Source organism: Rhea pennata, chromosome 5 (genome assembly GCF_028389875.1).
Source record: "Rhea pennata isolate bPtePen1 chromosome 5, bPtePen1.pri, whole genome shotgun sequence".
NCBI lineage: Eukaryota > Metazoa > Chordata > Aves > Rheiformes > Rheidae > Rhea > Rhea pennata.
Genome location: NC_084667.1, coordinates 66,013,678 through 66,141,670, shown reverse-complemented (window position 1 = coordinate 66,141,670; position 127,993 = coordinate 66,013,678). Strand labels below are relative to the sequence as shown.

General features: G+C 50.8%; 1 protein-coding gene across 5 annotated transcripts; it reads left to right on the top strand.

Annotated features, from left to right (window-relative positions):
- The first annotated feature begins 8,261 nt into the window (after positions 1-8,261).
- Positions 8,262-125,703, top strand: SAMD4A (sterile alpha motif domain containing 4A). Of its 5 annotated transcripts, none has more exons than XM_062577628.1 (14): positions 8,262-8,332; positions 9,535-9,680; positions 10,056-10,304; positions 78,584-79,102; positions 99,471-99,734; positions 106,069-106,178; positions 107,355-107,441; positions 112,443-112,737; positions 115,072-115,157; positions 116,577-116,695; positions 118,911-119,112; positions 119,540-119,666; positions 122,073-122,156; positions 122,341-123,238. In XM_062577628.1, the coding sequence occupies exons 3-14, from the start codon at positions 10,109-10,111 to the stop codon at positions 122,406-122,408; spliced, it is 2,157 nt and encodes a 718-aa protein (XP_062433612.1). In that variant the 5' UTR covers positions 8,262-8,332; positions 9,535-9,680; positions 10,056-10,108; the 3' UTR covers positions 122,409-123,238. The 5 variants fall into 5 exon arrangements, with proteins under 5 accessions (XP_062433612.1, XP_062433611.1, XP_062433613.1 ...); XM_062577627.1 differs by having other exon boundaries at positions 9,808-10,304; XM_062577629.1 differs by lacking the exon at positions 122,341-123,238 and adding an exon at positions 123,248-125,703 and having other exon boundaries at positions 9,535-10,304.
- The last annotated feature ends 2,290 nt before the right edge of the window (positions 125,704-127,993 follow it).

Sequence of the window (127,993 nt, the reverse complement as noted above, 5' to 3'; positions counted from 1 at the left end):
ATCAGGTAAGAAGGGAAGGGGGAGTTCAGTATCTTCCGTTTTGGTGCGTGTGAGCAGGTCAGAACGCACAAACGCTGTTTGTTCAGCTCTGATAAGACCTTCTCATTGAACCTGATTAATTTGATTTATTTATTTGCTAACATCAAACTTAAAGGTACAGTAAAAGGAGCCAGGACTTGGTGTCAGAGCCTCCAGCGCTAGTCTGGGCTCTGCTCAGCTCCAGCACCTGCTGACGGACCGAGGTCTGCGTAACCAGCTTGGGGTCACCAGCCGAGGGAGGGCTAGGGATGATGGGCGCAATGTGGAAGTATCTCCAGTAAGCGGCCACCCACCACGACTTGCTCGGTTGTCCCAGTCTCCCGAGTGAAGAAGAACTTGCCTGTATCACTGAGGCGGATGTGCGCCCCTGCAAAGTCCCTGGTGCCCTAGATGTGTATGGCTGGGGGAATTAATGCCTGCAGTAGCTGAACAGCTGGTACAGCAGAAGTCCTCCTCTAGCTAGGCCCTTGGAAAGCCTCGGTATTGCCTTGCAGGAGTACGCTGAGCAAGAAGTGGCCAAGAGAAACCAGCGATTATATTTCTGGACAACGTTAAATAGTATTACTGCTGACTTAACTTTGCATTGACTGAGCGCAGTGGCCCCGCGATGCGGATGCGTTCCTGGCTGTAGTTACGAGGCCACGACCAAGCACGGGAGAGCCCCACGCGATGCTGGGTCCCCCCTAGAGCAATCACACCTCATGCCCTACAAATCAGTAGGAATATGCAACACCTACACAGAGGCATCTGTGTCTGGAGACAGCCGCTTCTACGCTAGCAGAGATACTGCTTTAATTATGTCATTCTGTAATCAGAATGATTTAAAACAGTAAAAAATATATGTAAGGAAAATTTTAAGACTAGACAAAGCCTTTAACTGAGATGGATGTCCAAAGTGAGGAGCTGCTCTCCTTCTCCTGCAATATTTTGAAAAACAACGACAGATTACAAACTCCCGCTGAGGTTCCCGAGCCTTCATTAGGGTTCAGGGAAGCCTGACAAATTCCTTTTACTCCTCCTCCCTGTGTGCGTCCTCCTCAGCCAGATACAGAGCAACGGTGTGACGTCTGCCGTAGTCATGACATGACAAGTCACTGTATTTACACTATTCAAAAAATACATGTACTATCTATGCAGTGTTTGGATGCTTGTGCGAATCCCAGAATTACCTCTAGGGGACCAGCAATAAATTATCCGGACTGCTAATAGCTACCTGTGTTTTAATATCCTCGGTCTGCAAGTCTCGTATTGCCAGAAGATTTGTACCAAGAAAGCTTGGTTTTAGGTTTTAGATGCCTCCTTGAGGTTTCTGTCTTCATCAAATGAGAGCTTTTGTCTGTTCCTAATATTTTTTGCTCTCCCATTGTGTAGCCACTTCATATCTAGTATTTCTTGGCAGATTTTTAATAGTAGCTGTAGTCAGGGGACTGGTGAAAAGTCTAATGAATCACTTCTCTCTCGCATAGTGTTATTTATTTCTGCATCTATCAGCTCCTTGTGAGCAATACTTTAACAAATAGGCTAGAGGGAGGATTACTAACTTGTGAATTATCTTCAGAGTTGTTCCCTTTTTTGTTTATTTCTTTTAATTCTGCAAATGCTGTAGAGTTCGGAGAGCTCTAAGCAGTGAAACCTCAGAGGTCTGGTCTGCTTCTTGGTTGATGAAGTGAAACATAGATACGACGCTCTGAGGTATTAGATGTTGGTCTCCAGTTCCTGAAGGTCCTTGATCTACAAGGGTTTCCCCTGGAGGGAACGAGCCTGGGCTGCAAGCTCAGAATATGCTGGTTTGCTGGAAACCTGGGGTGGGATGTTGCTGGCATCAAGGCTGCGGATAATTGCTGGAATAAGGGAGTGTCGAGGGAGTCAGAAGTTGCTTTTCCTCATGTGACTGCTCTGGTTGCCAAGATTAGCAGACCCCTTTCCACGGCGGCACGTTTCGTTGATCAAAGTAAGAACAGGGCAGCGATTTATGGCATACGACAGCTTGAAAAGCAATGCTCCTCACCAGAGGCTGCCATCCACGGCGACGAGATCGACAGCGCAGCTGCCACCTCTCCTTTGAGAGCTGCCTTCTTCCGAGGCGGCCAGTACTCGACCCTGGCGAGGGTGGCTGAAGCGTCATCCAAATCCCCCTCCACTGGGACAACTTGCTCCGAGGCCAGCTTAAATCGCACAAGAAGAAGTTACCATTACGTTTTGCTATAGGACCAAAGAAGGATAGCGGCCAAGAGCTGGGGGATTCACGTTTAAGAACTGCTATAGCTTTTCCAGGCTCTCAGTCTGTAAGTATTTCACCAGAGACATGAAAATGTGTAAATACATCTGCCAGCTACAGTTTTCCCTTTGAGCCCTAACTTCTTAACGAACTCTACAGAGCCTCCATCAAGTCCAGCAATGTTTCCTGCTCTCTCACTAACAAACCATTTGCTGTCCCGAAAAAGCTACGTGATAATATACAGGCCTCCTGACGCTCTGAAATGTTTTGAAGGAGGCATTTGTATCCTCTGCTTTGGCAGGGTTTATCCGCTCGTGCCTCGGTGGCCCAGGGCTGCATGGGTCTAACTGCTGGACCTCCTTGCAGCAATACCTGTGCTGCAGGTCCAGCCGGGCAGAAACACAGAGCGAATAATGGGAATAAACAGCATGACGGAGGAAAAAAAACTGGTTGGTGCTAGCTGTGAGGAACATCACTACACGTGGCGGGAAGTGCTGGGGGGCTAAGCTGCTCCCACCGCCCAACGAGAAAGACCAAGTGAGGAGCTCGCTTTTCTGGCTGCTGCCCTAACTCCCCCTGGTTGTTCCACGTCTTGAGTGTTTCTCCGCCAGAGATGCCCATAAAAACAGTGTCCTCCAGCACAGCCAATATTTCCATCATCCCACGTAATCAGGCAGCTACTGGAAGGAGCTGGTGGGAACAGAGAGGTGGCTGAACACTGGTGAAGCTGGAGGCAAGCACGGAGAACCTGGCAGTTTATAAAGGCTTGCCCCAGCAGCACCGATTTTAACCACAGCCATCTACGCTGGGCTATAATCCATGCTCTCGTTATTTTAACTGTGCGGTTGTCTATGCTGCAGATAGCGGGATGAATCCGTACGAGGACGATGCCAACTCAGAGACGAATCCACCGATTTTCAGTCAAGAGCCTTCTTTCTCCGGATGAACACCCGCAAGCGCTAGGCTAGCAGTAATTTGCAGGTTTTGCAGTCTTCTGTGTGTGTCTCACACTTGGAGCAGGATAATCTTTCATACCAGGATTTAGAAATGGACCTCGGTCAGGCTACCAGTATCAGTCTCATCTAACAAGCTGGTGCAGATCTAGATGCTACTTACGTGGCTTTTGCTGAAAATTGCCTATCTGGAAAGATGAGCAGCAAACCGAGGAGAGCTGCTTCCCTCTGTGTCTGCACTGCCTCCCGCGTGCTTCCTGGGATTATCACTGCTTTGCAGGGTGCAAGCATGAGGGTTTCACTCCACCCCAGCGTCCAGGCTACGTCTAACACCTAATCCTGTCTGGCAGCTCTTTAACACTCTCAAGGAAATTCTTTTTAATTCACCCTCGTTTCGTTCACGCTGGTCATGCTTTGTTATTAATAATTAAATGCAGAAACTTTCTTAGTAGCCATGCCGCTGACACGTATCTCGAGCTGGAAGCAGGTTTCCAAAGCAAATCACTCGCTTAAAAGGGGGTCGTTAGGGAGGCTATTTCCTCGCTGCTGCGTGCTAATGCAGATCGCCCCGTCTGCTGGGGCGCTGCTGGCGCTGGGGAGCCGCGCGGGGCCTCCGCAGGGACCCGCGGCTCGCTCCAGCAGGGCCATCTGCTCGCGCCGCGGCCACGGCCAGCTCCAAGTCCTCCAGCAAGCTGCTCTCATTCGCAGTGGCACCGGCTGGAAAAGGTTCGCGAAGCCCCGGTGCTGCAGGGAAACGGGGCGCGAGGAGACGGGGCGCAGCCGGCAGCGGGGCACGGCGCAGCTGAAGGCACCGCGCTGACACCCGTCTGCGGGGTGCCATGGGATGCGGGGTGTCTCCCCCTCTGCGGAAACCACCCTGCCCCATAACCGTGCTGCCCCCAGGGCTGTGCGGCCCTTGAGCAACCCGGGAAGCTCCCTTCTGCAAAGACCAATCCTGCAAATACTCCCTCGCTGCTGCTGGGACGATTCAGCCGCGTGAGGCTTTTCGATGCAAAAGCCTGCGTTTATATGCACAACTAAGGGGATATTTGAAACTGGAAGAGTCAAAGGGGACTTTGCTGCCTGTCTGATTAAATAAATGCTCCACGTTCTTCTCTTCTTTAGCTAGAAACTAACTCGGAGGGGTCGCAAGGCTGTGATGCATTCGCAGGGGGCGTTAGTTAAGCTGTTGCCCTCGGGTGCCTGCAAGCAAACTCAGGAGGCGCTGCGGGCCGAGGCGGCACGACGGCAGCAGCGGATGCCGGGGCACTCGCGGTGCGGCGCGGCGGTGTTTTCCTGGGTGAAACCGGGTGCTCCCCAAAGCAACCCCTCGAGAGCAGCTTGGCGGCGTGAGCGCCGCTTCCCGCGCGGAGCGGCGTTCCCCAGCGCCTGCGTCGCTCGGCAGCCGCTGCTTGGTGCGCTGGCGGAGATGCTCGTCCTTTCTCCAGGCAACTGCGTCGATGGATAGCTTCAGCGGAGATGAGCAACGGCTTCCTCCGAACCCATGAGCAGTCGAGAGTCCCTCATTTGCTCAGACCACCTGCTTGGCTCGTATTACTGCAGGACGCTTGTTTTTTCTCACCGCCCTCATCTATCGAGGCATCAGGGCGTTTCTTTCGCCAGTTATGGGTGTATTTACATTTTTTAATTTCCATAGAAACCTCTGGACACCGCAGGATACGAGACCCTCGTGGAGTTTTGGCAGGATCTCGCTTGCCCAGGGCGCCCTGGGGAGCAGCCGTTCGCACTCTCCCGCGGGCTCCTGGCGCTCCCTGTGGTCTTAGCGGCGGTGTGCGGAGCCCCGCTGTCCATCCCCACGCGAGCCGTGCCCCCCAGCACCACGGACGGTGCAGCCTGGAGGCTCCCCGCACCGTTCCTCAGCCATGGGAGCTGAGCGAGGGCTGGCGGCGCAGAGGCGAGGACGAAGGAGGCTCTTTGACGGACCATTTCTTAGGACGGAGCAGCGGGATGCGGCAGATGGCTGCGGCTTGCTGGCGAGGATCTCCTCTCACGTTCGCTTAATCACTCACAAGACAGACTGAGAGCTGAGGCATGTTACATGCAAACTCCTCAGCGTCTCCAGGAGCTGGAGCATTTGAGCGTGACGTATTGGAGCTGTCGGAAACGACGCTTTGTACCAAGCAATCCCCATGCCGCGTCCTCCCCTTGGGGAGCTCAGAATCACAGTGTGGTTGAGGCTGGCGGGGAGCTCAGGAGAGCATCTAGTCCAACCCCCCTGCTCCAGCTGGGTTGCCTAGAGTGTGTTGCCCAGAATCACGTCCAGGTGGGTTTTGAACATCTCCAGAGAAGGAGACTCCACAGCCTCTCTGGGCAACCTGTGCCCTATCACCTTCACAGCAAGGTTTTTCTTCATGTTTGGATGGACCTTCCCGTGCTTCAGTTTGTGCCCATTGCCTGTCATCCTGTTGCCGGGAACCACTGAGAAGAGTCTGGCCCCATCATCTTGACACTCCCCCCCAGAAGATATTTGTAGACATTGATCAGATCCCCTCTCAGTCTCCTCTCCTCTCTGCTCCGCTCCCGCAGCCGTTCCTTGTAGGGCAGATGCTCCAGACCTCTGATCATCTTCATAGCCCTACGCTGGACTCTCTCCAGTAGCTCCATGTCTCTCTTGTACTGGGGAGCCCACAACTGGACACAGTACTTGAGATGAGGCCTCACCAGGGCTGAGTAGAGGGGCAGGATCAACCCCCTCGACCTGCTGGCAACACTCTTCCTAATGCACCTCAGGAGACCATTGGCCTTCCTGGCCACAAGGGCACATTGCTGGCTCATGGGCAACTTGGTGTCCACCAGCACTCCCAGGTCTTTCTCTGCAGAGCTGCTTTACAGCAGGTCAGCCCCCAGCCCGTACTGGTCGGAGCCTGGACACAGCAACCAGCATTCTCCATGCCCAAAGTGGAGCTGAGCCTTCGTCCCCCCAGCCGCTCCTTTCCCAGCACTTCTCCCTGCCTCCCTCCCCGTTCCCCGAACGCCTGGGTGTGTGCGTGAGGCTCCGCTGCCTGCAGAGCAATGGGACTGCAAGGTGTGTGTGGATCACGCCTGACATCTTTCCCCTGTGCCCACAAAGAACCACATTTTGCACTTTCAGTTAAGCTTTAGGAAGCGCAAGGCAGGGTCGTGCTCCCAGCCTTGCAACGTCAGTCGGGCCCCTGCAAGCACAGGCCTTGTGCTTTGCCTTCTTTTTATTTCTCCTTCCTGGAGGTACCTACAGCGTTTATCCTCCCGGGCAAAGGAAACGCGCAGAGCGCACCGACAGCCCAAAGGGCAAGTCCTGCGCCGTCCTCGCCCTGCACCTGCAGCCCTGGCAGGGCTGACGCGCGTGGCGTTAACCTCACCGGGCTGCTGACGGAGCCCAGCAGCAGTGGCACCACCCCGGGCAGAACCCGACGCCGAGCACCAGGTGTACAAACAGCGAAAGCTGGTTTGCGCCATGCAGCACTCGTGCCCCCGACATCCCTGGGGTGAAACGCTATCGCTCCTGCAGCCCAGGAGGTGCAGTCCTTTGATCCTGCATTGCCGGAGGTGGGATCCGTCAGAGGTGGGATTCACCAGAGGTGGGACCTGTCGGAAGTGGGATCCACTAGAGATGGCCTCCATGGTAGGTGAGATCTGCTGGAGGTGGGACCTGTTGTAGGTAGGATCTGCTGGAGGTGGGAACCATCGAAGGTGTGATTCACCACAGGTGGGACCCATCAGAAATAGATCCCAGAGGTGGGACCTGGCAAGTGTCAGAGGTGAGATCCGCCAGAGATGGGGTCTGCCGGAGGTGGGGTCCCTCAGGGTTGGGGTCCCTCAGGGGTGGGGTCCCTCAGCGCCGGGGTCCGTCAGGGTTGGGGTCCGTCAGGGTTGGGGTCCCTCAGGGGTGGGGTCCCTCAGCGCCGGGGTCCGTCAGGGTTGGGGTCCCTCAGGGCCGGGGTCCCTCAGGGTTGGGGTCCCTCAGCGCCGGGGTCTGTCAGGGTTGGGGTCCGTCAGGGCCGGGGTCCCTCAGGGCCGGGGTCCCTCAGCGCCGGGGTCTGTCAGGGTTGGGGTCCCTCAGGGCCGAGGTCCCTCAGGGCCGGGGTCCCTCAGCGCCGGGGTCTGTCAGGGTTGGGGTCCCTCAGGGCCGAGGTCCGTCAGGGCCGGGGTCCCTCAGGGCCGGGGTCCCTCAGGGCCGGGGTCTGTCAGGGTTGGGGTCCCTCAGGGCCGAGGTCCCTCAGGGCCGGGGTCCCTCAGCGCCGGGGTCTGTCAGGGTTGGGGTCCCTCAGCGCCGGGGTCCGTCAGGGTTGGGGTCCCTCAGGGCCGGGGTCCGTCAGGGTTGGGGTCCCTCAGGGCCGGGGTCCCTCAGCGCAGGGGTCCCTCCGGGGTGTGATTATTTCGCAGCCCGCTAGATGGTGGGTTTCCCCCGCAGGACCCGCGCGGGCCCCGGCTCGGCCCTTCCCGCGGGCCGCCTCCCTGCCGCCTCCCCGCTCGGCTCCGCGCCGGCCCGCGCACCAGCCGCCAGGCCCCTCGCCGGGCCCGGGCACCGCAGGAGCCGCGCGGCCTCCGGCCAGAGGCCCGGGCCGCCCGAGGCCTCCTCCGGCGGCGGCGCCTGGGCGCTCGGCGGAGCCGGGGCGCGGGCGGCAGGAGCGGCCGGGGGGGGCCGCGGGGTTGCTGCAAGGCCGGGGGGGGGGGGGGGGGGATGTTTGTAGGGGTTTGTGCGTGATTCAATAGGGCGCTGCGGCCCCCCCCCCCCCCCCCCGCCACACACGCACCGCGCCGCCGAGCGCAGCGGCCGCCGGCGGGGCGGGGCGGGGCGCGCGCGGGGAGGGGGGGCGGGGCGGGGCGGGGCGGGGCGGGGCGCGCGGCCAGGCCCATGACGTCATGGCTATGCTAATGAGCGGCATGTGGGGAGCGGGGGCTCCGCGCGCCGCCGGGCTCAGTGTCGCGCCGCGCCCCGGAGCCGCCGCCGCCGCCGCCGCCGCCGCCGCCGCCGCCGCCGCCGCCGCCCGGCCCCGCGCCATGGCTCGGCCCCCGCCGCGCCGCCGCCGCTGAGGGCCGCGGCGACCCCCCCCCCCCTCCCCGGCCCCCCTCCCCGGCCCCGCGCACTGCTGCTGCTGCCGCCGGCGGCGGCATGAGTCAGGTGAGTGCCCGGCTCCCGAGCCCCAACTTTATTTGGGGGGGGGGGTCGGTGTGTCCCCCCCCCCCTCCGCCGCCCCCCATCCCCGGCTGCGGTGGGGCCCGGGCGGCGGCGGCGCTGCGGCAGCGGCCTCGCGGGTGCCCGGCGTGGGGGGGGGGGGAGGACACCGACCTCCCCCCTCCTCCCAGCTCCGCTGGGAGGGGGAGCTGCGTGTACCCCCCCCCCGGTACTGGATATACTGGGAGAAGGTGCTGGGTGCACTGGGAAGGGGGTGCCCTGTGCCCCCCCTCCGGTACTGGATATACTGGGAGAAGGTGCTGGATGCACTGGGAAGGGGGTGCCCTGTGCCCCCCCCCCACCCCGTACTGGATATACTGGGAGAAGGTGCCGGGTGCACTGGGAAGGGGGTGCCCTGTGCCCCCCCCACGATACCAGTTATACTGGGAGAGGGTGCTGGATGCACTGGGAGGGGGGTGCCCTGTGCCCCCCCCCCTCCGGGTACTGGATATACTGGGAAAAGGTGCTGGGTGCACTGGGAAGGGGGTGCCCTGTGGCCCCCCCCCCCATGATACCAGTTATACTGGGAGAGGGTGCTGGATGCACTGGGAAGGGATCCTCTTTTCCCCCCCTCCCCATGGGCACTGGCTGTGCTGGGCGGGGGTTGCTCTGCTTCTCGCTGCCCCCAGGGTGCTGGGTGCACTGGGCAGGGGGTGCTGGGTGCACTGGGCAGGGGGTGCTGGGTGCACTGGTAGGGGTACTTCCCCCCCTCCCCCCCCCCCCAGTCCGGGCTGGAGGCCGTTTCCAGCCCGGAGGCGGCTCAGCGCCGTTGGTGGAGCTGCTGCAGCCTGGCTGGCGGAGGAGGAGGAGGAGGAGGCAGGGAGGAAGGCACCGGGGCTGCAGTGCCCAGGCCCCGCTGCTGCGCGCCGGGGCCGAGCCCGGCGCAGGGCAACCTTCCTCCTTGCGGCAGCAACAGGGAGCTCCCTCCTCTTCATCCTCCTCCTCCTCCTCCCGCTTTGTGCGGGAGGAAGGCTTCGTCAGCGCCGCCGGGGCGCGGATCCCGCACCCCTCCGCCGCCCCCCGCGCCTGGGCCGCTCTCGGGGTGCCCCCGCCGCCCTGCTGAATCACAGCCCTTCCCCGCGCCGCGGGGCACCCTCACAGCGTGCCCCCCCTCTCTCCCCCTCTTTTTTTCCCCCCCTTTCCTCCAGGTGTGAAGGCCTTGCCCGGGCGCGCGATCCCCCCACGGCCGCCCTAGACGCACCGCCGAGCCCCCCACGGCCCCGGGGGTGCCGAGAGGAGGAGGCAGCTCTCGACCGTACTCCTGTGCCTTGCTGAGATTTACACACGTAGATAGGTATATCTAGGTATACGTCTGTGTTCGCGCAGGCACGCGCAGAGGTGGTGGTATTTTTTCTTCCTTTTTTTTTTTAATTTTTTTTCTCCCCCCCTCCTTCCTCTGTGCCACTTTGCGTTGCCTTCAGGGAATTTAACACCAAGCCGCTGGAGCATTGCGCTGAAGACAGAAGAGGGAGAGCAGAAACCAAACCTGCATCTAGGCTGAAAGCTGCATCAAAAAAAAAAAAAAAGCCCTTTTATTGCAAAGGAGATTTTTTTTTTTTTTAATTACTAGTATTTTTAATTGTGAGACAAGACGTGGGGGAGAAAATAAGAAAATAAACTCGGCGGAGGGGGGGGAAGGATTTCCTATTTATTTATTTTTTTCCTGCAGAGGTTCATCCTCCTGCCCCCTGCTCCCCTGCCACCCCTGGCCACCACCTAATCATGATGTTTCGAGACCAGGTCGGAGTGCTGGCTGGGTGGTTTAAAGGCTGGAATGAGTGCGAGCAGACTGTTGCTTTGCTCTCCTTGCTGAAGCGAGTGAGCCGGACCCAAGCCCGTTTCCTCCAGCTCTGCCTGGAGCATTCCCTCGCAGACTGCACCGAGCTGCACATCCTTGAAGGGGAAGCCAACAACCCTGGTAAGTTTTGGTGCAACCGATGTGTTTTGAATACTACATTGTTCTGTGATTGATGCCCTACCATGGCCAAAAAAAAAGGGGGGGGAGGGGAGGTTGGGGAGCCAGAGCTCCCGGCGAAACGGCTGGATTGTGTTAATGGCTTCCCTCTTCATGTTTTATTTTTCAAACTGACGATGACTTATTTCAGTTTGATTTTTCGCAGCAAACTATTTCAGTCTATTACATAGTGCAACTGTGGTAGCATGAATGATTGCTTCTTTTCTTTTTCTTTTTTTTTTTCCCTTTTTTCTCCCCTCCTCTTTCCCCCCCCCCCCTTTCCTCCTTCCATGCAGTTTCCTGTGAAATAAGTTAGTCAGGTCACGTAGAGTCTGGATTTTCTAGGCTTCTTTTGGACAACGTGGCTTGCTTTGCTTTCTGCAACATGCAGAAGAACCCCATCGGTACCTTATACGAACTGTTATTTTCTGAAGGTCTGACCAGCTGGGTTATCTTTTTTCTTTCTGTCTGTCTTTCTTTCTTTCTTTCTTTCCTTTTTTTTTTTTAATGTGGCAATTTCTATTTCATCATTCAGATCCTGTTTGGACACATTTTTCCTGCAGCTCTGAATACCCTCTTGTGTTTCAGTGGAGCTTTGAGAAAATATTAGTAGACAGTTTTATGGTACTGCACATAGTCTAATGTATATGATATGTTACTTTCTTAGCTGGGTACATTTTCTTCATATATTCTGATCTTATTTACAAACCATTGCAAGTTACTCAACTTCACAGAAGTAAGGGGGGTTAGAGCAGTATAAAAACTATGCAAGTGATGTGAGAATTGCGCTGTATGTTGCTGTATTTGAGTTGATGACTGTGTGCATGTACAAATACATGAATGTTCATATATCTATATATGCATTGCATAGACAGAGGTGCAAATTGTTTTAAACAGATTTTCTGAAATAGAGACTGTTGCTTAAGGAGGGAAGGCTAAACCTGTCTTAGTTGCACCGTTCTGTTTCTCTTAGCCCCCCCGCCCCGGTTGCAAACCATCCCTTGTGTTTAAAATCTTGCGATGTTACCTGGGGGCTCAAGCTCTTGATTTCGGAGGCGACGGCGAGCACCGCCTGCGAGGGGGAGAAAGAAGCCCGTGCCGCTCGCCGCATTTCGCGATAGGTGGAATTCTTCCGGCCTCGCTGCCGCCAGATCCTGAACAGAGCCCCCAGTGTTTACGCAGAGTGAAGAATGCAGGGTCCTTCTCCAGCTGTTCCATATTAGAGCACTGAGCCTGCAAGATTTGGCAGCTGCCTGTGCTGCCATTTGATGACAACGTCCAGTACAATGCTGCTAGGCCTAGGATATATTTAAGTATGCCTTCAGGAAACCAACCCGGAGCTGTTCCAGTGCAAAGGGATCAGTAATGACTATGGGGAGAACGCTGGAATTGGCTATGTCCTTATATAGCTTGCAGGAATGAGAGGGAAGAATGTTGCAGCGTACATTTCAGTGCAATACTACGTTTTATAAACAGCTGAGCAGCCTAACCTCATCCATTTGGGTGGGGAGGTCTGAGTACAGAGACATCGGGGAGAGCAGGAAGGGAGCATGCTCCTTAAACTGAGCTTCTCCAGAAGAAATGTGCAGCCTCTCGGGCCCGCGCTAGCACAGTGTTTCTCTGATTCCCGCTGTAAGGCGCTGCAAACGATTATCGGCGTCAAAATTTTTAGTTCAAAGTGCGTTTTTGGTGGTAGCCATGTTGCCTAGCTTTGTCAGGTAATTAGCAGTGAATGATTTACCTGCAGGCTGCAGGAAAGGCAGCGTGTCCGTTCTAATTTTGAAAGAAAACATCACTTCGAAGTCTTCCCGGGTATGAAGTCACATATGACTGAAAGGGCTGCCCATATAGTGTTCATCTGATCGCTAAGCCAGAGCTGAAACGGGTGGGGGGAGGTGGCACTTTGCATCTTTTCTCGTGCGAGCAGTTCTTCCTTGTCCATGTCAGGCCGTTGACCTTGCTTGGTGCGAGGATTTCTCCTGTGAGTTAGGCTTGGCATTTAGCCTCTTGCTTCCCACTTAATACATCTGTGAAGCTGACTGCACTTTCTCTGGTACTTGTTCCAAAAATCAGCTGTTCCTTTAGGGCATTTGTAACACTGATAGGAAAACCTGAGCCCTTTGTTAACACTTTTTTTTTTTAATCACCAAACACCTCTCTTTATGGCTGTTCATTTGGCATGCACAAGATGAGTATTTCTATGCATCTGAGGAGCAGGATGTGTGCTTTCTAAGCAGATAATCCAGTTGTTACAGGGGAGGGGGTGGTAGCAGTGCTTTGCAAGCGAGAACTGATAGGAAATGGCTTTTAGTTGCTAGTATTAACACTGCCTTCTTTGTAAAAACCACCTGTGTTTTTAAATTGTCTCATGTTCGCTGTGTTTCATAGTCTGACATTTGTCACTTGACTGGAAATGGAATCACACCAAGTTCTTTTGAAAAGCATCATCGTCCTCTAACCTCGTATTACTCTTACTATTTGAATCCCACAATTTACATACCTAATTTGGGCTTGATTTCTTCCCAGGCTGAGGGCTGAGATGGTTGTATTTTGGGTGTCTTCAGCCTGGTCCCTCTAGGGGGTCTGAGCTGGCTCCCACTAAGCTACTGGAGGTTTTTGTAGTGTTTGCCGACTTGAAGACTGCAGCTGCCTACTTGTAGGTGCCCCCGTTGTCCTCTTTGACCGTGGGGACGTGGTGGTGTTATGCAAGGGACCACAGGATGTAGGTGTATGTGTGTATGCGTGTGCACTTAAAACAGGGTGGAGGAGTTGGCTGTAAATCTTGATGTAACGATCTGAGGTGAAGCACCAGTGAAATGCTGTGTCTGGTGAGGGGTTGTCACCGTGTCTTAAGCGTTGCTGGTCTGAATGCAACATGGTAGTTTGATGCACTAGACCAAATGTCTGAATCGGCTTGAAAAATGAATTATCATGAGAAGTGAGTTATTTTTTTTTTATGTGCAGAGCCTGTCCCTTGCTCCAACCCTGTCTGGGGAAAGGAGGGGGATAACTTGAAAGTTGCTCCTAATTCATAGCTATCAGGAGAGCGTGGCACAGCCTAACTCTGTTCCTTACTGTTTGGGCATTGTCCTTGGGAATATCATTGCCAATGACAAAGGTCAGGATGGAGCCCAAAGAGACAGCAGAGAGCGAAATTCTTGCTTTTCTGTGGAACTGGTCTCATGAGACTTGAGGTGTGTGAACCTGGCACGCAAGAAAATTCTTAAACAAAGGTATCGGGTTGTTTCTTGCTCTGTCAACCCAAAATGAGAAACCTATTGTGTTGCAAATGAAATGGGAAAAGTCAAGGAAGCAAAATGATTATTTTTAATGAGTTTGAATTAGACAGGAAAGCCAATATATCTACTTTGAAAGAGCTCTATCTTCAAGTGCGGGCGTATTTTTATTGTTAATAATGACAGCCAACCTCTTCTCATTCGGACCGCAAACCCAAGGTGTGACTGCCAAGTATAGCCACATTGTAACTCTCAGGAAGACCTAAGAAGCCTCCTGTTTTGTGGATCTTTGAATAACTGTGTAAGCATGGAAGAACACTACTGCATTGCTGTCCTTAGATGAGAGACATCTTGCAGGACTCTTCTGGGCAGAAGGCTACATAGGCATCTCTGGACCTGCCAGATGTTGTAACTAAGTGTGATGTAGGCATTGCAGAGGCTACATAGATGGCTGTGAAACCACTCAAAATCAAGAGTGCATTTAAAGTTATTGTCACTTGATCGTAAAGGTAAAACAGAAGTAAGAAAGAAAGAAAGAAATCCATAGGGTTCTTAGTGAAATGTGTGACCTGTGCAATTAGGAGCCTCACGGAGATTAAATGCATGTGGCTCCTTGGTCTAATGGGTGAAGAATCTCGGTTGCTGCTAATTTCAATTTGAGTGAAAATGGCTTGACCTGCTGTGTACGGAGAATAATAATATGGAAACCATATTATCAGCACACAAAAATAGAAGGTTCAGGTATTATATAGCACTATTTAAAAAGTCTATTATAACTTCCTTCCTTCCTTCCATCTTGGCCTCACTGTGTGGCTTCATGGGCAGTTTCAGTCCCAGCTGCTAAGAGCTGTCAGGGCACTGCAACCTCCTGCAAGTCAAAAATAAAGGTCAGACAGAAGTATAATTCACCCCCTGCGGTAAGAGCAGGACCTATGCTTGCGGAGTAGGATTTATTCAGGACTGTGCTGAGAAGGGGCTCGGGGTGGCTGCTTTCACAGGTTCTCTTAACACCTGAAAATGTTCTGCAGGAGGAATTTACTAAACTTGAGCTCAGGGAGGAGAGGACATGCAGAGTGCTGTTCTTGTCCAGATTTTGGATTAGAGAGACTCGAGTAATACTGGATTTTGCAGGATACAAACTTGATTAGGACATGGGGGCTACTGTAGCTGTGAAACACAGCTTGTATGCTTTTGGCACTGAGCGTGTAGTGTGCTTCTCTTCCTACCTGCTTGGATGTGGCTTCTCTGATGGCCAGAGGTGTGATTGGGTTTTCTTGGGACTTCCAGAGTAGTCCTGTGTGAAGTGCTTCACAGCAACTCCAAAGCCTAGGCCAGTAGTCCTTGTGTTCTTGCTATCTCTGGAGACTTGGACTCACAGGGGCCTTCAGGTACCTCCTTTAGGCTTCCAAATTTCCATCTTAATTGGTGGTAATGGAGTCACAGCTTTAAATTCTTAGTCTAAAGAGCAGTAAGCCTCCTCTGCCCTGTGCACAGGACACAAACTACTTAACTTGTTAAGTGCAAAATCTTTCTTCATTTCAGCAAGCTCTCAAGTATCACAATGAGAGTATTAAAATGACCTAGATCCCTCATTCTGGGAGGGACAGGCTGGAGGAAGAGATGAGGATTGTGGGGAGTGGTGATGTCTTCAATTAGACCAAGTGATGCAGCTGGAAAAAATGGACAAGTGTTAAGGTACACCAGCTCAAAGCAGGGCTTGTGGTGTGTGTGTGTGTGTTCTTTTTTGTTGTTGTTGTTGTTGTTTTTTTTTTTTTTTTTCCCTCCCCCAACTGGTCTAATAAAAGATATTGCATCTTCTGGCAGATTACCTCTTATATCCTTAGATCACTGCAGCTCTAGCTCTACAACCATTACTGCTACTCTGTGTGCAGTGTCCCTGCTCAACAGGGCGAGCCCTGCCTCTCCACTACACAGAGGGTGAATTTTGCTGTTCTTGCCCAATGGCCTCAAATAGCAAAAACCAGCAAAGTGCCCAGTTTGAAGACAGTTTGGAGTGGTTTCTTCTTCCCTTCTCCCTCCCCCCCCGTCTTTTCTTTCTCTCTCTCTCTCTCTCTCTCTTTTTTTTTTTTTTTTTTCCGCCTTGGCTTACCTTTGAGTTATGATGCTGAACTCTATTTTAGGTACCCTTGAAAGGGATCATATGAGAGCTGTTGCGGTGAGGGCATCGCTATGCTGCCCCACCATGGTGGGGGTGCCAGAGGGGCTGAGGAGTCCGTGGAGGAAGGGCTGCTGGAGCAGAGGGCCGGGTGAGGAGGAAAGTCCTGCTCTGGATAGGAGGCAATAGGAAGCTTTAAATGAAAGACTAAATATTGTGAGAGTTGGTGCCGCCTGCTGCTTCCACACACTTGACTGCCTGGAGGGGAATGTGAGCAGAATTGCCAGCTCTGGTCATTAGAAGTCATGAACTGGGACTCTTAAATCAAGAGATTTGTGAAGAATTAGGAACACAGGCTTCCTTTAATTTGCTTGCTGCTGCTGCAAATGTAAAGACTAAAGGCTATCTTTTTTTTTTCCTTCCCTCTTGTAAGAGAATAACAAGGAGGGAGAGAAGGGGGAAAAGACTTTTTTTTAAGTGTTACTCTGGGTACTGGAGCTTTGAGAATGAGGCTAAAATTGCAGATTTCTGTTACAAGTTTTTTTTTAAAAAACAATCAAACAAAAAAAAACTTGGTAACTTTTCTGAGGATCCCCCAGCAGTGTTTCCTACAGTTGTTCCAGAATTTATACCAGCCTTGTTTGAGTATTTATACCAGCCTTGTTTGGAGGCAGGTCTGCAGCAAGGTATAAAGAGAAGATTCCTCTTTGCTCCCCCCCCCCCTTTTTTTTTTTTTGCCTGCTCTTGAGCTGATAGGACTTAGAGGAGGCACTTCTGCACTTGCGTTTAACCTACATTTCTCTGTGTTTTACTTGCTTGGTATGTTCTTGGTATGCATCCCTTGCAGTCAAAGAATGAGGGAGAAGCTCCTTGGGGTTCATTCCTGAAGAACCAAAAACACGAATGGCAAAGGTTCCTCTGCTGAGAGCCATCAGGCAGAACCAGTGAGGGTTGGGACCTCTGTGTTGCAGATGTGCCTGTCTTCCTATGGCAGCATTTTTTTTCCAAGGTGGAAACCTTTTTAGGTAGCAGTAAAAAGGAAAAAAGTTAGCTAATGAAAATGGCTTGTCACGTGGAGACGTGTGTGTTTGAGATCTGAAGCAGCAGCCCCCTTATACAAAGAGGGGGAGATCTCTGCCAGCGTAGTTACGCCACCTCTGGGTAGCTTGCTGGTGTAACTGGGTCTGCCCCGAGGTTTGCTAGTGGGGTGGAATCCCCCGAAGAGGTTTTCCCATGCTTTGAGTATGTGCTTTTATCATTTTATCACATAACTCGGACCTCAGGGAGGGGGCCTGATGTCAGAGCCGATCCCTCGGTTGATTTCGGAGGGAGCGGGGTGAGGGCGGTGTTGATCCGTTCTGAAAAACCCCACTGCGCAAGTGCTTGTGAAAGGTGCAGGGTGGCGTTTTGGGCATCCTCGCAGAACTGAGCGGGAGTTTCCTGTCTGGACTGCCTTGCTCTCACTCGATTTCTATCCAGATACAGCACTTGAGTAGATCCGTTGCTTTTGTGCTTGACAAAGTGGTCAGGATTAAGTTCTGCCATAAAAGTAGGTGAAAAATGGCAAGGAGAAGTCGTGTGTAAGGAGGAGGGACTGTATAGGGTATCTGATGCTTTATGGCAGTCTTGTATTTGTCAAGATATGGATTGATGGGACAGGTCAGGAATAGCTTTAGATTGGTAGCTATGTAAGAACCAACTGTAGAGCCATAAGTTAAAATAATCTAATTTGCAAATACACTTACCTTCAAATGAGATTAAATGGATGAATAGGGAAACTGCTCTGCTAGTGCAGCCTTGGCTGTTGCCAATGGATGATGGTCTGTGCACTCTGCAGCGTGGTTACGTCATTTGGCATATTAGGCATTAGCATTTGAGTGAAGCTATGTGCCAGTTTGGTCATTTATATTTTATATGTTTGCATTTAGGCCAGTTGTTTTTAAAAGGGTTGATGCTCCAGTCCGCTTTGCAGTGTATGCAGGACCAAATCACTGAAATAATTCACCCATATTCTGTCTAGAGGGTTCAGTTCTGAAACCTTAATCTCTATAGGTAGAAAGCAAAGGTATCAAGCTAGTAAGCACTAGTGAAAGGAAAGCAGCCTTTTTCTGCTCCAGAGTATATCTAACCCACAGCTATTGGAGGGTCAGGAGTTTACTTTCCTCCAGGTAGGCTATCTGTAATTTTCTCCTGCAAGAGTTCATGTACTCTTCCCTGAAGCAGTTGGTGTAGGATTCTATGTGCCAGATGAATCCTGGTGAGTGTTTCTGTTTCTGCTATTTCTCATGCCTGCCCTTACTACGACTTCTAATCTTCCATCAAAAAAAAAAATATTATTTATTTAATTTGTGGCCCATGAAAGCAATTTTTTTTCCCAAGCTGGGAGTTATGTTTGCAATCAGTATGAGTAACTGAAATAGTAATTAGCGTGAACACTTTATTTTAAGATGTATTAGTCAGTACTTTAGCTTTTGAGCTTCATGCTTGTTGCATCTAGTGTTACTGCAGATAACTGCTTGGAGAAAGGGCACCCCTTGCACTGCCAGTGCATTTAAGCTCTAGGGGCCAAATCTCCTGGTTTTCCTTGTGTTTCTCTGGAGGGTGTTGAAAAACTCAAGGTTGGATTCATCAAAGGGCAGAAAAGCTGTTGCATTACAGTGGTTGCCGGTCTGCGTTTTGGAGTTCCCACACAGCTGGGTTTCTGCCTCTTGGTATTGGGACGGTGCCAAGTCGTGCCTGGGTATTCCTGTGAAATTGCCGACAGTGGCTGAACGTCCCGGCTCTTCCTTGGTCTTCTCCTGTCCTCCCCCTTCTTGCATCGGAGCCCCGATAAGCCGTGGTGTTTTAAACCTCTTCTTTTTGTGGATGTGTAGGAGTGGGGCTTGGCGCTGGGGATTGCTCTTGGGGCAAATCCTTATGCGACTCACGTGTGTGTGTATATGCCTTTGTGTGTGTACATGCCCCTTGTACTTTCTACTTCCAGTGAATAAACAAGAGCATTATTTTTGTTAACTCTTCATTTCCCCAAAGCCGCTAAAGCGTTTTAAATGATGACGTAAGCCCTGATGCAGCGGATGCAAAGTTCTGCAGTATCGTACGTTTTCTCTTTAAAGAAGATGCGTTTATTTTTGCAATGTTTTGGTCCGAAGGAGACTCGGAGATTTGCAGAGATTGCTGCTGAGTGTGAGCTTGGTAATGGCAAACAGCCTTGCCAGTGGCTTTCCAACTTGGGCCCAGTATTCGCAAATAAAGTTCAGGTTAGAGTGAACAGATCCATCCCCTGACTTTCTGCATGTGCTGCTTCCTCTTCTGCAGCAGGTGCCTTAGGTGAAGAGGCAAGATTTCCTCAAAATAAGATTCAGGTTCTCTCTCTTCTGGAGGATATGGTGTTGGCTTTTTTTTTGGAAGAGGTTTTATAGACAGGATGAATCACGTTTCTGGTACTGGGCAATTGGAAACTTGTGATCTCCTCTCCTGGAGCAAGGAGTCTTGCTTGCAAGCAAGTCAGTCCTGCTTGTCGAGCGATGGTCACGCAATTCTGGTGCTTAGTACGGAGCCAGGAGCTGTGCTGGTTCCTTGACGATGAGTGGAGAATGAGCCCTGCGGGGTGGAGAAGACCTGCTCGGGAGGCAGAAGTCTGCTTTCCTTTGTACCTGATTGAAGCAGGTGCCTAGTTTTCTATTAGCCTTTCCGTGCAGAAGGCAAATGAATCTGTGTCTAGGGAGAGAACAGATGTAAGCGAAGGATTTATCAGCATGGATTCGCACGTCGGATGCCTCGTTCACAGCTTGTAGTTTTATTTGTTTATTTGCGTGTGGTGACTGTATTTCACGGTATGGGTATACCGAAGATATTTTTTTGGCAAAGGTATCTAAATCATAGCGTTCTTCTGATTAGGCCCTGTGCTTGCACGGTTGTATCCACAGGCCAGCAGTGAAGCAATTTGTGCAAAACTTCTTGGGCGTGTGGCTGCTGCCTAGTGTTAAGTGAAGATCTGGCCTGTTCTGTACGGATTTAATCTGCAGGCTGAGGTGATCAGAGTCATGTCCCAGGCGATAACTGTGTGTTTTGCCGCTATTAGCTCCGACTTGGAGCTCGCGGGGCGGGCAGCGCCGCCGGCCGGTTTCTGCGCCGGCGCCCGCGGGCTGAGCCGCTGCTGTTGGCGCTCGGTGGCCGTTTCCAGAGGCGTATGCAGCGCTTGAGCTGGAGCTCAAACTTTCTTACGTTGTATAGAAATAATCTGCTGGGCGGGAAAAGACTCTTTTCTTCCTGCTCAGTGGTTTGATAGCTAGCTACGTGCTCGGATGGACTTATGGTCACCTTGTACTGCGAGCGTGAGACTTCCCGTTACCTGAACGGTGCAGATGGGCGTTGCTGATGGCTCTGCTGCGCCACGGTCTGAGCCAGCTTCTGCCACAATCGATGGAAGAGTTCTTTGACGTTTGCAGGCGTTGGACATGACCCAGTGTGTCGAGCTCTTACGCCTGAAGATGTTCTTTTACTTGAAGAAATGTTAATATTGCAACGTGTCTTCTGCAGAACTCAGCAGCTTTGCTCTGCTCTTTGCTCTCGAGCGAGAGGCAGCCCTGGAGTGGAAGCCCAGGCTGCTCTAAAAACCTTCTCTTCTGTTCCTGCTCTCCGCAAATTACTGGTTCCAGTTCTGCTTTTAATACTTGCTTCGAACAAATCGCAAGCCTACATTAGTTCTGACCTGTTAGTTTTCCTGCTCCTTGCCTGCGTTGTTGTCTGCTGGGATACAGATCTGTATTATCTTTGGAGTCGTTTTATTGTTCTTCTAAGAAGTAATTGAGTGGGTAGATAAAAACATGATTTGGCCTGATTTAGCTTGAAACTCTTCTTAGCTCACTTCTCTTTTAAGAAGGAAAAAAACTTCCACAGCGTTTTCTTCTTATGTCTATATTTGCAAAGAAAGACTGAGCATCATTAGATCAGTATTAGGTTTTACTATTTTTACTATTGTCTCCTCCTCTTTTTTTTTGTCCCTCTTCTGCAGCGGTAAATGAGGAAGAAATAAAACTAGAAAAGAAAAATTTGGAGGGAAATTTCTCACAACTCTTTTTGTGGAAAACTTTGCTAATTTGACTTTTGCAAGCAAAATGTATGCTGCAGCTGCTGGAGAAATGGTACATTTCTCCATTTCCCCATTTTTCTTTGCTTTTCTGTTGACATATTCCCCTTGCTTCAGAAGGTTTGCGGCAGAAGTTCTTGCTTGTGTGCTTGAATTGCCTGTGGTGTCAGCAGTGGGCATTTAAAATTTTTTTTTTTAAAATCTTAAGAGTTCTGGAGAGGTGAATTATTAAAAAAAAAAAAAAAAAAAAAAGTCTGGGGCTGTTTCCCGCCAGATAAAGCGAACGTAGATGAAATATGAAATGTTGAGTTATAACTACCTGAGTGACCTTTAAAGATAAGAGTTGTTATTGACTTGCAGTATTATGTTAAACTGATAAGAATTCTTTTTAAAATAATAATTTAAAAAAAATACCCGTAGTAACTATAACAATTTACTGGGCAGTGGACCCAGTGGCGTGCAGCTCCTTCCAGACGCTGTGCTCGAGGCTCGAGAGCTGCCCCGGGAGCATCTCCGCTGGCCGCGCGCTGCCTTTCCACCCTCCTCCTGGGAGCGGTGGCGGCTCTCGAGGCGACCCGGCAAACGTCCTCGTAGCTTCGGGGTGGTGCTGAGAGGTGTCCTGGGCACGCGACTGCTTCTGTTGCTGTCGGGGCCCCAAACTTTCACCACGGACAACGAATTTTAGCTGGAGAGCTGGGCCCTGGCTCCGTGCGTTTGCTCCTGTGCTCGTGGCGCCGGGTGAGTTCAGCACTGCGATCTTGCAGCGGGAGGCGGATGCCTTTCGGAAAGCGGTGGCTGGCTGTCACGCAACCCTCCTTGCCCAAACGCTCACTTCTTATCCCTTGTAGTTACTGTGCCACAAGGCACGGCGGAGCCTTGGGGTCCCCGTGGGTCCCAGGTCCGATGCGTGGGTGCCAGCTGTGGTGCCGGTTCTTGTTTTGGATTACTACGGTGGACTTAGTGCCTGATGAGAAAGTACATTTAAATCCTTTCCTCGGCAAACTGAGCGGTGCTTTGTATGTTTGCACGTGCCCATCCTGGGGATGCCGTCAATTTAAAGCAGAATTTGCGCTTCTGCTAGCAAATGTGATTATGTTCTGTTGTCACAGGTAGCCACTGGGCTTGTTATAGCTAAAGAAAACCAGCTGTGAGCAATTGATTTTCTTATCACTGCTTTTCTTCATCCTCCCCCATTCCCTTCCACTGGCATCATCAGGCAGCCTGGTTTCTGCGTGTTATGGGAAGCAGGTGAACAGGCAAGAAGCAACAGCTAGGAAATGCAAAGGAGGGGGGATAGGCCTGAGAGCATCCAGATTAAAATAAAATAAAATAAAATTTAGGTCTACAAAATAAGTTCTGTGTGAATATATACCATCAGAAGAGGCAAGGCTGTGCAGCTTAGTGGGTCTTATCAGGAAATTAATTACATAAAACTGGTCAGTTAAGAGAATTCACGCTGTTTGGGGGACTCTTTCGTGATAGCTCTTTGTGTTGTATAAAGATGTCGTCTTGGGCTGTACATCTAGGAACCTTTCCTCATCAAATTAATCTGAAGCAGTCAGTTGGATGCTGAATGCTTTTTGTAGTTCATGTCAGATCTCGGCCAGGCAGAGAGACTTTTATTTGTAAAAATGTTTACTGTGTTCAGGCATATATGGATGATGGCTACTGTAATTCAGCTGTCCAGCTCAGCTACCCAGCTTTTATAAATGACTGATCAGAGATTCCACAGAGAAAGAGTATTTAAAGTGGAGCTGCTAAAAGTGGTCTCTGTACTAATAAGTATAGTAGGGCTCTATACTGGTAACAGGTGGCCTGCTTTGCCACGCTTCTATTGATGTCCTGGTTTTATATTTCACGCAAAGCAAATGTTGCATTAATAAAACTTTTGTGTTGTGGTTAAAGTGCAAGATCTGCATTAATTTTCTGCAAGCTGCACTCAAATCTTTCAGTTTGTCATCTTTCTTCTTTTTTTATAGCAGTGAGGAAACACTCAGAGATCTCGCTGGACAAGCCACAGCAGCTGGAGGATACTGGTTTCTCTATGGAGTGTAGGAATTTCATCAGAGAGGCTATTGTTCGACTGTGTTCTCAGCATTTTGGCAACTGTTCTTTAGATTAACCCTACAGAAGGGGGAGGATGTTCTTTGCTGGGTCTAAAATAATTGCAAAAATGTGGGCAGATGCTTTTGCATTGTTAGAAGTTGATACTTCTGGTAATAGCTAAGTATGATGTAGGATTAAAGAATGAAGAAGTCAGAGTTCTTTAAATCCCTCCTAAAGCCAAACTGGATGTTAACACTGAGGTTCAGTTGTTTTCTGTTTTTAAAATAGAAATAGTTCTGCGGTGTTTCTTATTTTTTTCGTTCCCTGAGCAGTCATTAATCTCTGCATAATACCAGGGGTCCTACCACATGTGGGGCATGGAGCCTGCCCCTTTGATAACCAGCTCTGCAGCACTGAGCTGTTGAGACGTCGGGCCCGAACATGCCTTGCTCTGACTTCCCTTAGACCCGCTCCTCACTGGTATAATGTGGTTGGTGGGGTTTTTTTTGTTTTTGTTTTGTTTTGGGCAGAATTAGTCCCACGGTTAATTTGATCTGAGTCGCTGTTGATGCTGCGTTGGCTGGACCACACCTGGGATCAGCCCCTCGGCCGGTGCGCCTTCGCCAGGGCACGCGGCCCGTGCCTCTCCCCCAGAGGAGGGTTTGCAGGGGCAGCGGCGGTCCCATAGCAGCCGGTGGCTCGTATTGCCCGGATCGCGGGGCTCCCCCCTCTCTGAGGCTGGTTGGTTTTTAATGCCCTTTGGAGGAGAGATGCTTAGAGCTGTTGCAGAGCCCGTTTCTCGTTGCGGGTGATCGTTGTGAGGCTGCTTGGGGGCTTCCTCCCCTCCCGGAGGGCTGCGGTGAGTTGCAGCTGGCACACTCAGTACGCGTCCTAATGAAACAGTACCGGAGGACCCACGCACGAGACCTGCTGCTAGAGAATCCATTTGCCTAGGCACGGTTTCTCATGCTTGAGAAAGATTCGGTGTGAGAGCGAGCATCCTACGTGTGGCTCAGGCTCTGCAGGCGGGGGAAATAAACCTTGAGAGCTGTCATCCAGCTTTGACATGTTTGTGTTTGGGTTTCCTCTTTGCAGGGTCCTTTATTGCATTTATTTCTTCGTAAATTTGTTTATTCCTGTCCTGTCGTTTGAGTCTTGCTAGAGTTGTTTATATACCCACATAAGATGTAGCCTATCCATTTCACCATTTGCATCCCCTCCAGAAAGCATTTTGTCAGAGCTTGGCTTGGAGCATCCTCTCTGGTGTGATCAAAATAAGTAATAATTAAAAAAAAAAAAAAAAAAAAAAGCTTTTCCTGCAAGATGGTCAGCATTTCTGCATGGTATGAGCTTCGCGAGGTCCGTGTGGCCTCAAATCCGAGCGGATTTGAAGCTGTCACTGTGCACAGCTGATTTTTTTTTCTTTTTTTTTCCTCCCTTTACACACGGTTTCCTTTTCCGTCTCCCGCGGGGTCGGCAGCTCTGCGTGCCGGGGGCAGAGGCGGTGCCGATGGAGCTTCGCCCGTGCCGGCGGCGTGAGCCCGCGTTCTGCAGCGAGCTCCCTCGGCACCGGCTGGCCCCGCGCTGGGCCGGGCTTGGACGCGCTCGCCCTCGCCGAGTTGCCGCGTGAATGGCGATTCTGAGCGCTCCGCTGGCTGGAGCCTGCTGACTGCAGGGAATTTCCCGGGGGCGGAGGGGAGAAGGAGCGCTTTCTGGTGGGAGCGAGTCTGACCTCGGAGGAGGAGAGGAAGAGGGAGGCAGTCTGGCATGCAAGAACGGTGCTGCTGAAGGCAGTGATGCTTTGAGTTGGGCTTAACTTAAGTGAGGGGATTCCTACTCACCAGTTAAGACAGGATTTAAAAAACTGAAAGAACAAAAACAGGCAAAACCCCTAATGCCTTGAGGTTTTATGTAATTATTCTAATATGCCCCCCCATCATGCTGGTGGAAAACGAGAGCAACTGCCGTGATTCTGAATAAGCAAACTTTGTCAGGGTTCTGCCTGATCTGGGCAAAATACGTGATGACACTGAATCTCTTTTTCCAAGATGGCAAATAACGATGGTCTTGAATTAATGAAGGCTGCTGGTGCAAGCTGGGGTAGAAGGGGTAGCTCTGGAGATGTGAGCTGCTGAGCTCCGAACCTGCAAAAGCTTGGCAAACGCGCCCTTTCCTTCGGCTCCTGCGTTCTCCAGGCTCGCTCGGCGCGAGGGCAGCGTGCCGCCCGGCCCTCGGCGCGGAGCGACAGCCTTGCCTTGCCTCTTCCTGCGCTCCCGCGGGCTGTGAGCTGCGTTAGCGCAAAGGCCCGGGGTAAGCGTGGTGCGCTGGCTCGGAGGAGGACTCGCGCTCCTGAAACGGGGCCCCTGATTGAGGAGCGCGCAGAAGGGCCGCGGCGCTGGTGGCAACGAGCCCCCGTGAAGCCCGCGTTTTCGGCCGTCGGCGTTTCTGCAGTGCTGCCGGGCACGGAGGACGACGGCGCGTTGCTGCTGTTACGGCTCCGTGGCTCTGACTCGGGGTATGTGCTTGGAGCTGTGCTAAGAGGGTGATCTTATTACTTGGGAGCTTTTTTGAGGAGATCTGCCATTTGCGATGAATTTGCCCTTTAGGTTCGCGGGGACGGGTAAGTCGCTTGTCATCGGTCTTGTGCCTCAGGTCAACAGTATAAGGATGGCAGTGCCATATTTACTGGGGTACTAAAATCCACTGATGGTGGATAGCAAAGAACTCGTGCAAATATGTGATTTGGTGGCTTGAGGAGACTCAGCTGGTGTAAATCTGGGCAGATGAGTAATTTCCAGTTGGTAACTGAGGGTATGAACTTGCTGTGGACCAGCCTTTTTGCAGTAGGCTCTGCAGCGAGTGCAAGGACGCGTGCGCCTGGGGCAGAACGTGGTGCCCCGCGCGCGTTGTGGGGGACCGCGAGGATAGACGAGTGCGAACGAGCAGAAACGGGGGAGCCGTGCAGCTCACGCAACCTCACTTATCCTGCATTGGTTTCTTCCACTGCCAGGCTCTTCAGAGCAGAATTCAACCACCAATTTCATTAGTTGCCAACCTCTGCAAAACATAACGTACGTATTTTTTAATCTAAGGTGCAAATTTGGGTTTGGTTTACCCATACAATTGCTCTAATTAGCTTTATTATATGCAAAGAGATTAAAAATGCATCTGACAGAGAGGATTTAAAAACTAGTAATCTGATTGTTAAGGAACACCAGTGTTTAGGGTTTCCTTACTAGGTGTACAGGGTTCTGTAATGTAAGCAAATCTGATCTTTTTGTGCAGTTTTCATAAGGAGAGCTCGTTAAAGCTAGTATGATTGTCCAAGTAAATTAGAAGTGATTGAATTAAAATATAAGACTTAATCTTACCACATTAAAGCAGTAGTTAGATTTGTTAAGAGCTTAATTTTTGCATGTGAAGCTGGAAGTAATAGGGTTGCTTTACCTTTTAAAGGAATTAACAAGTCGCTCTAATTTTCTTTTGATGTTGCGGTGCTTTAAAATAAGACAAGGTCAGACTAAGTGTAACTAATTCCAGTTTGAGAGCAGAGGGTAGCCTGTTTCTCAGTGCTTACAATTAGTGAAACAATACTTACGTCTTCAAGAAGAACACAAGAGGAAATGAGACTATTGGAATGTTTGTAAATAAAAAATATCTACTTGAAGATTTTTTTTTTTTCCTTTAAGAGGAGGGAGAATGTGGTAAAATCCAGGGTTTCGTTTTTCTTGCTTTCACATGTTCTTTGCCCCAAGAGGATTTACAACAAGGGAGAGACGAATGCTGCCCCTTGGGAAACTTTTCAGTTCCCTTGGCTGAGCTGCAGCTTGATGTGCTACATCTGCTTCTTTGGGCACCTCCTGGGTTCACGGTCAGGGTTTCCTCTCTAAGTGGCAGGAAGACAAGATGTGCCGAAAGTGCCCTCGAGTCCTTCAGCAGTGGCTGGCAAGGGCTGCGACCTGGCACGGGAACAGGTGAAGGCTCGTTGCTGGCTGGATGCCCCACGAGGGTCGGCAGTAGAGCGAAGAGAAGGCTGGTTGGCAACGTCCTAGTCCCAAGAATCCCCTAGAAAGCAGCAGTGATGTATTTCTGGTGTTGTCAGGTACGTGTTGGCTCTTGTGTTGTACCCTGCACTCCCCTTGGAAGGGGATCTAGGGTCCAGGCCACCAGTCTGTGGTACCTTGACCCTGTGGGAAGCAGAAACTCCATGTGAAATTCAGCTTTGTTAGAGAAGGGGCTGCTGTTGCAAGGGAGAAGACTTGAGCTGGCTGGAAGGACTAGTGTAGGAGACCTCCCCACACACTCTCCTTGCCATCAGCATTTGGGATGGAGGTATTGGGGCTGGATTCAGTGGGAAGGAGATGCTTGCTTACTGCCCTGAGCGCGTCAGGACGGTGTGAAGCAGTGCGTGTGTGGGTTTCACGTCTTGAGTCTGCTCTCTTTGGCCAGCCTCATCCTTGGCAGTGTCCCAAGGACCCTGGGAGCTTTTGTCCTGGGGTCTAGCAGTTCAGGTTGTGGCAGCAGTCTGCTGTTGCTCTATAAGCTCTGCCACTCTGTCCCAGCTGAGCAGCTGGGCTTTCAAGGCGTGATGACTTTACTAATTTTCCAAAATCTCTTTATTGTACCATTTAGATTTGTTGTGATGAATATTAAGTTTGTAATCTTAATGTCTAAAAAGCATTGGCTTTTGTTGTGCAGTGGCACGTATTCTGGCCTCCCATATAACAAGAAGCCAATGGCTTCATTCCTCCTTTCTGCTGTAAGCTCCACAGCTTGCATGTGGCAAAAACTTATCTTGGTTAAGCCATGCGGGCTTCTGTGATAGAGCTGCGCTTGTCCCTGCCGTGATACTGCTCTGATGGCTGGTGTGAAACAGCAGTAGCAAACGCCTGTCTGTGTGCTACCTTAGCGTTTGAGATGATGCCTAGGGTACGTGACTACAGTCATTTGAAGAACATTTCTGAGCTTGTCCCGTGTTGCATGCGTTAATTAAGCCTTCAGAGTCTGGGCTACTGCCATGTTACATGTTTTTTTTTCTGTACATTGTAGTCTCTTGCTGCTAGTGGTGGCCGTGGCACAGCCAGAGGTGCTGCAGCAGAAAGCAAGTCACCTTTGCCAAGAGCCTGGTGACACCAGTGAGAATGGATGGGGAAGGGGTGCTCCCATCACTCTCATTTATGATCCCCTTCTTTGCCTGAAGAGACAGTATTCGTAATGTGGAGGTACTCAGCCCTGTGGCTCCGAGGGGAGGTTGCCAGGAATCACAGCAGGAGCTGGCGAGAGTGTTTGCCACGTCACGCCGTAGGGAAAGCGTCGAGGCCGGTGCCGCTCTCCCCATGGTGGTGTTTCCCGTGGACGTTCCCTTTGCAACCGCTTAGGCGGAGGTGGCGGGGAGCCTCTGGTGACTCAGAGCCGTGCGGGGAGCAGGGCCCTGAAGCGCACTCGCTCCTGCCCGCGTGGGATGTAGCCAGCAACCTCTTATCCCTCTCCGTGCCAGCTGGCCTGCTGCCGGGATCCCTGGGCATCACCCTTCCAGCTAGAAGAGCCACAGCCAAGCAGAAGGTGCTTTCCCTCTTCCTCTCCTACCTGCTGCACGGTGGCCCAGCGCCAGGGAGGGAGCTGGGGCAGTCTGTCCATCTCCAGCCATGCCTCGGTCTGTTCTTGTCTCCGATCCCTTAAAATGTCTACGTGCCCCAGTTTGCAGATACGGCTGTCTCTCCCTCCCTCTTCTCGCTCGGTGACGTGGTTGACTCCTTCTGTGTCACCAGCTGATAGCAGTGGGCCGGTTGTGCTAGAGCTCCCAGCGTGCGCTCGGTGGTTGCGCTCTTTTCTGCGGCGAAGACCGTGTGCTGCAGCTCCCGGGAGAGACGAAAGCAGCGTTAACTTCTGATCTGGTGGCAGCGTTAACTTCTGATCTGTCGTCACCGGTCGGAACGGTGAGCAAGGGGCCTGGGTTCGATGCTTTTAGGAACCAGGGGGTAGGCTGAGAGTACCAGTGTCGGTGCAGAATGACTCACTAAACTGGAGAATGCTGCAATATCTAAAAGTAAATCTGTTCTTAATTGCTCTTTTGTAAATGGGCAGCATTTCTCCAAATGGAATTAATTATTATTTTTAAATTACTGAAACAAGACTCAGTACAGCGCAAACACAACAGTTAGCATTAATACAATAAGACGACCCTTCCAAAAAGGTGTGTTTGGTATTTGTAACACATAATACAATCTAACGAACCATAAACTATGTCACAATATGGTTAAGATGGTAATTAAAACTTTTAAAAAATGTAGAGTAGATGAATATTTTCCAAATCATGACTTTTCAATGAAGTTCTTTCACTAAAAAGAAAAAACATTGTTGCTTGCCAAAACAAATTCAAAGGCATTTTTGTAATTTCTTTTGGGGAAAGGAGGAGTGTTTATCCAGCCTTTCATGTTGGCTGGGCTTTTTAACTTTTATAGAAATGTCAATGCAAAAAAAAAAAAAAAAGAAATTTTGTGAATATGCATTTAAAAGGGGCCATTCTGCAACCCATTACTCATGCATGCCTCCCCACCCTGTTTTCCCAGTGGACAGAGGTATGGCAGAGATGAATTAGGACTCACAGGAGAAGGTCTTGGGAGAGGGTTGTTGGCTCTACGATGCACCTTGGTGTCTGCTGTGAGCAGCCGTTCTTTTCGGCTCTGGTGTGATGTGCAAAATGGAGGTTTGAGGAGAAGCCTGGTTGGCTTTTTGCAGGCGGCTTGCTGGTTCATGACCAGTATATATCATGGCTTTGAAGAGTGGATCCTGTTATGTGTTGGTAGCTGAGGGACGTGTGGCTGCAGGTGAGCTCTGTCAGGTGGCAGGCTCTCCTGGACGGCACGGTGGAATTGCAGCTGTGGTGGGGCCCTTCATCACTGTGTTTGGGATGGAAACGTGGCCCAGGTGCAGCACCCAGCAGCAGGAGGAGGGCAGGGAAGGGGGCTGCTGGAGCTCTCCCACCACGGCGTTCACTGCCAGCAACGAAGTGAGCGTCGGAGAGCAAAGCAACAGGTTCCTGCGTGCTGCCAGCACCTGTAAAAGCATCTCCTGGGATGAAGCCTTGGCCCCACGAAAATCAGAGGCAAAGCTCCCGCTGTCTCTCGAAGTTCCTGCCTGTGGCACCTCTGTTGCCATCCCGAGTGGGGAGGGGGGCTGCCGGGCGTCCTCACCTGGAGGTCGCTGGCCCGCCTGGGCGGAGGAATCCCTGCGAGGGTGTTCGGAAGTGCCGGCAAGGGGGTGGGATTCCCTGCTTGCTTTGCAGAGCATCTCTTGCAATGACAGACATCCAGCCAATGTATAAAGCAACACTGTTAGAGGTATTTATAGTTTTGTTTTTTTTTTTTTCCCCTTCTGATTTTTATCCTTCCAATTTTGGACATGTTTTTGACAGCTTTTACCTGCTGACTCACTATTCATCCCCCTGCACGGGAGCTGCTCTTGACATACCAATTCCCCGAGCAGGCTTGAGCAACCATCATTTAAAAATAAATCCTGTCAAGGAAGTGGGTTTTTTTTTTTTCATATCACCAACTGCTTTTCCTGCTGTGTGTTTGCTTTCTTACACAAGATGGCTATTTTATAGATGTGATGCATTTATGTTGTTAGGATGGCTTTGTGATTTATCACGTATTGCCACAACTTACTCAATGAAGGAACTGTATGCTGAAACCAGATAACGGTGCGACTTTGAAGATAAGTATATCTGATTCTGCAACAAATGCTCTGGTTTTCCTAAGATGGATTTTTGAGTGGTAAACCACAACTTGAGCGCAAACTGTTTGATTCTATTAGCTTCACTTAATAAGTAACTCCCTATCCTGCCTAAGCAGCCGTGACTGTTAACTCATGACAGATGGAAAGGGAGGGTTGTGCCTTGGTCTTTCCAAGGGTAACCTTGGTGTACAGGTCAGTCTTCCTTCTAACTTGCCAGATTCAGATGGCATTAGTGTTTACAGCTGTTTTTGAAATGTTGCTTGGTGCTTAATCTGCAACATTTGCTTGCAGACTGCCTGTTCATGGCCAGAATGCAGCGGCCTGCTCTTCAGAAACCACTTGGAAATACTTTGGATACATGCAATGTGACTTATTTAGGGTATTTAAGTACCTGCATTTGTTTTGCTTCAAGCACTTTCTGCCCCTGAAAATACACCTTTGGTTAATTTGGCTTGCTTTGCTAGGTATGTTTTTTTGCATTGGATAGTAAACATCAAGAATATTGTTAGCCCCTTCCTATCTTTATATTCTAACAAATTCTGACAAGCGTTGATCCTGTAGATAACGGGGGAATGCTTTATAGTGTATGCAGCTGTTCTGCCCGAATGTCAGACTCATTGCTTTGTGTGTATGTGCTCGCATTCCTCCGTTCCCCCTTTCTGGAGAATACATTGTAGAAATTACATAGTCATTTCAATCTATTTATATTTTAATCCTCCAGGTAGTAGTATTTCATTGGAATACTTCAGCTGGTGGAGTATTAAGTCCAGAGAAAGTTTGTTTTAATTGCCTTCCCTCCCCCCTTTTTTTTTAACTGGTCACATAGCGTACTGTCATCTTACAGGGTGAATCGTACACCAGACCTTGGGTTTTGCAGGGAGGAAAGGGGAATACTTAATTAGGAGCAATTTAGGAACAACTGCAGCTTGAAATTTAAGCTGGGTTTGGATAGGCTAGCATAGGAATGAGAGAGAACTGCTGTGTTTTGATGAAGTTGGGCTCTTCGTTGCAGTTGCCATGCAGCCTACCGCCTTGGAGATTATCAGACGGAGATTTATGTGCAAGGAAGCATTCGTGGGATTCTTCTGCTATAGCGCACAACTTCCTCAAGCGAGGGGTTCTGCAAAGTTCAGTCAGTGGAAGAGGAACTTCCTGCCTCCATGACACAATTTATATTGACAATCATATATTTGGAGTGCCAAAAAGCACGTGGTAGGCTTTGGAGACAGCAGAGAGTGAAATGCTGGTGCTGCTGGAGGGAGTGGAAGTTTTGCCATTGCTGCCATGATTTCACTTTCTCTGCCTTGAAGACCTGAAAAATTTAGGGGTGAACTCACCTGGTCACTCTGCTCTTGGACATGTCTGACACTGAACTGTCCATACTGATCACCACCTACACCTTTTTCCATGCTTGGTAATCAACACTAATTTTGACGCAAACAGTTTAACCCTGGGGCTTTTGCTTAGGGCCATAATCACCATTTGGAGAACCAAAAGCTTAATCCACTCTGTATTATGTACTGGCTACTCCTTCAAGGATTTTATATTCTGCCTTCTCTTCTGAGAGGGTAGGATCACACGCAGCCTCCTATCCAAGTCTGGAGTCATCCTGCTTGCAAGCATGCATGTTGTTCTCTCTCTCTCTCTCTCCCTCTCTCTCTCTCTCTCTCTCTTTTTTTTTTTTTTAATGTGTGGTCCATCTTTTCTGAGGCTGAATTTCTAATGCATTATGTGTATGCTGTGGTAACTGGCCTGCAAATCTTTGACCTTGAATTGAGAAGGACAGCTTGGGTGCTCGAAGCAGATCTTTACGGGAGTAGAGTTTAAGTGTGAAACCAACAAAATGTATTTGCTGTTTAGGATTTGATGCTTTAGCTCTTGCCTGCATGATCCCCTGTAGTTGTTCTTGAAGATGCAGGATAAGGCAAGCTTTGTTGTACTTGTGATTCTTGTAAGTTTGAGTGAGTAATTCAATAAAAATAGCTATCAGTTCACTGCTTTCATGTTAAGGAGAAATCTTGTCCTTTTGAAATCTTTTATATAAGCGTTGAATAGTGAGCTAATTTCTCATCTTTCACAACTAACCAGAACATAATAAGACTTTCCTTTATCATTGCAGCGTCTTGGTTAAAGCCATCTTAGCCTATGGTTTTGTGAGAATTTAACATCTAGCTCAGGCACATGGTGATACAGAATCTTGGTATTCTCTGCACTTGTAAGTCTAAAAATGGCCCTTTTCTTTTTCTTTTTTTTTTTTTTTAATTTCCAGGATGCTTGTGAGTACTTAGCACAAGAAAGGAAAACAAAAGGCCCACCAACACTTGCAGTTTTGCAAAAGAAGGCTTTTAAAAACGAATTTCCTTTTAGTGAGGAGAACACATGTGCCTGGGTTATAACATAAAAATTGTTGACATGTTTTGTTAAATTTGCTAAGAGTTTTTCAGGGCTGAGAACTTCTTTAACAAGCAGAAGAGCTCACAAAACTTGAGAGCATATGCAGTGGTTTTTTCTCTTTTCTTAGTTCTGCTGTCTTCTCGTTGCATTATGCTGTGGCTGGCGGGCTTTCTATTGCTGTCCTTTTAGTTGTCCAAAATAATCTTCTTGGCGTGTGCAGTAGTACTTGCATGCCTGCCTTGTACGCTGAGCCTGCCCTATCTGTCCAGCGCCGGGCATGAGGCAAGAGCCGAGATGGAGACGGGACAAAAACGCTGATGAAGTCAGTGTCCGCTCTGGGAACGGGCCGGCTCGCTTGTCTGCAGCAGGTGGGAGCTACTCCGCCGGTTGCTCGTGCTATTTTGGGATTTAGCCCTGCATTTGAGGGGGTTTAGCTGGAGTTCAAGCTTTCTTCTCCTGCCCTGCTTCTTTCTGCCTCTGGGGAGAGCGGAGGGAGCAGCAGTACAGATCCCTCCATCACCTCTGTGGCCGTGTCAAGTCCTGATCAGCAACTCTGTCCTGAACGCTGTGATAAGCCCCATGAGGCTTCAGCAAGCTGACACCTTGCAGCTAGATTTTAGTCCTTTTTATGTCTAACTTAAAAAAAATATATATATATATATATATATACACACTTCTAATGAGATAATGCAACAGGATAGAAAATTTCAGAAGAAGGGGTTTCAACCTCGTAAAGGAAGGAGCACCAAGAGCTTTAGCAGGACTCTCAGTTAATGATAACTTGTCATTGCAGGGAAAAAAAAAAAAACAAAACCCCTTGGGGTTTCAGCATGCTACTGAACTGGTGGGTCTGGAGCAGGATGGTCAGTTGAGGCTGCTACAGTATTTCTATATTTATCCAAAGGATTTCAGCTCTCTCTGTGATGCATCAAGTATCAGGTGAATGGAGCCGTGCCATATTTAAATTCTTTTTGAAAAATCAACTTTTTTCTTGTTACTGTCCATTACTTGTGGATGCCCCTTTGACTGGGGATATGTGGTAAAGGGGAGGAGAAGGAAGGGAAAAATTCTACTTAATGAAAAGCAAATCTGTGTTGCTGCTGTTTCCAGAGCCCGCAGGGAAGCGCGAGGAGGACTCGCTCAGGACTCGTTACGGCTGCGTGTTTCTCGGCGCCGGCCTTTCTCCCCGTCAAAGCAAAAGCCACGCGTGTGCGCTTTTTATTGGTGCCACGATAATGGAAGCGGTTTTTTTTTCCTTTTTGCCTGAAGTAAAAGCTCTGGAGGATTTCTTGGGTAATTTAGAGGGATATTGGGACGGGAGGGGGGTTTATAGCTCAAAGTTTGTTTACGCCGAGTTCTGGTGTCGCTGCGAACGACGGTGTTTTACGGCGCGTGTGAACCTTGCTGCAGACATTTGAGTTCTGCTTTTTTTTTTTTTAATTTATTTATTTTTATTCTCTCTTGGGGGAGGGGGTTGAGCACACCGCTCGTCTTGCGCGCGCTCGTCTCCTCCGTCCTCCCGGCGCGTGAGCCGCGGCTCGCCGAGGACCGTCGCTCGCCGGGCTCGGTGCCGCGGCTGGAGGAGAGGGTCACCTCCAGCTCCCCCCTTGTCACCCTGGGGGCTCCCCAAGGGAAGCGCGGGCGAGGGGACCCTCCTGCAGCCGATGCAGGTAACGCCAGACGCCGGCTTTACCTCGGGACGGGGATTCACGCTCGTGAGGATGAGGAGGTGTTGGTCTCCCGAGACGGACTGCGCGCCGGGAGCGAGGGGAGCTTCTGGCTTGAGGGAGGATCCCGCGGGTCTCGTGTTGCGCAGAAGGATGATCGTGAGAAGGGCTGAGAGCCAGTCAGACCTTAACCAGCAATCCAGGCCTTTTAAGGCTGACGTGCTGCTGTCAGCAGGTGCACGGGAATGTTTGGACTGGGACGCGCTCCGTGGCGTGCTAGGGCCGTCCCCTTCCAGGGGCCGCGCGCTCGGAAGGATCGCGCCGAGCGCTGCGGCGGGGAGCCTGGGTTTCTCCCACAGTCTCCCATTTTTTTTTTCTTAGTTTATGGGGTTTTTTTTGTTTTTTTTTTTTGTTTTTTTTTTTTTTTGTTGTTTTTACAGAGCGGGTTTTGTAGCGCTCGCTCCGTGCTCGGCGTAGCTGCAGACGCGAGCTGTTCTCACGCGCTCGGGAATGCTCTGGGCTGCATCCCCGTCCGGCTGACAAGGCCGCCGGGGAGAGGAGCGGCGACTGCAAAGGAAACGCAAAGGGGCTTCCCTCCCCCCAGCTCCTTGTAGCCCACCTTACACTACTCTCTTCTCCCCCCCCCTCCAAGAGCATAAGATAAACCGAAGGAGAGTGTGGGGATGTATTCCCTCCCTCCCCCAGTGCGCAAAAAAACCTCTGAGGTTTGGCATTTGTTTCAAAGCGTCTCTGTTAGTCGTTTTAAATTTAGGAGACGGCTCTCTCAGCCCTCTGTTGCGAGAGCTTGAGCTGCAGGAGAGGGTCGGAGCAGCGCGCCTGCAAAAACAGGTGCTGCTTCTGCGCTTCGCTCCGAATCCGCTGGTCTGCGGAAGCCGCTCGGCTGTTTCCTTGTTACCTGTCGCATCCTGGCCCCTGCTTCCGAGTCAAGTCATCGGGAACGAGTCCGTCTGTAGAGCTTGTGATGTCGGAGAAGACCTCTTTTGGGTGTTGAGAGCGCTCCTGCAGAGCTGGGAGGTCAGATGCGGCTCCGCAGCTACCTCCCGGCGTCCCTCCTCTGTAAAGCGTCGCCCTGTGCCCGAGCGAGATGAAGTCCTTCCCGTCGCGGAGCGTCAAGTCAGCATCGACTGCGGCGTCGTCAGCGTGTAGCGGGCCGCGCAAGCTCACGACTCTTGCCCCTGGAGGCATGGGTTTGAGTTGGAATATCAACATCTGTCAGTCTACTTGACCTTTTACGTGTTCTCCATTGGAAGTGCAGTTTTTCACAGAAACAGAAAAAAAAACCAAAATATATAAAGATTTGTGCTAAAGGCAAGTGAGACTTCCCCCGCTGGGATCAGTACTCTGTTGCGCTTTACATAGCGGCTTGTTGTTACCCTTTGAATCTCCTAAAATGTCAGTATTGGAATCGAGGCAAAGAAGAGTCGCATAAATAGCGATTATCGTTCTCGGCTACACTAAATGAGGCCTTGCTCTGATAAAAATCAGTCCCTGCTCTCGTGTGAAACTCTGCTGAGCTCACTGCGGAATTAATGCGTCATTTGATCCCTCGGCAGTTTTGTCCTGACGAGGAATAAAGGCAGGTCTACGGTTTGCCCGGGGAGTCTGGGCTGCAGCTGGTGCCTTCTCCCACGGCGGGTTGCTTGCTCCCGAGCCCCTCTTTGTTCCTTGGTCCTCGCCTCTCCCTGCAAGCGGAAGATAATCCTACCTGGCAAGGGTGCTGGGAAGCTGAATTAATTCGCGGCTGTTAAAGCGTGCTGACGTCCTCAGAGAGAAAATGCTGCAGTAAGCACAAAGTGTGGGTGTAGGCACGGTGCTGCATAGTACTTGGATATAGCGTGCTAATGTACACAGAAATATGCTGATATCTTTTAGCATAGCTTTAAAAATGGCCAGTAAAGTTGGAAGCGTAAATACGGGGAAGAATAATCAGCCAAGTGTTGCTCTTGTGACCTCCAGCTTCCGAAGCGAAGCCTTTTCTTTCCCTTCTTGCACGCGTGTCCTCATCCTGAGTTGCCGTTCAGGAGGGGTACTTGAGAGAGCGTTTATTTATTTATTTTTTTTTTCCCCCTCTCGGTCAGTTTTGGAGGATTACAGCTCTGCGTTGGAAGGTTTGGCCCTCTCCCGTCATCAGGCAGCGAGGTTTGACTAAAAGGGAAGTTTCTCGGGGCTGGGGGGAGAAGGCTTGGCTCCGGCTCCCAGCAGAGGTGCGAGGTTCTCCCCATCGGAATAATAGGGCTCCGCTTAATGTAAGATTTTTAAAAGTAAGTACGTTCGCTTTTGGTCTGGAAAATACTTTCAGATCCTTAGGTCCTCGAGCCAGAAGGGGAGCATGCTGATGCTCTGCTCTGGCCAGACAATCGCGCTCCGTCATTCCCGTAGTCAAAGCTCCTGGCTTTGGGGTGAGCTAGATTTTTTTTTTTTTTTTTTTTTTTCTTTTCTGGCATTTTCCACCAGCTCTGCAAAATGGGTCAGTTTTTGCCCGCCGCTCTCTCCAGCGGATGATGTGCTTTTCTGGCAGGAAACGGTCTGTTCGGTGCCTAACCTTGCTGACGGTGCGTGCCAGCAGCACGTAGGGCTTTTACCAGGAGGTGAAAGTAGCTGCCTAACGCTGCAGGGGAAGGTGGCTCCTGCCCCCGGAGCGTCCGGCGCTCGCCCGCCGTCCCTTCTCCTCCCTCCTCGGGGAAAGGGCAGCGCAGGGCGGTCGCCCCAGCTCTCCCATCTCCGCCGCGGCCGGGGTGCCAGCCCGCGGCGGGGGGAACGGGGATCGCAGGCACCGCCGCCTGCTTCGGACGGTGCCGCCGGGCTTGCGCTTGCCAAGGAGAGCCGGGCTGCGTGATAAAGGCCCCCTTGTTAATGCTCCTTGCTTTAAGCTATGTTTCCACAGCTTTCAGTCTATTTACAGAGAGTATTCAGACATGTAATTCCACCGGATCTGCCTGCTTACGGAGAAAGCTAGATTATTTGTGTTTCATAAATAAGGCCAGAAAATGCAAGGTCCAGAGCACTGAAAACCAGCTTTGCATCTCCTTTAATTGGGTTCCCTCGTTCTTAGTCCCGCTCTCCTGCGTTCTGGTCTTTTTATCGTATTTTCCCCTTCCTCCTGGGCCACGCGCGCCCCGTTACCCGCGCTCTCTCCGACGCCGTGATCGACGTGCGCTGCGAGCCAACGCTTTGCTGGTGGAAGAGCCCGTTCCGCCCCGCGGACGCGGCGCCGTCCCTTGCTTTGCTTCGCGGCCGGGCCGGGCGCGAGACGCGGGGCGGCGTGCGGCCGGGCGAGCCTCCCCGCTGGAACGGGGACAGGCACGGCGCCGCTTTTAGCACCGGCGTCAGCTTCTGCCCGCCTGACGCGTTCGTCGTGCCGCAGCCCGGCTCTCGCGCGTGCCTCGCGCCCTTCCGGAGCAGCGCCTTATATGGAGCCTTTGCGCTCGATATCCTGTCTCCGGCCTGGCGGCTCCCGTTTGGTTTAATCCTCGCTAGCGTTTTTTTTTCATAGGGGAAAGCGTAGCCGCTCGGCTCCCGCCCCGTCCCGCCGCTTTGCGCGGCCCGAACCCTCCTCCAGACATTACAAAGACTTAGCCTGAAAAGAGCATTTAACCCCCGTGGAGAGGCTGGGAGAGGCAAGGTGACAGGCCCTTGCAATAGCAGTGTTTCTTTTGCAAATAATTACAGGAAGAGACTATTTCTATTTCTTTCTCTTCTTTATTTTTTTTCTCTCCTTAAAAGGGTCTCTCATGATAGCTTAACAATTTAGCCTGTCCTTACAACACCTTTTGGAGACCTTTCTGGGGTAATTTAAAGTAAAAGCAGTGTTGGTACAAACGCAGCCGTGTGTCTGATTGAACGGAGATGTGTCGATTCGATTAGCGCAAGTATTTGGAGGAACATCTGTGGATGGGTCAGAGAGATTTCCCACGCTGCAAGAACGTTAAGTCCTGTTCGTGTTGGAGCCGCGTGTGGCCTCCAGAGGCAAGCCAGACCCTTTCTGTGCGAAATCTCACCCAAATGCTGCTACCTTCTGCAAAAAACATAAAATGGCTTCATCAACACTTCTGCAGTCTGCCTTCCTGCTCCAGCTGGGATGTAGGCCAACCGACGTGCACAGCGGTAGCGTGGACTCTGTCCTTCTAGCCAGACAAGTCTTTATTTATTTATTTGAAGTTGGAAAGAAGTGCTTTGGATAGACTCAGTAAAGTCTGGGTTCGTGTCCCCTTGGAGCTGGTGAACAAACATCCTTTTCACTGAGCTGTGGATCAAAACCCGAGAACTTTCCTCTTAGGTTTTTTAGCCTCCGAGTCCAGTGCCCGAGGATGCTGCGTGTCCGTGGGAAGCGCTGAGCCGGGGTTATTCACCTGCGCTGTGATCCCTGCAGCTGGGAACCTCGGCACCAGCGTCTGCGAGGCTGGCAGTATGCTGTTACCGCACCAGGACGGTGCAGACTGCGCCCGCCGTCCACGGTGTTTGCTGGTCACGGCAGAGGCAGGGAGAAGGTGAGATGAGGCTTGTAATAAGCAATAAAGGTTTGTGCATACACTGTGCTTCACGTCTTCAGGGCACTGTAGAGCTGTGAACTGGTTAACCTCCAGCTTTCATCTGCTCGGGCCAGAACCAGACCAAATTCTGGACTCCGTGCTCATACAGGCAAGCCATGCCGAGCTCGGCGGGGGCACCGGGTGAAGTTAGTTAATGGGCCATTTTCCTGGAAAACTGTAAGCTTTAGCTCTCTTATCTTTGTTGCAGTAGATGGAAAATCAAGCCCTGGTCATGTCTGGCATGGGAGAGGGAGGCATCTACCTCTCTGCTGACCGCCGAGGTTTTTTGGCAGCTGCTGGTGGGCAAGCTCGTTGGCCTTGGTGTGCAGGCGACGGCACGGACCCTGAATCTCACCTGAGCTTGCCCTTCCCTTGGTTCAAGGTGCAGCTGGATGCAGTAGTAAATCACAAAAGCCAGGAAGCGCTTGATCCCTAAAACACTTGACAGCGCAGACTCGTTTTGAAGATGTGACCCTGCAGGTGATGGTTTGGTGCTGTTCAACTCCCAGATCTCCTGTTCGAATTTTTTAATGGTAGCACATGCACTGTATAATCACAGGCTAATCTTCAAGCTGGCTACCTCGGAGATGCTGTTTTATGTTGTTTTTTTTAGGTTTTCTTGTTTTTTTTTAATGCCCCATGTGATGTTTCCAGTGGTATTTTATATTTCAAACTTGTTCTGGAAATGAGAGGACAGTGCTAGAATCTAGAAATATCTGAGGCGTTAACCGTGTCTCAGTATCTCTCTCTTTACTTCCAAAGATAATAAGAACTGCTGGCCTAGCCCTTCCCCCAAAGCTGCAGGGTTTGTGTTACTTACTGCATATCTTGGCAGGGAAAAAATAGCCCTGAAGTATGGTAAAAGATAGAAATATGCTAAAGCATCAGGATTCAGACCAGTCTCTTGGAGGATACAGTAAGATAACACCAAGATCTTTCCTTCTAAAGACGTCACAAGCAAAGCCTTCGCTCTTAGGGAAGGAGGAAAAGACCCCCAGGGAGCGAGACGGGGCGTTCGGGAGGTGGCATTGCCCCGTCCCCAGCCCCGAGGACCACGTACGGCTGTGCCCCGCTGGCCGGGCATCCTGGTCCTTCCCGGGAAAGCCCTGGGGCCGTAGGAAGAGGGCCGCCAGGCGCAGAACCGTCGCGCGGCCTCGAGGGCTTCCTAAAATCCACTGTTTTGGCGTCGCTGGCTCTCCGTGCTGCCCATCTTTGGCACCGTTCTCGTCTGCCATCTCCAGCCGTGAGCGCTCCCGGCGAAGCCGCCGGTGGCCGCGACGGCTGCGGCTCCCTGCTGGCTCTGCTGCGCCCCGCGAATCTGGCTCGGCTCCGCCGGGAGCCCGTGACGCTTCTCTAGGCTCAAGCCTAACGCGAAGAGCGCGGAATCGAGCCTGCGAAGAACATACGACGGACTGGAGCAGAAGAGTCGTTTTGCTCCCCCGTTTAACGTTCAGGTATTGCTGGCTGGCTGGGTAAATCTAAAACCGCACCCAGGGCAGCGGCGCTGGGGCGTCTGTGCTTGAGCAGCGATGGCCGTAAGATCCGAAAGGGAGAAGAGATCTCCGAGAAGTGACCAAGACGTGCCCATCCGTAATAACGACTGAAAAGCAGCGCTCTGATTTAAACAAGAATGCTGTAGCTCTTTTTTTCTGAAAGAAGCAGCAAAGAAATACGTGATGTGTCAATGATGCTTTCAGGAAAAAAAAAAAAAAGTATATTCCAGATTGCAGAGAGCAGGGCGTCCGCCTGCTGCAGAGCTTTCTGAAGCTTCTGGTGCGCAGCGAGTCGCCGTCTCTTTCCCTTGGCGCAGCGTTTGTTTTAACTTACCGCCAAGAACCCTGCAAGCAATAGTTCATCCGTGGTGTAATTTTACTTCTGTGCGCTATACTTCTAAATTTACTGAACTGCTTCTGTCCGTAATCTGTCTTTCTGCAGGAGGAGGTTTTGCTTGTTTAATAACAAATCTTCGGTCTTGCAAAGACAAGGTGGCTTGGGGCACACGCAGGTTTTGTTGGATTCTTTTTTTTTTTTTTTTTTTTTGCATTTGTGTGGATCACAAATGTGTGTGAATCCTTCCAGAGATAGTCCCTGTAACTTCAATTTTTTGGAAGCTTTTTCATCTAGTCGCATCCGTTGTTGTTCATGACTGCAAAAAAACCCTACAGATATTTATCACGGTATCGGCCCTTCTGCTTCCCCACAGCAGGTCTGTGTTACCTTTGCCCGAATTCACCAGCGTTATACAAAAAGCAGCATGCAAATGCAGAATCCTGCAAAATACTGCAAAAAGTCTGTTTTTGGAAAAGAAATTCTGTTCTTTTATTTCCTGAATCAATTTTTCCTCTTTGAAAAGAGCAACTGAAAATTAAACTTAAAATGATGCTGTCTGTGTTAAGATAAAAACACACCATGGTGAATTAGGGCACTTTATTTTTAAATATTCCAGCACTACCTCTTTGCTCCCAGAGTTTTAAAGAAAGTCAAACCATTGGGTGTGAGGAGTCATGGGCTAAGTGCCTGTAATTAGGTTTTTGAAGTGCTAAATCTGCAGGAAAGGCTGTTTTCTGCCTTTCTGTTCATTTGCCCTGTTTTATGTAGTGACTGGTCTAGTCAAAGCAAAGGCAGTAATCGGAGCTGAAGCAACACTGGAAAAAAAATAAACAACTAAAAAAAGGAAGAAGAAAAAGGTAGTCTAAAGTGCAAGTGAAATAAGCTTCCCTCTACTTGCTTTTTCCATATCTATTTTACAGTGCTAAAGAGTTACCTTGTCATTCTGCTATTCAGTTTCCATTCAGGTGAAGTTCAACACATCACTAGTAAGAATAAGCGTGTAGTAAAGGTAATGATTCATCCTTCCTGTTGTAGTGAAGGGAGGTAGAACGTCAAGTTCTGTGAGTCCTTGAATTAAATGCGTATGGATTTTTCAATAGCCTCAGAGTTAGCAAATAAAAGTGCTAATTTTAGTGTCAAGATGATATTTAATTGAAAAGCAACCAAAGGGACATAGTCATTTTTAGGCAACTAGCAAAGAGGTATAAATATGAAATAAATTTAAAATAAAGTAATTGAAAATTAATTGAAATTTAATTTTAATTAGGTGCCTGAAATTGGATTATCTTGAACCCTTGGGGTCCTACCTCTGTCTTTTGCTTTATTTTCCTCTGCAAGGAAAATACCAATCAATTTTTCCAAAATGCTTTAAATAACTCCATGTCTGCAACCAGTTGCAAGTCAGCAGGACTCAAATGTTAAGAGATGTAGGAAGCAGTGAGTAGTTGCAGTAGCAGCATGCTGTAAAATAGGAGATGCATTTGATTTAGGTCTCTATCCATGGGTTTTAGTTGCCCATTTTTCCTTAAGTGCAAAAATATCTTGCTGTTAGCTTTGCAAGTTTACTTGCTTCAGTTCTCTTTTCCTGGTTGGAGAGAAGAGGTATGGCTCAGATGTGACTGCCTGTTTTCCCCAGTGCACGTGCAACAAGCTACCCAACGTCTCTGGCCGCATTAGCGGCTGAAGGCTTTGTAATGGTAGGGAATTCATCCTCTGCCTTTTGGAGCTTGACTTCATCCAGCAAGGATCTCCTCAACTTCTTGGTAGTGTGGATGGGCTTTCAGTTAACACACAAGTCCTAGGTGTCTCGTCAGGCACTGTTTCTGTGGGGAGCTCCTGTGCTGCAGATGATCCCTGAGCCATTTCCCTGCCCAACCCTTAGCAATCCCAGGGAAAAAAAAACATGTTAAAATGTCTTATTTGAGGAAGGAGGAGCTGGGGAGATGGACAGACCAATGCTCTACCTGCAGCTTGGTTTGCATGAGTCAGCCCTGCCGAGCCTCTGTTTGGGTTTCCTTCCTGCTCTTTTCGTTCAGTTTGCTTCTCGAGTTGTGTTGACTTTTCTGGGAAGAACGTGGCTCCTTTTCTGTCCTCCAAGGACTTCGCCAAGGATCCTGCCCTTGACAAGTGAGGACACAGCTCGTACCAACCGCTTCTCTGGCTGGTGGAGTGAGGAATGTCCTCCGTCTAGACAGATGGGTCTGACTCAGAGAACACACAGTTTTAGGAACAATATTACCATCTCGCTCAGGGCAGCGCTCAGGTGCACCAAACTGCTTCTATTTTTATATCCTTCGGAGAGGAGGAGGCTTGCTGACACGCTACCTGGATGAGTTACGAGAGAGGCGTTCTCCAAAGGCAAGCGTACCCCGGAGCGTGGCTTGTGTGCTCAGGCCAAGCCATCGCTGCTGAGGGTGGTGGGTTTGCAAGTGTCTTGGCCAGGGGGTGGCTATGGATTTGGCTCTGTTACCTGCCTCTGCAGGAGGGAGCAACTTGGAGAGAAACTCTGCTAGCTCTCAAATCTGCTTTCTATACCCCCTTGTGTATCCTGGCATGGGAATGGAAGACCCCAGGGGGACTGTGCTACTGTCAGAGTTTCTGGGTATCCTGCACTGGGGTGGTCTTGGAGGCAAAAAGGTAAAATCAGTGCAATCTGAGGGGCCCACTTGGGTTTGTCAAACTGTATGGGCTGGGTGCAGGAGGAGGAAACCGTTTCACGGTGAATACCTTTACATTTCCCCACCTCTGTCAGATGCCTGGTCTGAGCTCGCATTGCTCGGCGAAGCAGCTGGCACAGTCTGGCCTTTTATTAAAGGTGTGTCTTGATGCTCCTTGACTGTAAGGTCCCTGTCACTCTCTGTCAGAGGAGAACATTCAAAAGAAGTACATCCAAAAGGTGCATCTCTAATATTAAGTGACAGGTCCTCACGTATGACTTGAACAGTAAAGCTTGATGTTGCTGCATCAAAAACAAGAAAAAATGCATCTAAGTATTTCTTGTTAATGTGCTGCATTTGTGGGACCCGAGTTACTCTCACAGGCTTACGCGTGTGTGCACGTACATGCGTGCGTCAGAGGGATGCCCCGATGTGTGGGGCACACACTCCTTATTGTGGAGAAAGCTTCAGTTTCCAGAGACTTTCCGTTGTGTCGTACATGTTTGAGTTTAGCCGCTTGTGATGAGCTCTTGAAGCTGACGCCATTTCCTTCCATCTCTCTCAGCTCCAGAAAAGAAGTGCTTTGGACAGGAAGCCTGAGCAGCGATGGTATTTATAGAGGAGTACTTGTTTGGATGTGAATAACTTTGGCATTTGTTTGCATTGAGTCGGGAGATCAGTTTCCCTGTGTGCCGTGTTACTCTGCAGGTCTGGGGAGACTAGGAGCTCCTGAGGATCTCGCGTTGTTTTCCTGGACCAGCTAATCTTTTCCTCTTGCGGGAAGGGCCAGGTTAGCAAGCAGTCAGGTGAGGTGAGGCAGAACATGACGGGCTGTAACAGTTGGAGAGGAGGTGCAATGGGCAACTGGGTCCGTTAACTGCTTCACCGACACCTGCTGCAGTCCAGACAGGTTGTCTGGCCGTGCCCACGGGCATTTTGGCAGGCCACCATGGGAGCAAAGCCTTGGCTTAGACAGCTCAGGGTTGAACTCTTCTGGGGAGGCGGAGGGCTTTCTCTCCAGCAGAGCAGGGGGATCAGCACACCTTATTCTCAGCCCAGGTAACCTCGGTGGTAAAAGCGCACGGGCGGGGATGTTAGCATCTTCCAGCAACTGCCGCAGAGAGCGACAGTCCTTGCCGCTAGCATCTGCCACCTCGCGTGGTTACCTCCTTGGCAGCGGTGGCCTGTGACGGATAGGTGAAATGAGGGACTGCCCATGGCATTAAAAGAGCAGGCCATCTCAGGTGCCTGCTGCGACTGCACCTCTTCCTAATTGAGGAGGGGAGCCTGAAGGCATGCTAACAAGGCCAGATTGTCCTGAGGAGACATCTTCCTTTCCCTGCTCCTCAAGCGGTAGTTGCTGGGGACGGTTTGCTCTCCCCCTTGTGCAAAGGAGGTAGCGCTGTGTGTCCCTGCACTCAGCCAGGCAGTGCAGAGAAGGGTCCTGGCCAGAGCCCCTTCCTCGCTGTACACCTACCCGCCTTGTTTGAGCAGCTGCTGTTGGTAAGCATTTGCTACTGAAAGGCTTGTGCTCTGCGTTCAGGTTGGTTGCAAGCTGCTTGAACCCTTTTTCCCCAGGTAAACTGAGAGCAGATAGAAGGACCAAAACGTGAGGCTTGACAAGCTGCATCCTGCTGTCTTTGCTTGTTTCTAAGCCAGGTAGAGGTCCCTCTTGAATTCTGTAAGATTTGCTAGTGGGTTTGGTGTCAATTTAAAAAAATGCATGCAGCTTTCTGTGTGAGCTGGTAGAGGAAGGAACTAATCAGATGCTGCATTGCAGCTGGAGATGCTTTGGAACCTATATCCCCCTTTGGTAGGCTCTCTCTGATAGTTTGTTTACCAGCAAGCTCCACCTGAGTCCTGGCATTTCTTGCTCATGTTTCTGCTGGCTGTCTGGAGCCATGCTTGCACCCAAGCAGTTCACAACAAGCCCTCTGCACTGTGATCATCCTGGACAGTTGGGTCCTTTGCAATGGTATTATGCAGTACGTGGTGTCCCACCTCATCTGCCCCATCCTTCTCTTTAACTGCACTGCAGCTACAGGATCCGGTGGATGGGTGAAGTCCTTTGGTGGTTGTTTGGAAGAGCTTGCAAGATGACCCCACTCCAGCGCTGCTTGTACAGGCGAGTGCTGGTTGCATAACTCAAAAGAAAGGCTTCAGTGTGGAGCTTCACTCAGTGTGATGTTAAAAAGAGCGTGTGGCTTCTCTTGGCGTGAGCGTGTTTCCCCAGTGCCACTTGCGATGTCCTGCTCAACCCTGAGGAGATGTGCTGTTGTAGGCTCAAAGGGAAATTTGACATCCAGCTCAGGTGAGTTGGGGCTCCTCTTCTGGGGCTGCTGCTCTTCCACAGTGTGGGGTGGTCTGCGAGTTCTCAGACTGGTCTATAAGCTTGACTTTGACACGTTGCCTGATCCTGGAGGGATTTGGAGCATCGGTGACGCCTTTGGTCACTTCTTCTTTCAGCTCATGGCATGCTGAGGGTCTGGCTTCTAGTCTTTCCCCCGGACCTGCGATCCCTCCTAGGGCCAACGGGTACCAGCTGAGCAGGTCATCCCTGCACCCTCCTGAACTCAAAAGTCTTGCAGAGGCACCCAGTCATGAAGGTGCGATCTCGACTGCCCCAGGGCTCTTCCACACTGGCTTTCCTACCGTGTCAGAGGCTTGCCAAGGTCCCTGGCAACGGCTCATTTGCTGGCTCACGGCTCAAGAATCCTCTTTAACTCTGTCCCTCCTAACTCATCCCTAACTTTATGGGATAAAATTGCCCCCCTAAAAGCTCTCAGAAACCTGTTTTTCAGTGCTGGTTAAGGAAAGACACAAGTGTATGTTTAGCTGCATCTTACTCATTTTGCTGGTTTCCACATTTGAGTTCTGGAGTGAAATCATCCCTCAGCATTTAACTAATGGAAACTTGTTTTAGGTGCCAAGATAGGTTCTGCTGCCTCTGAAACTATTTTTCCAAAGTGCTGGAAACATTGTGCAGCTACAGCTACCATACGTGAGGCAGAATGGAAATGTTCAAATCCAATTTGTTACCTCTGATACGAATTTTCCAGTGATAACCATTTAAGTCTCCTGCATCATATTGCAGCAAAGTGTATTTGTTCGTCGCGTTATCATCAGGGTTTTCATTTATATTTAAGCCAAATTACTCTGTTTTGCTGGATGAAGGACCCTCAGAAAATGAATAGATCACTTTTGCAACTAACTCTTCCCTGCCCTTCCTCGTTGTCGGAACAGAGCAGCATAAAGACTCTGTAGAGTAATTAGGAGTCTGGCCCTTTTTCTTCTTTTTTTTTCTTTTTTTCTTTTTTTTTTTCTTTGGTCAGGGGAGAGAGCTCTTTTACCCAGCTGAAAGTCCATTTAAAATAAAATCTCCTGAACTGTGGTGCAGGGTTGAGTAATGTGCAGTGCTGACTTGAGTATCTGTTTTCCCAAACATGTGAATCGAGAAGAAAACAGATATTTCTTTTTTTTTCCTCTTTTTTTTAAGAAAATAGGTGTGTGGTTTGTTTGTGGAGGATTTGGAAAACCTCTGGAGTTCCTTTGCGCTACACGTATATGTAATCATCAGGCATACTTGTTGGACTGTCCTAGCTGCTAATTTAAAGGTCAGAGTCCTGGAGCTTTCCCATGTATATCACGCACTGTGATTATTTTTTCCATATAAAACTTAAATTTGCCAGTAATGCTTAATTATTTTCCAATTCGTTTAAAACCCTCGCGGAGCAGCTTGCGGTTGCGTGGGGCCGCGGCGGATCGCCGTGTCCCTCGGCAGCGGCCTCCCTGCAAAGCGCGGCTCGGGGGCGAACATCTCGCGAGGGGAAATACCGCGCGCTCGCTTGTGGCTTACTCCACGCCGTGACTCCTGAGTCACGTCCCCTGCCTGTTCGAATTGGGCCACGTGCACCTAATTAGGACAGAGTTTTATTCCAAGAAGCTCGTTCTTGAATGAACGCTGTCGAAAGGTGCGTTTATTATATAAGCGATTGCCGTAGGTCCTCCCCGGCCATCTGCGGGAAGCTTTCAGAGAGCCTTGAGTAAGAGTTGCCCTGTTTGTCCGCGTGATCTTACTTGAATTATTTTTATTTTTTATTTTATTTTCCTGTCTTATCCACTGGATGACACCTGCTTTTTTTTTTTTTAGTGCTATCTGCCGCTCCGTTAAAACGCCAAAAGAATTAAAATGTCAGATCCCCCGACCTATTTCCGTTGCTGTGCTTTATAAATGGAGAGCAGTGATCTCAAAGTGAAAGAATGTAACTAACCGCTGTCATTTGGGATCTTCTCAAGCGCTACGGAAACTCCGCATTCTTAGGGCCAGCTTGTGGTATGCCAGCACATTCCAGTACTATGAGGTGGAAGCAATACTGGTAGTGTGAGCTGTGATTTCTGCGACTGGGGTGGGGAAACGCTGCTTTAAAAATACTCTTAATTATATTCTTTCTCGGCAACGCATCAATGCCATTTTTAGCCCATTACAAATGCTACGATTTTTTCCCTTAAATCACGCCTATTATCTGATTGACCTAGTTTTTATTTTTTGTCGTCCCGAAATGTTCTATTTTCAGGCACTTTATAGCCCTTAAAGAAGAAGAGGGAGAGGAAAGGGAGTAAGGAACCCAGCCCTGTTTCACATTCAGCTCCTTGCTCTCCTGCCGATGGCAGCATCCAGCTCTCCGCCTGGAAGTACAGATATAACACAAGTTCCTAGGCAGTGTCTTACAGCACCTTGTTTGTAGCTGCTGCTTTGTACTTCTACCTAATCCTCTAATTTCCTCTGGTCGTGATGCTGTCAGCAGGACTTGCCACTAGCCATTATGTAGCTGCACTACATCAGCCTTTCGCTGGCACCCGGCCACGTGGTTGTGCTACAAACCAGCCTCTTCATTCACAGCCACCCAGGAGGCCTGGAGCCAGATGCTAAAGGGTGCAGCTCCCCTCCGCTCCCATCGCCCGCTTTAGGGAGAAAACTTTGTCTTTTACGTGGGTGAAATGTGACGCAGGGGAGACCAGGATGGGGAAGAGAGCGTGCTGGAGGTGGTGAGGGGAAGCATGAGGGCTTCTGCCGAAGGCGTTAGTGAGGAGGAAAGAGCACAAGTGAATTTACTCTGTGGTTGCAGAGGTGGAAGCGAGGTTTTGCTCTCTTCCTTGGTGGCTTCTCCGCAAGGTGAGGATCCTCCACCTACTGCACCGCGTGGCTTGTGCATTGCCAGGTCCTGGGTGGGCTGCTGAGCTCCAGTGGAAGAGGAGTTGCACGCGTATTGCACGCCTTGCCCTCAGAGGAGGAGGAAGGACAGGAGTGCTTTTCCTCACCGAGTCTCGTAGTAAATTCTCTTGTAACAAAATCCTACTTAGGGAAGGGATGTTGACTTCAATGGCGATATCAGTGCGTGTTGCGTTCAGGCTAGAAGAGGGCAGGCTAACAGAGACACTAATTTTTGAGTCAGCCACATGTCTGCTGTGACGGATCTGCTCAGGTTGTGATCAATACCACGGGTATATTTATTGAACTTCCTCCTCTTGCCCTTAGACCTGGCCAGTCAGTCAGAGCTGTGCTGCCTGGGGGCAGCGACCTGTCCTCATTTAAATGCTAATGAAGTTCAAAGAAAAGTTGACTTGTCTGTTTTGCATATTAAGGAATGCTTCTTTGGAGGAAGCTGTTGAATGCAATCCTTATGGACTCAGGAGGTCAGGAGGCTTCTTTGGCCGGGGACAACGCACTGAACAAAAGGTAACTACGTTGACTGGGAAATAAATCTCTGTGGGCAATGCTGTGTTAATCCCAGGTCAGCGTGCAGTGCAGCAGGAAGAAATATTTATGGAAATCTGTGTTAGAGGGAATGATTAAAGAAGTTCAGTCTACTTAGTTTGTCTGGGAGGACACTAATTGATCCAGCTGTGTGTAAGTGCCTACATGGGCAGTCTCAGTGGCTGTTGATAGCTAGGTTTATGCTAGCATGAAGAAACACAAAAGAATGGTTGGAGTAGATACTAGATAAGTTCAGGTTAGAGATGAGGTTTGGATTTTTACCTCTCAGTGTAATTAACCTTTGGAGCAGCTTACTGAGGCATCTGATTGATTCTCCACCACATAGAGCGTTTAAATGGAGGATGTTGGCTGTCTGAAGAGTACAGGGGCACTTAGGTGTTACGGGCCAGGGTGCAGGGCTTGTGGGAGGGAAATTCTCTTTACTCTGTTATTTCAGCAAATCAGAGTAAATAACCACAATACAGTCCTTCCTGGCCATTACAGCTACTGGCTTTTGAATCTATGAATAGTCTCTTAACACTTTTTTTTCTTTGCTTGTGTGGGAGGCATCTTTCCCCAGACCTGATGTGTTTATTGCCTAGGCTGCAGTCTTGTATCGAAATGCACGTTCTGAAAATACTGACGCCTTTTCATTGAGAAGACAAGATGCTGTAACGTAGTGGAGGGCCCCTTAGGTAATCTGGAACCGTTGTGACTTTAATCTCTCTTAACTTCTTCCCTGTGAAGCTTACGTTTTTCCAGTGCCTGGCAGGATCGTTCTTCTGATTGCATTCAAATGTGCATGTTCGAGATGGACCATATTTCCTTTTTTTTCCCCCCTATGTTGTGAATAGCAAATCAATAATTCTTTGCTTTAAATCGGATTTTTGATTCTTTCAACGGGGGAAGACGCTCGCTCCTGGTTTTGAGGAAGAAGCGTGCCCCCCTCTCCGTAGGGAGAGCCATGTGGCAGTTGGCCTTCCAGCTATGGAGGCTTGCTCTGATTTTTCTTGCAAAAGCTGCCAGAATGAACCCGAGACAGTTGTGCGTGGGAGGTCTGTCCCAGGCTGTTGCTAGTTTCCCAAGTATCGGTGCCGTCCTAGGAGGCAGTAAGTTCACCCGATGCTGTTGATGTTGCCGAATCGTTCTTTGCCTGGGTTTGTCCTGGCGCAGATGATGGACGTTTCCTCTCACCTCTGCGTGGAGCTGGAGCCAGACTTTTAGGTTTGTCTCCCAGGGCTGGTTTTTTCAAAGTTGCAGTCTTTGGTAGGTGTGAAAAGATAAAACAAAGAAACACTGTCACGAAGGACTCCTGCCCCCCGGGCTATTCTTGGCCGGCTGTGATACCGAGAGCGTATTTTTAGATCTGCGGTCATGTGTTGGCTGTATCTAATGTGCTGCTGTGCCTCCTTCCCATCCAGTCACAGGGATGCGGTCTTGCCTTTCAGATTACCATTCTTAGGGATCCTTTCCCTGTACACAGACTGCTGTTAAAAAACATAATTATAATAAAGGGATCCTAGCAACTTTTTTTTTTAATTGACATGTTTAGAAAAAAAATCCCTGTTCTAATAGTACATCCTGTAATAATGTATTTGTTTTGTTTTTATCTTAAATTAAAACAGTGCTGCCTTTTAGTTGTTTAGAAGTATCTTTTCTTGGGCAACTTGCCTGTTTATCCAAATATATATAAAGAATTTTTGAGACTGCTGCACATATCAAGCTTTTTGTTTAACCTCTTAATTGTGGTAATCTTACCTGCTTATTCTGGCTATTTTTAGATACTTATCTGTCTGAGAGCTCTTTCTCAGATAAAAATAAAATTGCCAAGGGGTTGGTAGCGCTCTCAGCCTTGTGTCCTGGAAATGAGTGTCGTCTTTAGAAATATGTGAACTGTAAGAGCACCAATTTTTTTCCCCCCATTGAATACCAGTATAGCACCTCCTTTTCTCCCCCTATAGATTCTTACCTGCAAGCTGCTGTCTTACCTATGCAGACAGGAAGATCTTAAGGGAAGGAGCAATGTGATGCAAAGAATGTGTCAATAGGATAGCTGTAAAACAGAATGCATCCACTTGGAGTGATGGAAAATCATTCATAAATCACTAGGGGATAGCACGTACTCTAGAAGAGCTGCTCTAGACAGCCTTGGTGCTCACCAGACAGATAGATGGGAGTATAACATTTGCTCAGGAATAAGAAATGGAAAAACATCGCCCCAACCTTTTAATACTAACTCCTCAGAATTATATTTTTATTGACTCGTTTAAAATACGATGCAGGCAAAATCTGTTTCTCAAGAGTGACTTATACTGGAGTTAAAAAACAGAAAGCAAATCTTGTCTGCCAGCCAAGTAAAACTTGGATTGGCTATTAAAACCAGAATTTTGTTGGCTAGCATTGTATCTGATTACATGAAAGTGTGGGAGCTAATGCTTTCTAAAGCTATTTTTCCAGCCTTTCAAATGTTCAGTCGTATCACCTACTGTATTTGATCAACAAGACTTCCCTCTCCTACCAGACCTACGCATCCTAATTAAACCCGCGTGTCTCAGGAAGCTCGGGAGAAGCACGTTTTGTTTTATTTCTTTATTTTTACGTAAGCGTAGCTGACGTTCTAGACGTAGGAGCTTTTAAAACGCTTTTGTCTGGGGCTTTCACTGAACCACAAAGGAGACTTGTTGATTCTAAGCATCTGAGCAGATAGATGTCTCCAACTGCCAGAGGTGAGAAACTGGCCTAGCAGGTGTAAATTACCACGTTTCTTTTGAACGAAACAGTGCTGACAGTCTGGCTCCGAATCCCAGTCGGAGGAGGAGGACCTGTGCACCGACGTGGGGAATAGAATTTAATTCCACCTTTGCAAAAGGTGCGTGAAAATGTGTAAACTCCTCTTGCTTGTGGGGGGAGTCAGACAGAGATCAGTTGGTGTGAGTAAGATCATCAAGAAGAACAAATAGAATAGCTGCCCTTCAGCAAACTAGTTAACTTTCAATTTTCTGAATGATTTTTTTTTTTATCTTTTATATTGCCTTAAGTTACTTTTATACGTATATAGACTCCCATATAGACTGCTGGAAAGAGCCTCAAGAGGTAATTTATCTGTCTTTCTGCACTGGGAGTGTTAAATGTGTCCAGACCATACTGGACACATTTGTATGCTCTTAAAATCTTCCTGTAAAGAGTACTCTCCAAGCTCCTCATTCCAGTGCTTTGATTCTTACTGTGAACAAATTTTCACTAATGCATAAACCAATGCTCTTTGCAGCACATTGCACTGGTACCTCTTTGCTCCCCTCCCTGGAGGCGTGGAGAACAAGTGATCTGCACTGGTTTTGGAGCAACGTTTTTACATATGGATTTTCTCTGTCCTTTCTCAGGCATTTCTTTGAATTTCTTCTTCAACCTTTCCGTATAGGTCTTGTTTTTTAAACCTTTTCTAATTCTTGTTGCTTTCTCATATTCTCTTCGCTTGTGTCCTGCGAGGTCCCCGGAAATGGATGCTGTATTCCAGTTGAATACACTGAATTCCAGCCCTGAAAAGAAGGGTGCTTGCACCTCATTGCCTAGTAATTTAAAGATCACTCGATCACATTACAAATTATGTGATGTTACGTGAATCCTTGGAAGAGGCAGTGTGGTGGGTCTCAGCCTGCCTTGGTTGGGAGGTTAGTATGACTTGGTGTGAACCTCAGGGGAGGCGGGTTCACGTAGGTCTGTTTGACCTCCCAGCTGGTGTAGGCTGAGATCCGGCAGGCAGCTGTTGCTGTGGCCCTGTCTGTGGATGATGACTGATGCCCTCCTTGCCCATGGGCCCAGAGGGCATCCACAGACGAGCACTAGTGTGTCCTGCTGCACAATCTGCTATGCCCATCTGGAGGCCAACTCCATCCTCCCTGAAGCTGCAGCTTTCACCATGGCCTCCCTGAGGCTGGCAGCCCTCTCATCTGCCATCACCCTGGACCCTCGTGCTCTGGTGTGTCTGTGTATGCTTGTCCTACAGATCCCACAAGCGTGGGATGTTGCAGTGGCATGAAGTCAGTGGGAGTTAATATGAAGTTAGGTGAGCTCGAATCCTGCTGGGTCAGTTTTAAGGATTGGTGCTGTTGTAGGTACTCAGGAGTTTCAGCCATGTGAAATGTCAGGTCACAGACTCTGAAAAATTTTAACTGTTTCTACCATCAGAAAACAACACAGGAGAAATTTGGGGCAGGGAATGGTTCCTGTCCTGCATTGTGCATAAGCAGTTAAATCCTTTGTGATACTGCTTTTGTTGCAAATGAGTCGTGAAACTTCTAATGGGTGTTGTGATTATTTAAATTATAAGCAGATCCTTCTGTGGTCCAGGGCAGAGGTTTTGAACCTGGCTTCTGTGGGCTGCTGGTCTTCAGCTGGACAACCAAAACAAATTCAGAAACAGATCTGTGAGGTCCATGCTTTCCTCAGAAAGCGTTTAGGACTTCATAAACTAAAAGAGGTAGAAAATCACTAGTAATGATCATGTGAAATACCCCAAATAGTTGAAAAGTGTGGGTAATATGATAGCATTGCTTTTGAATTTTTGCTAGCTTTGGAGCAATATGGCAGCATGCACAAAGCCTGGCCTTGCTCCAGCCTCTGCAGAGCCAGCCTGGGTACCCTTGTGTTCATGACATGGTTTATCTGCAAAGGGGATGACTAGCTGATGGACAAGGGAGACCTGCTTGTATCGTATCCCTGTAAACTCTTCTAAAGGAGAAGAGAAGAAAACTGATGGCTGTTTAGGTATCATGCTAATTAAGAATGTCTCGGGAGCATGTCTCAAGGCAGGCAGGCTCTGCTTGGTCTTTTCATCTTGGGAGACTTTGTGGCTCGTGTGGTACGAACGAACTGACTGATTTCTTCTTGATAAATTGTCTATTTAGATACATCCTGACTTCCGGGGTTGTACTTCTGTGTTCCCTGAGAATAGGGAATATTTTTGTGAGAGAGGTAAATTTTGCCTTCCCCCTCAGAGGAGGCTACTTTAGATGCCAGTTGATAAGCATCTTGTTTTCCAGTGCTGCTCCTCAGGGTTGCAAAGAACTGTTCTGGAACACCTGTGAAGCTACAATGTGCCAAATCCCCTTTTAAGACTGTCTTTTTGCAGGATACCATCAAAAATCTGAACCTAGACAGGCTAATGTTGTTCAGTTCTGTCTGTGTTTCTCTCATGGGTCCTCTTCCATGCTGAAGCGTGTGCTTTGAGATCAGACTGGTTGTCTTATCCTATGTGATAACACGTGTAGCAGGGTGAGGTCATGGCCTACAGCAAAGGCTTTGGTTTGCCATAGGAGAACAGTGATGAAGATGGCATAGCTTGGAGTGGGGGAGTGATTTCCCAAATGTAGATCTACCCAGCTTGCTTGCAGCATCTCCAGGTGAGCCCTGGAGAAGTCCTCAGAGCACAGAGTTTGGCCTAAGCTGTCGGGCTGTGTATTAAATCAGTTTCTTGGATGGGCTTTTCCTGGCTGTACTGATTTTTCCCACTGTTTTGTAAAGTAGCCAGTGGCTACTTTAAAGCTACCTAGAGCTGTCCCCATAAGCATGTCACAACAGTGACAACTGTGTCACAGGCCCACAGAATGATAAGAGAGTCCGGCTGGACATTTCTCGATAAGGGCTTGTATGTCTTGCTTGGCAGTCTCTTAGTGCTGTGACTGCAAAAGGCTGTCAGGGTGCTGCAGAAATCACTGCTGCGTTATGTATTGCATATCCTTGTATTAGAAATTATGGAATCAATAGGAAATTATCATTCATAATCCCCCTTTTGCTGGAGACTGAACGGAGTTTGTGTTGATACTTTGAAGGTGCTGTTTATTTCAAGAAATTCAGTAGCAGATTGAGATGTTTAATTACCATCTTCTTCCCCCAGGCTAGATTTTGTTTATGAAAGACAAGTTTCACTGAAGAGCCACAAAAGGCATAAACTGAGATCTAAAACAAGTTTCTGAACGCTACATGCTGGGCACTGAAGATGTATGTGATTGCATACTGCAATGGAAGTGCGTGTTACCTTCTTCCGTGCCTATTCCTCTGCTGATGTGGCAGGTTTTCTTCAGCTCTGAATGCACAGCAGAGTGGGATTCTCCAAGATGGACCAAAAGCAGGGGCAGATTTCCCTTAGTGTGATGTATGTGGTCAGCACTGTGCTATTCTGTGTTCCTGGTAGACGTGAGATGATGTTGCCCTTGCTGGTTCAGGTCTCTGGTGCCCAGTAGAGCCAATGCTAAGGTTGTAGGTTGCACTGAAAGGCTAGGACACATTGTGTGGTGGTCTGGGACATCCCTGAAAATAAGAGACTACCAAACTGGTTCTGTCCCCCGGTGTTAGCTTCTCAGCAGAGCAATGCTCATCAGGATCGAGCAGCGTTTGGGGATGCTTACTTCAAGTCTGCAGCAAGGTTGGTGTTCTTTTTGGTCCTTGGGTCAGGTGGTTTTGCCTGTTCATACTGAAGTTTGGATGGACTTGGTGCCCACGGCTTTGATCACTGAAGCTGGCTGCAGTTGTTGTGTTGCCCAAGACTTTTCTTTAAGCCTCGCCCTGTGGCCGTAAAGGTGCCTGGGGCACAACAGTAGCCACGAAGCTTGTGAAATAGGCCGGGAAGAAATGACAATCGTGTCCTTACTCAGTCAGGCATTGACCGATCAGATGTTGTATACCTGCAGTCCTGTCTTTTTCTCACAAGTCTGAGGAAACTTGACACTGAGGGTGTCCTGCTAGGCAGCACCATCAGACTGTAGCAAAGAAAGCGCTGCAGGCCTGAGGGCAGCCCAGCACCCGTGGCAGCTTGGATCTCAGAACATGTGGTGGTTCTTCACTACATGAAGTGGAAAGATGGTTTGCTCTGGAAGATGCAAATAATTTAGAGTTCTCTGGTCATCTTGATCCACCAGCAGAGAAGGACTAGGAGCCAGAGCAAACCTGCAGCGTGGCTCTGACCACTGCATGTCACATTAGCTTCATTCCCTCTGCCGTAACCACCCTCAAGGTAGCAAAGACACTGTAGCTGCGGGGAGCTCCACAGCTGGGAGGAAGGGATTTTCATCAGGAGCATCAGCTTGACCTCCCTTGTAGCTTTGCACTAGAAATCCTTCAAGAGGAGGCTGGGAAATGACCCACAGCCTGAAAGGCTAGGATACTTTGGGGGAGAAATGGTATAGAGATTTCCCACTCTTGTCTATTTGAAGAATCCCGGAGGATTTAAACTATTCTATTCATGAGAACAAGGTGCATCCAGGGCTGCTCCTCTTCCCAGCCTGGAGCAGCCGTCTGTTTACAGAGGGTGCTGCTAATGGAAAACTATTAGAGGAATGCCATAATGTTATGAATGAATAATGTACAAAGTCTGAATAAGCAGTATTTGTATAGGAAGTATTTGGAAAGATGTTTTATCTTTATAAGCAAGGATGCTTCATTAATCTCGTTTAATAATAGGCCATAAATTATATTCATAATAGATGCATTTACATAATGAAAAGTAACTTTGCTTGGTCTTACATGAATAAAGATTAGAAGCAACTGTATCTTCAGGCCAGACAGTCCCCTGGAAACAGTGTGCAAAGAGTTGACCTAACCATGCCCCATAGCCTGTGTCTCTTCTGCAGCATAAGGGAATGTACACCTTCCAAAAAGGGTTAAAGAATATTACTGGGGCTTGCAGCAAGTTTGCCTTGCTTTTAGCATCAGAAAATATTAAAAACAGCCGCCTATACAGTCCAGACCACAACAGAATTTAGAAGCCTTGGTGCCAGTATCCAGGAAACTGTTTTTGTATGGTAAGGCCATGTATTTGTAACCCAGTAATCCCTGAAGTTCAGAGAGTTGACAGTGGGTTGCATTTCAGTGCGGTGAACTCCTGAGAGCTGTTTAGCCAGGCTGGAGAAACTGACTTTTCCTTGCAAAAAGAGGGAGAAGGCAAAAAAGCTGATTTAAATGCAAGCTTTGCACAAGACAGGGCAGCTCTGACAGTTACTGGGTATCTACAGTTTTCATGGTTTTACTTTGAAAATACCTCAAACAGAAGAAAATGGTAGAAGTTCTCTCATTGCTGGAGTCTTCTCTGAGGGTTTTTTTTTTTAGCATTTGAACATTATTTTCCTCTCTCGGAAACCAATCCTCCCACATCCCCTTGCCACATTTACAATTCCTATTCTCTGGCATGCAGGCTGCCGGTTTTAGGTCACCAGCTGGAATGGTAAGTTGATGCAACAGCAGTTCTTGGCTGATCTGCGCCCCATGTTAACTGAGCAGGGAGTCTCGTTCCAGTTCTCGAGTACAGACGTCCACATCAGAAACGCTGCTTTTGCAATGGAGAGCCCTGTAAAAATACCAGTGGTAGATCACACTGAGACTGGTACTGCGCGGGCCCTCCTGGGCGTCACTGGCCCAAGGGCAGATTTGGGTCACAGAGATATGATTCTCCAACACCTAGCACTTCAGGCCATTACTTGTGCTAGTGATTGGGGCAGAGGAGACAGGGAGGTGGTCTTTTAACCCCATTCTGCATTCATTTGGTGCAGGAGAAAATCATTACGGAAGATACAGAGCAGTGGGAAATCCCAGCCCCTGATGTTGAGGTGGACAGCAGGGGCTCAAGAGCTCTGACTTTAGTACTCATCTTTCATTGATAGGTTGTCCTGCCATGTCCTCTGTGCTATCAGTCAGGAAGATTTAAGGGCAAGCTTTAAGCTCAAGTAGGAAGCTTTAAACTCATGTTAAAGTACTTGCACTTTGAAAGAAAGAAAAGGATGGGTTGAGGATGAAGGAGATAGAGCAAACTCCTGCCTTGCAGCTCTGCTGCCTTTGGAACAGGAGGTAGTTCATTGAGCGCTGACAAAGCTGCAAGATCAATCCATGCAGATCAACTCCTACTTCCAAAAAAAGAACACACAAGCTCCCCTTTTGTGTCCACACTGTTCCTGCTGGACTCCACCAGAATAGCAGTTCCTACCCGTATGTGCAGAGAGCAAGACTCGCTTAGCATGGCAGGTGCCACAAGCTCCAGCTGACTTCTCTTGTGTGCAGAACATGCCCTTAGAGCCTGCAAAGCAAAAGTTTTTTAGCATGGTGTGCAGCATAGAGCCATGTTATGAACTGTTACCTCTCTTAAGTAGACAAAAAGCCCTCTTTATCAGCGGCACTTCTATTGCCTGCATTATTTCCTACCTTTAGAAGTCCTCTGGGATTCCTGGAGAAAATAACCATCTTGCATTCAATAGCTTGCTCCTGTCTGGGGAGGTGTCAGCAAAGCAATCACATGCAGCTGCTTACACCTGAAGTTGGGCTGCTTTTCAGTGCTTAGCTGAAGCTTTGCTCACATTGTAGAGTCCAGTCCTGCAAGATGGACCCAAAGCCGGTAGGAACAGTTAAATTCACTCCAGCAAGCTTTGGGCTGGGGCACAATAGACTGAGGTGGAGAGCGTGGTGCTTCAGGAACCCATCCAGTCTGGCCAGCAGACATAGTGCAAGGGCTCTGCTGTCATGGTAGGCTTTTGCTGCCTGATGAGACTGCAGTGTTTCCTGAGCTGTATTTCAGGTGGATGCTGTGTGACGCAGCTGTGAAGTGCGTGTGTGCGGAGGTTAGGAGAGGTATAGCTGTTCTGGTGTGGGTAATGCCACCTCTGTGATTCAGCCAGGTCCTTGGCAGTTGCATCCCAGAAGGAGCAGTGACAGGCTTCTTCCAGGTCTTTGCGCTGAGAGCCGATCAGGTTTCACCCTTAAATAACTTTCTTGTGTGAACAGTAGTGGCCATTATCTGGTCTGAAACTTGAGCTTAGCTTTGTGTTCGTTACTTCTTCAAGCCAGGAAGTGGTTGCATCTATTATTTCTCCACAAAAACTGTTTTCCAGTCTTCCTCAAAATCACGCCAGAGGAGCAGTACTTGGTCGGACTAGAGTACCTGTGCTGCTCGCTGCCATCGCTGCCTTGCTCTTTTGCTGCTGCAGGCTGGGTCCACTGAAGTCAGTGTGGTTTCACCTGCTCACCCTCTGGGGAACCGATTGTCAGCATCTCGTGGAGGAGTGTCTCTGACAGTGACGTGCCTGCGTGCTAGGTTTCCATATGAAACTTCTGATTATTTATATTGAAGCTTTTCTTGTCACATTGGTTCATGTGATTTGATGTCCAGTGATGGTGTGCGTTTCCTTGCATGTTCCAGGTCTCATGCATCTCTGTGTGTTGCATTTATCCCTTTACTATAGAGATGCTGCTCTACAGAGTTACAAATGTGGGGTTGGGTAGTTGCTGAGGGCCAAAGAAAGAGGAACGAGTTAACTGAGAAGGAGCCTGTGCTTAGTTAGTGTCTGCAACAGTAGCAAAGAGACTGTGGAAAGTGGTGGGTCAGGGAATTTTTCTCATGTCAAATTTTCTGCCTTTAACAAGTCTCTTGCTGTGTCGCTATTTGTAAAGCAGCCCAGAACAGGAACCAAAGCTTTGCAAGCATTACTCGTGTGAGTATTTTTCTTTATGGGGTTGCCAATGTGCAAGAGCACTGCAGCCTCAAATTCCCCTCTATTTAAGACGTTTCTCCTAAACGAACGAACCCAGGGTAGCTAATGGAGGAGAGCTGTCAGCAGGCTTTATTGTAAAGCTCCTTACTGCAAACACAGGCCTCTGTTTGAAAAATGTATGTTAGCTAGGAAATACCAACGCATCCTTCCTAAGTAACAGGAGGAGACACTGTGGAAAGGCCAAGGAGACAGATGATAACTTGGAGAACTGTGTAAAAACTCCTCCTCAGCTTTCCTTCAGACCACACAAGAAAAGTTGAAGACCCAGGAGAGGCTGAATATTTCTAGGAATCTTTGACCTCCTCTGAGATTGCTCTGCTTCAGGGGAGAGCAGGGAACTGGCTGAGCTTCACCCTCCTCGTGGAGGAACTCGGATGTAGACCAGCTCTCCCGCCCGAGGCAGCAGTGTCAGAAGCAGTGGTGACTGGGATGATGCTATTGCTGTACAGTGACACAGCAGCTTTCCTGTGCTTTTCCATGCTGCCTATTTACATGTGTGATGCAGTTTACATTTCTCCAGCTGAAGCCTGAATTGCTAAAGGTGCTCTGCACTCAGGTCCTTCTTCAGGGTAGACTTGCACCCAGAGGTCAGCTGCATTGGTGCAGCACTTAATTGCATGATGTTGTGGCCCCTTGACCTTTCCCCATGGTGCCCAGCTGCTTCTAAGCTACTAATCCTACCAAATGTATAGGTATTTTTGGTTGTTCACAATCTTAATGTGTTTTTTCAACTTTACAACCAGATGGCTTCTAGCAAAATTTCTGTAGATCCACCACCATGCCTTTATCTCCACTAGGAAGGTCTGCACCTGTTTCTCGGCAAAGGAAGGGAGTTTGGCAGTAGTATTTCGTTAGAGTGGACAAGCCAGATGATCTTTTACTGGTGTGAGCTCTGATTTCGCAGTGTATTAACGACACTGAGGTAAGGAAGAAACGCTGCCTGTTCACAGGTCTTTGGTTGCCGCTAGAAGAGAACAGAGCAGAAATGCCAGAACCGCGCTGAAAGTTCGGCCCATGCTGATAGATCTAAGCACGAAACGGGTATCACACAAAGCTTTCCCTGGAGAGAAAACAGAGAACACCCCAGCTCCCTGCAGCTGCGTTGCAGGAGATGATGCCGCCAATCTCCAAAACTGGCCAGCGCTGGAAAGTTTCCTGTGCGCTGTTTGGAAAGATGTAATTAGGGCTTCAGGCATCACAGAAACAATTATCTGATTGATAGGAGCGATAAGGCAAGATTTATCCGCTGTATAATCCCAGAGAACATTTTGTAGCTCTCCTAACTTACTAGATTTCAACACATGCACTACAATGTCGACACAGGTTAGCTTGGAGCTCCTGGAGGACCATGGTTGCCGGCTGCCTGTAATCAATAGCCTGGAGGATCAGAGGAGGGTCGGTGCGCTTCCAGAAATCCTGTCACTTCTTGTGTTCCTCACTTCTACAGAACGTTATAGGTCGAATCTTTCTGTGTAGGTTATTGTAACATTTTACTGTTCAGAGGAAAGTAACAGGAGACATGGGAGGCTGTTTTGCTGGATAGGAAAATATTTTCCTCCCTCTCCCTTTGGAAAAATACCTGCTTTTCATTTTATTGAAAAATTCCTCCCGAATATTGTAGAATTTTGTCAGGAAAATGGAAACTCAAGTCATTTTTCTTGTGTTCTTGGTAGCTGAAAATGAATATTGTAGCCTGGTGAGGAGAGGAGGAGGAGGAGGAAGGATTTTGGCTTGACTGAAAACTTTCATTAACTGGTAACAGGTTTCAGGTGTAGAGCTCTTCATTTTTCATTGCTAGAAGCTGGGAAAGCAGTTGATTTTCTGCATCTGATCTGAGGGTTCAAAAATGTAGTTTTTAAGTGGCCATTTTGCCGTTGAACAGAAAACGCTGTCCAGCTGGAGCCCAGTGGTATTTTATCAGGTGTTTAAGGATTATCTCTTTTTTTGGTTTTTTGTTTTGTTTTGTTTTTTGGGGTTTTTTTTTGCTTTCACTCCTCCTTTTCCTTCTGCCCTCGCGGCGTTTTCCTCCTCGAAACTAAGCGAGAGCCTTGCGGCTCTCGGGATGCTTTTGTGAAACAGGAATAAAAATTCAGCGAGAAGCGGTCCTGTTCCAAAGCCTCGGGCACGGCCTCGCTCCTCCTGGGTTTGCCGCGTCCAGGGCGTGAAAGGTAAGGGGCCGCGCGCGGAGGGCGCTGTCCGTTCTGCAGGCGAAGCTATCTCGAGTTTCTATTCATCGTGCCTTAGAGCCAAAGCAAAGTACGTAGCTTTTATTCGGGGAGGAGGTCTTGTCAGATCTAAGATCTGATCAGATCAGTTAGAGGACATCCACGTTTTTTTTAATCGCCCAGACTCTCCGGCAGGGCAGCACTGCCGAAGAACCGAAGCTGACGTGGACGCCCAATAGCCAAGGCTTGAGTTTGCGGCTCGAGCATTGCACAGAAATGTTTTTTAAGTCCCGGGTGTGTTTTCCCCGGGAAATACAGATCTTTAGCCGTACTACAAGGAGTTTGGTAACACAGCAGACTCTAGCAGGCTTTTCCAGCTCCGGCTGTGCAGTGGTGGGGGGGATACATACAGCGAGGGGTGCTCCCGGGGGACGCGTGTCCGCTGTCAGGTAGCGCTGTTTTCCAGCGGGAGACTGCGCGAGCCTGCAGCTGTTGAGGCAAGGCAAGCGGGTTTGTACGAACGGAGAGTCAGGCCAAACCTCAGACCGCAACCTTTTCAATCTTGGAAAAAAACAAACAACAACAAAAAAAAAAAAGAAACAAAAAGAAAAAACTTGAGAATTGTGCAATCTTTGCGCAACCTGGTTTTGTGCAAGAAGTCAATTTGTCATATGAGGAGTTACCTTGCTGGCAGGAGCTCTTCTCCCACCGGGGTCCAGACGTTTGTGGAAATGTTAACGAAGAGGGGGAAATGATTAACCGAGCCTCCCGCGCTGCGCTGGACGCTGGCAGAGGCACCGATTCAGCCCGCACCGCCCGAGGGGCCTGGCGCGACGGGCTGCAGCTCCACGTACGGAGAGATCCCGGTAGGCTGGAGGCAGAGGGGGATCCGGGGAGCATCCGTGGGGTGGGCTCAGCCCCCGGCATGGCTTGGGCCAGCCCTTGGCCTTCCTCTGGTCAGGATTTATCCGCACCAGGTTCCAGCTGCAGAGTTTTGAAATGTCAGTGGCAGCGGCGCTGGGCTTGGTGCTACGTAAAGCTGTGTGTTTGCTTCCAGCTCCTGGTCTCCTTTCTGCAGGTGCTTTGCTGGTGCCTGGCAGGACTGAGGTGGGCTCGGGCAACAGAGAGGTTCTGCAGCGTTCTTTTGTAGCATTTTGCAAAGAGCAGTAGCAGGTTATGATGATGAATTTCATTTTTAGCATATATATATATATATATATGTATGTATACCCATACGCATATATAAATGTATAACTTTTTGCAGTGTTGGCTGGTGTGGTTCCAGCATTTTTTCTTTTAATAATATTTCCATGTCTACTATAGACCGGAAGCACCAGTAGCAGCCTGTAACATCCAAAGATAGGAACCAGTTTGTTTTATCTTTACTTTGGCCGGGTTAAATTTTGCTGAGCGTGTCTTGGCCAAGGTCCAGGATACTGGACCAAGCCCACCATATTCAGTGAGAATTTAATAATTACTACTTTGCCGGGGTAATGTGGGGAGGAACAAAAAAAGTGTTTGCAAAACACTTTGAAGATAATGACAGCCCGCACTTCTGCGAGCGTTGGCGGTGCCGAGCATACTCCAGATAGCTCCTTAATGCTCTGTGATTAGAGGACCGGACAAGAAACACCATTTCCAATGGTGCTCGATTTGGACTTCCTTTAAGGAGGGAGTGGTGAAAGGAAAGGCTTACGACAAAAATAAATGAGCATCTCAAAGGCAGATGGTCCTCTTCACAGACCTAAAATTACACGAGATGAGGGCTGGGCAGGATGAAAGGAATTAGCATCTGGTAGCGAACCGAGGGCAGTGTCACTTCGTTGTGTGGGTGACCAGATGGCCCGGGCTTGGTCTGATGTCCTCGTGCAGGCGGTTCCAACCTTTCCCAGTCTGCAGACCTCCACGGTGGTTTTTTTTTTTTTTTTTTCCCCCTCTCTCCAGGGGAGGTGCAGATTCCTGTAGAGCAAATGTAGGCTTGCTGGCAAGAGGCTTGCTCCTCCGAGTTACCTTTTATGGACCTGTTAACACCCTGCTACTGCAACCACTTCAAGCTGCAATAAGCCAGCAAAGTGCAGCCTTGATCTTGGGCCGGGATCTCTTGGCAACACATCCCCGTTTGCTGCGGTCGGCCGGTGCCGGGGTAGGTTCGCTGGCCCTGGCACTTGGAAAGCCCTTTGAAGGTTTAAGCACCTAGTTTCTCAATAAATGTGCAGCTCATCGCTCAACTTCCTTGGACTCCTTGCGGCAAAAAAGCTTTGTGGGGCCTTGCTGTGAATCAGATCTGCAGCCTGATCTAGGTGAAAATGATGTTGCTTGGTTTTTCGCATTGTTTTGTGTTTTTTTTTTTTAACCCCCCACCCTGTTATTTTAGCGAGGATACTTAAAAGCACCGTTGCAGCCCGGGAACTAGGATCCAAATCCCCTTTGCTTGCCCCGCGTATGTGAGGGATCTTGGGGTGGAGGGCGCCGGATTTGGGCCAGGGTTTGCGAACGTTAATTATTGTTACAGGGGAGTCGCCATCCTCCGCGTCCACCTTTGACGTAGTTACGTATTTTAATTTTACCTTTGAGCGCGGGTCCCAGGAAGCCCGCTGAAAGCTGGCGGCCCCGCGCGGCGGAGCGGCTTGCCCGAGCCGAGGGCCGATGCCGGGGCGGCTGCGCGGGCGGCTGGGGCTGCCCGATGGCGCGAGGTGCTGCCGGGAAGGAGGGGAGAAGGGGCCTGTTCTCCCTACGGTGAACTTCCTCCTTTTGTGCTCCCTATTAGCTGCGGGAGCTGAGCTGATGCGGCTGCTTTTGCAGCCTTCCAAGCTCCAATTTAATTGTGGATGATTTCATCCCGGCCTTTTTATGTCGAAGCCAGTGGCCTGCGTCATGCAGCAGTGAATTTAGGCAGATTTTATTTGCATGTGAGTCACTGAGCTTTTCCAGCTGAATGTCACCAACTTGGAATTTTGGTCTGATTTTTTGTTTTTGTTTTTGTCTCTTGGTGTTTTTCCACCAGGCTCTTTCGCTACCCCTTGCTCCCTGCGCCCTCTCGTTCCTCTGCGCTCTTCCCCCGCCGCCCCGGCCCACAGAAAACAGAGAAAAAAGGAAAGAAAAAGAAAGAAAAAGAAAAAAAAAAGGGGGAAGGCTAAATGTGACTGTGCCCGGGGTTTGAGTTGGCAGTGCAAAAGGACACGATTATGAATGTTCGGGGGGGAATAAAAAGGATGCTTTATGTCGCTCAGAGGGACGGAGCGAAGCCAAGTCAAATTGAGGGCTCTAATTTGGGAGTGGTGTTATTACAGGTCAAAGGGAGTCAGTTACTAGCTAAATTGGGAGAACTGTCACATGCAGTAGCTGTAAATGCTGGTCACATGGTGGTAGCACAGAGTCTCTTGTACAACTCGGTTTTATTTTGTTGACAACGCTTTGAAAAAAAAAAATCTGTTTATTTTCCCTCAAAATACAGACTCTGCAGCGGCGGCCCTCCGCCTTCGCGGCTTCCTCGCCCCTGGCCCTCGCCTGCCCTTTGCGCAGAGCAGTTTATAAATAGAGCAACTCCTCCATTATGTGCAGCTTCAGTCTTTTATTTTTATACTGGAATCTGTTCAATGATTAACAGTTTAAACCATGTGCTGTATATCAATACCTTGCATACCCTTCATAACTTATTTTTAGTATTATTTTTCCCCTTCTAAATCCTTTATCCATGTTAGGCAACGCAGTTATGACATTCAGATTATTTTATTTTATTTTTTAGCCTTTGAAGAAACTTATCTGCGTTTCAGTTGAGCTTCTGCTAAAAGGCTTTTTGCAATTGAAATGAAGAAGTCAGAGGAGTATTTTCTATGTGCATGTGTTTTTTGCGCCTGTAATCTTCCCACTGAAAGCACAGAGGATCTGGGCATTTTTATGGCTCGGAGATGCAGAAATCCCATGTTTTATTTTTATTTGTTTGCGTTCCTGTGTCCTAGGAAATTCCACTGCGGCTCTGGTTCTGGTGGAGTGCAGAGGCACACAAACAGCGCAGCCTTAACGTAAGCGAAAGCGGGCAGCGGACTCGTTTCCCACCTGTACCTCGACGTCCCCAGAGAGGCAAACGGGCGGCGTTTTTGCCGTTGCTGAGATCACGGGCTCCGAGCAGCGAGGGGGCTTTCGGAAGCAATCTGAAACGCCCCGTTTTAATTACGCTTTTAATCCGTTCTGGCCCGGCCCGGCGCTGGGGACCAAGCTCCCTCTGCCTTTCAAGCCGCGCGCTGGCTAAGCGAAGCTAGCTTTGCGCGCCGGCCAGCCAAAGCCATTTGACCCAGGTCTCGGAGGGGTGTCTTTGGCCCGCTGGAGGAACGGAGGGGATGGCATCAGAGCTGACACACGGCCCGTCTGATATTTCTGTCTCCTCGCTGCGTGCTGATGGATTCTCCCCTCTCCTCCCGTCGTGGCCCGGAGCGCGGTATTTGGGCGCCGCTCCGGCGCCCGCCGCAGCAGCCTCCCGCGCAAGGGCGCTTGCTGTGGTGGACGCTCTTGCTTTCCACCGCTTTCCCATGCGTGCGAGCGACGTGGAGAAACACCCGTGCCGACGGAGCCTCAGCGCTTGTCCGCGGTGTGACTGAACAGCGCTTGGTGCTTTTGCGGTTTTATGCGCTCCCCGCTGTTTCCTGCAGTTCCCGGCGATCGTCCTGCCCTGTTGGGTGTCCTCAGAGGTGGCTTTGTCGCCCTCCACCAGCCTGAGCTGGGAGCTGTTTGGGGCGTTTGAAGGCTCCCCCAGACCGAGGGATCTGAGACCCAGGGTCGGTCTGACTCGCCGCCGCTCCGCGCGGCGACCGGCTGCGAGGTGTTTTGGGAATCGTTGGGGAGTGTTTGGGGGCTCTTGTCCCAGTTGACTTCCAGGGATACTTGCTGCTGGTCTGCTCGTCTTGGTTTGTGTCCGCCGGGTGTCTTTGCCCTGTTTGCTGTCCCCGACCTCCTCCTAGCCTTGGGCTGGGAGGCGAGGAGATGGTCCCTTTCCTTCCCTGCCTGTGCTCCGTCCTGCCTCCTCTGCCTCTGAGCTCTGATCTCTGGGACCATTTTCATGACTGTTCCCACCACGCTTTTGGCCATCGTGGTGCTCTCCAGAGCATCCTGGATTAACCTCGTGCTTTTCCGCGGACCCAGGCACTCGGAGAGAATTTGTGGGATTTTCTTTGCTAACTATTCAGTGCTGTTTCACATCTCTTGGCACCGCTTCCAGTGTAGCCGTTACTGAACAAGACCGTGCCCGCTGGACCGCAGCGTGTGAAATTGGGGAAGCAAATTAGTCTTTCCCATGGTATTCCCAAAGCCTCTTTGCATTTGGGAGCGTGAGGGCCGCAGTGCGTGTGTGCCGTGGGGCTTTCAGTGGAGTTGCCCAGTGTGTCGTCTTTGTTTGGAGTCAATGAGAGGTTCTGGGGTGCTCAGTGTTGTGAAGGCTCTATGCTAAATTAAAAGTTAAGTTGCTAGGGAATGGTATCGTAATGCACGGTATTATGCTTTGTAGCAAAAGCGCGCAACAGATACGGCCCAGAAAACAAACTCGTGAAACTTCCTGCCAGGTGCATGGTATGAAAATTCAGTGCATCAGTGTATTTCAGCTTGGTATTAAATATGTCAAGGAAAAAGACTCCTCCTCCTGAATTTCCTGGAAGTCCGATTTGGGCTAAAAATCAGAGTGGCTGTAGCCAATTTAGAAAAACAAAAATCCCTGCTCTTGTTACTGTCTCCAGAAGCCCATTTAATGATTGCCATGCTATTCTCCAGTGCTAAAAATACAGTGCTTCTGATTTTGTACAAATGGCTTCACAGTAACTGGAACACTGGCAAGCTTATGAATTGTAGTGGGAAACGGTGTAAAAACTGTAAAAATCTTTTTTTCCCCTTCTACTTGCTCTGCAGTATGATAGAACCAGGTTCTTCTATTCTCGTGGATCTCTGCATGAATTAAGAGTGCTTCATTAAGGGATCTCACAGTTTCTTCTGCTTCTAAACAAAATTATTGAAACTTTTCTCCCATATGACTTTACAACTTGTATGAAGACCAGTGAGCTCCCTGTCCTGCTGTTCTATCTGCTGAAGTGGTTAACGGTCCATCAGGCTGAATGGGATGATGGGATGAAAAGATCTAATCAAGAGTTTTCTTTGAGGCTCACTTAAGTAGTCAAATTCTTAACTTTTGATAATACCATCCCTGAACTGCACTGCTGCGAGATTAAGTAATCCGAGCTTGAGACAGTGTGTTTGGAAGTGGCTTTTCCAGCGATTTCTTCGACACAAGGACGTATGAAAGGGACACCTGATGGGTCTGCTATTGCTTTGGCGAGCCTGATGGAGAGGAGAACTACCAGCAGCAAACAGCTGAACTTGCTGCCAAAGAAACCTGGCTTGAAAAGGGCGAAGAGTGGAGCAGGGCTTCTCTTATCCCCCAGGGTCATTTTTTTTGCTGCAAGCTCCATTTCATGTGGTTGCCTACTGCTTAGCCTAGCTTCAAAAGCAGAACGCAAGAAATCAGCTGTCGTTTAGAAGTGAGATGCATTAAAGATGCAACGGCTAGCAAGCCTTTTGCAATTTATAGCTGGACCAGAAAACCTTTCCATGATGCTCTGGAAGTGGGCATGGAAGAACCAGCCCGTTGCCCCACACCAGGGCTGCGGGGAAGCTGTCTAAAGGTTTTCCAAAGAAGCTGTGTTGCTTGACCACCTCCTGTCTTGGGCCATGCTGTGTCTATTGCCCCATTTTATGGGGTCTCCTCTCCCCTCCTCTCCACCTCCAGTGGTCTGTTCACCACCCTGCCTGCTCGGAGCTGCTATGCGACAACTGCAGCAATTGTTTGGGTGGAAAAGAAATGTTAGGAAAGTACTTAATGTATTTTTAGCTTCTTTAGATGTGATGTAGCTGCTGGAAACAAGGAAGACAGCCAGCATCATGTGAACCGATAGGTTTCAGCGCATTGCCACTAGAATTTCCATTGACCACCAGTTCTCCTGGGTGCACCATTGGAGAGCCTGAAGTGTGAGGTGGGCTGTGGAGAAGGCAGACTCTTGCTCCCTGCGGATTTTGCGATTCAGTTTGCACGCTGTTGTCTGTCTGCCCTCTCTTTTCGGGGGCTGATGACAAAAGGTCCTTCTGCCCTTAAAAGCAGTCATCTGAACAGAAGCCAAGCAGCTAGAAGAGGAGGGAAGTTCAGCGATTGCCTTCCTACATTTCATTACAGACGGAAGTGTCCAGGAAGAGCCAGACAGCTGCTTTGAACCCTCAGCTCTGTAGCTCTCGGTATGGGAGCTCTGGGAGGGAAACCATGGTGCCTTTCTTGCTGCCTCTAACAGCCCATGAGCTCTTCTGTTGTCTCATGCTTGTTTGGAGACTTCCTGGCTTTAGCCAAGGTTCCTTACACGAAAAGACTTTGGTGTCTACTTCCCAAGTTTCTCCCGACTTGGACTGCATGAGAGGGAGTGGAGGCAAAAAGCCAGCAGAGATGTTTCCGTGGCCTTTCCTGTGGCAGATCCCCTGGGAGAAGCCATTTCACGGACCTGAGTGAAGCAGCCCGTGGCGGCGTGGTGCAGACCAGGTGCATGGAAGGTGCCAGCAAGCCGCTGGCATTTGATCCAGCAGGCACCGGTGCTGCTTGGCAAAGCTCCTGCTGACTTCAGACGTGTAGGATTAGGTCCTGCAGTTCTGCGCTGAGGTCGGCTGTAGTGCAGCCATCGATTCAGATGCTGGCTGTAGTTGGGTTTACACATCTACCCTGTAGCCGTGCATGGAAATGTCGCTGGTGTGGTGTTGCCTGCGGTGTTAGCTGTTTTGCATCGACTTTGGTGAGACAAGCAGCAGGTTCACTGGTGTTTCGAAGTTAGCCCTGCTCACGACTTGAACCCCTCAGTCTGGTGCAGTTGGCAGGTCTGTAATAATCAGTCATCACTTTTTTGTTTTTTTTTCATTAGCACCAGTCACAGTAAAGAGAAGGCACACGCTGAAATTCTTCCTGATTGGCCTCTTGTGGAGGGAGAAAGCTGCCAATTTTTAGCAGAGGAGACATCACACAGACTCTGGATGGGGTGCAGAGAGGAATTCCTGAAGGCTTCTTGCTGTTTTTTTCTCTTTTTAAAAAATGTTGGTCTTTTGACAGAGATTGATTTAGGAAGAAAAAGGAGCAATGTAAATTCACCCGCATAAAATGTTGTGCAAGGCTTTACGCGTGGGTGGTAATCACTGCAAATAATAACTGCAGTCCTTTTGCCTGGAAACGTGCTGGGTTTCCCCTCGGCACGTGTTGCAGAAGGCTCTGCTCACCTTCCAGGGAGCCGCAGCAGCAGATCCTCTGCAGCAGCGCTGCCCTGGAGCGTAGGACGAGAAGCGGAGATGGATAGTGTGGAGGTGGACCATCTCACAGGCTGGTAAATCCAGTCTTAGGAAGCCTGATTTTGGCAAAACACTGGCAACAACCTATCCCTGGTTACCACACTCGGTGCAAGTTCAGACGTCTGATTTGCATCTGTACAGTTTTTACTGTTCTATTTTAGCTTTGCTCTAGAAACCTCTATGTGAGATGGATATGGTCTCTCCATACCCCTGAGACTTTTTATCAAGTCAAATAATACCTGATTAATGTGGTTGCTGGAAATTATAGAGCCGGTAAAGCGTTACAAGAAATGGGCTCAGTATTAATGAACATCAAGCCACAGCCTTCAAGAGACAGGGTGTTTAGCTTCTACTGTTTACGGAAACAAGATTGGAAGGTGACTTGGTTGCAGAGCCCCTGAGTCCTTCACTTGAGAGCATACAGAGCATCAAGGAGCTCCTTCATCCAAGACTGGGATTTATCCGGGAGCTGAAGCCAGATAAATTCAAAGTAGAAACAAAAGCAGCCTGAAGTGTTTGGACGCGTTGGAGCAAATGGTCAATAAACGCAAGGGGAGTTTGTGTCTGTCTGTGTCATCGTACGCAGCCTGGGCGTTTCTCTGGGGGACGGCTTTTTGGCCAAACGGAGATTATTGGACAGCATTAATCCACCAGGTCGGATTTCTTGATCCCTTTTACTAAGAAACCGTGAAGAAACACGTGCCGCTGTGCCCGGTGTTTAGACGCGAGGGGCCGACTCTAACGACGACTTTAGGTACCGCGGATTTCGCCGATTCTGGTGGCGGTGCAGCGGCTCGCTCCCGGTGAGGACCTGGAGGTTAATGACATGCTGGTAGATCTTTATTAAGCAGGAGGAGCCCAGGTGCTAATTTTTATGCCTCGACTGAAGAACGGTGGATGCTTCAACCCAGTTTTGCCGACCAGCGGAGGCTGGAGTTGATGCTGTATCGGTGATAGAGGAAGCTGGAAACAATGGGAGCCTCTTCTGGGAGCCCCGCGGAGGAAGGCCTCCTTGGCACTGGCGTTTTTACCCTTCCTGCTAACCCATAAATAGACCTCGCTTACGCCAGGGCAGCCAATTTCAGACTCGCTTGAAATTGTTGCAAGCGGCGTTAAGTGCAGATTGGATTTCTAGTTTGCCGTTTACCATCATAACCATGAAAATCTCTGTAGAGCCCAGGGCTGAGAGAACTTGGGCTGGGAGCACCTCCGAGCCACGCAGGCGCCTTCAGAGGGCTACGTCGCTCGCAAGATCAGGGAACCTAGCTTAACTTTCTGGTGCAAACTCCAGTTTTTGCCCTTGACCGCATCCGAGCGCTTTGGTCCATCCAGCAGTTCGGCAAAGGTAGTCTGCTTAGCTAGTGCCTCTCAGATACGCACATCTAACTCCTGGTCGTTTCTTGCTTGAACACGTTACCTGAATGTGCTTTTGAGAACTTGTTATGGTAAATGTTGCTAAGCTGGAAACAAGGGTATAATAAAACAGTAATTTAAGCATAATATACTGACAACTGGAAAAAAAGCACTGACGTGCCATTGTGGAGTGATAATACCAAGCCTAGTATTTAAACATACTCTTTGTCACTCTGAAAATCCTCGGGCAGTTCTTAAAATGCTCCCAGTCTTCAATTATTGTCCTTGTTACCCATTATAAAGCTGTTGTCTAGCTCCTGAATTGCACAGCGTTCATCTCAACTTCCTTGTCAAAGCCGCGGTTGACGTATTTGTCTACTTTGGTTGTGAAATCTGATAAGTTGTGTGTGACAATAGGAGGACAACCTAATTTCGGCTGCGGAGCTCGCTCTCCTGCTTTCAAAATGAAAAGGTTTATCTTGGTTAGGGTGGTTTTTTCTTCTTAAAACCTCTCGAGAGATATCATGTATTTGCATTGTTCCTTAGAGACGTCTCCGCTAACGCAACAAATCCATTTGCGTGTGTGTGTTGACAGCTACTCTCGTCTGTCCCCCTGCCAGTATGTCAGAGGTAGAAGCCAGAGGTCTGTTTGCAAAAATCAAAAATAAGAAACCCCACCTTGCTGGCTGTTACTTCCAGGTCTCTAACTGCAGGTGCCACCCGCTGCCTAGCGCCGGCATGCCACCCGTGCTGCCCTGGGTTTGGGGCACTCTGCCTTATGTAGTGATGCCTGTGCGGGTCTATCTGTTTCTTTGTCACTCTAGATTGGCTTTTTACCTTTTGAAAACTACCGCTGTGTTCTTGGTACATCATTAATGGCTTCAGGGAATCCACATGCCTTGCTGGCGGCTTAAATAACCGAGTCATTTAGCAGGAGACAGGTTCAGAGTAAACAGAAGAAAGTGCTTCTTCGCGCAGTGCATCATTAAACAGTGGGCTCCGTTGCCACAGGACGTGGAGGATATTAACAGTTTACACGGTTCCAAAAGTGATTAAAACAAATTTGTGAAAGAGAAATCCAGTGATGCTTATTAAGCTGAAAAACATCACCTCTGGCTCAAGCCAGAAATTGCTGCTTCCAGGGAGAGTGTGTTGGGAAGTATCACACTGCCCTTGGCCTCCTGTTAATACCCTTCCTGAAGCATCTGTTGCCGGTGCCTGACCCAGAAGGGATAGGAGCAAGGTGCAGCCCTTCGGCTGGTCTTACACTGGTTATACAGGAAACTAGCTTGGAGTGATGCATAGCTGCTGTTTCATGGTGAAGTCCTGGCCAGACTACTGGTATCCAGCCTGGCACTGCGGGTGGTCCTCCGTGTGGGACCTATTCTGCCTTGGAAGGAGGACCCTGCTGTGTTTGGTGTGCACGTGCTGTGGGGTGGATAACATAGTTGATGCTGGGATTTTGCAGTAAAAATTCAAGTAGGGCCCAGGTTTTACTCCTTGAGGTTCTTCACCATATGGTGTATGCACATGAGAAGATAGTTTCACATATAACCTTTATCCAGCCTCTCTGTGCATCCACCCAAGGAGAACAGAGTCCCGAAATGAAAACTGATTCTGGTGGACATGAAGGTTCAAGCTGAACGAGCAATGTCGCTGTTGCTTCTGCTCTTGAAAGGGCAGTTACGCCCCTGCCGCGCCACGCGCTGCTGCTTCCTGCTCTTTGACAGCTCCCGTCTGTTCCCGGTACAGCCGCAAGCCGGGCTGCGGGGTGCAAGGCTGCGGTGTGGACCTGGCTCCTTAGCGTGCTCCTGGGGGATTGCTTTATCTTGTCTTCAAAAGGAGATGTCAGTGCAGTTACAGCAGCAGGCAGGACGCTGATTTTTCAGAAGCTTCGGAAAAGCAAGGCAGGATTTCTAACTTTGGGGCTTTAGCATCTTGAAGACCTTTTGTGGCAGAAAACATTAGGTATGCAGCAGTAACCAGAATAACTAATGAGACCATACTGGAACATGTGTCCCTTCTTGAGTCCCCATAAAACACTGCTCAGGTAGTAGGCAGGGCCCTGGAACATGGGAGCTGGAAGCTGGGACACGTTTCTTCACCATGTTTGACCGCGGGGATCTTAGTGCAGAAGTTCTGGCAATAAGGGGTGAGACATCCTAGATGTCCAGATGCCTGTGAGCTCTTGGTAACTGGTAGGGAACTGAACTGAGAGCTCCTGTGTTAGGAGAAAGGGGATGGATAAGGAGTCCCATGAGCCACCAGCTCCCTCTCCTCTGCCCAGGAGCAGCTCTAGCTTTCCTCTTCCGCCTGCCTTCTCCAGATCCCTCTGTTTGTTGGCGGACAGGATTAAGCCTGACCTTCTGCCCTGTCTCAGACAGAGCCAGACCTCTTTCAGATCGAATTATTTTCCATTTTTGTTTCATTGTGCACATTGTACTGCTGGCTGAGAAGCAGAAAGGCTCCTGCCGGGGCCTGGGCAGGGACGGGGCCCTTCCCACCAGGACCACCAGCTCAGCCTTGCAGGCGGTGGTGTTTCAGGCCAACCCTCCATCTTTTTGGTTTATTAGTTCAAATTTCCCCATCTCTTGGAGGTCTGAGACAAGTTTCCCAACTTGTCTCAGCTCTGGCGCTGACCTCCATTTCTCCAGAGGTGATCTTCAGGCTCAGCTGCTCCTGGTGCAAAGAAGACTAGGCTGGCCGGGGCTCCTGGCGCTGTCACAGCCAAGGTGGCTGCCTCTGCCCCCGTGCTGAGTTTGTATCAGGCTCTGTTCTGTATGTTCTTTACTACATCTGTAAGTCCTATTTGTAAGCAGCACTGGCTTTTTTGCCTTTTTTGACAGTCTTTTTGATTCTCAGTTTATCCAAGCTCCCGGACAGGCTGTTGCAACCTCTCCCAGCAGACTGTGCTGTGCTGGAGCGCTGGCTACAGTGGTCAAAAAGGGCTGCCGAATTGTCTGGATAGCAGTGAAAAATGCGGAGGGGATGATAAGGAAAACTAACGTAGTAAAAATATTTATTGAAAAAATTCATTAGTTTTCGGTGAGGTTGGTGAGCAGCCTTGGCCGGAGTCTTATGCTGAGGGGAGGGAGGAGGGGGCTGCCCCCTTACAGCAGCATCTGCAGATAAATCAGGTTAAGCACCACACAAAACCAGTTTAAATTTGGAGGTAGCAGTCGTCCAGGGGTAACCTATGTTGGTATTTAGCCATCTACACCCCACTGGGCCGAGGGAGCAGCTTTGCCTGATGCACGATTATATTTGCATGTAAAAAAAATACAGAATATGTTCTGGCGGGCAAATGCTTAGGCTAGGTTGTTTTAAGACAGTAGTTAGAAAAGGGTGTTGCACGTGTAGTAGGTGTTGTGTGCGGCCAGTAACGTTTCAAAACTAAAACTCACCGCGTTGCGGGGAGAAGTGTTGACCAGACCCTACTCCAAATAGTTTTTATTTAAAACCTGAAATAGCAGAGCACAGACTGGATCCTGGCTCCCCTTTATCCTAATAATGTGTCTTTAATATTAAGTCTTTCCTCTTGCTTTCTCCACCATTATATGTGCTTAATTAGCCTCTGTGAAGTGGCATTGCTTCTCCAAGGTGTTTTGAGGGGGCTCCTGTCTGTAATACCCTGTGCTAGTTACAGGGGCTTAAGTCCCTCGACACTTACTTATTTTCTTAGAGGTTCATTTCGGTTGGGTATTGCTTTTCCAAATCCCATTTTCTAGCACCTCAATAAGCTCACGGGTCAGCCTGAGGACCCTTGCAAGGGGATGTGAATTTGGGAGGCTGGCAGAGCACGTTAAAGTTGGGTCTTGCAAAGGTGGCTTGCCTCCAGACCTGCCTCCCAGGCCCTGGGGCGACGGGCATCCCTGCAACAGCTGTGTTGCAGAGAAAACCTGGTGAGTCTGCGTCCCACGGTTTCGTGGTGGGACGGCACGAGGGCGCGCAGATGGTCGGTAAGGAGGCGCGGAGGGACTTTGGAGGAGGGATGGATCTCGAGAGAAGTAAATGTTGCTGCAGAAAGTTCCAGCGGGAGCCATCGGTGTTTCCAGAAAGCCATCTAGTGGTCTCGTATTCAAACAGTCGCTCGCCTTCAGACGGGAGCCCGGAGCTGCGGGCACGCGTGCTGCTAACCGGCGAACGCTGGCGTTGGTGCTCGGGGAACGACGCCACGAGTTTGGCCCTAACTGCGACAAGGCCCCGTTGTAGCGGCAGAACGCGACACGGTGCCTTTTTTCTAGGTCACGGAGTAACGATATATTAGGAGGGTGAGATTAGCTAATGCCCTGCAGCTCGTCTCTTCCGAAGAACGAACCTGATGGATGTTCTTCCAGACAGAGGCTTGGGTCCTCATTTGACGTGCGTGGCGTCAGCTACTCTGTTTCAAAAAAATACGACAGTACAGGGATAGTGAGAGGTTTAGAGCAGCTTCCGCACAGGGAGAGACGAGGATGCAGCGCTGCGGCAAAGAGGCAGCAGACAGAGCCTGGAAAGCTTGGAGTTTTGGGGGTTTGTTTTTTGTTTATTTGTGTGGGTTTTTTTTTTTTGTTTTTTTTTTTTTTTTACTGTTTACCGTTACTTTTGGGCATCAGGTTTAAAACAAACAGATGGAAGTACTTTTTCTCGAGACAGTTCAGTTGTGGCACTCTTAGGCACAGCCTGCTACAGGGACCCAAGGTTTGAAGGCTTCTCCCGGCGTTGGATAAATCACTGGAGGGACAGGCTTGTGCGTGGCCAAGAAGTACCCAGGCGCAGCTGCCCCTGCGGCAGAAGGATGCCCATGGCCTGTCGGCTGGGAGGCTGCCCAGGAGGAAGGACCGCTCTGTACCTGCCCAGCTTTTAAGTTCTTTCTCTAGGCTTCGTTTAGATGTTGATCTAGATGGAATCACAGCCTCGCCCAAGATTATCTGCATCTCTGTTCTCACTGTGTAAACCAGTAAGGTTGTCTAGATAGCTCCTGAGTTATCCTTGCCTAGCATTTGTAGGAGCTGTTCTGAAAACCTTCTGGAGATGGAGCGCGCCATCCTTTACAAGCTGTTCCTGTGTGTTAGGCTCTCTGCCTGTAGGAAGTAGTTCTTCTCTGACCTCATTCTCTCTCGCTGCAGTTTCAATCTGTTATGTCTTGGTCGGTCCTCAGCAGACATGGAGAGCAGCCCATGAGGTGCTTCCCTGCATCCTTCTTTCAGCTATTTGAGAGGGCTTTGTGTGCTCTCCCACTCTTCCCTTCTGCTTTTCTTCACAGTTGTAGTCTCTCCCCTTCTAACCAGACCCTATTGCCCTACTGTGGGCTCTACCTTAAAAGTGGTAGACGTGCCAGATGGATGCTCCCCTCCAGCTTACCTGCTGAGTCTAACAGGTGGGTCACTTCATGTATCTGTCCGGTGACATTTTCTGCAATCGTACAGCATTTTGAGTGAAGTTCACACCATGCTGCTTCACTACCCCAGACTCTTCCCCAGCAGGTCTGCTGCTCAGCTGGTCATTCTCCATCCTGTCCTGCGTAGTTCTTTATTCCTACCTGCCTGGGTAAGTTTGCATCCTTACTTAATGCAGCTGTTCTTTCCTGACTTCTCTTCCGATCTCAAGATTGTTTGACTTCTATTGCAGTTTTCTGGAGCATTTTCAATTTTTCCTAGTGTGGTATCTGCCCATCGAATACATTTATTGCATTGGCCATATCACTAATAAAATACTAGGTGGTGTCACTCCCCGAACAGGGCTCCTTGCTCAGTGCATCCTTCCAGTCAGACAGGGAACCGTGAGTAACTGCTCTTTCTGTATGGCCCTCTGATGAGCTGCGTGCCCGCATTGTGGGAGTTTCGTCTGAGCGTGTTTCTCTAGCGTGCTTGCAAGAAAGCCCTGTGAGATAGCCTCTAATGAATATCAAGATATACGGCACTTACTGCTTCTCCAGCTATTTGCAGGGGCAGTTACCCTGTCGTCAAGGGAAATTAGATTGTTCTTGACAAATTTGCGTTGGTAGTCACTTATCATCTTGTTATCTTCTAAGCGCTTACAAATAGGTTGCTTCATTATTTCCTCCATCGGTTTTCCAGAAGTTCTAGTGACCAGTTCATAATTCCCTGGCTTCTTTTTTTGCTTGTTTTTAAAACTAGACGCTACGTATGCTTTTTCTGGTCTTTGAAAACCTTTCCTACCTGCATTGAGCTGACACAGAAATAATAACTCAGGAATTGCTTCAGCTGAGCTCCTCCCTAAATACCTTTGGGATGGCGTATGGCAGCCGGCTGGTGAATGGACCCGCACCTTGTTTTAGATATTGTCTTACCCCGACACCCTTGCAGAACACCCTTTCTTTTTATCCCTTATGCTTCTTGCTTTTGTTATCTCATCTGAATTGTGACCTTTTCGTTTTCTAACCAGTGCTTTCAGAAGGTTAGGTTTATCAAGAAAAAGGTTTTCAATAATGTTCTGTATATTCAACAACAGTATCCTGCAATGTTGCTGAAAATTTGGGCCTAACTGTAACTGTGATTAACATCAGCACAACTTCATTTTAACAGCAGTGGAGCAATGTGACTGTAGAGGTGGGTATAATTTGACCCATTGAGTGCTTTTCAGGAATGTCTAGTAACTTTTGGTGTCAAATTTGGCACATGTTGCTATGACCTCAGTTTTCAGGCAGTGCTGATCCCGCCACCTGTGAGAGGTGTGTTTCGTGGAGCCTGGGAGACGTTCATTCCGTCTATTTATTTATTTATTTGCTGATTTCTCAATTCTTTTTCTTTCCCCCCCCCCAACAGGAATCATTAACCAATGGCAACAAGAATCCAAGGATAAAGTGATTTCCCTATTGTTAACCCACCTGCCTTTACTGAAACCAGGAAACATCGAAGCAAAAGTTGAATACATGAAACTCTTGCCTAAAATCCTGGCCCACTCGATTGAACACAACCAACACATTGAAGAGAGCAGGCAACTGCTGTCCTATGCATTGATACATCCTGCCACTTCGTTAGAAGACAGAAGTGCTCTCGCCATGTGGCTCAACCATTTAGAGGATCGCACGTCAGGTAGTTTTGGCAGCCAAAACAGAGGTCGGTCCGATTCTGTGGATTATGGGCAGACACACTACTATCACCAAAGACAGAACTCCGATGATAAACTCAACGGATGGCAAAACTCTCGAGACTCTGGCATAAGTGTCAGCGCTTCCAGCTGGCAGGACAAAAACCTGGCGTGTGAGAACGGCCATCTGCCCCTCTACTCCTCCTCCTCTGTCCCCACCACCATCAATACTATCGGAACTAGCACAGGCACGAGTAAGTACCAACATAAAACACTGGTGAGGGTCACTGATGGCCACTTTTCACAGCGTAGTCCCTCCTACTAGAAAATATTTCTGTGCAGTGTTTAGTAGAGGGGTTAGTTTCAGCTAGGCCATAGAAAACTCCTCCTTTCCTACCTGCTTTTTTATTTTCTGCCTCCTCCTTTTCTTCCCTCCCCCCCAGTCCTGTAGGATTCTAAAGGCCTAGCAGCTGGAAAGGAGGGGAAACAGCCAAGAAGCTGTTAAGAGCAAAAATGCATGTTGTCAAAGGTATATAGCTAAAACCAGATTTGGAGATCACTATTCAGAAGTTCCTAAAGTGATTGGGGAGCTGAAGTTTCATTTCTAAAAGTGACTCAGGGACTCGAGGCAGAGCCTTGCTGCAGCCTTGCCTCCAAAGCACCAAGGTGTCATTTTTAGAAGCCAGGTTGGGACCCATAATCTTCAGGGCATATCTGAAAATTTATTTTATGTGACTTATTTGCAGCGCACAGGGATGTGAAAGCTAGTTGTAATCGGTGGGTTTTAGGCAGGCGGCCCTCCATGCTTTTCATTTCAAGTGGTGGAAAATTGTATCGTTTTTCCCCCGTGGAGGCCCTCCCAAGCTTTGATGGGAATGGCACACATTGCAAGCCGGACGGTTGGAGACGCTGCAGGACAGTGTGGCTGGAGATTTATTGCTAGTTTTGTGCAGAGATTTAGTGCAGCTATCATTTTTTTAAAGCAGCCATTTCTGCCTGCTAGCCATCTTCGGGAGAGAACAAACAAAGCATTTTCTCCGAATGATTTGGAACCTCTTCTGTCCACTTGCTCTTTGTGCAGAGGGATGTTATGATTGCTGTTGTGTCTTTTATCCTAATGAAATGCAGTCTGTGCTCAGAGACCTTCCGCAGCTCGTATTACACGGCGTCGTCGGATCATTCCAGACAGGGCATGCAGGGCTCTGGGAAGGCAAGCCAGCAAGTTCCTCTGAAACTCATTTTTTATCCCTATTTTGGTACAGTCTTCTCACTCTTCCTGCCCCCTCGCTCTGCCCTTTCTGTGCTCTTTTCAGCCCTCACAGCTTGTCCTCGTGACGATCTTGTTCCCAGCGCTGATGGTCCCCTCCTTTTTTGCCTGTACCTGAAGCCGGTTCCAGGACTCATCTGTGCTCTGGCTTTTTGTTACTGTGCCATATTTTTGTCCATGCAGGACATTGGAGATGTCCTGGCAGGTGATTAATAGCAATAAGTGTATGTTCTTCCCCAGCCCTATTTTGAGTTTTCACTCCCTCTCCAGCCTCCTCCATGCTGATCCACCTCGGGCACCCCTGGACCAGCCAGCCTTGTCGTTGCCTCATGTTGCTGCTAACATCTCACCTGAGAGCCTTGATGTCCTCCTTCACGGCAGCTTTGAGGAGTTCTCGGGGCCTCTTTTGAGGATGCTTGGCATCTCCCTAGATATGAAGCATGCGGAGATAGCTTCTGGGACAAGAGGCTTCTTGTGGTGAGGGCACTTGGCTTCTCTGTCAGCCTGTGGAAACCCACAATTAAATAGCTGAAAGCTTTAAAATGATCACTAAAGGCTTCTGGGTTTCTTCCTCTCCTGTAATCAGTGCTCTCTTTAGGTGGCATTTCAAACTGACAGTGATACGAGACGCTGCTCTCAGTTTATTGCCTTAACGCCCTGGGAGCCGAGTCCCCGGTGTGTGGCCTCGCAGGCCTGCTGCTTGCTGGCTGCTCTTCCTGCCTGGGGGCTTAGCAGAGGGGTCAACGTGTCTGGGATGGTGGTGGGGGAGCTGTGGCGATCGCCTACCTCTCCCGCTTCGCTCGGGGGTACGGTCGCCGTGCGGTGAGGTGAGGGGTGTTTCTGCGCGCGCCTGCTCCGCGGGACGCTCACTGTGGCTGTTGGCCACGCGGCCTCCCCGCGGCTTGCGTTACGGCCTGGACAGAAGAGAGAGACGGGCCGCCCTGGAGACGCGGCTGCGGTTGGTAACGTGGCCCGTCCCATCCTCTCTTGCCGTGAACGTTTTTCTGATGGGCCGGATGCTCTCTTGCCGGCACCGTCGCACGCGCCGCCCGAGCTGCTCCGCGGAGCCACGCGAGCGCGGCTGGGCTCTGCTCGCGGGCTGGGTGGTCTGGCCTAGCCACGGGATGGAGTTAGCCCCGCCGGGGCCTCGACGTCTGGGCTCGGCGAAGGAGCCGGGCTGCAGGTGCAGCATTTCGGATGGCTGGTGCCCGGAGCAGACTCGGAAAAAGCGCCTCGCGAAGGTGCCCGTACCGTCCCTCGGCGATACGCAGCGGGGAAGCGGCCGTCGGCGCGCGGAGGCTCGAAGGAGAACCACGTCTCCGCTCGCGGCGGGCTGCTCTCCCGCGACCTTGCCGCGGGCCACGGCGTCTCCGACAGCCCGGCCCGCGTGTGCAGGTTTGGAACGGAGTCAGATGGCACAGCGCTGGAGATGGCAATGACGCAACGTTTGGCAGCCTCCTTCAAAGCCCTGGCTTTTGATCGCTTGGGATCGTGTGAGCGGCTCCGCGGCTCCCGAGACCCAGCTCTCTGGGCGGCGGAGGAGAGCGTTTTCGGGATGACCACGTTGCACGGGAAAGGCTTAACGAGGAGGCAGAATGAGAAGGACGGCGAATGCGTTTGTTATTGGTCTGTTGAATCACTCCTGTGAGTTTTTTTTGAGTCCTTCCTTGTGGTTTTTGCATGCCTGGCAATTTGGAGGGTTTTCGTACTAGGGAGGAAATTATAATAGGTGGATTCAGAAGGGATTTGGTTATGAGCTAAATACAGAGAGGTCTGACAGGAGGAACAAGTTTAATCCGTGGATGAAGATGACTTTCAGAGCTTCGGATGTGGAGCTGAGAGAGGCCGGAGGCCCTGGTATCACCTCCCTGAAAGGCAGCTCCAGTGACACTTTCTGAGGAGGAAGAAACCCAAGACATCACGAAGACTGGGGTGTTTACCTGAGGGGGAAATCTGCTTGAATAATGTCAAATCAGGCTTGCAAAAAATAGCTGCTGATTAAATGATTATGACACTCTGTAGCAGGTTAATCATTGATGGTGGCTGAATTTCTGCAAGAAATGTTACATTTTAAAGGACGCTTTTCAAAAATCCCTTTTTGTTTCTTTCTTTGAGCCTTTTTATGCCCAGACTCATCTGTTAGTAGGAGCAGTAAACAGCCTCTAGCCCAGTGAGGCCTCTTAAGTTTTATCCCAAGGCACAGAAAACCAAGAAACAGCTGAATTACTCCACAGTTCCTGAGCTGCTTGCATTGCTAGGGTCTTTTTCCTCAATTCTCCCAAAGTGAAAAAAGTACCACAGGACTTGGCAGACCCTTTTAGGAGATATAATGGGCTTGGAGAAGCCCCTCAAGGTGGCACCTTTCTCTGTGGGACCTGAACGGAGGAGGTCCTGCACGGGTGAGCTCATACAGGCTTGTGCAGCAGAGGCTGCCTCCGACCTGGCGGGGCACGCGCCTGCTTTGAACCTGGAGCTGTGTCAGCACAGCAGGGTCCTCGGAGACTTCTTGGCTTGGGTGCCGTGGGTTGCCGATGGAGCAGCACAGCCTTTGGATAAGAGATGCCTCATGCACCAGACGCAAGCATGGATCTCTCTGCAAAGCCTCTGTAGACATCGTACCTGGGTCCTTTGCTGGAAGGTCGCGTTCCTCCTCTGTCTCTCCCGCTTGGCTCTGCCCTCCCGTGTGCTGCACAGCCACCGTTCAGCCTCGTGCCGGTGTTGCTTCACGTAACTCCCCCGCACAAACAGCCCAGGCCCGGTTGTGGGGCTTCCTGGCACCTTACCGTGACTGCTTTTTGTGTCATACTGTCACACCACTCTGATTCAGCTGCAAGATCTATAGTGCCCATAGCCAGGTAACCTTTTTCCTGAGCTTAGCGCCAAGATAAACACATATTTCTAAAACTGAGTAGGTTTGTAGAAGCATCTGAACACATCTTTAGCTGAATCTAGTCTTAGATGTTAATCTGACATTTGCCTGAACAGCCCTGTGGTTCCCCCAGACCCCGGTAATGCATCAGGTTAGGTACAGCTTATGTTTTTATTCCAGCGCATAGAGAGGAGCACGTGTCCCGCTGGCGAAGCGTGCTGCGTTTTGCACAGAGGTCTGCTAGAGATCTCCGAGACAGTGTTCCCCAAGCACGATGTGCTGTTCTGGAGACTGAGGCTTGCAGCATGCCGAGTTGGTGGTTTTGAAGCCTCCGTCGGGTTGTAACTCCTGCTGATGTATTTCAATGGCAGCATGGTCTGAGAACCTGCAGGCTTAGCTGGAGACAACCTGACCATATCTCATATGTTAGTTCATAAGCTTCTGTAACACAGTATTTGCTTGGATGCAAGCACAGTAAGTCCACAAACAGATGCTAAAAAATAAACATGGCTAGTCAGCCTTTGTCCCAGCCCCTCGAGGCAATCGATATGTCCATTAATCTTTTATTTCAGAGCAGATCCCTCAATCTGTTACAGTTTTAAGTTTCATTATTGCTATTTTTAATTTTGCCTGTTACTTGTGGGAGTTTATCTGAGTAAGGGCTTACTCCAGCAGCACCTTCCAGGGCACAGACTTCCCCGACCCAGCTCCACAAGGCCCCGCTTGTTTGTGGCACTGAAGTGGGGCGAAGCCTTTCCCAGAGGAGCGATGTGCTGATCTTGCCTGAGGTACTTTCGTCTTGTATTGTGGCATAATTAGAGGCAATGCTATTATGGTTTAGGGTTTAAACATGGGTAGCTGAAGTTCACATGAGAATTCGCTTTGCGCTGTCCTCATCTGCTTCTCTTTGACTCGACCTAGACCCAGACTGACACTGTGAGAACAGCTCTGGCTTTGTCTCGTGGCTGATCGGGTTGTTGAGGGCTTTGAAACTTCGTTCAGATTTGTCATTAATTTCTAGTTCTCTCTAATGGTGTTGGCTGATGTTAGCAAAGATTTGAGGAACTGTTACTAGAGGGCGAGGAGAGATTTTTGCTCTCCAGCATTTCCAGGGCAAGTCTGCAAGCGCTCTAAAGGAGTCGCTCTGGATTTGCGCCCCTAATCGTGATCTGAGACTGACCCAGTATCCAAGGCGACTGGTTTGGGTCTGGAGCTACCTTAAGGGCATAGACTCATGGAGAGTGATGAAAATTAACATACTACTGCTCATCCACTGTATCACGGTAACTGCCTCCATGTGCGTTCTTAGCCTGTCCGTTAGCTACAACTTTAAACCAAAGTTTCAGTGTGCTGGGAATAAAGGTAGCCTCCTTGTGGGCTTGTGAACGCGAGCGGGCAAAAGGCCAAAAGTACTCCAGGCCTGGAGGGAAAGGATCAAGCAAAGAGCCCCTAGCTCTGCAGCTGAATCAGATGGCAATTGCAAAATGCCTGGGTTGCAAAACACATCTGCAGCGTGGATGGGGCTTTAAACATCTGAAGTGGAACAACAGAAGAAAGCAGCCCTCTTTCTGCAGAGCAAAGGGGCAGCAGGTCTGAAGAACTGCTTTTCCAGAGCGCGAGGCTTAGCAGACAAGCTTTCAAAAAGAGAGAATGTGCAGAGCACCTTGTTCTGCCCATCTACCTGCACAAACACCTCTCCCTTTAATGTTGTTAAGGCATCATTAAATATTCTGCTCTGCAGCTGGCAAGGGGAGGAATGGTCTTAAAAACTCCGTTTAATAAGCGCCTTTGGCTCTTTGAAGGATCCGTTACAAAGAGGTAAGAAATGAAAGCTACAGACCAACATTTCTTGCACTTGAGCTCTGACTCCTTTCTTTCCCCTGTGTAATTGGTTCCACCTGAGTATGATCTGATTGCACAGGGGGGTTCATTTGTCAAGAGGAAGCATAGCAGAGCTTAACCCTGTGTTCTCTGCCTGCTCAGAAGTGAGTGTGTGCAGGGAAACAGGAGTTTCTCTGTTAAATATGTTTGTCCAGCATGGAGAAGCTGGAGTGCAGTCACATCTGATGTGCTGATTCAAATTGAGGGCAAGAAAGAAAAGGATAAAGTATGGAGGGAGTGATATCTACTCTATTTGGCAATATCAAGCTTGTTGGACCGCAGCTGTAGATGTAAGGCTTCAGGTCCTAGCTCTGCCACATATCTGCTGGAGAAGCCTTCTGGTCACCTACTCCCAGTACATAGTAAGACTGTTATTCCCAAATTTTCACGTTTATGGTGAGACTTTCCTATGCTCTCATCTTTGGTGTAGTGCCAGGGCAGTTAAACTCCTCTTGGAGTGCAAGTTCCCAGGGATAAGAGCTGTCAGTTCCCCTGCACAGGGGCAAAATGTCTTGATTTTACTGCAGGAGCAACAATAAGTTGCCCCAAACACTTTAATTTAAAAGCCAGATGTTGCAGGTGATTCCTCACAGATAAATGAAGACTTTGTTATGCAAGTACCTGCACAAAAGGTGTCTCAGTGTCAAATGCAGACAGCACTTCAACAAGGATGAGTTTCTCCAGTTGTGACCTTGCCTATGGCGTGAGAGCACTGCACAGCCTGTGTTTGGGCTGCGGTTGTACCATAAAGCAGTAGCACACCAGGTTCTCTGGTGTGGGATGGCCATAGAGAAGGTAGGTAGTGCTCACAGTTGATGCTGGCCTTACAGGAGTCTTGTGTGTCTAGGTGTCCATCTCCTGTCTGTGCTTCCAAAAAGAGGAGGAGGTTCTGGTAGTGGTGTCATCCAGGTGGTCCTAGTGAGAATAGGGCAGTGGTCTTTGCTAGCAATGAAAGGCTACCTGTGAACAGGGAGATCCTTGGACCAGCAAAGCTATTGGCAATGTTTGGTCACGCTGCTGCTTCCAAACAGAAGGGAGAGGTGTGATGCACTTAGACCTCTCTAATACCCATCCTGTGGGAGTCTCTGCTAGCAGGACTGATGTTACTTGTCTAAGAGGAGAGAGAGAGAGCAGTGCAATATAGGAGAAATACTCACCTCTTTATCTTACTTGTCCCCCAAAAGAAAAAAATCTTTTATCTTGTCCTAGATGTGAAGAGATTGAATAAATCAGCGTACTTTCCTGAGTGCCAGAGAGTAACCATAGAATGATAGTGCGTGTTTTGTCAAGATTCATGGCTCTCAACTGGCACCTGCCAGTTCTCAAGAAATATTTAGGTTTCAGGGTGATGCTCAGGTGTCACCAGTAAGAAGTGCTAGTGTTCAAACTCCCTGTAGCCTCAGGAAACTTCAAGGATGCTGATGGCAGCAGGGCACCCTGCGGGGAGAAGGACCATCCTGTGAACTCCTGCCTGTTCTGGGGCAAGCCCTGTGCCAGTTTGTGGAGACGCTACCTTCCTCTAAAGGGGTTTCTGTCATGTTACTCTTACTCAGAAGAGAACCCACCCCAACTGCTGCTGTTCAGATAGGTCTGTAGCTGCTAAACTGTATGTCAGCATGTATACGGCTGATGTTTCTTGCTGGATTTTGCCTGCGTTTGCCCAAGTTCTGGCAGAGGTTGCTGAGCGCTCTGGTGAGAAGCTGGTGAACAAGACTGATGATGTTGGGCAGACCCCCCTGAGAATTGAGGTGGAAGAAGCAACACCTAGAAAGCACTTGTTGTGGGCAGTGTGTTCTGTGATTCTTCAGCCGTCCTGCACTGTCGTGCAATAGATTATTGCCTGCTACTGTAGACTAATCTGTTGCTGTACACAGTACCCAAACTGATCTTGGTAACTGGGTGGGAACTGCATGTTTTAACCTGAGGGACCAGTCTGATTTGTGTTGGGTTAATGCACAGCTTGAAAGTACAACCATCTCCTCTGTGTAGATTTACTACCATGTGAAGGTGATTGTGTGTCCTTGGTGTGTGTGTGTGTGTGTTTAACCTTTACAGAATGACATATTTTCCCTTGTGCAGAGTTAGCGGTTAAACAACAAGCTGTTTTTTTTTTTTTTTTAATAAAGAGTGCAAAAGTCTTAATATGAGTACACCAGTAAAGCAAACAAATGTACTGTTCTTACTGTTGGGGGCTTAGCTTTGTATTCAGGATTTTTCTTCAGAAACTTCTCCTTCCACTTCTTTCCTAGTTGGCCATACTATGTACTGAAACTTAGCCCACTGGTATTTGCCCTACCAAGTGGGGATACCATAGAGATAAAGAATGGGATTTGGGTAGTACGTGTAGCAACAAGCCTGACATCTACCAGGTTAACATCTTTCAGAAATTGCTTTCATGGGACAGGCCCCCTGAACTCGTAGTAGTCTTTATTAGTTACCCCATCGGTGACAGGGAATCCAGGGAAAGGCGGAGGTTGCAAAACCTTTGTTTGTTTGTTTTTCTTTTACTGATTGAGTAAAGCTTGTTGGCCTTCGTTATGTGAGAGACTTTCAACTGTAGTAGTCTGGGGCATCTGTTGTCTTGCTCATGCCCTCTAGTGTTACGTGTAACCATTGGAGAACATTTCCAGGAGTTACTTCCCTTGCTAGGGACCCTTAACTATATATAATAGCTTGAGAAATTTTGGATTTAAAAACAGAGGAGGATTCATACAAAAAGATAATGTATGTCTAGAGTTGTTTTCTACAATCCATGAAGACTATGCAGAAATACAGGAGGAAACTGGAGCGAGAGGGTAGGCAGCCTCTTCCACATGAGCTGTTTTGGGAAACAGCAGCTTTTGTCACAGCACTGTGCTCTTTATCTGCTCTGAAAATGACTCCAGCCGTGTAAACGGCAGATACAGATTTTCTGTCCCATCTATAAATGCAAAGCACTTGGTCCCTGGGAGGGTACGGGCCACAGCTCTGCAGTGCGTCACTTAAGCAAGCAAGGAGATGAATGCTCATCTGCGCTCTGCCTGGAAACCATCAAGCGTTGGAAATGATAGCAGTGATGGAGGAAAACAGAGGTGGCCTTTCACTGCCCGGACGTCAGCAACACTGGGGGGAAGCTGTGAGCAAAAACTTAGCTAACTACTCTTGAGTGGTGACTGCAAAGCTCTGTTTTGTAGCTAGTATCTCTTCCTCCTGTTGAGGTCACTCCATTTGCCTTGTTGCTCACCCTCTGCTTAGCAGAGAGGGTATCATTAAAATCGGATGGAGGAAGCTATGTCCATTCTTCATGCTGGGCAGCTGGCTGTCTGATGGGCTTGTGCATGTGCTCGTCCCACCTTCAGCTCCACTCCCACGCTATCCAGGCCCGATCCTAAAGCAGAACAGCTAAGGGCTCTGTCCATCCTTGAGATCGCTGCAACTGCTGGTGTGGCTGTTAGCTGGTCAAGTGCAAGGAGGGAGATTTCTCCCTGTGGTCCATGGGATCCTGGAGCATGGTAGCAAGATCGGGGCTAGAAAAATATATTCATCGAAGGGAAGAGATTCAACTGAGGGGAAGAGATGGAGGCAGCCCAGTCTCCGCTGTGTATGTGTTTGCAAGGCCTCACGTGAAGATGCAGGAAACCGGGCTGGTCCAATGGTTTTCTTTCACAGTTCAACATTTGCATTCTGTTATTCAGTATTTTCAGTATTAAAGTGCCTTGATGGATTAAGTTAAGTTAAGCAACAGTCAGAACCTGTTTTATTCCTAAGACTTCAATGTAGCCCCTTTGTCACTTTCTGTGCCTCCTTTTGGGCCTATTTTGGAAGGTTCCTTCACCTCCTTGCTCCAAAGATGGTCTCTCTTCTTGCTGTTACTTCACTGAAAAAGCGAGGTGGCCAACATAGCGCCGAGATCTCACCCAAAATATATCTCCATGGAGGTCTTTGACTTTCATCCAAGCTGATCAGCCTGCCTGTTGTCCTCCTGAATACCATGCTCTGCATTGGGAAGAAAAGAAAGATTCACACATCTGTCTGTCTCCCTTCCTGTTTCCAGCTATGTTTGGGCAGTGTAAGAGTCAGGCTGACTGTTCCCAGCCAACACTGAAATGGGTAACACAGTGCATCAGGCTGTATTACCAGCTTAACAGCCCGTCTCTCCCTCCAGACTTTGCTACTCGCTCCACCTGGGTTCAGGTGGCCGCAAACACTCCTCTTGCTTTAGAAATGTGCCAGTATCCAAAATCTACAAAATGATATGGATATGAATGACATGGAGTAAACCATCAACCTCTGCTGAGTGTTTTGCTTTGGACATAGCATCCGGGTTAGCATTTGGGAGAACGTTTCTCCCAGTCCTGTTTGGCTAAGGCCTCTTGTGTTCACTATTTGTACCACCTGCATTTGGTGGTCTCCTCTTGTAGGGAATCCACAGCCACTCATACTCGGAAACAAAAGACCGAATTTCTTGCCTGCAGCAGTTGGATTTGGTGAGATGCAGTGAGCAAAGTGGAGCTTTGTTAATTTGGGTTTCAGACAGCAAGAAGATGGAAATGGGGTCCTCATCGCCTTGCCCCAGTCTGCTTTTACACAGGAACAAGAGAAGACGGAGGGCATATGCGCAGCCTACATGAGACAGCGCTTTCTGGCTCGGTGAGGATCCTGTTGTAGGCAGGGTGTCAAGCAAGTGATTGATATCTGCTTGCCAAGCAGAAAGAGTAGGCGGGAAAACGAGTGCATTTCCCACAAGCTCACAGCAGTGAGTTGGTTTTGTGTGGGCTCTGGGTGGTGTGTGGCAGGCTGGATCTTGCAGTCCTGCTTCAGCTCGGGCCTTCTGCCCCACCAGCAGCAGCACTTGGAGGAGAGCCAGCTAGCAGAAGGACTAACGGGGGGACCTGCAACGTGGGCAGAGAGAGCTCCAAAGGGCAGAGGAACTCCATTGCGTGCCCAAAGCAAAAGGAGGAGGAGACCATGAGACTGAGCTGAGCAGTGACTCACACCAAGCAATGCTGTCAATGGCATTTAGGCATGTACAGACGGAGATGGGAGCACAGTGGACTTTCGCCAGGTGGTCAGCAGAGGTGAGGTACTTGTCACTGATTGCTGGGGGCTGCTTTTAGGTACAAAGCCACACGAGTGCTCTTAAACCAGCCCTCTTGACACAAAAGCATGCCTTAAAGCATCCTAAATGCTCTGCATAATCTGGCCTTCTAGCCCACCAAACAGTCTCCACTGAATCACGCTTTTGACCTGGAAACGGCACAGAAGTTGCCAGTGCGGCTGATTGACGGTGTCCCAGCTGTGGAGCGGTCAGACGTCCCCAGTAATTCTTTTAGAACCCTCCGCAGTTTCAGGTGTCTTTTGACTGGGAGGTTTTGTTGACTTGGCTGCAGGCTCCAGCGTGCACAGATGCGATTCTGCGCGTCTGAGGCCCCCAGGCAGGCTTTTGGGTCATTACTCGCTTGTCACAGGAGCCTGCTCCTTTCAGGGCTCAGAAGAGCTCTCCTCTGTCAGTCTGTCCTCTCCGCTGCTGAGGAAGGAGTATTTGAGCTGCTGCACAGGCATGATGGATGGATCTTCCTAGACCAGAGCGTATTTCACCAGCTGCCCTGGTGCCTGTCAGACACTGCCATAGATGACAGTAATCTGTGGTTACTCATTGCATAGAAGCTTGTTCCTCTCCCTGAAGGAAGCTTTGCTTTTCTCCTGACCCGGGAGTGCTCTTGGGTTCCCGTCTGTATTTTTTGCTGCTGTTGTCCTGCTGCTATGAGCCGTGGGAATCGTCATTGGCTTCTGGTTGGGGGCTCCAACTATGAGCAGGATAAGCAGGCTCTCCAGGTGGGACAGCTTGGGACGTGCCGCGTGGTGCTTTCAGCTGTTGATGTGTGTCCGTAAAGCGTGTGATGAGTAATGCCTCCAGCTGAATAAAGCTGGCTACTCCTACCGACTCATGCCTTGGTACCTAGTTGGCTTCTGTAGGCAGCAGCCATCAGACACTTTTGGGTGCTCAGCACTAACGACAGCCAGCAGCATAAGGGGAGAAGGAGCCCGTACTGGTAAAGGCATGCAAACTCCCCTCTAAAACCCTTTCAGCTCCTTGCAGCCTTTGGGCAACACCTTTTCCCAGCCTTCCCTGCCGATGTCATGAAAGTTGGTTTGGTTTCCTCGTGACTCTTTCTGAGCATCTTCATGTGTGAGGAGAAACCTTGGAGAGAATCACCTCTCTGTTGCGTTGGACTGCTGTGAAACTCTTAGATCTGGCAAATACATAGAAAAAGACCCCGCTACCGCCAAGTGAAAGCTACGCAGACCTTGCACGAGGGCAGCGGTGTGCGTACACACGTGCCGCTTCTCAGAAAGCGGGGAAGAGAAGGGCTGCTCTGGTTTATGTTTTATCTGAAGTGAATCCACTCGCTCTCTCAACTGTGGCATCGCACTGGGACTTGCTGCATTACCCTGACTCAGTAACATGCTGGTATTTAATTAACTTTTGACTTTTGATTTAAAGGACCAGTGTACAAAATAGTTATTTACTTCATTTGAAAAGTCTTTTAATCGTTACCATAATTATAGTTTCCTGCTCTTTTTGGGGATATTTTTCTTAGCAGGGGGAAGGGAGAGGAGGAGGGGGGAATATTTGCTGTTCTCCTTGTGGTTATCACATCCTTCAAATTACTAAAAGAGGCTGGGATAATAGGTCTAGTGATTATACATAGGCACCATCTGCTCTGCTGCTGCTTCCTATCAAAGTGCAGTTAAGAGAGTGCAAGAAGGATATTTTCTCTCCAGCTATATTAAGACTCTGTTTCCATCTCAGCTCCAGAGCAGAGCTCTCTGAATGCAAATGGATCAGATGCACTGTAATCAATGGCTCATTTTTGGCAGCCTTGAAGCTGAACCTTTTTTTTCCCCCTCAAGTTTGTTGTTCCCATTTGTTATGCAATTCTATTAAAGGCGAGCTGCTCCGCGTTTGATGTTCCCTTGTAACTACAGTCCCTCCGTTTGCTGAGCGATACAGTCTTTTATTAGCCAGCTCAGAGATCTGTGTTTTAACTCAAGCACAAGAAAACAACTGTTTCTGAGGATGCTTAGGGCCGATTTTTAGCACATACCAGCTTTCAGTTGGCAGAGGAGGGAGAAGGCTGTGCTGAGTTGATTTGGGGCAATAACGGGGAAGGATTAATGCCAGTATTATCGTAGTAGCTCTGGCTACCCCGTTTTCCACTGGACGTTGTCATTGCAAAGTGCTGCTGTTCGTGTCAGTATTTTGGGCGATAGATGGAGTCAGGAGACGTTACGGGGTGCTGGCTACTAACTGCCGCGTACCCTTTGCATCTTCTCATCTGGGGAACTGGATGCTGCATTTGCCAGTTGATGGTATTGGGGACCTAACAGACTTTTCTTCTCTCTTGGAGCTGGTAAGATTTTACACTCTTTAAAGAAAAAGAACTTTCTTTGAAGAAAAAAATAGAGGAAAGGAATTTAACAAAGTCCAGGAAACAAAAGTGCAGATAGCATAAGGTAGAAGATGGTGACGGCTCAGATAGTCATTGGGACGAGGTGTCTAAGCTTCAGTTCAGCCAGCCCGAATGTCTATTAGCCAAAGGCCAACAGAAGCTGGTATGGCTGAAACGTAGAGGAATTTTGTTTTGTGAAATCTGGGCCATGGTGCCTACGAAGGAGGAGGACTGAATTATTTTTTTGAATGAATGAATATGGGTAGAAAGAGAAAAAAAGAGGAAAAACAGTGATACTCCTTGGCACTACGAGTAGCTTAACTTACTTAGTTACTCTGGGGTGACTAGTGAGACTTGGCTCAGCGCTGCAGCGTTGTTATTAATGGCCTGGGATTCCCCAGGGGCGAGTGCTGTTCTTCTGTGGTTTGTATATAAATGTATGAGAGAAACCACATTTATTGGCCTGGAGATCAGGGCGCTGTTTACCCGGCGAACAGAGGACAGCACGGTTTAGGGCAGAGCCTCCTTCCAACATCCTCCATCCTGCCATCCTGGATGCTGATTGCCACCTTCAGCCGGTTTCACTGGTCTTTTTGTCTGCGTGTTAAATCACTGTCTGAATTTCCGCCCCATCTATCGTGGTCCTGCCGGTGGAAGGCAGTTGGATGGTCTGGTGCGAAACCCAGCAAGAAGCTCAAGAGAAGTTCTTGGGTTTCTGCTCTTGCCTGAAGCTCACTGGGCCTCCTTCCAGGAATGGATCTCTGGATTACTAAAGCCATAAACTAGCTGTATTTACGTATCTTTGGAAGTACCCAGCAGCTGCGGGTTTTTATGCACCCAGCTCGCTGCACGCACAGGTCGGGGAGCGCTTGGTGTCCCGGGGCCCCGGCCGTGCTGTAACACGGACAAGTAAATAACGATAATCACAGTTCCTGTGCACTGAGCTGCAGCCGCAGCCAACCCGGGGGCCAGCGTGCTCTCGCCGCGCTGGGCAGGAGCTCCCGGCGCCCGCTGGGGCCCGCAGCAGGACTTCCCCCTGCCTCAGCCCGGCCTGGCCCAGGCCTCGCGTGCTCTGCTTGGAAAGATCAGCAGCAGAAGTAACAGACGGGTTATTGTTGCTCTATCCAGTCTTCTCCTTGAATGGGAAACTGCATGTTAAAATGCCATTTTTTTTAAAGTTTGTTTGACAGGCTCTTTCTGCAGGCTGTGCTTCTTCCCGAGTTCTCTGGTCAAGGCAACGCGCTGCTTCTGTCTGCTTTTTTTCTTCTAACTTTTCAGCTACCCCGCAGTCACTTACATTTAAGGCTGTTGGGTTCCCCCCCCCCCCCCCCCCGGCTGCTCATATGCGCCTGTAATTCAAAGCCTAGGACACAGCTTATTTGGCACTGCACGAATGAGGTTAAAGTCGCAGCCTCAAAATCTGAAGGGAGGGGGGAAAGAAAAAAGCACAGAGAAAAGGCTCCAAGGGTTAGGGAACACAGCGCTGAAAAATGTCCTGTCGAGCTGTGCCTCGTCCACACTTCGGTTTTTGCGTCTGAAAGAGCCACCCCGGGCAGGAGGCCGAGGACCGGCCGGGCAGCCTGAGTCACCAGCATTTGTTTCCTAGAGTCTTTGGAAAGAAAGTTGGAGGAATGATGAAAAAGCTGCAAGGCTCAGTTTGGCCGGACCGGGGTAGTCTTCCCGGAACGGGTGACACTTAACGGTTTGAGTAACAGCAGGGGAACGGACGGATTTGAACTCACCACGTTTCTTTGCTCAGCGTTCCCGCTCCGTTTGGGCGCCTCCGGCCTGCGCAGGAGACCATGCAGCCTTGGGGGAACGAAAACGTGATCCAAGCTTCATACAGCAGATCATTTGGGATCGAGCTGCTGCTTTGGATATCTTTTCTCACAGCTGGTTAGAGTTTAACCGCAGGTTTACAGATCAGGAAAGGAATAGCACGTGCTAGGACCCTCTTCAAGGATGGACCATAACAAAGTTTATTGCCAAAAAGAAGAACAGAAACTCCACATGCATCTCCAGAAGGGTTCAACATGCGGCACTTCCTGCAGCGATGGCAGAAGGGTGTTCTGCTTTGCAGTCCCCTGGTTTGGCCTTGCACTGCTAAAAGGGTTGTGAGCTTGTTTTAGAAGTGCTCTGGGTTTCAGAGACCTCCTAAGGACCGCACAGCGACGGGAGGGCGTCTAGCAAACACGCTCAACATGCTTCTGGACCCAGCCGCCCTCCAGCCAGGGGCAGAAGACACGATCGCCCCAGCAGCTTAGTGCATTGCCCCAAGCTCGTCTTGCGATGGGTTTTTGCACCGCTTTGCAGCCGGCTAGGGGTGACAAGGGGCACGCCGGGGCAGAGGGGAGGCCAGCGCCTGGCCTGCCGTCACGAGCTGCTCAGAGGAAGGTCTGCCTGCAGGAGCTGGTTCCTCCACTCTAGTTACAGGAACGGGTGGCTTTTTCCTTCTGTGGCACAGGCTGAAAAATTGGCCTGAAACCCTGAGAAACCGCAACACAAACGTCTTAACGCTGCGGTCTTTAGCAAACAGAAATGCTCTTGAAATTAGTTCTTGTGCACCAAAATAGGCACTGCCACTTCAAAAAGGAAGAGGGAAAAAACAAACTCCAGTCTCCGCTGCCTGTACTGTACATGCCTCAACAGTTCGCGATAAAGGGCTGCAGTCTCCTCGGGCCTCAACACGGCCCGTTTCACAGAGAAAGCACTCGAACGCCGTCCAACCTCAAAGGTTCTCCAAATAAGTTGCAGTAGCTTCCACCACAGCCAGCGTTTGGTCTGCGATAAAGCTGGTTTTATCCGGGGAGGTCCCACGCTGGTGTCGGCTCCGGCAGAGACAGAGCCCTGCTCGGCCACGCGTCTGCCGGGGGTTGGTCCCCCAGCGGTCCTGGGGACACAAGGAGCCTCCTTGATCTCCTGCAGGAGGGAAGCCCACGTGCAGAACTACGCACCTGGTCCCCAGCGCGGCACGTCAGGGGCGCGGAGACAAGGCCGGCCCTTCCCCGCAGGCCTCCGATCTGCTGGGGCCGGGAGTTTATGCAACCTCTCCTCCTCGTAGGAGGATGCAGCAGGCTCCACCATGGGGCAAACGCCATCAGATCCCCAGCTGGAAGCACCCCAAGCGAGACGGCCGGGGCGCTGGCAGTGTGATCCGCCAGGCTAACGGCCCTTGCGAGCGATGGCTCTGCCGCGGCGCGGTCGAGCCAAGCCGGGGTGACGCGCGGGTGGCGTAGAAGAGCAGATCCTACTTGTAATGCCATCCACAGAGTTTATTTAAAAGCTCTCAGGTCATTAATATGCAAAAGGCGGAACTACAAAAAACGTGAGGATACAGTGCTAGCAGATTCCAATTAAATAGGCTAGCGGGTGAGAAAGGTGGAAAATCAGGGAAACGATGTGATAAGCTTCGTTCTCCACCGTTGGCCTAAATCTGCTTGCATGGCCTTTGGGTTTTACCGTACGTGTTGCAGGAGGCAGGAGAACACTTACAAACTGGTGCTTACAGGTGCTTGAAGAGCTTTGGCACTCGCCCTGTGCCAGCCTGGCTGGGACACGCAGGCTCTCCTCGGGGCCCGTTTCCTCCCTGTGCTAGTGCAGCTCCTGACGCTGCCGCGTTTGGGCAGGCAGAAGCTCCTCGTCTCTCTTATGGAAGCTTATCTTGCCCTAGAAAGCCGCATTAACTTCCGTTTTGCGTCGATGCTTGAGACACAAGCACCTCGGATGGTTAAAAAATGGAAAAAAACAGAGAGGGAGAGGTGAGTTTGTGCCATGCGGATAGGGGCATGGTTATGCCATGCCAATACCATCCTGGAGCCACAGCATTCGTAACCTAAGGGCTAATGGAAACCACTGAGAAGGATTTCAAGAAGCTTTCTTGTTTACCCATGTCCTTTGCTGTCAGAAAAACTTACACAGAGTAAAGTTAGGCCGATGCTGAGAGCGCTGAAGCTGGCAGCGAGGCTTCTGGAGGGGTTTCAAGCAGGCAGGGAAGGAGCCGATGAGCTCGTCTCACTGATGACGGCTGATCTGCTTCGTTGTCCAGCATTTCCCGCCGCGGCGCTTGCTCGCTTCACCCCCGGTAGGATTTGACGTGCATCCACACAGCACTCAGCGTCAGCCGTCATCGGGTCGGAGCAGCGACGGTGTGGCCCTGGTCTAGCTCGGTTTAGGCTGTGATTTATTTCAAGCGTTTCCTGCAAGCTCCAGGTCTTCTTAGCCCCTTTTGGCTCATCCCTTTCAGAGGAATTATCCCCACTGCATCTTTCAGCAGTTGGGCAAGTTGACTCACGGTTTAGTAAAGCTGCTTGCAGGTTAGTGAAACACACAGTCTTTTGGACCTTGGCTTTGCGTTATCTCAGGAAAAGAGGTGGAACTACTTTTTATACGTTGCATCGGGTGGTTTCTAATCATTCGTGACCGTCCTGTGGAATTCATTATTTTTCCTCCAACCAACACTGCTTTCTAATTATGGGATATAAAATTAAGATGGAAGAGCAACAATTTGCAAGGGTAGCACTGCTGAGGAAGGAATCTATGCTGGATTTAAGAAAAAAAAAAGAAATTCTCTTCCTTGGAAAAATCTCTGTAGGGAGAAGACAGCCTAAAGACATCAGGATTTCAGCTGGCGCACAGCTGGCTGCACTCGGGAAGCGGGGAGCGCTCGTGTCCTCTGGCTGCCCCAGCGTTTGATGCATTGCTTTTCAAAGTGGCACGTGTTTTCGGTGACAAGACGGGGCCCCAAAGGCAGCGCCTGGAGGCCCGCGTGGGAAGCGGTGCCCGCAGCCGTCTCTGGCAATCTGGGTTTTCTCACCGTTGATGGAAGCGGATCATTACGTTCTGCGAGACGCATGCACGGGTTCGCGGGCCCTTGTGTGCCACCTTCCTTCTCCGGCTCCCGGCAGCACCCTTCGTGCGAAGGACGCGTGTGTTTCCCAAGCCAGGAAGCTTGTTTCCATTGGCAGATTTTCCAAGGGAACAAATTTGGCATGGCTTCTCTGCTCTGGGTGTTCGGGATCCTGGCTGTGGGGCTCCGGATGCAAGTGGGACGCTGGGCCGGCACGGGTGTGATGCTCCACGCTTGTGGCAAGTTTGGAGACTGCGGTTCAACTGATAGACATCTCGATGACCTTGATATAACTTCCCGGCTATTTTTTGTCCTTTTTTCTTTTCTCTGTGTCAAACATTTCTTTCTCCCAGGCTGATGACCTGGGAAGCCAGGCAGCGGTGGGTACAGGGAGAGCAGCAAGGTGTTGTGATGCCAAGCGCAAGCGGAAGATCTCCAGGGTCCAGCTACGGTGCTACTTTTGGAGCCGAATTACAAAGCTGAGAGCTGTTTGCCTTCCCAGCTGCGCTCGCAGAGCTGAAATAGCTTGTCCAAAAAGACCTTCTTAAATATATCTGTTTTCCTGTCAGGAAACACCATGACTTTAGGAAATTTAATGCTGCTCTGAAAACAATTCCAAGTCCTCGCTGATATCCTCTTCTGTCAAGAGACTTCTGGAGGACATTTCTACCATTGCTTAATGGAGAGGATATGAATTTTTTAGCGCGAGCCATTCCCTTTGCTTCCCCGAGCCAGGCAGGCCACAGCGGCTCGAAACGCTCGGCCGCCGAGAACGGTGAAAACCAGCATTTAAGGAACTTTGCGTTCGTGCTTTAGTAGGAAATTCAACAAGAATGATGAATTTCACTGAGCTTTTGTACTCAGGCATGTTGCAAAGACGGTGGAGATCTTTTTTGGACGTGGGCATCAGGGAACAGCCTCCAGGATAAAGTCCCAACTATTTTCCTTGAGCATACTGCAAGAAAATAATAAGCGAGAACAAATGTTTTATATCTTAAAGCCTTGATTAAAGTATATTAAATGCCTTTTATGTTTAACTGTCATAAGCCAATTTAATGACTCCTACAAACAGCAGAATTTGATTTTTGTTAAGCCAATAGACCAATCTTTTCATATATGTTTTACAAGAGTAATTCTTCAATATCCATCTTCTCCTCCACATACCATGTATTTCTCCCTATAACAGACTAAAGATGTCTAAGTCTTTAAGGAAATACCTAAAAATTGATGAGACAGTGTATAAGAGGAGTACTGAAAAATGGAGTAGGCTGAAGCTCAGACCATTGAGCAAAATTTGTATTTAAATATATATTCAAAATTAAGCATTTCTCTCAAAAAAGTGCCAGAAAACTTAAGATTTTTCTTTTGTTCGTACTTTACAAACATAAGAAATTCTTCTCTACTTGACTGAAAGGCAAGTAAATACCCATTTGTTTAAAAATTCCTTCCCGAGAATTAATTCCAAATCGCAAGAGTTATTGCTAGTGCTTTTCCAGCATTGCTAGCATGATTTGTTAAAAACAAAATTGAACGTGGTTGTATCAAAATGTCAGTCCAGTGCTCTCATTGCTGGCGAAAGACTGATTGAGTCCAAGAGCTTAGTGGGAAGCCAAAGATTAGACGTCTATATGGATGACAAGTACCTCCACGGTTACGTTAGGCAGAGGGGTAAATGTTCACGCTTGAGGGCATAAGCCGGGTCCTGACCAAAGGGGGAAGAAGAGAAGCTTCCCGGGTGTCTATGTGACGGCACCGTTGTCCGTATGGGGAACGTTCATGCCTTTCCCAGCAACATTTGGTTCTGGCTACTCAGGATGCAGGTCTAGATGACTTTAGTGGGGCAAGTTGAATAACCTCTGTGTAGCTGCTGCAAAATTCCTGTTACAGCTGAGCTAGCGTCAGCGTGTCGTTGGTGCAAGCCGGGTGGTAACCTGGCCTCGAGGGCGGGTGAAACCCGGCAGCCAAGCTCCAAGACTGCTCCCGCTGCTCCGGTTTTGTGCCCTGTACGTAGCTGTGCGCTGGATGCCCGGGAGAACCGCAGCAGTTGCTCGGGTCTTGTTAGAAACTGAACCCGTGCAGTTCCTTCCCCTAAGCACGCCGGCTGAGCTCCTGTAATCCTCTCTTGTTGCAGGAACTCCTGTCCCCCTTGTTTCCTAGGAGGCAAAAGGAGGAGTCAGGCTAGGACTCAGGTGGTCACGGCGAGACTGTGATTCCGAGGAAGGAGCGGCAAGGCACCCCGAGGAACCGCGACGCGTTTTTCGGGCGGCTCTGCTACGTCCCGGGACGCGAGGGGGGAATAACCTGTTTGATTTTATTTTTTTTTCAGTTCTCTCAGGCCAGACACACCACAGCCCTTTGAAACGCTCTGTGTCCCTTACCCCACCCATGAATGTGCCAAACCAGCCTCTAGGACATGGATGGATGTCTCATGAGGACTTACGAGCTAGAGGACCCCAGTGCATCCCTTCCGATCATGCCCCCCTGTCTCCACAAAGCAGTGTAGCCTCTTCGGGAAGTGGTGGGAGTGAACATTTAGAAGATCAGCCTTCCGCTCGTAACACATTCCAGGAGGAAGGGAGTGGGATGAAAGGTGAGTGACAACGGGATGCCTCCCCCGTACCCCAACCCCGGCCAACGAAGGAGGCTTCGCCCCGGCTCCTCGCCCCCCGTGCGCCAGCTGGGGTGGCATTTGGCCAGGCAGAGAGACGGGGAACTGTGGTGTTTGGAGTGGCAAGAAACCCACCAAGTATTTGGAGAAATTCTGACTTAAGAATTTCTCTGAACTGAATTTATCCTACGTTTTTCCTTTTTTTTTTTTCATTATGCCTGCATTTCACAGAGACTTTTAGCAATAAGATACCTTGTCCTGTTAGTAAATAAGGCAGAAATTAAACCCCTAATGAAAACCCGTTCCCGCAGTGAATTCGCTAACGAACATGTAATCAGGTGACTCAGCCAGGGCGTTTGGTCTCCAGCGTGGAAGACCTGGGAACGCGAGGCCGCCTTGGTGTGCCGGGCAGGAGGGCACGGCCCCGTGCGAGCGCGCGGGGAACCTGGGCCGGTGTCCTCCACCGACCCGCCGCAACGTCCCGTGGGGTCGGCAGGCCGCGTGCGAGAGCCGCCGCTCGGATAAGGAGCGTGACGCGTCGAGGCCCCGGGTCCTCCTTGCTGCCGTGGATAGTCGGTCGCTCTCTCGTGCCTCGGCCGTTAGGGTCCTTGCTGTGCTCGTGTGAGCAGTTAGTACTGAGCGAGCTTGAGTGTCCTGCTGGAGCCATCAGATGAGTGAAGCTTTTCTGCTCCCTAGGGTTAAGGCTGCTTAGAGGGCACTGACCCACGGAGTCAGAGAGCTGCAGAGCTAGGGACCTTCTGGTGGATCCACGGGCAGGGCCGTGGAGGGCGCCTGCTCCCCCTCCACCATCCACGGGGAGAGGTTGCTGCAAGGCTCCTGCATCCCGCCAGCATCCTCCACGCGGGAGCTTACCGGGGCGCGGACTCGGGAAGGAGTCAGCGGAACTGCGGAGAGCGGCGAAGGGGAAGGCGGCGCGCCCAGGCGCGGGGGACGTGCCGCTCGCGGCGGGGAGGCTCTGCGCGTGCCTGCGAGCCCCTTCGCGGCCTTGCTGTCTGCCTGCGCTCCGGGCCCCCGTCGGGACGCAGCCGAGCCGTAGCCACGGGGCCCAAACGTGTCGACGAGGAGCCCTTCTGCGGGACCGGCCGGCGGGCCCCGAGAGGTCACCGTTAGCGCTTTGCAGACTGATCTGCAGTCAGCACGATGGGTGCCCAAGGCTTTCCGCACCCGGGGCTTGACCCTGCGGTCTGTCAAGCCAGCGAGACCCTTTTCACGAGTGAGAGGCGCAGAGGGTCTGTTCAGCATTACGTTGCACCAGGTTTCTGCTGATAGAGCTGAGGAAGAGACCGCAGGGGACTTGGCTGCGCGTGATCACAAGCTGCAGCTCTGGGACCTCTGTGGATAGTTGTTTTCCAGTATCATGCAGTAGACCTCTACCCAGCCTAAGCTGTATTTTCTGCCAAATCTCTCCCATTGCCTTCCAAGAATAAAAGGCAAATAATACAAAAAAAAAAAAAAAAAAAAAAAAAAGGCAGAAAACAGATATTTTTTGCCCGGGGAGTCTATGAGCAATAATCAATTAAATAAATCCCACGTATGAAGACAGGCTGCTTGCCAAGTAAACATTGCCTGCACCCAGTGACGCTGCCGCAGCCAAGTGCTTGCAGGTGCAACCCGCTGCGGGGGCTCAGGCCAGGCACTTGGGGTGCTGATGTGGGGGGGGATCTCGTGCCACGTGCCGCTGCTGCTGTTGCTCAGCTTATTTTAGCCAGCGCTCTCACCGCAAGCACGCGCTCCGCTCGCTCCTTTGGCTTGCTAAGTAGTCATGCCTGTTTTCACATGATAAAACAGCTTTGACAGGACCACTCGGGTCTAGAGGAAAACAGGAGCTAACACACGTCACCAGGCTAGACCCGGCGCGGGCTCCTTACTGCAGCTGCGTAGCTAGGTGGTGGGGGCAGAGCAGGTGGCAGAACCACTTACTGCAAATTGTCTGTGCTGAGGGAATCCTACTCCAGAAGAAATCACCTTCAAACTACTTCCCCTCTCCTGCAAACGGGCATAATTGGCCTGACAGCAGGCTGGCTTGCGTCCGCGGGGAGGGATTAGTCGTCTGCCGGATCCCAGCTCCTGCTGTCGGGGTAGTTCAGTGGCTCTTCTACAAAGCCCCTTCTGCCTCGCGCCTCCGCGTACGGCACGTCGTAGCTCCAGAGGTTGGAAGGGGTCTTGAGAGAGCCTGTCCCCTGCCCCGAGGGACAGGGCAGCCCAGCCTAGCCCCTCCTGGCGCACAGCCTCCTCTTTTCACCCTTTTCGAGGAAGGGTGCTTCCCTTCCTCGGGCTGTTTGTCGCCGGCCTTCCCCACCCTTCTCTATAGGAAGGTTTACTAGCACCTCACCTTAATTTCTCCTGTTGCTGATTCAGCCAGTTTGCTTTTGTCTTCTTCTCAGGGACTGTGCAAAAACGATGATTCCTTTCCTGTCTACAGCCTCTGGTTTCGTATTTGAAGACCGTTGCGTCTTCTCCCCACAGCTGCATCTTCTTCAGACTGAACCAATCCAGTTTTTCCATTCTTTCTTTGCAGATCATATTTTCTAGACTTTAGCTTGTTCTTGCTCCTCTGCTCTGGGCTTTCTCTAGAAGGTCCATGTCTTTCTGAAGGTAAAGCTAGATTCAGTAGTCCAGCTTCATCAGAACCAAGCAAAGAAGATTGGCTTCCCATATAGACATGCCATATATGCCGTATAGACATGCCATATACATCATATAGACAGGCTGCTGTTAAAACACAGCAATAGGTGGCTCATTATTTGCAAATGACCCAGTGCCGCTGGTTCTATGATCTGTTGTGTCCCCAGATCTCTTCTGCAGAAGGTACTGCCTGTTCCCTGTCCTTTGTTTGTGTAGTTTATTGTTCCTACATAAATACGCAACTTTGTGCATTTTCACTGAATTGCGTCTTATTTTATGTAGACCATTTTCTCCGTTTGCCAAGATCATTCTGAATTCCAGTCATGTCTTCCCAAGCGCCTGCAGGATCTTACTGCTTGGCATCATCTGCACCTCTAATAAACTTGCTCTCTTTTCCATCCTCCAGGGTACTAATGAAAATAGTGGGTAAAATCAGACCCAGGGTAGACCCTGATGGAACATCGCTTAACAAATTCTTCCCATTTTGCGGTTCGTCTCCCCTACCGTTACCATCATCGTTCAGGAAGCTTTTGTGTGTCACAGAACATAAAAGCCTCATAGCTATGTAGCTGTGGGCATGGTGGGGAGGGGACAGCATATTTCTCTTCTTCAGCCACTGTCTATCTAGCTGCATGTGTTTCCTCCTTCGTTGCCCGTCCCAGTGCTTCAACATAGAGTCGTTCAACCCTAGAAAGTGCTCGCGTGATACAGCATACAGCAGTAAAGAAATTCCCTGCTCCAAAATGGTGATGAAGAGGAATGAGTTTAGAGAACAGAATTTCTTTCTTTTCCCTTCCCCGTTTCTGGAAAGCAGCTCTGTTCAATCAGCAGGACAGCCAGGGCACCCCGGAGGGACGTGCCACCCCTGACCTGCCCTTGCAGTGCCTGGTGGTACTGCTGGATTCCCGGTAGTGTCCTCAAGTCTCCGAGCCTGGAATGGGCTGTGAACAAACCTGCTCTGTCACCCAGAGATGCTGCTGTGGGTCCTCATTTCACGCTGATTCTGCGCTGAAGGAAAGGCGCCCTTTGGCTTTTTCCTGCCCTGTTGTTTCTCAGCTTGTTGCAAACACTGCAGTGGGGTGAGACCCGCCGTTTGCAAGATTTACAACTTCCAGGTCCACCTGCTCTCTCTGATGAGTTGCAACTTTCCTCGGTTCAGTGGCAGAGGCAGATACCCTGCCCTTGTTTAGAGGACCCTGCAGAGTCCCCCCGGGCCTCCTGCGGGCAGAGCCCTTCCCAGCGCCCAGCTCGCTGCACATCTGGAGAAGGGTTCGGGTCGAGCTGTGGGCGTTCCTGCTGCGAGTACGGCTGTTGCTTAGCAGCGGGTTCGAAACGGGCTGGGATGTGACATGCCATAAGGACATTTCTGAAGGCATCCCACGTATATATTGGCTGCAGGGTGAATTGTTTTCCTCCAGGCCCCCTGAATTTCTGTGCCAGCGTATCTGTATGCTGGCAAAACTCGGGCTTTTAACACGTATAAGAGACAATACACACGAACAGCATGGAAGTCCTCATTTTGCAGCTAACATTAGACACAGTATTTCTGACAATCATGCCATGATTTAGCAATTAGGTCCTAGTAACTGGTGATTAAAGAGTAGCTCCATATGCGTACTGAGTAGCTCGTTGCTCTGTAGGGAGCGTTAGGAGGTAATGACTGCATCCTGCAGGTTGACTTTCCAAGGACCGTGAAATCACCTTAAAAAAAGTGATTCTTCTCCTTTCCTTATGGAAGGAGAAGAGAGCCCTGCTGTTGCTGGGCAGCAAGGTGACTGCTTCTCCCCTAGCTGTCTCAAAGGATTGCCGTTTCCACCGAGAAGGGGGGGGGCTTTGGCCCTTTGTAGCTCCCAGAAGTAAGAGGCTGCCTTGGAAGACGTAATGCAAAGGGAGAGGAGGGCTACTCCTCTGCCCTGACCATCTGCAAAGCCAGAGGGTTGGTCAGGCCCGGGGATTTGGGGCTGGCTTTTTTGCAGGGCTTATTGCGTGTGTGAGGTCCCACCTCTCTTCAGAAAGCGTCTGTGTGGACTCCCTCTGGACACAAACATGCACCAAAGACAGACGTTCCTGGGGGACAGAAGATTACGCGCTCCTTCGAGGGTGGCATCACTAAAATGGCATATTTTTGTTAAAATGAAGTTGAGATTTGGACATACCAGTCCTTGCCTCTCCACCGGTACTGGAAACAGAAGGCTTTCTGTTGGTTGCTGTCTATTATTTTTAAGATTCCCAAAACAGCAGTTTGTGGGATTGTTGCACATCAGGATGTACAAAGAGGAAAAAGTGCTCTAGGCACAGGACCAAATTCTTCATGTACCACAGCTTGGCATAGGAGCACATTTCTCCGAGAGGTTTAGGAAACGGCTGCCAGTGTAGGAATCACCCAAAGGTCCATCCAGCCCTGCCTCCTCCAGTGGCAGAGTAGATGTTCATTAGGGAAGAGAGGTGAGACAGCTCTGCCTTGTATCTGTGTGGGCTTTCTGAACCAGGGACTGCATCCAGACTGGAGGATGTCCCAGCCAGCAGTCAACCTGTCCTCCTTGAATTGTCTCATCCCTTTCCAAAGCAAAGTACTGTTGTGGCTTCATCCTTTGCAGCTGGGGTGCTGAGCGGCCTAGGAAACTCTGACGTTGGTTATGGTAGCGAGGATTTCTGGATGCAGTCATGAAGGTTATTCTCCTAGCTGTTGGGCATAGAATTGCTCTAAGATATACCTGAAAGGGTAGACAATTTTTAGTACTCCTATTTCCTAGGACTCCTGCACCCACCTCCACCTGATCTCTCCGTTTGAGGTGCAGATTTTAACGCTCTTTGGGGCTGAAACACTGTTTTTTGCTTGTACTGCACCTAGCTGAGATGGGCTCCTAGAAGTTTCTCTGATCAGGAAGGAGACAAGGACTAATGGCCCCAAATCCTGCCAAGCCAAGAGGAACCATGGAGCTGGCTGGAGGGTGGTAGCCTGTATCCCACCCCCTTCTCCCCCTGCACCCCAGCCCCGGGAGATCACCCCTTCATGTGGAGCTTCCCATATTGCAGAGGAAGGATCCCCGTCCCAGATCCTGTGGTTCCCTGTCCTGTGGAACCACACTGATGTCAGGAGAACAACGGTATATAAGGAGCATCCTTCCAGCTAGGGCCCAGTCATTAGTTTCTGCTGTTTCCACTTTCCAGAGAAAAAGGGCTTGCCAGGCTTAAAAGCTTGCCAGGGCTGTGGCAGTTTGCAGACGTAAAGCTGATTCTCCGTGGGGCATCACCAGCTTGCACTGTCTACAAGATGGTGGTGGTGTCAGGGTGACCGACCCGGTTTTCAAACTGGTGTTGAGCCACTTCAGAGTAAACGTCAGTAATCGTGCTGTGTCGTGCACATAAATAAGGCTGCTGCGCGTGGCGTGTGCTCCCCGCTCCGTGCTCTTAGCCACCTTCCTTTTCTCCTGCTCTACACGGGTGTTTTCCTTATGCCCAGCTGTACTCTAAGCCTAGGACAACTCTCAAAGTAGTTTTATTACAGCCTTAAAGTGCAGTCGGTGTCTGAAGCGGCGGTGGGAGAGCGGATGGCACGAGGAAGCCGGGGCCTAATAAACTCCCCGTGCTGCTGGCGATCTTATCGGGCGTCATTAAACAGTACCATAAAATAAAAGGGAGTTCTTGTCTCTTTGCCTTTGTGCTGCAGATGTTCCAGCCTGGCTGAAGAGTCTCCGTCTGCACAAGTATGCGGCTCTCTTTTCCCAGATGACATACGAGGAAATGATGGCGCTCACCGAATGCCAGCTCGAGGCACAAGTATGTCTGAAGTCGGTCGTAAAGCAATTAGCCGCGTTTCCTCCTCTGCTGCTGTCGTCACCCCTAGGAGCGCGCTGTTTGTTCAGTTGGTAGAGGAGGTGCCTTGAAAACCTCCTTTTATAGCTTCAGGTGGAACGCCTTTTGCTTGCAGAGGATTGAAAACAAACAGGAAAAGGAAAATTGAGTCTAGGGAGAGTGGAAAAAACACATTTTGCCTGAATGAGACCTTGTCCCGGACTTCTTACTGAGGGAGCTGGGGTTGGAGTTCCCAGGCTCTCCAGAGCCACGGGGCGCTGCTCTGGGGGTTTTATCTGGCTGGGATTCGTTTTAGGATTTTCAGGGGCGCAGTATTCAGTATCCAGCTCCCTTTAACGCCAGCGGGACTTTGGTAGCTGCTTTACTTGCCAACTTCTGAAAATTTTCCCTGTATTAGATTTACCCCTGCGTTATCCTTGAGATAAAGAGGTCTGGTCAGCACCTTGGCTTTCACTGCTTATTTACATCTGCTGGTAGTTTCCTCTGAGGTGTGATCCCGAAGTACCCGATTGCCCGGATGCCTAGGAGCAGCCTGGCTTTGGGAGGGGAGGCTCGCGGGCTGCCTGCCTGCCTGCAGCGTTTATCTCGCTGCTCAGCTGATTTCTCAATTACCGTTGAGCTTTTCATTTCTTCTGTCCCTCCTGGTATTCAGAGGCTGAATAGCTAAGTCTGCCTTAAAAACCGAATGGGGCTCTCTTCAGAGGTCTTGGTTTCCTCCATCTCCAACAAAGTCGCTCCAGGCCCCTGTGCTGAGTCTGGTGGGTTTGTACCAGGGCAGAGCCGTGCTGCAGAGAGTTTATGTTTGAGACTTGCCACTGAAAAATGCAGGTGCTGGCTCACCAGGTCTTCTCAGATATAAAATCCCATGCCAGACTTTAAAACAGTTCCCCTAGGCGAGTAAGAAGACGCTTTCCCCTTGTGAGCGCTTCTAAAGAGAGCTGCTCCAAGGGAGGGACAGATTGGCAGGAGATCTGTACCTCAGCAATGTTTCCAAGTGATTTTCTGTGTCCTCCGCTAATCCTTGCATTCAGAAGTTTGATTAATTTACAGCAGCCCTTTTCATTGAGGAGAGAAAGGGTTTTTGATTCTTCCCACTGTCCTGTGCAAATGTTAATGCCAGGTTATGTGCTGTTTTTGCAGAACGTTACCAAAGGTGCAAGACACAAAATAGTCATCAGTATCCAAAAGCTAAAAGAGAGACAAAACCTTCTCAAATCTTTAGAACGGGTAAGTCTTCACAACGCTCTTGCGTTTCTTCTTTTTCAATTGCAGTAATAGCCAAGAATTAATCCTGGGGTAAAGCACTCTCATTACACGTGTTCCTAGGTACTTTCTGTTGCTGGCTTGGCCACATCTGAGCGGTGTCTCCAAGCAGCTCTGCAGCAGACGCAGTTTTTATTTGGGGCTGTAAGGCCTAATGAGTGAGTGCTAATCCATCTGGCGTACTCACAGAGCTGGGGTGGATGCAACCTGCAGCACTGCGCACAAGCGCTGCTGCAGCCTGGCCAGCTGAGATTGCCAGCCTGCACCCTGCTTTTTCTGCCTCTTCCCGTGTTTTTTTTTTTTGGGGGGGGGGGGAGGAAATGGGCAGCAGTGCCTCCAGGGTGCTCCTGGCCCCGGGAAGGGCCAGGGCAGGGAGGGAGCACAACGCTTGGCTTGGGCTGGGCACCAGAAGCGGCCGCTTGCTGCAGCTACCTTTGAAAAGGAAAGCGTGGCTTTGTTTTGAATCCAGGTTCAATATTGTTTACAAATGCTGACTCCTTAAAATCAAAGTGGTTCGGGGGGGGGGGGGGGGAGAGAAGAGAAAAGCAAAGCCCCCAAACAGAACACAACCCAGCAACCGTACAGTTTTTCCTGCTTGGGCTCTGGTGCCAGCGTTGGGCTATTTTCAGTTTCTGCCTTCCATAGAAAATATCTGAACTTTTAGCTGATGGAGGGCACCCTCCCAGGCATGCCGATGGGAATGCTCTCCCCCACCGGCAGTGGTGTGGGACCAGCTGTAGCACCTGTGGGCTGGCACGGGTAAAGCAGGAGAGCCCAGATGAGGTTCGGGAGGGCTGACAGCGTGTTAACCGCAGAGCTCGAAGGCCTCGGAGGGATGCTCGAGCGACGGCCCCTCGGCGGGGCTGCGACAGCTGCCTGCGACCGAGCTCGCAACCTGCGGCATGTGCAAGGCGAGGTGACTTACCTTACCCGTCCTCCGCTGCGGAGGGGCTGCGTCGAACTAGCCCCTGGTCGCGCCTGGCTAAGAGCCGGTCCCCGGACAGTTGTCACGGGTCAGCTTTTGGGCAGCAGCTGGGTAATTTACGGGGACTGGGTGGTGTGCCTGACCCTTGCAAGGGAAATCCAGTCAGTCTTTCTAAGCCATACAGGCTCATAAAACCCATCCCTTCTGCTTATAAGGCTTGATCCTATTTTTGAAGGTATCAGAGGGCAAAGATGCTGCGTGCCCTGCACCCTATCTGAGCTATTTATGCTTATTTATGAACGTCAGAGGTTCCTCTCCTAAAACTGATTGACAACAAAATGAACTCCAAACCTTGAAAATGTCAGAACCTCCTGGAGGCAAGCGAGGCAGCACTTCAGCTCTTCTGGATGCAAATTTTCACCCCTGTGCTGAGCTTCGTTTGCCTGACCTGTTGTGGGGGGTGCCTGGATGTGTTGTATTGTCATGGCACTTTAACCCCTGGGAGAACCATACGGTTGCTTGGTTTTCCTCCCTTCCTGACGCTGTTGTCCCTCTTACGGTATGCCCTCTGGGCACAGCAGTTAACGTAGGCAATCCCCAAGTCCTGCCCTTACTGTCTTTCCGGCAAGAGAGAGAGGATTTCCTGGCGTGTGCCAAGTCAAAGGCCACTGTGCTTTTGGGGGGCATTTCATGGGCAATTTGTCCCCAGGTAAAAGGCAGGAGACTCAGATCTGTGCCTGAACAGCAGCTTGTCTTCCCAAAGAGAACAAATAGAAATTTCTTGCCCGTTAAAATAAAAGTTTAAACTATGAAAATATGGCTGTAAGAGAAGCACCAGCACCGCAGACCTGCTGGGAGCAGCTCATCCAACCTCTCACTATTTGTTATTGCAATATTATATTATATTTAATTGAAGTTTCTTCAAACAGCAACTTGCACAGCCTCCCACTAGGGGCTTTTAAATACTTATGTGGTGTGATGCTATTTATTGGTGCTTTCATTAGCTCACTGCTTTGCTATTTATTTATAATACGGGATTGTACTCAGGATATGGCAGGAGCTAATAAAGCCATATTTACCTCTGTATATTAATAATAACTATTAAATCCAAGGGACAGCCCCCTGGATTGAGCTTTCTTTGTGAATATGTTTTCCAGGCAATTTCACAGCCTCTTCTACTTCTCTGCATAGCTTTTTAAATATGGTATTGATTGACTGTCTCGGTGCAGGAATATAAGCCAAATTCAGCTGACTCAGTGAGCCACATGCACTGTAAAATAAGAAGAGATAAGTGACAGGATCTGCTTTTGACTACCAGCAGCTCAGCGGAGTGGATTTGGGCCGTGGGGCTGCGGCCATGTCATAAGAAGACTGTTTGGGGCTCAGAGCTGCCCGTGGGCTGCTTTACTTGGGAGGTTACCTCTCCATTTTTCCAAGCTTTTCATCCAATTTTTCCCCCTTTTTTTGAAGCTAAACAAGAACATGTGTGTGACTTGATGTTTTGGGCAAAGTCTTGCTGCTAAACATTCCTTCTTTCTTGGAAAGAGCTGCTCCACCCTTCTCCAGCAGTTAGCAAAACAGGAATTATCCCCAAAGTGTGATAACGTCCGACAGATAGACGTTGTGTCACAAGAGAAGTGAATTTAAGATACCCGAGAGCGAGCAGGGGATGCAAGAGGAACTAGGGTGAACGACAGTTTCGTTGCTCAGGCTGGCTTGTGCGCAGCCTGCGCGTCCACTTTGTGTCTCTTCCGTAGATGCAGCCAGAGCTCATCCCCCCAAAGCTGCCTCTTACCGGGTGGTGCCTCACGAGCAGCCTGAGCCAGTCCGTACGGCCTAAGGAGCAGTTCTTGACTGCACTGCCGTAAAATCTAGATGCAGTTCTTTCTCATTGGCTTTTCCCTGAGACAGGAGGGCCAGGTTGGTTTCTAGCCGCAGAGGGAGAAGGGTTGATGTACACTCAAATAATAGGGAACAGGGCTGGGAGATGTACCCAAGGAAGCCCTTTCTCCACCGCTTTCCTCAAAGGCGGAGGATCAGCTCTACCTTAAATGTGCTTGACGGTGATGGAGATTCCTCATCCTTCTCCATTCTAACCAGCCTCCCTCCAACCAAACAAGCCTTCCACGGCCCTTAGATCATTTACAGCCTGGATTTCTCTTCTGCACTCTCCTTTCCAACGTTTTTCGCGATGCATGTGAACTGCCAACATCAGGTGCTCAAAAATCATGTCATGGAGCCAAGGACCTGAGGGTTCACACAGTGATGAATATTGAGATCTCTCATTCCTCCTGTGTTTGAACCACTGATGTGTGTTTGGGACAGGCCCTCCAGCTGCGTTCTATGGTCAGCAGAGCTTCAAATCTACTTCTCTTGTTGAAAACTAAAAAAACAAACAACCCAAAAACAGACAAACAAACAAAAACAGTGCAAGTGTTTCAGAGACTCTGAGTTCCTGGTGGTGGGGGTTAGTTCAAAGCAGCAGAGATCATAAATCTCAGAGAAGCTGACAACACCGCTGATAAGAGTGGTTCAGGCAGACCTGGTTCCGCACTGGGGCAAGGGGTGGACCGCATAGATGGCATCTCAAGTCTCTTCTGCCCTGCTTTCTAGTATTGCCACATGTTGTGCTGTGCCTGTGAAGAAATCCTTCCCTGGCTTTTCCCCTCCTCAAATCACTGCTTGCCCCCCACTGACCAATTCTTCTGCTCTGCAGCCCCGGGAACGTGTCACGGTTGTACCGTTTCTCTCTCCCAGGTGGACCTCCCCCAGAATCTCCAAGGTGAATGTTTTTACTGTAAGAACATAAGTTCACCTGCAGCATCTTGGTTTCCCTTTCTGTGTCTGATCACAAATGCACCCAGCTCCCTGTGAAAACCCCTTTCACCTCTGCATCTGCTTCTCTCCCTGTCCCAGTAAGGATGGGGCTGTCTCATCTTCATTGCTGCAGGACCCCTGCAGATGGCTTTCCTCCAGTACCTGGCACATGAGCTTCTCCTACCTCTGCTTGCAGCCTCCAGCCCAAATGGTCTGCACTCACCTCATCAGACCATTTTCATCCTCAAGCCTCCACCTTTCTCTGCACCATTTCATCTACTCTTTCTTGGTCATCCTCTCAGAGATGCAAAGTCAACCCGTCCCCTCTTGTTCTCAGATGTTTTCTAGCTGGCCAAAAACATGAGACCTTTTCTGGCTTAAGCTTAAATTGCGGTGAAGTGCTTTAAGCCAGTAGGTGTGAACTCTGGGATCCCAATCTTTTGAAGGAGCTGCTGGGTATCGTTAGTCACCTGTTCCCATCTACTATGTTTGCACTTTGACAGAGTGAATTTACGGAGCCCGTTACAGCCAAACCCTTATTTTTCAGCATTGGTGAACATTGTCCACATTCTTGTGTCTCCTTTGCATACCTTGTCTTATCCTGGCATGTCCTGGGGCTCTGTGTTGGTGGTCCCAGGGCATAGCAATATTTTTGCAGGCACTTTTGGACAAAGCAGTTTCGGAGGGCCGGGCTTGAAGACAGTGCTGGAAGCTAGAGACAAGTCCCCATTAGAAAGCATAGTTCTAACTAGAAAGGGCTGAAATGTCATGAGCTGTTGTTATGGGATTGCAGGGGAAGGTGCAAGACCTCGCTGGTTAGGGCTTTGAAATCTCAGTGCATTCACTGAGCCCATGAAGTTCCTATCCTTCTCGTGAAAGCTTGGAAGCTCTGAAACCTGGTCTTTGGTCCCACTGGTTTGCAGGGCATGGTTCTCTGGGAATTCAGATCTGAACACACCCGTTGAGAGGCAGGTGCAGTGACTGCAGGGGCTTCACACTTGAGGCTCCAGTTTTCACCACGTGGTCTAGGTAAAAGACTCAGCGAGTTAAACACGATTATTGAGTATGGACTGCAACAGAATCCTGGAGCAGGAATGAGGCAGTTGGCTCCACTGGAGATTTGTTTCTGAGGATCGATGGTGCTGGCCTGATTCATAGCTGATGTTCTGTTGTTACTGCAGAGGTGTCACTACAAATCCTCTTCTGTTGGCTTGAATCTGCAGGACATCCTGGAAGGTGGCAACTTACGTGTCCCACTGCAGGAACTACACCAAATGATCCTCACCCCCATCAAAGCTTACTGTTCCCAAAACTCGAACGCGGATGAGCACAGCCGGGACCCGGACTCGCATCATCCCTCTTCCCTCATCGGCTCAGACAGCCAAGGGTCTGACTGCAAGGACTCTGCTGCAGGGGGGATGCAACAGCACCATTTGCCAGGATGTGAGGGCGAGTCTGGGGGGGCCCCTTTGCCCGAAGGCGATCTGCCTGGACAGTTCACAAGAGTGATGGGGAAAGGTGAGCGGCTGTGACTTTTTATTGGTGTGTTCGCTAGGAATAACTGGTTCAGAGCAGGGTGTGTTTGGTGGCAGCACCAGCAGCAGCCTTTCCATGTGCCTCTGCAAGCTACAGTTGTAATGATCGCATTATATTAGGCCCCATCATGCTATGCAAACCCCTCAAGAGGTAAGACCATGCCTGGAGAGATGGGAGGCAGTGGCACACTCATTAGCATCCTCTCTTCTCCTCTATTCAGTGGGCAGCCCTGGAGACATGCTGCAGGCCCACAGATGTGTTCGCAGCATGGGTCCACTGCGGTGCTTGCGGGCTTGTTGTGTGAGTCCAGCTGCTTTGGGTTGCTTCAACGGAGATAACTTAGCCCTCGGTGGCTTGTGCAGAGGGGGTCTGCACGGGCCACCCAAACCCATGAATCCTGGTGACTCATGTGAGCAGAGGACCCACTTGAAGGCCCTTGTTGCATTGTCGCCTATTTGCCCAGGCGGATGCTAGTGTGAACGTGTCCTCGTGTTACAGCTGCTCGGCGCTCCTGGGAGCTGCAGCCTTTCTCCAGCGTGCCGCAGAGCCGAGACAGGGAGTGCGCTGGAAGGCAGGGTTGAAGCAGGACTTCTATATGCTGCTGTTGCACGGCTCTGCTTTGAAGGGCTGGAAGGCAAGGCTAAAGACCTCTAGAAGAGCTACTTGCTTTGAGTGACAGCCAGTATCTCTGTCTGCCTGTCGTCTTTTAGGAGTTGCCAAACTTTCTTGAGGCTTTTGATAGCCCAGCGGTTGGGTTTGAAGGAATTCACCTGCAGAGCAGTTGCTTCTGCGCATGGGCCTGCCAAAAGGAGGGAGACCTGGGGCTTGGCCTTCCAGTAAGGGAGAACTTGAGAGTGGTCTGAGGCTTTTTCTAATGTTCATCATAGAGGTAGGCAAGGACCTTTGCTGGCCTCACAGCAGAGGTGCCCAGATGGTTTAGTGCTTCACTGGGTCTGTGGGGCTGGCTGGCTTGGGGAGGGGCAGGCAGCCCCGAACTCGCTCTGCTTGCAGGGAGCAAGCACTGTCGAGTGGGCTGCACGTGAGCCATCCTGAGCACAAATCACATGGATCCGAGGCCCCTTTTAAGCCTCAGTTTAGACACAGGACATCCAAGATGTTCTGCTGCTGTCCCCTGCACGCTGTAGGCTGCTGTTGCAATGTTTTGCATCAGGCTTAAGCCGCTGTCACTGTGTCGTGAGCCCCTCGGGGAGGTAAACGGGAGGAGTGTGGAGGCAGGGGCTACCTTCACATGCCGGGGTGTGTGCTGGAGGTGCTGGCGATTTGGGGCTAGTTTGGGCACGTGCTGCCTCTGCAAGGTGGGATCGGAGGTGTAGATGCTTTCTGCATGGCAGGAGATCTCCATGGTGAAGAGAAGAGGGGAGACCCGGAACAGGAGGAAACTTGTCACAAAGCCATGGAGAAACGGCAGTCCTGACTCAATTCTAGACCCTTTCTGCAAAGCGTATATGAAAAGCTGGTTTCAATTTAAAACCGTATGAAAAAGATGTTTTCTATATAAAAGTTTGGTGTAAGATTTCTCACCAGCTACGTGGCTGCGTGCACAGACAAGCGCAGGTTTGTGGCCCCCTTTTAAGCCCTCTGATGAATTCAGCTCTGTCTCCGAGCCCGTGAGAACGGCCGCCGTAAGCGCGCGTGCAGCTCAGGTCTCGTCGGAGCGAGCCGCTCTCCCGGGAGACGTTCGGCTGAACGAGAGCCGGCGTCCGCGGGAGCTGCCGGGCCGCGAAGGCGATCCTGCCCGCAAGGGCCGGGAGCTTTCTGCAGCTAACGCCTCCGCTAGGAGAACGGGAGAGAGTCCTTTCTCTCGAGCAGCCCTGGCCTCCTCTCTGGATTCATTTACGCTTGCTTTTATGGCGTTGATTCAAAAAGAGGCTAAAACCCTGCTGTCATCAATAGCTGCAGGAATCCCTTTTCAGCAGGGGCAAATTTTGGCCACCGGAGCAGTAGATCTTAGAGCCGGGTCTTCTGCTGACAGCACCTTCTGCACAGTACAACGGCAAAGGGGGAAGGGGGCGAGATTCTGCGCTCCTGATTCGCTCCTGTCTAATTTTGATGACTTAAATGACGTTACTCTGGATTTACACCAGCGTAACCGAGAAGCAAATCTGGCCCTAAATATAGAATGGCATGGCAGGAATCGGGGTAGGGTGTTTTTCCTAGACAAGTGACCCATTGATGAAAACATCTCTCAGATAAGTGAAATAGGATGTGCAAGACATTCTTTAAAAACCCCAAAGCCCTGATCTCAGCTCGGTATCCACATTTCTGTTTATTTTTTCTTCTCTTTTTTTTTTCCAGTATGTACACAACTTTTAGTTTCCAGACCCGATGAAGAGAATATAAGTTCCTATTTACAGCTCATAGACAAATGTCTAATTCATGAGGTGAGTCGTGACAGATCTTATAAAACTGTTGTTCTCATCACTTAGAGACTGTTTCCAAAGTGTCTGTTTATGTAAACATTCGGGTTTCTAACACAAATATTTTTGGGGGTATTAATAGTAATTCTTGACAGAACGGGGCTGGAGCGGGCTCTAAATCCAGCGTGGTGCACAGGAACGCTGCTCGCCCTGGGCTTGCCTAATTGCAAAGACCTGGAGCGGGGAAATTCATGTTGCTCGTGACAGTCTGATCAGCAGCTGGATGAAAGAAGATCCCGGGGCGAACGTGCGTGCGGTTTCTATCAGGCAGACCAAGCGATCGCTTGGCATTCCTAGGCTCTGTTTCGCAGCACACGGTCGGTGATTTTGCAACTTGCGTTTTTGCGCATCTGTTTGTGGTAACTGCTGCCTGGCGGATCTGGATTTGCCGCGTTGCCGTTCGGGGTGGTGGAGTCCCGGCCCGCTCTTGAGACGCCCCAGGCCTCGGGCTCGGTCCTGTCCTCTGGCAGGGAGGCAGAGCCCCGTCTCCCGTGTCCTGCCGCGTTTGTACCGCGCTGGTGGCACCTGGTGCTACAAGCTGCTTCGCGTTGCCCGGCCGTGTGGCCGGGGTCAGGGGGAAGCTTGCAAAACGTCTCACCAGAGCTGCAAGCTTTAAGTGCTTCTCGGTTATTTGTTTATTTAAAAAAAAAATGCCGTCAAAGCACACACACACAAAAAAAAAAACTCATCTTGAGAGGACTGGGAGCAATTTAGTGGCTGCAAACCCCCAAATCCACAGTCTGCCAAGTGGAAGAGGAGGGAGACAGTTCCCAGCCCTTTCCACCCGCAGAAGAAGTTGGTGCCTAGGAAATAAAGCTCCTGGGCCTCCGGCCGTTCGTGCAGAGCCCCGATCTGATTACGGATCTCTCCAGGGGCTGAGCACGTCCTCGCAGGTAACCTTGGACTGAGCTGAAACTGTCGGATACCGGGCGAAAACCCTTCGGCTTTGTCTTGGTTTTGGAGCGGTCGCGGCGGCGGCAGCGCGGAGCTTGCGGGGGTTCTCAGCGTCGCCTCGGCCTCGGGGGCGCAGCCGTCCTCGCTCGGCGACTCTCCCCTCTCCGCCTCCACCCTGCCGGGTCTCGGGAGGCTCCTGAGATGAGTCAAATTACCCAGGGTGGCAGATGAGGCTTTTCATCTTTTATCATCTTTTCCCTGCCTTTGCTTTCTAGAAGCACAGATGAAAAGAGCAGGAGATAGGGCCGTGGACAGGGGCCTCCTTGACGCCTTCGCGGCGGTAAACCCTTGTCTCGGCGAGCGCGGCCGCGCTGGGGCTTTCCCTGCCCGACCTCCTGATTTTCTTCCCGCGCGCACGCGCGTGCATCCTTGCTCGCTTCGTCGAGAAAATACTCACGTCTTCCGTTTTCCTCTTTTTTTTTCGGGCAGGCATTTACGGAGATACAGAAGAAAAGGCTGTTGTCGTGGAAACAGCAGGTGCAGAAACTCTTCCGGTCTTTCCCTCGGAAATCCCTCCTGGAGCTGTCGGGCTATCGGCAGCAGCGGAGGTACGTGTGGTTCCGGCTCGCGGCGGGAGCCACCCTGCAAAATGCGGGCGACTGGCAAAAAAAATCTGCCGTGCAGAGACCTGGGGGCTGCGGCCGGCAAACCCTTGCTCGGGACGTGGCGCGAGCGCCGCGCTTACTCGCCTCCAGGGTCCGGCTGAGTTTGAAACGATCCTGGGAAGCGTTCGGGTTATTGCAAGAGCAGGTATTTTTGGGTCAGTTTAAACGATAGCTTCAGCCGCTGGTCCCGTTCAGCTTCGCCGCCGAGGCCGCAGCTCTGCGCTAGCCGGGCGAGGCGGGGGCACGCGTGCCGCGAGCCCTGCCGCCTCCGGCGCCCGCGGGGACGCGCGGGCTCTTCCAGCCTCCCCCGGCCCCGCGGCTTCGCCCGGCGTCGCGCCCTGCGCTCGCTCGGCCCCGGGGGCGTCGCGACCGTTTCAACGCAACCCGCCAGGCCCAAGATTGCTGAGGCACCCGCTGCAGAGACGCTCGAGGCGCTCGGCCGGCGCGGACGTGTTGCCCGAAGCACGCTGGGCGCGGGGCTGTTCTGCGTTTCTTCCGCTCTCGCGGCTCCTGGGACGCTGCAGGCTGAGAAGGCCACGTGGCCGGGTCTGCCGTGCTCGTAGCGCTCCGAGGATTTAACGGCAAGACCGTTTTTTTGGACGAGGTTTAAAGGAACTTCGCTGCATTTCTGCCTAGTGAATTTATGCTGTTTTGGGAACCCAGAATGTTAATGTCTTCTGAAGCACGTTTGCAATAGCCTGCACAAGCTGCAGAGATCAGGGCGAAGGGGAAGGTGAGCTGAAACACGTGCGACGGTGATGAAGTGTGCGAGAAGGGCAGGGTGAAGCAGCACCCCGAAGAGCAGTAGCAGCTGTACGTTTGCAGAACGCTGCTCTGGGTCGCGGCGTTTAAACCCGATAGCGACAGTGCCGTCCTGCTGCCCAGCTCTTCGCGTCTCGCGCACGCTGCGTGGGCAACGACGGCTTTGCACCGTGAGGAGACCTGCTTGTTTTCTAGGATTATCTGCACGTGTGTTTGTTTTTAAATGCGACGTCCTGTTACGTAGCAAGAATACGCAGCTCCGGAGACGCCTCACTCCAAAGGGAGCAGAAACCCGACCTGCTGGAGACAGCGCCGGGTTTGCAGCGCTGAGATGGGACCAGGTCCAGAGCTGATGCCACCTGCTGCCCGCCGGCCTCCCGTCTCCGCTAACGTCAGGCTTCGGGGCCGAGTTAGGTCGCGTCGTCCTGACGCGCCGAGGACGCACGTCTCACGGGCTGCGAGTGCTGCCGCTCTCCCGCTCTGGATGTCTTCACGTTACGCGAGCGCTTCCCCGGGGCGCGTCTGCAAGGAAGGCGTTAGACACGTCCTGTGCCCTGGAGCTCCGGACGCCGGCAAGCCCGAATTTAGCATTTGTCCCCTGGACAGCAGGACACCTGCCCACAGCTCACCCAAGAGGAGCTTGTCTCCATTCTTCAGCTCCTGCTTGGCTTTTCCTTTTTTTAGGCTCGTTTTCTGAAGAAAGGGAGCTTTGCGTGATCACACTGCGTGTGCACGCTCCCGCTCGGCCCCTCCCTCCAGAATTCGCTGAGTTTACTCTGGCCAGCTCATTTGAACCACGTTTGACGGAAGCTGAGAGGTCTCGGGGAGCTCTGCGTGCCTGCAGGCTTGGTGCAGACGAGCCTTCTGGAAGGGCAGAAGGGCGGATGCCGCGGCTGCGTGCCCGGCGGGCAGCGCGCGCCGGCGCGGCTCGGGGACCGTCCGCGGCGGGGCGGGAGGGCCGGGGCGAGCTGGGGTCCCGCCAGCCCTTTTCCCCGGGGCTGCGGGAAGCGCAGAGGCGCCCGGACGTGCCGGGAGGTTTTTCCTACCCGCCGCGAGGCGGGATCGCGTCGGGGTAAGCAGGACGCCCGCGCTGCATCCGGAAACGCAGATCGGCAACGCCAAGCTCGAGGCCGCCTCGGTTCTCGGCGAAAGCAAGTCTCTGCTTGGGATCGCGCCCGGGATTTCGCGCCCGGGCTGGGAAGTCGGAGCAGAGCCGGCGGAGCGGCCGCGAGCGCGGTCCGTCTCGTGGCGAGCGTCGGCAGGGCGCCTTGGCGCCGCGCCGCCGAGCCCGACGTCCGCCCCTACGCCGCCGCGGGCGGCTCGAGCGTCGCCCCGCCGGAGCGGCTTCCTCACGGGCCGCCTTTCCTTCCCCTCTCCCCCTGCCCCTTCTCCGCAGCCGAGGCTTTGGCCAGTCGAACTCCTTGCCGACAGCTGGATCTGCAGGTGCAGGAATGGGCAGACGAAACCCCCGGCAGTTCCAGATCCCCTCCCGCAACCTCCCCACCGCCAGGCTGGGGCTGCTGGGGCCCGGCGGGCTGCTGGGCACGGCGCAGCGCAGCGCCGCCGCCAGCCCCGCCATCCTCAAGCAAGGCAGGCAGGTCGGTGCACGGGCTCGCGCGGGCACGGGTGGGCACGGGGACGGGCACGGGGGAAGGCGGGTTTTGCCCCGGCGCCGAGGAGCCCATGGGAGCCCGCGCGGCGCCCCGGCGGCGGTGCTGCAGGCACCTGCCGGGGTGCAGGGAATCGCCCCTTCGCCGCAGCCAGGCGCAAACAGCTCCTCTGATTTTCCCTGACTAACTAATTAAGCCGGATCCTCTTATTTATTAATTTTTTTTCTTAAGCCGACCCAGTGAGAGCGGCTTGCAGCGTCTCCTGGTTTTGCTCTCCGCGGCGCAGAGGGGTTGGGAAAAGGGCCGGGGAGAGCGGGGAGGGAGAAGGACGGAGGCAGGGCGGGCGGGGGGCGGCCGCGCCGGGGGCCCGCCGGAGCGGGCGCTGCTTTGACGGCGCCGCCTTTGCTTCCTGCAGAACCTCTGGTTTGCCAACCCCGGGGGCAGCAACAGCATGCCCAGCCGGACGCACAGCTCGGTGCAGAGGACGCGCTCGCTGCCGGTGCACACCTCCCCGCAGACCATGCTGATGTTCCAGCAGCCAGGTAGGACTCGATCCTCGGGCTCGCTCGCGGCCGCCGCCGCGGGGGCTTCGCCGGAGCCGTCGCGGCGCGTTGCCCCGCGCTCGCTTTTTTTTAACCTGCGCTTTGCAGGCGTGAGCGGCGCTGGGCTGGCGGCGAGCCAGGCTCGGCGAGCGGGGTCTGTCGCAGTCTGACCGAGCTATTTTTGACGCTAGTCAGATTGCTGGGTTGATTAAACCGGAGACGTCGCTGGAGGGATTTTGACCCTATATATAACCTCTCGACGGGGCTAGTGCCTTACATAGCTTCCTTCTGAGAGGCTTTCTGCTACGCGGGCCGCGCTGCGCTCTCCGATCACCTTTTTTGCTTGTGCACGGGCTGGAGGAGCCGGCGTGGAGGAAGTGACTTCGTGCACTGGGGGGAAATCCTTTCTGTAACGCACGGGCAGGCTGAACGTTGCCGTGCTGACGCTTGCTGCTTGCGTGGCTGGCACCTCCCAATCGCTCCTGCGTGCTGGAGCGTCCTGCGATTTGGAGGAGTTTCTGGCTGAACCTAGACCCCGCAGAGTGACCTTTCCCCACGGGGGGGGGGTGTTTATGCTTTTTTCCCCTCTGTATAACCCTTCGTTAGCCTTTTGAACGTGGCTTTGCTTACCAGGTGCAGTCTGTATTGGGGGGCAGGGGGTTACTAAACCAGATCGCGTTCGTTAGCAGCCAGCAGGGTTTCAGCTTGGCAGCTCCCTTCGCTCCGTGTGTTACATGTCTGCAGTGTTTTAACTGCCTAATTTAGGTGGCAAATGCCTCGTAGCATGAGCGGTGTCTGTTCTTGGGTGTTGGTTAAACACCAGTGCAAGGACGCGTTTCTGCAGGCGCCGAAGGAGCGTGAGCAGGTTTCTGTGCCTGTCAGCCTGCAGTGCGCGGGGGCGTAGGAGGGTTGCGGAGCAGCGTGGCCAAAGACACGGACAAAGTCGCAAGGAAAATAACGATACGATGCTGGGCTCTCAAAGCGCTTCTGCTTCGCGGATCACCAAAGGCTTTGTAAACACGAGCGAGTGAGTTAACGCTCGCCGGGGGCAGGCAGGGCTGCAGCGAGCGCCGAGAGCGAGCGGCACGCGCCGGCGGCCCGGGCCTGCGGGCTCCAAAACCCGGCCGGGGTCTCCGTGAAGCACCACAGGTTTCTCTGCCGCGGTCCCCTGTGGTAACAGGTCTCTTTTTGAGCATTGAGGGTGATCCCAAAGGTGCTGAGATACCAGGCAGCGCAAAAGGCAGAGTTTAGGTGCCAGGCCTGGGTCCGAGAAGCCACCCAAAAACTTGTTTCTGCCTCATTTGTGCCCCGAGCAGGCGTAAGACCGCTCTGGACCCTCTCTGCCGGTTCGCGGAGCCGTGCTGCCGGCAGGGACCAGCCCCCCACGGCCAGCTCGGCTTTGCCCCTGGTCCTGCGCCTGGGTTGCCATGCAGCAGTAAGAGCAGCTCCGCTCGCAGCTCCCTCTCCCAGATTCTGGCCTTTTTAAGCTGTATTTTAGATGCCTATCCACTAAATCCCCAGTGCAAATATTACCTCCCGGCCTGGAGAGGCAGCAGGTCCTCCTGCCCCACACCCTCATCGGGGACATGGCACAGGGACCGTGACCTTGCTAACTCAGCGGAGCTCCAGGTTAGTCTCCCTTGAGGCTTGACTTAGAGGTAGACGCAAAAATATGAAATCCGTGAGGGAGCTTTTGTGCTCTTTAGCGCTTCTGCAAGCAGTCTTGCGAGGAGGACCTCTCTCCTCGGATAAACGGAGCAAGAGGAAACCCAATGGATCTGCTGAAATTAAAAATCAAACTCGGGAATGAGGCAAAACCTTTCCGCGGCGCTGAACGTGGTGGCGGTTTCTTGCCCGAGATGTTCTGTGTGGCTCAGGGGCTTGGACAGAGCTGAGGACAGGCTTTGGCTTCGCTCGCGTGTGCTATTTAAAACTAGCACCAAAGCCGGTTTGTCCCACGGACTGAAATATCACCTGAAGTAGGGATGTGTATCAGTTACCGCTCGCGAGGTATTTCAGGAGCTGCTGGGGGCTTTCGGATTTTCTGTGGATCGAGGCCAGGTTCAAAGGCCTCCTGGAGAACGGGGTGAGTGCGGCCGGCGGCGGGGGACGGCTCTCCTGCCGGGCGGCGGGGTCCTGCCGGGCCGTGCGCAGCGTGCGCGGGCGGCGGCGGTGCGGCGCTGCGGGTCCCTGCTTCGCGGCGGCGTCCAGCCGGGTTTCCCGAAACCCCCTCGGAGGGGCGGCTTTCCGCTCGGATTTCAGCTGGGCGTAAGGAAACGTGACGGACGCCACGGCCGGAGCCCGGGCTCCTCTGCGGGGGAACCTCTGCCGGCGTCGGCCGCGGAGCCGCGGCGGAGCGCGGAGGACGAGCTCCCCTTTTTGACCCGCCGTCTCCCTCCCTTGCAGAGTTCCCGGTGCCGGTGACGGAACCCGACATCAACAACAGGCTGGAGTCCCTGTGCCTGAGCATGACGGAGCACGCGCTCAGCGGTGAGCACCCCCTCCTCCCCGGGCTGCCCCGGCGCCCGCCCCGGCGCGGGGCCGAGCCCAGGGCCCCGGTCGGACCCTCGCGCTGCTGAGGCCTGCGCTTGCTCGTCACTAGTCAGCTCGCTAACGGGGACTAGTATTAGCTTACTAGTCCCTTCCCGGTTGCTGATAAAGCCCTTGCCAGCAGAGCGCTCGAGCGTGGCGCAGGCCTTGGAGCGTTTACCCTTCTGCCACCAGTATCCCCAGTTTCGCTAGGGGACGGGGAGCCCGGAGGCACGGGGCTCCCCGCGACTCCGGAGACGCCGGCGGCACCTCGGGCGGGCAAGGGGCCGCAGCGGGCAGGGGGAGAGCCGGCGGCCGCGCGACGAGCGGCGGGAACGGCGCCGCGGAGCCGCGGGCACGAGCGACGTCCGCTGTCCCGGGACCCGCCGGCGAGGACGGCGAGCGGCGGCTGCGCCCGCGGCGCGCAGCGCCAGCCTCCCCCGCCGCCGGGACGCCCGGCCCCGGCCCTGCTGCTCCTCCGCCGGGCTCTTTTCCGCCACGTTGGGGATTTTTTTGTTTTTTGTTTTTTTCTTTTTTCCAGGTCTCACACCCCCCCCCCCCCGCCCCCCAACAAGCCTCTCTAAACCGATCGTGCTATAAATAGCTCCAAAAAGAAAAAAAAAAAATAAACCTACAAAAACAAAAAGAGTAACAAACCTGTTTGTTTTCAGTCTTGAGTTCCAAGTCTTGAATTTCCAAGAAATTCAACGATTCCCGGTCGCGGATCCCTCCGAAGGCCGGAGGCGGCCGTGAGGCTCTGGGCGGTGTATCGGGGCCGACGGCGCCGGGCCGGGCCGGGCCGGGATGGCCCGGAGCGGGGCCGTTTCGCTGCGTCGCCGGCGCGGGGGCCGGGAGGTTGCGAGCCGACGGCTGCCTTGCCGGGCCAATTCCCTCTGCTCCCGAAACGGTGCCGTGCGGGGAGAGCCCAGGCCGGCTGGAGCCCCCTCGCCCCCTGCTCCCGGGAGCATCCCGGGCTCGGCGGCCGCGGCGGGAGCCGGCGGCGGCGGCGCCTCGAGGCCGGCAGCTCCTGACTCTCAGTTCCCCCTTTGCAGATGGTGTCGACCGGACCTCCACGATCTAGGAGGGGAGCGCGACGGCCGCGGGCCCGGCGGCGAGGCGCAGGCGAGCGCCGGCTCCTCGGCGGCGGCTCGCACCTTCCCGCTCGCTCTTCCTCGCGCCCGTTTTAATTTTGTGACCGTGTAGCTTGTCCTCGTGAACATACCATTCGCCTTGGAATTTGTGTTGTCATTTATTACATCCATGCTGGCTGGGGTGGGGGGAGACAACGACAAAAAAAAGAAAAAAAAATATATATATATATATATAAATCTCACAGAGACGCATGGGGAGGGTGACGGGAGGGTTCACAGCAGGTGAAAGTGTGGAAAAAAAGAAGAAGAAGAAAAAAAAAAGAGGCATTGCAAGAGCACCGTGGGCAAACTCTGTTTCTGAACGTGGGCGGGCGGCGCGGCGGAGCGGCGGAGCGGGGCGCCCGGCCCCGGCCTCGGCCTTTTCCAAAAATATATATATAATAAAAATAATAAAAATAATAATAACCCCTCCAAAAAATACCCCCAACCCCCACCCCCGTCCTTTTCGTCTTCCTAAAAGTCCCATCTCCTATTCCGCGGCGTTTGCAGCGGCATCCAAAAAGGGCAAAAAAAAAAAAAAATAGAGCAAAAAAAAAAAAATAGAATAATAATAATAGGAAGCCGGTCCTGCGGCAGCAAGGGCGGTTCGGCCGCGTGCGCCGGCGGCGCGGGGCCGGGCAGCTCCGGGCTGCCCCAGAGGCCTCGCGCATCGGGAATTTCTATTTATTCCTTCGCTGAACAGAGAAGCAGAGGTTTTCCAGATTGCCAGATACCTTATTTTGGATATGTGACTTCTTAACTCGCTGTGGCTGGTGACCATGATGATGTCTGTTATTAACGATCGCCAAACACTTCCGTTTTTCCTTTTTTTCTCTTTTTTTTTATTATTTCTTTTTCCATCAACAGTGTATAGGTTAATAACTACTTAGTTGTGTTTGCTGTTTCTTGTTTTTGATTTAAAAAAAAAAAAAGGCTTTGGTTATGATTTGGAAGTCCTTCCTGGCTCTGTCTGAGGCCTGTGTTGAGTGCAGGTGACAGAGCTCCATTAATAATAAAAAAAGGCAAAAAAAAAAAAAAAAAAAAAAAATCAAATCCTAAAATAACATAAAAATTATTTATATATAAAAAAAGAACAAACAAAAAAAAAAAAAAAGACGGTTGCATGAATGAGGCTGTGAAGTCAGATATTTAGTAATAAAGCGGCAGTGCCTTTCTTTTTTGTATTTACCCATTTCCTCCCCCCGACGCCACCGCTTGGCGGCTGCCGCCCGCTCGCACCGGGCCGACGCCGCGGTTCCCTTCGCGCCCGCCGGCCGCGCGTCCCGGCCGCCTCCGGGGGCTCCGGGCGGCGCGGGGCATCGCCGGACGCTGCTGGCCGGCGCCGTGCCGCTTGGCCCGGCTCGGCTCGGCTCGGCTCAGGGCAGGCGGGCTCAGCCCAGCCCGGCTCGGCCCAGCCTGGCTCAGTTCAGCCCCGCTCAGCTCGGCCCAGCCTGACTCGGCCCAGCTCGGCTTGGCCCAGCTCGGCCCGGCTCGGCTCGGCTCGGCACAGCCCGGCCCAGCAGGCTCCGCGCGGCCGCCGAGGGGACCGCGCGTTCCTGGTGAGGCGGCCGGGGCTCGGGGGGCGCCGGGGGTCCCCGCGGGCCCCTCCGCCCGCGGCCGGGGCCCTGCTGGGGCTGCTGAATGTGCCTGAGGAAGAGCAGAGCCTGCAGAGGTATAATTTGCACACAGCTATGAGAACACTAAAGTTGATTTTATACAAGTCATCAAGAGTTTGCAAAGTGAGTTTTATTTTTTGTATTCCTTTATCTTTACTTAAAGGTGAATGTGTATTCCTCTGGGAGGAATAGGAAGAAAAAAAACAAAAAAAAAAAAAAAAAAACAGGAATGTTAATAATATGTTAAACAGAATACTTCCTCCCTTATTAATATATAACCCTTATGTATTTATGCCTATTGTAAGCTTCCTTTAAACAGCTTTGCCCTCTCTTCTGTTGCATGCCGGTCCGGGCAGCCCTTTCTCGTCCATGCATGCCTTTAGTCCCGTTTTGTTTGGGTTTTTTTTTTTTTTTTTCTTTTCCCTGTACAAAAAGTTAGTGCACAAAAAAAAAGAAATATTTTTGCCTAGTTAATGTTGCCAAGCAATGCCTATTTTTTAAAATTTGTCATATACGGAAATAGCATGTTTGTTACATGTAAAAGCTTCCCGATATAAAGAAACACTCATGTTTGGAGACGCTGGTCTTTGCAAGTGTACAGTTTTCAAATGTTGTTACCGGTGAAACACCCTTGTGATTTCAACTTGCTACGATGTATTTATTACTCATTTCCTCCCATGTAACTAGGAATATCATGGCTATATTTCATATCAACGTTATATTGAAAGTGAAGGGAGATGATTAATACAAGGTTTTGTAACACTGGGGTGTGTTGGCTTTTTTATTATTTCCCCGCTTTTTTTGGCAGGTCGGCAGCTGGTCACTTGTTTAAAAAAAAAATATAACTAACCGAACAGCCTCGCGGCATTAAAAAAAGGAAAATATAAATAAATAGGAGAAATTGGGGTTGGGTGTGCTGGAGCCCTGGGCAGCTTCTCATGTGCGGCTGCAGCGGCGCCCGGGAGGGGCCGGTTTCCTCCTCGGTGGGTGAGCACTGCTTGGGTGTAAGAGGGCTGAAGCTGGGCTAAAACATGGCAATTTTGAGAAAAGAAAAAAGAAGAAGAAAAACCACAACCCTGCTCCGTGCCAGGCTTTTCCGTACTGTTCTCCGCCGCTGGGTGGGCGGGGGCGCGAGGCCCGCGGCTCTTCCCTGGCGCCGCGGGGCCGCCACGGCTCGGCCGGGCGCTGGCGCACGCGGCGGCTCGCGCGCCGGCGCAGCGCGGTTGAGCCCGGCAGGGACCTCTGGAGAACGTCCAGTCCACCAACCCCCCCCCCCTTCTCCAGCTGGGGCGCCGAGCGCACACTGCGCGGGAGCACATCCTGGTGGGAGCGGCGTCGCTCCAGAGCCGGCGACTCCACGGCCTCTCCGGGCAGCCTGTGCCGGTGCCCTGCCGCCTTCACCGCACCCAAGCTTTTCCTCGCGGTCAGCTGGAACTTCCTGTGCTTCAATTTCTGCCCACTGCCTCTTGTCCTGTCACAGGGGGCAACTGAGAAGAGTTTGGCCCCATCCCCTTGACACCCTCCCTTCAGGTACTTGTACACATTGATCAGATCCCCCCTCAGTCTGCTCTTCCCCAGGCTGAAGAGGCCCAGCTCTCACAGCTGTTCCTCACAGGGCAGGTGCTCCAGCCCTCTGACCATCTTCATAGCCCTACGCTGGACTCTCTCCAGTAGCTCCACATCTCTCTTCTACTGGGGAGCCCGCAACTAGACACAGTACTTGAGATGAGGCCTCACCAGGGCTGAGGAGAGGGGCAGGATCAACCCCCTCGACCTGCTGGCAACACTCTTCCTAATGCACCCCAGGAGACCATTGGCCTTCCTGGCCACAAGGGCACATTGCTGGTTTATGGGCAACTTCTTCTCCACAGGGCTGCTTTGGAGCAGGTCAGCTCCCAGCCTGTACTGGTGCCCATACTTACGCCTCTCTAGGTGTGGGACCCTGCATGTGCCTTGGTTGAACCTCAGGAGGTTCCTCTCCGCCCAGCTCTCCAGCCTGTCCAGGTCTCTCTGAATGGCAGCACCGCCCTCGGCTGTCTCAGCCACTCCTCCCGGTGTGGTACCATCAGCAAACTCGCACAAGAGGCACTCTGTGCCTTCGCCCGGGTCACTGATGAGTCGAACAAGACTGGAGCAGCCCGTGTGCACCACAAGGCCCTCGGTCCGCGGCCGCTCACCCAGCCTGCACACCACCTGCTTGTGCAGCAGCATTGCCTAGAACCCCAGCGAGGTGCCTTCTCCTCCCGTAAATACAGAAGGAAAAGGGAAGGAGGGGGGGACACACCAGAACAGAAAATAGGAGCTGGAAAAAGTGCAAGGGAAGTTTGCTGCAGCCGAGCAGTCGGGGGAGCCTGGGAGGCGCCGCAGGTGGTGAACTGGAAGGAGACTTAAAATAAATAAATAAACAAAAAAGATGAGCAAGAGGAGAAATTTCCAGGCCCGCAGGCCAGGCGGCAGCGATCAGTAGCAGCGCACGGAGGCTTTGCCAGCCCGGGCTCCCGCGCCGTGCTTCAGCCCCGGCCGAGGGGGTTTCTGCCCCCCGTTCGCCGCCTTTTCTTCCGCAGCTCCTGCTCGCCGGGAGGCCGCAGCGGCGCTGTGCCCCGTCGCGGCGGTTTGCAGCAGGACAAACCCCGGGCCGGGCACGGCAGAGGGAGCCACAGACCGCGCGCTGCTCCCGGGAAGGCAGCGGAAGCGCCGAGGTCCTCGCCGAGCCCTGCTCCCCACCGGCCACCGCGCGCTTTTGGCCGCGGTTTTGTTTTAAATTCCCCTCTCGCCCCTGCTGACAGCAGGAGCCCCTCCGCGCGCGAGCGAGAGCGCGGCCAGGGCTGCAACCGGAGCTCGAGCAGCCCTAGGTGGGAGCAACGGGCCGCTGCGGACCCGCTGGCAGCTCTCACTCGCCCGGCCGCCTCCTTATCCCGGCCTCGTTGCTTCCTTTGCTCCCGCTGCCTTTTCTCCCTGCAGGAGCACCCGCTGCTCTCCGCGCTCGACCGCCCGGGGAAGAAGCGCTGCCGAGAGGCCGGCGGCACGCGCAGTTTGTCCCCCCGTACCCAGC

Coding starts and splice junctions, on each gene's coding strand:
- SAMD4A (XM_062577628.1), top strand. CDS start 10,109: ATGATGTTTCGAGACCAGGTCGGAGTGCTGGCTGGGTGGTTTAAAGGC. Junction 10,305..78,583: donor AGGGGAAGCCAACAACCCTG/GTAAGTTTTGGT, acceptor CCCCCCCAACAG/GAATCATTAACCAATGGCAA. Junction 99,735..106,068: donor GGAAGGGAGTGGGATGAAAG/GTGAGTGACAAC, acceptor TTTGTGCTGCAG/ATGTTCCAGCCTGGCTGAAG.